The sequence below is a fragment of the Mytilus edulis genome, chromosome 4, assembly GCF_963676685.1.
Source record: "Mytilus edulis chromosome 4, xbMytEdul2.2, whole genome shotgun sequence".
Classification (NCBI taxonomy): Eukaryota; Metazoa; Mollusca; class Bivalvia; order Mytilida; family Mytilidae; genus Mytilus; species Mytilus edulis.
Genome location: NC_092347.1, coordinates 80,869,996 through 81,014,174, shown reverse-complemented (window position 1 = coordinate 81,014,174; position 144,179 = coordinate 80,869,996). Strand labels below are relative to the sequence as shown.

The window sequence follows — 144,179 nt, the reverse complement described above, 5'->3', positions numbered from 1 at the left end:
ACTTGACAATTTTAAATGAACGTTGATGTATACTTTTCACGTTCAATAAATACTTCTTTTGTTTTCAAATATACTTTGTAATTTGTAATTTGATACTGGAAAAAATGTATGAAAAACCACATTGAAAGATACCAGACAGGATTATAAATGTATACGTCAAATGCGTGTTTCGTTAACAAAAGACTCATTAGTGACGCTCGAATAAACAAATAAAAGGCCAAATAAAATGCGACGTTGAACAGCATCGAGGACCCAATGTTCCGGAATGTTTTGCAAACTAAACTACAGCTACCCGGTATGAAAATCCTCGGTATTTCGAACAATTTAGGTATGTAGACAGATAATCTATGATACGACGATACCCATGATAGTTCATCTCAACACTGAAGTGCTTATAATGGAGTTGAAGTGTACCTTTATACAATCTACATGAATCAACAATCTAGTCACACAAAAATTAAAACACAACAAAAATCATGAAATACCATGTCACATATCCAAACAAGTAAGCACAGATTTTAATCAGTACTGCACATTTGAGTTTGCTATGTTACATCAAAATCCAAATCTTGCAATTTTTAGTTGACAGTGTTACATTTAAATGGTCAAAATGTTCATGCACATTGTTGCATTTGAAAAAAACCAAAAACAAATTCCTAATCAACTATAGATTTTCTTTATAAAGTTACTTACAAGCAAAAATATCGCTGGCCATGGAGTCAAATATTTCTTATGTATCATACCCAAGATAGTAGGCATATGTCCCACACGTGCACCAGCGAATATCAGCCTGTAAATAGAGATTTTTATAAGTTTTAGACGTTTGTGATTTATTATGTCTTAATCCTAATTCTAACTTCTTGAGTTTGTGTCACTACTTTGTTTGTTAACATTGTATATATGAATCTTTCTCTTCCTATTGTAGACACATCAGCATGATTTACAGCTGTATAACATAGAAATGAAAACAAACTAGAATGAAATTCAAAACAGTGTAGCTGTGGCCATTGATTGACACATTAAAATCATCCATTGACTGAGACAATTTAGGTGAACGTTTGTATGTAACGATCAATGCTCATTATGTACTTTTTAAAGACACTTAAACTATGGGGTCACCAAAGGTTCTCAACACCTAAATAAAGTAATTCGAAAAATTAATCTGAAATAACACGATATTTTGATTTATATGACCTTATATCAATTATATAAATCAAAACACAAAGGTTATTCCTGATTAATTTTTCGAATTATTTTATAATTAAAGGCGCTAAAAAACCTTTGGTGACCCCACAGTTAAAATGTCTATCGTAGGTACGTCGTGAACAGTGGTCGTTACAGACAAACGTTCACGTAAATTGTCCCAGTCAATGAATGATTTTAATGTGTCAATCAATGGCCACAGCTACACTGTTTTGAATTTCATTCTATAAAAATCTGTTGAATAAGGCAGAACTCATCAGATGGATACACATAGAAACACATCCTATACAAAAACACAGAGTGTACGTGGCTGGGTACTTGTTTATCCCAACAACAAAAGACACTTATTACTGATATGAGAGTACTCGCGGTTACTGACAGTCAATATTCTATTTGGAGAAGCGACTAGTTTTTACTGTTAAGAAAAAAGAAGACATGGTATGATTACCAATGAAACACCGTTCTACTGAAGATCAAATTACGCAGACGAAATCATTTTTACCTCCGTATGGCCTTAAAAATAAATGAGCCAAACCCATAGCATATAGAAACATAGCCATTACATGACAAATGTAAAACATTTCAAACGAAAAAAAAAATAGCGACCTGATAGACGTAAAATTATTAAACGAAGAAAAACAAATATGATATACAGCATCAAACGATAACTGTTGTTTTAGTTCGTTTTTATTTCCACTGAATCAACATTTTTTTTTCTTTAGATTTTGAATTTGCCCTAGTAAATTATTTTAAACATGCCCCTACAAATCGATTTTGTATCTGTCACGCTAGAAAATGGGGATATTATATATTTGCAAATTATAATAAATTCGTTGAAAGCTGTATTTATAACTTTATGTTCCTAAGTATAAACTTCAGATATACCCCAAAAGGCGAAATATGGAGTTTGTGCGAGATGTGGAGCAGTTTGATACAGTGAGTAGACTTATTTGATATCTAATATGAAGATAACTTAAATGATGTAACATTAAAACAAAACAAAATGAATGGTAGATATATGATTTTGTGACACTTAAATTGTGCTACACTCTTTTTGTTTTGAAATAGAAAAAACATCTACTGTAGGGATCAATACGTGTATTGATATTCCAATGAGTGTACTTATATCAAACTTCCTTGTTTTCGTATACATTTTCTAATCCAATGAGATCGATATATACGGGATGGTCAACATTTAGAACATGTCCTTTTTTCTCAGGTAAACTAATTTTAGTGAATAGGTTCTTCCGGGATGTAGTAGAACACATATTTGTACACACCCATATAGCTAACATTAGCATATTTGTAAACTAAACAATTTGCATTTTAACGTATATGGTGTTTTAAAGTTAAAATTGTCGAGTTCATAATTTTTAACCTATAATAGGAGATTCTAGATATCTTAGATTCTTCGGATTGTCAACTTTATCAAAATGCAAAGTTCAATACTTTACTTTAAACTTTTTTTTTAATATTTAGGACATTTAGGAATTACATGCATTTTCATATGCACGTAAAACTTTTTAAATCAATATTTGATTAAAATTTAAAAAATCAGATTTTTCATGATTTCAATTTTGTATAATTTAATACTATCAGAATATTAATTTGGGGAAAATCTAAATTCCTGTTACTGGAGATAATACATAATTACTAAATAGGGAAGTGATTATTGCTGTTGTTTAGTAAAAAGTAAAATCATAAAAATACTGAACTCCGATGAAAATTCTTTTCTTTTTAATTGAAAAAAACAACATTTTTGGGGGGTTAAATTATAACTATAAAAACTTAATTCGAATTGAAAAAAATGAAGGAAAAAAAAGACTTCAATTCAAATTGAAAAAAGAGGAAACTGCTGTTGCTTAGTTAATATTTATCAGATGAATAATGTCGCAGATATCTTATTGATAACCCTAGTCATATTTCGTTTTAAAACAACCAAAAGAGAAAAAAGCAAGAAATATGAGAGTTTTAAAAATAAAACAAGAATGTGTCCATAGTACACGGATGCCCTACTCGGACTATCATTTTCCCTGTTCAGTGGACCGTGAAATTGGGGTCAAAACTTTAATTTGGAATTAAAATTAGAAAGATCATATCATATAGGGAACATGTGTACTAAGTTTCAAGTTGATTGGACTTCAACTTCATCAAAAACTACCTTGACCAAAAACTTTAACCTTAAGCGGGACGAACGGACGGATGGACGGACGAACGAACGAACAGACGGACGGAGGTAGAGACCAGAAAACATAATGCCCCTCTACTATCGTAGGTGGGGCATACAAATCAGACTTGAAGATAAAAACTCTCAAAACGCTTCCGTGTTTACAGGTTATCCAGTGCTTATTGAAGTGTTCTAAGTAAACAACTTACCTTGAGTGCCCCATTATGGAGGCATTGAGTGCACCAATGGATGTTAGAGCTACAAACACGGATATCACGACAGTCAAGGGTCTGTAAAATCGATGGATATACACCTGTAACATTAAATTGTGTGTATTAATGAGAAAAAAGAGACAAACGATACCAAAAAGACATAAAAAAAATCAGTTTAATTATGCATTTTACGATATCAGATAAGTGAATATCTCTTGTCTTGTCATAAATGTAAAACCAATGCATAAACAAGGTTTTCAGGACAAAGCTGACAAAAGAACACAGACATTTTAAATACAAAAGTGCTAAACAGTACTAAAAACTAAAGTAAAAGCAACACCGTGAATGTGAAAAAGAAGATGTGGTATGATTACCAATGAAACAACTCTTCACAAGAAACTAAATGACTAAAAATTAACAACTATTATAATTTATAGATCACCGTAAGGCCTTCAACAATGAACAATGCCCATACCGCATAGTTGGCTATAAAAGACCCCAAAATGTCAAATATAAAACAATTAGCACGAGAAACTTACGGCATAGTTTATGAACTAAAAATGAACGAAAAACGAATATGTAGACCTCGGACAGTGGTGTAGCAGTACAATATAAGGACGAACTATAAAAGTTATTTGAAAAAGGCTTAACTCACCAGATGGATATACATATACATCTAACAAAATCACAGAGTGAACGTGGCCGGGTACTTGTTCATCCCAACAATAAAAAGACACAAAGTCAGATCTCAGAGTACTCGCAGCTACTGACAGTTAGTGCAATGCCAATAAAAACTAATAAAAAACAATTTTAGACATAATATAGGGGTTATACTTTTTTGGTATTCCTCTGGGTTTTCTTTTATGTGGCTAATTCAAAGATATGTAGAAAGTAAAATAGCAAAAATACCGAACTAACATATTGCAAATGAACGACTTACCAATGCAACAGCATTAGATGCGACAACTTCCGAAGGTGACATGAGCGTAAAATAAGCCACATTAGCCAGGATGTATTTCGTTATAACGGCTATCATGGCGATGAAAACTGATCTTGGCAAATCTCTGAAAAATAAAAAAGGGAATAAATGGGGGTTGAGATGAACGTCTTCAATTTTTGCACCAGTATTAAAGGCTATATTATGGAACACAGGATTTCTAATCAGTGACCTTTAAAAGGATTATAAAGATGCTTACTTTTCTGGCTTTTTCACTTCTTCCATTAGACTAGTCATAACCTGCCTGTAGAATATTAAAAAAAAATATGTCGGGATTACATTTGATACATATATTGAGTATGTAGATAAAGTTCATTACACTATTCATTTTATAGACGTTAAACGGTCTTGGTTTTCTAATGATTAAAAGAGCAGGCTAATGCCACTATAAGGCAGCACTCGTACCAGAAAAGTGGACATGGATTAACATAAGTTGCAAAAACTTGTTTCCTAATCCACAATAAATAAATATATTTAAACTAATTATTAATTGATTATTGATAGCTGCTTTACGTCGAGTCGCAAATATTACATGAGCAGAATGACAACATGTAAGTATTATAAATATATATAATGGGAAACATATTTGAACTTAAACCGAGTAGCATTTCTGTTTCCCCAAAAGGTCACGTGTATTGTGTAAAGGCAGCAAATGTTAGTACAAATGCACTACTTAGTATTTATGTGTTTCGGTGATTCGGCTGGGGATCCAACCCAAATGAGATCGCTCCACACTCGAGGCAAGCACGCTACCACATTACTGACAGGGCCGTTGTCGTTTTTAAGATTGAACTCGAATGTGTTTTTATAATAGAATACATTACCATCCGCCGTAAGAGAAGATGGAATAAAATATTGCAAGAGCAAATTCTCCTGGTTCTTTAGTTGTTCCTTCAAAAATATCCTCGAAGTTTTCAGAGTCCCCTAAAATAAAGATATTGTGAAAGTATTCATTCATGCATTTATTTTAAACGATAGAAATATATCATACCACGTTTGCGTTTAGAAGCATTAAAAAAAGACACACTTATAAATACGAAATCTTCTCGTTGAAGTGCAACGTGAATAGGGGGAAATCCGTTACTAAAGATAAAAATTGTTATTTCATCATGACAATTCTTGTCGTCGCGGTTTTTTTTTAATTAAAGAGGCTCTATTTGTCTTATGTTTGCATATATGTATGTTAATTCTTGATCACATTTAACTAAATATATTCTATACATGTAGCTGGTTTTGCAAGACATATATCGCTATTGGCAATTCGAGCTAACGACAAACATAAAAAAAAATACTAATATATTTCATTTGCCGTATCATTATGATACACATACACATCTTATTAGTATTAACCCGTACTTGATAACGGATAGCGTTTGATGTTTTAGCCGGACAATTTTATCAATTCTATATTATTCAATACCTAAGTGCTGGTTCATATTCTGGACGCCAATAATTTTTTGCATTCAGCCGATGTCTGCTCTTTGGTTGGGTTGTTATCTCTTTGACACATTCCCCATTTCCAATCTCAATTCTGAGTTTTAGTGAAAACATACCTTGTGTGAAGTTAACGATCCCTGATGCTATAATTATCAATAGAGCTAAGACTTTTGTACTGGATAGCAGCGTCTGTATTTTGGTGACGTACTTCATGTAAACACAGTTGATGACTACAAATGTTACTATGAAACAAAAAAAACCAATAATTTAGGTTTAAATTTAATTTCAGCTGAGCACAACACATCAGAGCTATGATCACACGTATAATTTATTTACTTACTCGCGTAGATGTTATGAAATATTTTTAGCAATAGTTAGCTGATACCAAAGACTACTGCATTCGACACTAAGGTTATCTTGAATGTGCTTGCTTTTATGTGTAGTGACATAATAAACACAACATTGTAGTCCTTTTAATAACGACAAGATAAAGAATTAAATATACAAGAACAATGAAGATGTTTTTCTTGTAACATAGGGTTATATAGCTGTTTAAATTCTTGTCCTTTGGTCCCTCGTAGACAGTTGTCCTATTCGCAGTCATACCATATCTCTTTCTTTTTTTTTATATTTCCCAGTAATTAGTTATCAAAAGTACCAGGATTATAATTTTATACGCCAGACGCGCGTTTCGTCTACATAAGACTCATCAGTGACGCTCAGATCAAAACAGTTAAAAAGCCAAATAAATACAAAGTTGAAGAGCATTGAGGATCCAAAATTCCAAAAAGTTGTGCCAAATACGGCTAAGGTAATCTACTCCTGGGGTAAGAAAATCCTTAGCATTTCGAAAAATTCAAAGTTTTGTAAACAGAAAATTTATAAAAATGACCATATAAAACCTCCTTTGCAATTCTAGATATGGCGTGTTGATTTTTACCCCTTATTGTCTGTTTTCTATTTCGTTTTTTGAACGTTTTTTGTAATTGATTTATACACAGTCTAGCTAAAGAAATTAAGCGACTTAAACAAAAATATTCTTACTCATTATCCATCCAGCTAAAAGTTTCACTGCATTGTCTGGAGCCTCACAGTCGGGAAAGAATGGTTGGAAAATATACAAAGCTGCGGTGTATGATAAAAATGCCCAAAACGGACCAGATATTAAAACAACGTATCCCCACAAAATTAAGAAGCCTGGTAATGGCCCAAACGTCCTCATAACATAGGCATACGGACCACCAGCTTTTGGTAGCATTGTTCCAAGTTCGGCAAAACACAACGCTAACATCATATTAATAAGTCCACCAACAAGCCACACAATCAACGATGCGCCTATAGACCCTGCAGACTTCAATATTGCGGCAGGAGATATAAAAATTGAGGAATGTCCCGTCACAGCAATCATGATAGCAACGCAGTGAAGAAGATTCAATGATTTTTTCATTTGAAAGTCCGAATGTTTATCTTTTCTCTCAATATCGACGACTGGTGGCTTTCCATCATCTTTCTTAGACTCTTCGATGCTAGAAACCCCACTGCTGTCCGATATATTATCATATGTACTATCATTCAAATATGCCTTATTTTCATGTCCTGATATTGAAACTAAATTCACTGGATTTTCTTTGCTTTCTGGTGTAGCATAAATCTCTATCTTCTTTTTAGATCTTGCCATTTTGGTTATTTTTTGCTTTAAATTTTAGAGTTTCTTTTCCTTTCGATATGATGCGTTTACAGTCTTAAATGTTACTGAAAGATCTTTTCATAAACACACGAAAAGGTAAGAAATATAAATTGAATCCGGTTTATCGTCTATGAATTAATACTGTATAAATAATTATTGACCAATGGGGGAGTCCCATTTAAATCCGGTTATTTTGTCGAATTTAAAGTCCAACCCTTTTTAACTCGATCACGTATCTTTTAGTTTCATAAATAGAAATTTCTCCGCAACAGTATTAGTCGTTTTTCTCAAAACACAAATTGTAATAATTTAATTTATTAAAAAGTCATGTTTATTGAGGATAGTGGATTCATCAACCGAATTTTATGTACATATACAAATTCATGTCTAACTAGTATATTTGTATTTTTGCGATGTTGTATGTCAGTGGCGGTTCCAGGGAGGGGGTAGGTTCCGTGGTTTGGGCCGATCAATGCATTTGAATGGGAGCATACAGTTAGAACCCCCTTTTAAAATGGCTGGATCCGCGCCTGTATGTAATGTGTTATTTTCTTAATTTTCATGTATGTCATCAATCTAATAGGGGTATAACAGTATATTATTTCAATCAACTTATGATTCAATAGTTGTTTTGTGTATATATCCGTACAACATAATATGTCGTTGCATTTATTCAGCTGGAAAACTTCTCGCTTTTTTCGTTATTCGTTAGGTTAGTCCCTGCACTGAACATGAATTAGGCCGTTAGTTTTCTCGTTTGAATTGTTTTACATTGTCATTTCGGGGCCTTTTATAGCTAACTATGTGGAATGGGCGTAGTTCATTGTTGAAGGCCGTACGGTGACCTATAGTTGTGATTTTCTGTGTTATTTTGGTCTCTTGTATATAGTTGTCTCATTGACAATCATACCACATTTTCTTTTTTATACATTTTAGGTACGTTTATCTCAATCTTATATCCAAGTAGTATATCATTGAATATAATGAAGCAAGAGAGTATTTGTCTGTCAAAACTTAATGTCCGTTATCTACAATCTAATTAAAAACCGATCTCTCATCGCTCCTGTTTCTGATATGTCGCGTGGGAGATCTAACGAAACCCGCTTTGAGGTCACATGTGAGTGACCTCGTAGGTGTGTCTTTTTCGACCAATGAAATTGAGTCTTCCACGATCCTGGAAGTTTAACGTAAGGCAAAGGGATGTAACTCATTTTATTTACGACGAAATCGCCAGTCAAAATAATTCATAAACTTTTTTGATTGGCTTATTAATAGGTCGTCAACTCATTTGCATATCTTTATAAATTCATAACTTTTAGTTCACTCACATGTGACCTCAAAGCCGGTTTCGTTAGATCTCCCACGCGACATATCAGAAACAGGAGCGATGAGAGATCGGTTTTTAATTAGATTGCGTTATCTACAGCTAGAATCAATGAGCAAAAAAATGGAGAAGCAGAAGAAGACAATAACACTGTGCATCACCACCGGATAAAGGTAGCCTCGAAGTGGTGGAAAAATCACAGTCAAGTAAGGTTTGATTCTTCTTATTTTCATTATATTCTACGTTTAGTTCACAAGTTGACTTTGTGATTGTGACTCCTTATAAAAGGTAAGTACTATTTAGGGTAGATTATGATCCTTAATTGGCTTTCTCTCCCCTCAAATCGTCAGAATCGGAAATGGGTGGTACATGTTCAAATATGTATGTGACTCTCTTCGATCGCAACCACTCGTTGAGTAGGTGTCCTGTTGTAAAGGCAAACTGTCCAAATCCAATATGACCTCCTATTCCAGTGTTACTCAAATTTTCTACAATCTTTATCCCGGACTTCATACTTCAGAAGAGAAAACGAACACAAAAGTAGTACAAAGGCGTAACACAATGATTGTTTTATTTGTTTATGTTTATGTTTATATTTATAAGTTTTAACCGTTATACATTTTGTTATTGCATGATAAGTTAATTGATCGACTGGTGTTTTCCATCCGTGGCATCATCACAAAGGATATATCGTGGCGAGAGGTTTTCAATCCGTCGCATCATCACACAGGATATGTCGTGGCGAGAGGTTTTCAATCCGTCGCATCATCACACAGGATATGTCGTGGCGAGAGGTTTTCAATCCGTCGCATCATCACAAAGGATATATCGTGGAGAGATATTTATTTTAATATAAAAAGAGACAGAAGACACCAAAGACTCGTTTAATTCGAAAAGTGACCGAAAAAATCATAACAGTAAATTTGTTTGTTTGAAGAAATACTGAGGGGCTGGACAGGGGGGTATGTTTCTCCCTGCTCCCGCCCCTCTTCTCCCTTCTCCCGCCCTCCTTCTCCTTTCTCCCGCCCTCCTTCTCCCGTCTCCCTCTTCTTTCTCTCTCCCTTACCTTTTCCGACATGCATTTCATTAAAATCCATAAAACATTCAGGAAGAGTTTCGCTTTGAAGATTAGTAATGCCATACTATTAAAGTAACGAGTATCTCCCGTTTAACATTTCGAAATTTCTCATTTAAATATAGCTTCTATATCCATCCAGTTTTTCAGGAGTAGATGCACTTAAAAGAGATACATTAATAGACAGATAGGGTGCAATATGCCTGCAACATGATCAGACGCATACAAATTCCCATCTAGGAGGGACATTTCAATGCAACCTCCCATATTTTCAATATTTGACAAATTTTAATCGGAAATAGTCCTGTTAAGGACGGCAGTAAAAATTGTGAATGTGTGCCTCCAGCTTATTTCAGACCTCAAGGTCATAAATCTTTCGAGCATGATTTTTCTACTCAGACTTGTAATCAACCAATCAAATTGTTGGATTTCATGTTTCGAGCATGATTTTTGTGCTCCGAGCACTGAGCAAAGTTTTATGCCTTCAAGGCCTGATACACGCCGTCTCCCGATTACTTTTAAAGTATAAAATTCAGAGGCGTAGCACTCAAATTTATATTGGTACGGCGTGAAATATTATGGGTCGCAAAACAACTCATATCTGCCTCAAGGAGGCAGATATTCGGCAGGGGTTTGGGGGCAGCTAAAGGGCCAGAGAAATTTTGGGATAAATGGTGCAAAATCCTGCATTCTGACACTTAAATTTCGCTTATCATTTTTTCAGTAACAATTTGAGTTATCTCACTTTTTTGAAAATCTAATTCAAAATATAGAAAAAAAGAAAAGAATTTGAAACATGAAATGTGTCAAAAAGTCAACAATCCAAACGGATACAACAAGTGGAATATCTTGGCTTAAATTTATACTTCCAATTTTGTGTCGGATGCCATTCAATGTGTCTAGGCATACAGGTTTCTTTTTATAGTGGTACAGATAATAAATTTATTTGCCGAGCGTAGCGGGGCAGATTTTTTTATGACCTCTTTTTCGCCTCAAAAACATAAAATAAGTGTAAAATGCACTAATTTCATAGTTCTTGACGTGAGGCTTGTATATAAATAAAGAGTAAGGGTTAAACATTTTTGATGCCGTCTTCTACTCCATTAAATTTCTATTATAAATTGATTAGATGGTTCCAACGCTAGAATTTCTTATTGACATTTATTGAGAGGTTTCTAGTGATGACTTCTTTACACATCTTTCGTCAAAAACATATGGTTCAATTGTAGAAGTTTATGTTATATATAAGTTATGGTCCTTATGATGATTTTAATACGGGGACCTCAATATCTCCCTAGAAAAAGAGTATAACTAAAAATCATACAAGACTAACAAAGGCCAGAGGCTCACGACTTGAGACAGGCGCAAAGTTGCGGCTAGTTAAACATGTTTTTGAGATCTAAACCTCCCCCTTATACCTTTAGTCAATGTAGAAAAAACATACACACAACACTACGCACAGTAAAAGTCAGTTGAAGAGAATTCTGAGTCTGATGTCAGAATAGGCCACAAAAGAAACTAAACAAATTGGCAATTATACATAAACTAACACATACTTCTAGCAGTTACATACTGACATGCGAGCTCGAGACTTGAATTAAACTAATATATGATATCGTTTCATCATATGAATATCAAGCACGATCCCTGCCATTAGGGGTTTAGTAGTATACCATCATAAAATATATGAGAAGAAAGAACCCTGTCCAAGTGAATCAATATTAAAGCCAAAATAAGCAATCTTTAGTGAACTGACAACAGTATCGTAACTAACCCTTCTTAAAATAAGTAGCTTTTGAGTTGAATGCCGACAATGTTTGTGACAATGTATAAACAAGGGAAAATAGAACATTTTCAGCCGATTTTGAAAGGGACATCCCAAATTCACCATCATTTCTAAAAAAAAAATGTGATAAGTTTAAAAACAATTCACATAAAGTTCAGCTACACAAAAAAACGTAATTGGTAGGCTAAGGTTGCATCATCTAGACATAAAAAAGTATTTAAAAAAGATTCGATAATTTATTTTTTCATTTCGGTGCCCACTTTTTTATTTAGCTTATTGAATGCAGTACTCAGTTTGACTTTAATTAATTGTTTACTTTTAACACATTATGAAACCTGGATTAAGAGTTCAACTCGTCTCATTAATTGGCTACTAATCTACCACATCCCTTTATTTCTATTGAACCAGTATTAATAAATGTTTATATATATATATATATACCGTTTATATTGCCTATGACTCATAAATGGGATTTTCTGTCTTTGTTTTTTCCTGTAAAAACTTTGTTTTCTTTAATCCCGTGAAAAAACTTTGGTTTTTTTTCAATAAATTATAAAAAAAGGTATGGCATGCCATACCAACGAAAATCATTGGTACGACAGCAGGCTACTACGCCCCTGTAAATCCAAACTTTAAAACGCAGGTTATTTTTAATTTGTGAAAATACGTGGAATTTTTGTGACACTATTTGTGCAATTTTGTAAGAAACCAATTCGTGTTAAATTGGTTGCAAAAAAAAGCTTCTTTTGGAAAATAATACTGAATATGATTTGTTGAAAATACATAGTACAAGCAGTCTTTGGAAATCAGAATTAACAATGAAGAATAATACAATTGTCCTGGAACTTGGTTATTTTGGCACACTTTTCCTATATGTTCCAAGTGTAACCCGTTTTGAAATATAATTTGACTGTACAGATAATATGGTTCCGGAAGCTTTTAAAAAATAGATTGCCGATACTGTAATCTTATAAATACAGTTTACACAGGACAGCAACATGGAAATGATGAAAAGGTTAACAAAGGCCTGTCATGTTGGGATGTCAACACTTAATGCGCATCTGTTTGAACAAAATAAAATGATATCTATTAGACCCCCGGTTACATATTTTTTCTTTCAATTCAGTATTTCAAAAATTATTTCTTGAAATTTACAATCACACAATTCATTAAAATAAAACCCAGTGGCCAACAATAAATGAATAATCGTTTAATTAATTATTTTAATAATTGTCGAAAATAAACCAAGAAAAGCGCTCGGAACGACAAAACAAAATAAAAAAGATGTGTTTGTTTGATATATTTCTTCAAATGCAGAAACAAACTGAAACACGTAAACATTTTAATATCATTTTGGTTCATGTTAATTAACACTTGGTGTACAGGGATGGGTGTGTTTTGTTGTTGAATTGGACATGATTTACAATTGAGATTCCCAACTATATTCCATTATGATCTTTAATATAAATATATATATGAACCAAAAGTGCGCAAATTCAGAGCACAGAGTCTGACTTCTTCTACAGTGTACAATTTCAAGGTGGAACTTTTATAATGCACCAAGTGTTTTACCTATAGACGATGCATGTATGTTCTCAGATTTTTTTTATTATATCATTTTTCACGAAAGACAGAACAATTTCAAAATGTATTGTATGGTCCTGAACATGCCTGAAATATTTTCTACCAGACATTTTGCAACCTCAAATCAATAAATTCAAATTATTCTTGAAAATCACTGTTCACCCAATGAAATTTTGAAAGGTGAATCTCAGACTCCACCCTGTTAGTTGGAAATAAAACTAAATCAGTTAGAATTAATAGGAAATTTATGAAACCAGACAGGGGAAATAAAAAAAAACGTTACTCTATATTAAGTAATCATTATGTCATCCTTTTTTGGCCAAATTCTATGCATATAGGTCAAATTTGAAGCAATTTATCAAAAACAAAAATAAGGATGGTGACATGTATCGCTATACATGCACAGGCTCACAATAAAATCCTGGAAATTGTTTGTTTTTTATTCTTTCTCCATATATAAGAGATTGTAATGAATTAGTGAAAAGGTTTTTCATTACTATGCACAATTTTCTGCGACTGTCATACAAGTGAGAGTTTTGGCTAACCATAAAACCAGGTCCAATCCACAATTTTCAGCATAAGAAAATGCCTAAAGCTGAACCAATTCGGAATATAACAGTTGTTATCCATTTGTTTGATTTTGCAGTTAGATTAAGGACTTTCCTTTTTAAGATTTCGTCGGAGTCGTTTTTGGTTGTTTTTTTGGTCGTTTTACTTTTTAATACCATTTTCTTGAATCTTTTGATCCACTCATTTATTAAATAATTGTTTTCCTGCTAAATTTTAATAATTTTAATACACATTTTTATCTCCTTTATATACCCTTTTCTCCTTTCTCCTGCCCCTTCTCTCCTTCCTCCCGCCCCTTCTCTCCCTTCTCCCGCCCCTGCTCTCCCTTCTCCCTCCCCCTCTCTCCCTTCTCCCGCCCCCTCTCTCCCATGCTCCCAATACCCTGTCCAGCCCCTCAATACTGTATTTCAATCATCACTTGGGATAACAACCGGATATAACAATGAAAGCTCCCAAGCGGGAAGCTTGCAGTGTATTTGATTTTTTTTATCCTGCTCTGTTCACAGTTCAATTGACTGTTTCCCTTTATTTTTTATTCACCTATTATTCAGCTGAAGTTTTGTAGTATTTGTGATTTGGTATCTACTTTTTGTTGTTGTTGTGAACTCGTATAGTGTGTGCATTTATGGACATTACTTACAAAAGAAAGAGTACACTCTATGACAGTACTATTTTAATTTTGTATGAAACTGTTTTTTGTTGTTTTTATTTCTTAATACTGGCTTGTACTCCTCTGGTATAGAGACACTTTTCGATTTGATATTAAAGAACAGATATTGTTCTGTCTATCAGTAGTTTAGGAGGTAATTAATTAAGGCGATACAAGTAGATTACCAAAATTCAAATCTCGAAAATCTAGAAGAGGAAAAGCAAGTAAACAAACAATTTGAAAAGCTTTGGGATTTGCATCAACGGAAATGACATCGTCCATCAAGAAAGACGATTGGTGTTCTGCGTCGAACTCCGAAACAGCGGTTACGTCCTCTTGTACGCTACGTTGACTTTATGACGATGATAGTTTAGCGAAGCAACGTCACCACTGTTTCGGAGTTTGGTTCTGCATATGCGAGACCGGATAGGTGTATTGCGCAGGCATTAAAACGAATAATTATATGTGACTGACAGAAGGCCGTTATCTTTAATGTCCTCGATTGTTAAGGTAATGTACATGGACATCAAATCTCCATAAGGTATTTTGTACAAAAAAAATCAGTCAAATTCTGTATGCAGGTATTTTCTGTGATGTCAACCTTTTAAAGTTCGGCAACAAAAAGAAGAAGATGTTGGTGCTTTCTGTAAGATTCTGTTCTCAAGTCCAATGAAGTTACAGAAACGTCCAAATTCCCAAGATAGTATTAAGACACCAGGAAGTCTATTATTGGGGTGGATGAAGACGAAGCAGTGGCGGATCCAGAAATTTTCATAAGTGGGGCCCGATCTCGTTACGCTTCAGTGATTCCCTATATAAGAAACCAAATTTTGTTCTAAAAAGGGGGGCCCTCCCCCTAAATCCGCCTCTGTGAAGTACTCGGAGAGAACCATCGGGCTCCTCCTCAGTGATAACAGCCACACCGAAGAAATATCTGAAAACTGATCGCCAAGTTAAAGCCGTGGGTCACTTTGACTGAATCTCCCAAAGTACCTATGCTAGTTTAAACTCCGGTATAGGTACCCGAGATGTGTTTGGGAGAGTGCAAATCACTCTATAAAGGTACTTAAATGTCCAGGGCTTGGAGACTTGGGACCTTCATCACTATGGGTATTGGTCTTAACCACAAGGCAGAGACATGTATATATGTCTCTGCACAAGGTCACGAACTCATAGTTTGAGGTTTCTGAGATGAGTTCAAATGAATTACGAATAATATTTTCCTGTGGCTTTCTTTTCTCTCTCTCTACGGAATATTTACAACGACAGATATATGCGTTTCCCTGTTGTATAATATTTCCAATAGAGATTTGGTTAGGGGAACTGATAAGGCTATTAATACTGGTGTGAGGGCTTCACTCTTTTAAAAGAAACGTTTGCCGCTGCTGCTCTAATATGGGGTATTGCTACTGCTCGTGTATGGAGTAACGATGATGCTGCTTCTCGATGGTGTGCTATTGTTACAGTTGACAGGGTATGTTTACTTATTTTGTAAATGGAGAATACATAACGAGGAGTAGTAGTGTTAAGTGAGGAGCAAAAGTGTAAAGTGAGATGCAGTCGGGAATTTATTATAAGGAATTAGATTTGAACATCTGTAAATAAACTCATCATAGATACCATGATTAAACTTTTTATTTACGTCAGACGCGTGTTTCGTTTACTAAATACTCATCAGTGACGCTCGAATCCCGATTGAAAACAAGTTAAATAGGCCAAATAAAGTACGAAGTTGAAGAGCATTGAAGACCAAAATTCCTAAAAGTTTTGCCAAATACAGCTAAGGTAATCTATTCCTGAGGAGAAAAGTCGTAGTATTTCAAAAATTCAAAAGTTTTGTAAACAGTAAATTTAAAAATATGACCATATCAATGATTATTCATGTCGAAGTGCTGACTACTGGGATGGTGATACCCTCGAGGAATTAAAACTACACCAGCAGTGTCATCGACCCAATGGTTGTAAATGAACTCATTATAGATACCAGGATTTAACTTTGTATTTACACCAGACGTGCATCTACAAAACTAATGTTGATGTTAAAAATTCTAAACTAGTGAAATTATCCTTCTTTACAAAGGCTTCGGTAAAAACAGTTGTAACCAGTTGACACTCTTTGATGTCTACCTCCACGACACAGACACTTGTCCCTGGAATCGTTTTACCTATATACTTTAATATAACACAAGGTTCCTAACTTGTATATTTGAACCACTTTACTTTTCAAAACTATTTTTGAAATATCAACTTCAAAATATTTTATAAATGATTTATTTGATAATTATTGTAAAACAAAGAAATAACAACATTTAAAACTATTAACTTTAACAGTAACAGGATAACACATACATAATGTAATGAAACTTAATATAAAAAACATAATAAATGAATCGATCCAAAATAATATGTAATTTTTCTGTTGTTGTTATCTCGTATTTTTTTCCGTTGATACCGTTGATGTCTACTACCATTTTTTAAAGTACAGTAGAGATTTTATGCAATGATATTTACAAAATTCAATACTACTTTGTACTGTTATGCTTACTGTATTTTGTTTGAAACACCGAATGTCAACCATTTGTTTTCGGATACATTATTTACTTGACAAATTGTTTATGAAAATTTCTGCGTTGAATAAGAATATATAACAGCTGCCCTGTGACGGAATAAAAGTTCACTATAGTACCTGTTCTATATAAAGTCATCCAATGCCATAATAAAATTACTTACATATTGATTAAAATATATTATAACAAAAGTTCTCCGCTATACAACTTTGAGAGAAACAATGACATAAGAATATCAAAACATTTTGATTGTAAAATTGCAAATATTTGTATTTGTGACAAAACTTATTACAAAATAACATTCCAAGATTTACATAATATCTATTTATAAAATAAGGGTTAGTATTTATAATATAACATAGTTTCCAGGAATAGTATTAGTATGTAAAAGAATTCGAAGTTATTGAAATAAAAAATAAAGATAATATTCCTGGCCTAATAAAAAAATATAAAACGTCATGTACAGCTGATTACAATGTAGCGTGAAAAATCAGCACACGGCACACGCAGGTGTGCTTCAGCTGGCCCCTAAACGTATACTAGTTCAGTGATAAAGGACGTCATACTAAACTCCGAAATATACATCAGAAACTAAAATTAAAAATAATACAAGACTAACAAAGGCCAGAGTCTCCCGACATGGGAAAGGCGAAAGTGTTCTTGGGTGAAAACAATCGAAGGATAAACATGTATATTCTATTATGACGCATAAAATTTATTACACGTTTTAATTTTTTTTTTATAAATCTGTTAATCATAAAATGTCAGGTTATTCGACATTTTATGGGGCTTTATGAAGAAATATTGTAACATTTCTTTAATTTTAGTTCTCAAGAACTTTGCTATCAACCATTTAATTCCATGACGAACATGTATTATGCAGAATAAATATACAGGCACAACCATTTCCTTGTATAGGGAACAATGTCGAATGGTCTTCAGAAAAAACTGAAAAGGCCGAATAATTTGTATAGTGTAGAATGTAACTTTCATTAACTGATGAATATCCTTGATTTAATATTTCCATAGTTTACCCGCATGTCTGAAAGTTCCCTAATTATAATTGTTTAATTTATTAAAGCTGCTCATCAGATAATCTATATATAATGTTAACTAAGATCCGCGCACTAGTAAATAGTACCATCCACACGAATACAAATAGTAACTTTTGCAGAATACAAAAACAAAAGATATATCATTTAGGAAAGTATGTTGTTTTTTATACATCAAGACAAAATTGAAAACAGTTTTGTTGTAGTTGCATTCAATGCAATATTTGTAAATAAAATGAATAAGAGAATGACATTTTTTAAAAAGAAAATCTACTTCAATGAGTATCACATTCCGTTAAGTCACCAGGTTTAGAAGAAATATAAACAAAACCACTGTCTACAATACAAAACACAACTTAATTCAACAAAGCAGCTAGTTTAGGTAAAGCACAAGCTCCAACAAGGTTCCTTAGCAACGATGGATAAAATTACTGATTTATAATCACAGCATTTTAAACGTTTGCAGATCCTTTTCGCCTGTCTTGAAGGCATCTGTTTCATTCACATATTTATTTTTGTAAATGTTTTTTTTCTCGCATAGGATGAATCACTATCTTACAGCTGCCCATTTAATTCAAAATGAACCATACCGTTACTTCTTGCCTCCTCTTCCGGTACAAAATCAGGAGCATTGTTTGCCCAGAGAGAACCATTACCATTGGACAAAGTAGTCGTTGCTGTTGGGCTAGTCGTCAATGAAGCTTTTGATTGGTTCCTCTTAACATTATATCTCATTCCATCTTGTTGAGGTCGATATTTATACCAGTAGAATTCAAACGCCAGACAAATCAACGAAAGCGCAGTTCCGACAGCAATCACGAGGAAAACGCCGCCAATGTTTTTTATGCTGATACCATCACTTTCATTTTCAATGTCTGGACATGTTTTCTTCTTTTGATTATTCGTCCACCATTTATGTTTCAAAGTTTCCAGCTTCCTTTGATTTAATAATTGTAATATCCTATAAAAATATTAAGTATTAAGCTTAATATAAAAGTTTGGCTCTGCAAAATATATAGATGGTAGAAAAAAAGAAACAAATTCCATGCAGTAATAAATAAACTTTTGTTTCAATATGATAAATAGGCAAATGATATGGAGTATTAGTCCATGACACAAATCAGTTCATGCACAGAAAAATAAACACCCAAACCCACAACAGAAAAATAAACACCCCAAACCCACAACATAAAAATAAACACCCCAAACCCACAACAGAAAAATAAACACCCCAAACCCACAACAGAAAAATAAACACCCCAAACCCACAACAGAAAAATAAACACCACAAACCCACAACATAAAAATAAATGGAACATGGCTTTTATTGCTTTTGTTGCTTATTTCTGTAAATATTGAAATAAAGAATTTTTTTAAGTGTAAATCTCTTGGCTGAGATGCGTTTGAAGAATCTTTCAATTCGGATATTAAACAATTAATATTTATGACTTCACTTTGTTACCACACAATTTTATCACACAGATTTAATTAAAATGGCCCTTTGTTAAAATCGTATTGGCAACTTATTCGTCGTGTAACAGGTTTAATCCCCCATTTTATACTTTAAGAAAATACCTGTACCAAGTCAGGACAATGCTAGTTGTTATCCATTCGTTTGATGTGTTTGAGCTTTTGATTTGCCATTTGATTAGGGACTTTCCATTATAAATTTTCCTCGGAGTTAGGTATTTTTGTTTTTCAACCATTGCAGAATACAAAAACAAAAGATATAAAATTTAGGAAAGTATGTTGTTTTTTTATACATCAAGACAAAATTGAAAACAGTTTTGTTGTGGTTGCATTCAATGCAATATTTGTAAATAAAATCATTTTTTTTCACAATATATGAATAAGAGAATGACATTTTTTGAGAAAATACCTGTACCAAGTCAGGACAATGCTAGTTGTTATCCATTCGTTTGATGTGTTTGAGCTTTTGATTTGCCATTTGATTAGGGACTTTCCATTATAAATTTTCCTCGGAGTTAGGTATTTTTGTTATTCAACCTTCAATAATATAGCCAAAAATATTAAGGATTAGTTCACTTTGACATTGTACAATATCCTTCATTTGTCTGATTGTCAATGACGTCTTAACACTACCGTTGCATAAGTACCGATTGTCATTCTAGTCTTGTAAAACTTGGCTTATTCATAAGTTTCACTTAATTTTCAACTAGATTTCAGTAACAGGAATGCTCTCAAATGTGTACTTCGTGTCTTCTGTAATTTTTTTTGGACATTTTTGTGCTGAGTACTGATGATCTGAAGGGTTAAGCTCTTTTCCAACAAAGTAACATAGTTTGATCTTTGTTTTGATGATATAATATGCACTGTTGCTTGTTAAGCGGAGGGTTGAGCGCCCAAAATTCGTTTAACCTCGCCACATTCTTTATGTATCCGAAGAAGTCATTGATGCTAGCAATATGGTTTCGTCACTCATCAAATATCTGTATGAGATTGTGCTCTCGCAAACTTTCGACAGTTCGTGGGTAAATGATAGATAGAAGGGGGGAATGAAAACAATAAATACATCCGTCTAATTGAAGGTGATATATAACAAGATAGAAGATCTAAACCAGCCATGGGAGAAGTAACTTCGGAAATTCCCGTAACATGTCTGACCGAGAAGACAAAATCCTAAACAAAAAAATCAAAGTATAAAAAAAGACCAACAACTGGTCTTTAAAATAAAAGTGTGGAAATAGCTTGTAAAACTAAAATAAAATGATACGGAGCAGAAATATTGGTCCAATCTGTTCTGAGTCAACGTATAATTTCTGATTACTTACGCATTGGACAGAATATTCCTCAGTGGTGAGCCTTCTTGGACAGCAAAGGCAAATGGTTTACGACTGAACTCTTCTCCAACTTCCCATAAGTCACATTTTGTCAATGTTTGGAATTTATTCTCCGCAGCATCGCCTATTAAGATTGTAAAGATGTGAGTTATGATAAATGGCCTATATTATTATACCTCTGACAGTATGTTTTTTCTATATAAAAAATATTGAAATAGTTGAGCTATTTCATTACACAGACTATCTGCCAGTCAATAGTTTCAAATACCATTACCCCGGTTAATAGTTTCATAATCATCTGTCCCGTACTTTTTCATGCTTATTTTTCATTTGACAATAATGATGTCATTAACTATTTTGCTTGGCAACGTTAAACTCTAATATTGTAAACGGTATAATATGTTTGTGTCGATTGTAATTTCACTCACAAGAAGCAATTATAAAAGAGAGAAAATCGAAGCACGTATTTTTAAAGATCTAAAATATAGTACCTTATTCATAATATGGGTTTCGGTCGTCGCATTTTAAAAGTTAATTTGCGTTTGGTGTACTTTAGCTTTAATTTACCATATGCACGGAAAATTTAACAGAAGTATTTCTAGTCTTGATTGCAATTAATGAAATATTTACAAATACAAGAAGAACTATAAAGAAAAACATATAGTTCATCTTGTGCATGTCAAGTTATGTGTTTTTTTCTTTTCTTTCAGATGATATATATGAACACTTTTAGAAAATAAATTAATTTGGTATATTAAAAAAACTTAATGACTTTGTTGTTCAGTATAATAAAACACCTAATGACTGGTTGTGCGGGTAATATCAAGTTTGTTGTCTAGAGCAATAGTTGGTATCTCAGGGACAACAAACTTGCTATTACCCTCACACCCAGTCAATAGGTGTATGATATTCATGGTATTTCATTAGAAAAAACAATTAAATCTGAGTTAAAATTCGTGGATTTCCGTATTTAAAGTTCTACAGTCTATATAGAGTCTGAGTGTGTAACAAAAAAATCCTAAGATATAGATAAAAAACTGAAAAGTATGAGATTAGAAAAAGAAGAAAATGTAATAGCATGTCTACAACCGTAACTATGCTCATTCTGTGCGATCAATCGACATGCTGATTATTCATATATAATTTGTTCGATTGAATCTACGATTCTGTGTATGCAGACCTTTCTGTGTCCGTATCTTCAAGTTAACATCTAAATCGTAATCCTCAAACAAACTTCAAAACAAACATTGCATGCAAAATGGACAATTGTTTGTTGAACGTACTGTTGTTGAACTATTAATTGTCGCTGCCTTTCAAGTTCATGTTGTTGACTTCCTTTCAAGTCAGTTGTTTTAAACTAATAAGTTGATATAATGTGCATGTCTTCGAATTGCCATTTCTTAGATTTCTTATTGATAAAAAGTATTAAAAAAAACCCCTCTTCTCACCAATATACGCAAAATCTCCGGAAATGACCCTCTTAGTGGCCTCCTCTAGAGTGTCGGGGAATCCTGTGTCTTGCATGGTTTCCCACAACTTTGTGTATTTGTTACTAACTGGATAATCCCACACAGCAAGTTTAGCCCTTTGTACAGCATCCAAGCTGTCATTCAAACTCATCTGCTTCCAAATTCTAAAACGATCATTGTATATGATTGTGCAGACTTCAACAAACCTATTACATTTATTAATTGCTTCTTAACGCAAAGTGGAAAATACAAACATATACACATATTCCGGACAATTTCATCTTAATATTATATTCTTATGAGACTTGCTTTTATTCTCGCCGTTTGTCTTTGATAGATACAAACCATAACAACAAATTAAAAAAAAAACAAAAGAAGTTTTTAACACAATGCAATTTAATAACCATAAATCAACATTTATTTAGAGACAGAACAATTAGGTAAAATCGTAATATATCGTATCAGAATTAATCAAAAAACTTAAGTTTATACAAAATTATTGCCAAGCAGACGAGGTCATAGTTTTAATGTTGAAATGAAAATGATACTTTATAGATTTCAAGATATGAGTATACAATTAGAAAATGTATAATTATATAATCAGTGTTATTGTTGGTTTCATTTTTTCGATAAGGAATAGGAAAGTTTGCTTACGTGTAAAATTTCTGTTCAATTTCAGCCATTCTTTTAAAGTAGACGAGGCCAGTACTTCCATTCATTGGCGCATATTGGATCTTGTACTGAGACGATAGATCATCTAATGATTTGATTGGCTCATCCATTCTTGAAACCGTCAGGAATGCAGCTAGATTTGCTGTATATGTTGCAATAACGATGAACCCAAACAACCACCACGTGGCCGCTATAAGTCTACCTGATAATGCTCTAGGTGCTTCACCACCACCTGAAATAGTAATTGATTGCTTGTTTGTATTTTAAAGTAAGTATTGAAATATCGTAACTGCCCTACACGCCAATGGCGTACAAGGGCAGTAAGGAAGTAAGTAATTGAAAATAATAAAATGACTTTTATTCTGTCTATTAAAATGTAAAATAACAAAAATACCAATCCCCGAGGAAAGTTTTATCTTTTATAAACATAAAGCATTTTTTTTTCTCAACTTATTGGGAAATAAAATTTAAGTTAAGCCATATGAGTTAAAACAAAAATATTACCTTGCGGTGTAAGTGACATCATACAAAACCAAATTCCCTCTTTGAATGAGAAAACCCTAGGCTCTGGTCCTTGTCCATCCCAAAGCGTTTCATCATTCTGGTAACTATATGGGCTAAACTTATCAAAGGCCCACAGAAGTCCACTAAATAAGAAAAACGCAGCAATGATACACAGCCACACATAGTTGTCTAAAACTTCAATAAATTTTGTAATTTTGTAATCAAACTTGGGTTTCTTCATGAGTATGGTCAATCCTACGAGGTCATAATATGGAACAGTAAAGTCAACAACGTTTTCTCTCTCGGCCATCACTGAAATTGGTCCAACTGCAATATCAGCCTTCTGGAAAATAAAAGATCAGAGATGAGGTAGGGAAAATTTTACTCTATTTATTTTTATATTCTTTCCATCTTTCTACAGTTCACAGTGTTAGTATCACAACTATTTGTGTATACTTTGAGGTTCAAATATCGTAATTCGTATTAGACACTATCGGTTCTAAATCTTGCTCAAAATTATGAGTTTTATAGATTTTGGCAGAATCTGAAAATTTGTTAAAATATATTGAATCAAAATTGCACTTAATAGCTATATAATGATTGATTGTTTAGTACTTCGAGCATGTTCAGGTCGACAATAGCGATATACAAGGTTGATGTTTTAATAGCTTTAACTTGCTATACTGGAAAATGTACAACACATTCTGTCTGTATGCCTATACGAATAGTTTTTAATCATTCGCGTTAAAACATAATAATGGTGAGTTTTGTTTTCAAAGATTAAAACAATAATCAAACAATCGATTTTATTAAGCACCAGTTTGGAACCATACAAAAATCCTTTTTGCATTTCTAATGTATTTAGTATTTTTACAAGATTCTGACAACTAAGATGCATAGAATGAAATTCAAACCAGTGTAGCTGTGGCCATTGATTGACACATTAAAATCATCCATTGACTGGGACAATTTACGTGAACGTTTGTCTGTAACGACCACTGTTCACGACGTACCTACGATAGACCATTAAACTGTGGGGTCACCAAAGGTTTCTTAACGCCTTTAATTATAAAATAATTCGAAAAATTATCAGGAATAACCTTTGTGTTTTGATTTATATAATTGATATAAATCAAAATATCGTGTTATTTCTGATTAATTTTTCGAATTACTTTATTTAGGTGTTGAGAACCTTTGGTGACCCCATAGTTTAAGTGTCTTTAAAAAGTACATAGTGAGCATTGGTTGTTACATGGATGATTTTAATGTGTCAATCAATGGCCACAGCTACACTGTTTTGAATTTCATTCTATTGTTCTAGCTGGATGAAGTTACAAATTTGGTGATGCTGGCATGAAAATTAAAAATCAATTTTATTTTCCAGTATTCACAACAACAGCAAATGTTTAACTATACTAAGACAAAACAGTGAATTATAAGTCACATAACAGTTTCCTTTAGTTTTACACGACCGTCCCTCTGGTATCTTTCGTCCCTCTTTTCCAAGATTTGCTTATAACCATTTTCCTTCTCTCTTGGATTTAATCCCGCTAACACTGTTGCTAAAACTCGGAGGTTTGTCTCAATATGTTGTTCTATCTATAATTTTTAAAATGTTGTACTATGTTCAATTTTGTTAAACTTGTCTTAAAATCAATAAAAATAACTACCCTATCCATCAAATGTTTTATAACACCATCCCACGAACCATCATCTGACATAGCACCAACCTACCCTATCCATCAAATGTTTTATAACACCGTCCCACGAACCATCATCTGACATAGCACCAACCTACCCTATCCATCAAATGTTTTATAACACCATCCCACGAACCATCATCTGACATAGCACCAACCTACCCTATCCATCAAATGTTTTATAACACCATCCCACGAACCATCATCTGACATAGCACCAACCTACCCTATCCGTCAAATGTTTTATAACACCATCCCACGAACCATCATCTGACATAGCACCAACCTACCCTATCCATCAAATGTTTTATAACACCATCCCACGAACCATCATCTGACATAGCACCAACCTACCCTATCCATCAAATGTTTTATAACACCATCCCATGAACCATCATCTGACATAGCACCAACCTACCCTATCCATCAAATGTTTTATAACACCATCCCACGAACCATCATCTGACATAGCACCAACCTACCCTATCCATCAAATGTTTTATAACACCATCCCACGAACCATCATCTGACATAGCACCAACCTACCCTATCCATCAAATGTTTTATAACACCATCCCATGAACCATCATCTGACATAGCACCAACCTACCCTATCCATCAAATGTTTTATAACACCATCCCATGAACCATCATCTGACATAGCACCAACCTACCCTATCCATCAAATGTTTTATAACACCATCCCACGAACCATCATCTGACATAGCACCAACCTACCCTATCCATCAAATGTTTTATAACACCATCCCACGAACCATCATCTGACATAGCACCAACCAAACCATCTGGTGACTCTTCAATCTCATATTCAAAATCTGCAGTATCAGCAATAGCGTCTAGTAGATCCAAGCAATACCCATCGTAGTCGGCTCTTGTGACGTTTTTCTTGGAATTATCACTCAACTTTATTACAAAAGGTTCATACTAAAAATTTAAAAGAATATTAATGTATAATCTTCAAAAAATGAGAAACCTTACAATAACACTAAATTTTCAAGTTGCAAAATGTGTCAAAATGACCCCTTTGTCACGCGGAAAACTGATCGTCGCCAAATTAATTGGAGGTGTATTTGGTAAAAAACAGGAATGTGTTCAAGTAATCATAGATACCCCAACCAACATCAATGACTTATCATGACTCGGATTCTTTTTACTTTTATCTGGTGAAATGGATGAGGCCGCAAAATTTGATTTCAGTTAACTTTTGATTTAGACATTGAAAATATAATATAACAAAAAGATTTTAAAACATAAAAACACGAGATTACGTACATTTTTGTAGCATTACTTCATATTAAGTTAATAAAACTATTAGGGCCTTTGTAAAAATTTATTATCAAAATCATTGATTATTACAGACTTTTGGAAATAACGTTCATTCGACTTTAACACTTATGATTATGGCCTTCATTGTAAAGGTTAAGTTATCGTCGAAGAGATCATTACCTAGTTTTTGATGCTTAAAATCATTTGATCTAAGACTAATTTTGTTTCTCTGTTTCTTCTTACTATATAACTCACCTTCGGAACAATGACTACCCTATATTTCTTCTTTCCAACTTCTTTTGTTAGTTTTCCATTGACAGATATATGGTCTTGTTCGTTCCACGTTCCTAACTACAAATAAAAGGAACATAAGGAAACATGGTTGAAAAAAAAGTGATATATAAATTTGAATGCCTATGAACGACACGTAAATAGGTTTATATGGTTTAGATGAAACCTTCTTAAAACGTTTATATTAACGGATACAATTTTTAAAGAAAAAATCGCCGTGTGTCTATCATTTTATGTCAAAGGGTCCATATAAGTTAAAATCAACCCAATTTAGAAGTAAATACTTTAAAAACTTCAAGGTCACAGGTAGAATAACCAAAATCAAATACATCTAAATTTTATACTGTTCATAGACAACCAATTTTCCCTCAGTCCTGAACGATTTTTTTAGAGGAGGAATTTGTTAAGCTCTTTCAGAAAATGATGAGATTATTTAAGTGGTAACTTTAATATCAATACGAAAATAAAAAAATGGATGAATTTGGTAAACCATTTTAATCTTCAACAACTAGACGTATTTCTGAAAGATCAGAGATTCTTATTGATCATATTAACACTACCAGTCCGGAGAATATCACTCCTTGTCATATTCCCTCATAATGGGCAATAGCTACGATAGATATGAAACATTTAGAATATGATTTTATTTTGTTCAATCATTAATGAAAGTGAAATAGTGAAATAATAATTCGCCTTTATTAGTCAGTATAGTTTAATGGTGTATGTCAAAATATGGTAAGAATAATCGATGATGAATTATTCATTTGCAAGTGAATAATTCGACCTCATTGATTCCGTTTTCATATGACCATGAAGTTTATCCCTTAGCTACAGATGGATTACGCATGAATAATGCATGAAGGAAAATAATGTCAACATTGAAAGTGAAACAAAAGTAAATTATTCGATTGATTGATTCGATCCACACAAACTCACTCTTATACAGGTAAAAACGATGACCAACATATATTTTAACCTATAATATGAAATTGAACAGACCAAGAAATATCCAACTGCACGAGTTTGCTATATATTTTATATCTATATTTATGTTTTTATCGTTAATATGACCGTCGGCAGTCTTCGGATGTCAACTCTATAGTTTAAAATAAGATGGCGTCTGGACTCAAATACACACTACACGATGATACATATTATCGATCCCATGCTTTGTAAATTGTATATTTTTGACTTTTATACAGTATTTTGGCATCCAATACCCTTTTGAGTAACTACTTCCCTGTATGCATAAATATAAATATTCATATGAAGAAGGGGAATCCTATCAAAATAAAATACAGGTGTTTCGACCACTTTAATGAATGGAGATCCTTTTTATGTGCAGATTAATTACCAACCAATATATTTGAAATGAAAGGTGATATTGATCTTGCCATCGACAAATGCCATGAACTATTTGAACAGATTATTGACAAACATGCACCAATGAAAATTAAAGAGTAAAATCACTAATGGTTCAATGTAAATATCCATATTACATTCAATACAGAAATATGTATCATTCAAAAAACATACAAGGTGAGCTTTAATAAGTGGCGAAATAAAATAACGTTAATATTTAATGGGGAAAAAAACATTATCAAAACACTATATAGTAAAAAAAACCAAACACTAAAAGTTCAATCCACAAACATTAAATCTAAAATAAAATCTAAAATACGGAGTGCCTCAAGGTTCTGTCATAGGTCCTCTATTATTCTTAATTTAAATCAATGATTAACCACTCCATGTTAAACAATCCAACATGGATTCATATGCTAATGATTCAACATTGCATATTCCTGATATTGAAATTAAAAAAAAAAATAACAGTATATTGCAAAATGATTTGGGGTTAACAATAACAGTGTAAATATCAATGCGTAAAAACAACAGAGTGTATGCAAAAAAGTCCAAAACAAAAACTTACAAAATAATCAGAATTATGTTTTACCACCTGAATTGAGAATGGAAAAAAATTATTATTCGAATATGCAAGAATATCTCCTCAAAATAGAACTTTTGTATTAGCTGACGACATGACGATGACGACGACGATGACGACGACGATGATGAAATGATGATGATGATAAATTCTTTATTTAAAGAGGGTACCTCAATTAGAACTAGTCTTCAAACAAAACACATGCATATAGTTAACATTCATACATTCATACATTAAAATACAATATATATTACAATACAATTACAAGTATATACATAATTCAAACATACAAATGGCAACACATGGCAATATTTGATAAAGTTTCGATTAAATTTTCTTATTCACATCGTATCAGCTGACATATCCACCAAACTGTGGAACTACTCAAGAATGGGAAGTTTACTATATAGGAGAACTGAAATCATCAAGTTTGAAAATATTGTTTTAAATAACAAATGCCAATCTTACCGTATTTTTATTTAAGTTATCAAGTATGATACGGTTGATCGTTAACTGGACATCCTGTCTCAGCATGCCATTCCTGTATGATATATTTCCATAAACACCAGTCCGTTTTGCCTAAAATATTTTTTTTGATATTTTATATAAATATATACTGGGTACCACTAGAGACGCAGAAAACCATATTCTACGCAGAAAACCATATTCTACGCCTCTTTTGGTTCTTTTTAGTTTTAAACCAATACAAACTTTTATTTTCAATTCTTTCCTCTAACAGTGAGCGTCAGTTTACTTCAACAGTTTGTTCTAGCATCGTTATAGAACTAACCAAAAAATATTATTACAAATTGACAATAATTTGTTACATTTTAAGGTACAGAAAAAGGATGAACAAATGTAAATTTTACCGTTTTGAAAGGCTCCACGATTCTTCTTGATTCGTCCACTCGGGATTGGTTCCTTACAAGAGAAACAGTATTGCAATCAGGGATGATGATTGGTGTAGCGTTTATGAAACGAGTTGAAACATCGTCCAGAATCATTCGCAAATCATACATAAAAGCTTCGTCAATCTATAAAAGAATAAATACATGTAAACTATATAGAAATGGTAGATGCTAACAGGATAATCCGTGATTGTTTGATAGCTAAATCGATGAATGTTTGATAGCTTAATCTATGATTGTTTGATAATCCATGATTGTTTGATAGCTTAATCCATGATTGTTTGATAGCTTAATCCATGATTGTTTGATAATCCATGATTGTTTGATAGCTTAATCCATGATTGTTTGATAATCCATGATTGTTTGATAGCTTAATCCATGATTGTTTGATAATCCATGATTGTTTGATAATCCATGATTGTTTGATAATCCATGATTGTTTGATAGCTCTTAATCCATGATTGTTTGATAGCTTAATACATGATTGTTTGATAATCCATGATTGTTTGATAGCTTAATCCATGATTGTTTGATAATCCATGATTGTTTGATAGCTTAATCCATGATTTTTGATAATCCATGATTTTTGATAATCCATGATTGTGTGATAGCTTAATCCATGATTGTTTGATAGCTTAATCATCCATGATTGTTTGATCATTAGTAAGAGCAAAACACAACAACTACCATTTACCATTTTCAAAAATATTTTCATAAAATAGAATTTGCCTCAAAAAGAAATAAGACAGACAAAAAAACTTCTGAAACTTTAATAAAAAGGGAAGATAACGTACACCAATGATATCTAATCATTTTTGGATTAGAGCAATTGAAGGACATGTACGTAATATTCTAAACTTAATTAGTCCCTATGTCCTTCAATTATACAAAAGTAACATTCCGGTAATTATACAGAAGAAACTGATCAGCTTTATTACAAAAGTAACATGCTGGCTACTTACATTGAATCCGTATATGGTGAAAAAGTTTTCTCTGAGTTGTATTTTGACAAAGTCTAAGTAAGCATCCCTCGACGTGTAGTTGTAAGATTCGTTACCGTTGATATGTATAACTGTAGCTGACTTTCCTAGTCTACACTTAGAGCACGTTAATCCATGTCCCTGGTAAACATTAAACATAGAATTTACAAAACATAACATCATTCATTTGCATGATACGAATATTGTGAATGTATTAATATTCGTAGGCTACTCGCTTTTGTTAATTCTGTGGGTATAGTTGAACAACTTTGAATTTCAATCTTCGACAGAAAAACATTTTTGTTATAGATTGGTCTGTAGAATTTGTCATATTCCACGAAGTCAAGTCTCCACTAATAGAGTTTGACCTTAATCGATGAATATTGGTTTCCACGAAAATAAATGAGTCCACGAACGGAATATTATTCATATTTCATACTAAAAACTCTGACTTAATATTTTATACTTATTTTATTGGCACCTCTTTTGAAACCGTCGCCACTCATGGTTTTATAAAATGTCTTATTTTCGTATTGTGAGAATGCAAATTTAAGAACGTTGAAATGGATTTGATACTAACAAAAATGAGCAAGTTACTAATAACCATGGTTAGATGAACTATTGCAATAAATTTGTTTAAAGTTATGATCCTTCTTTGAATATTCTTTTTAACATACATGTATAACGCCAGTAAATTGTTTAACCATTTGTAATATATTACAATAAACGTCATTTTCCAATCCATATCTCAAGAAACAAGGACAAGTAAGGTGTTTGCTCAAATATAGCAGTTATATTTAACATTGAGATTTTATGGATAAATGTAAGATTCTTGTATTTGTTTTTAAAAAGGTAACCCTTATTCTCTTCATTTTTGTTACCTATGAATGAAATTGATACAGAAGAAATTGACCATAGTAATATTTATCATGTTGATTCGTGTTGAAATTTTTTTTATAATAAGTCATATTTACGCATTGTATTGTAGACAAACAAAACATTTTTTATGCATATAGAGTACCATACTCTGCTAAAATCAAGGATGCATAGCACATAAATAGTAACCTAACCTTTCGACATTGGGAAAGCAGAGGTTAACTTATTTTGATCTTCTGATATAGGGGTTGATTTAAATAGCATCATCTGTTTAAATAAAATTACCTTAGTTATGACAAACCAGTTGTAAGCTTCATCCATAAGCTCTTGCTTGCTTGCCTGAAATAAAATATTGAAATTATATAATACTACCTACATTCGTTGTATTAACAAATTGTGAACAAACGAAGCTGCTTAAAAGTATTTTGATTTAATGCAACTATGAAAAACTGTTGCAAAATATTTATAAATTATAATAAAAACTATTTTATAGTGTTTCTTATCCGGTAGGATTGACCACAGTTGAATTTTAAACATGTAAGTTAAACAAATACAGGGCAAATCACTGAGGGTAATCGGCCATACCTCCTATGTGCGTTCGAAGCCATTTTGGATTTACCTTTTGTAGTAATGTACAAATAAAATAAACAAAAACAAAAAAGCTAAGGATATATAAACACTTGGGTTTTCAATAACACGAGCAACACGACAGGTGCCACATGTGGAGCAGGATCTGCTTACCCTTCATTATATGACCCCCAGTTTTGGTGGGGTTCGTGTTGGTTAGTCTTTCGTTTTCTATGTTGTGTCTTATGTAGTATTGTTTGTCTGTTTGTTTTTTTCTTTTATAGCCATTGGGTTGTCAGTTTATTTTCGATCTATGAGTTTGAGTGTCCCTCTGGTCTCTTTCGCCCCTCTTTTTGAATACTATAGGATCTATTATGACCAAATGTGGTATAAAAATAAAAGCCAAATTATTACAGGTCAACTTTTGAAGAGTCTACTGACACCAAAGTTTCTTAATTATTTCTAAATTTATCAGCGGACATTTTTAGGAAAGTAAAGTATGAACTAATGTGTGTAGAAGCACCGACTGGTGAGCTATATTTGTTGGTTTTACTTATTTTCAACACCGGATACTAATTTGTGCCCCCTACAAAACTTTTTTATATTTTGGTGGCCAACTTAAATTTTGTCATGGTGATATGATGAAAAGCTGAAAGAAAATTATACCAAGAATTAAGAACGTTGTGCACAGGTAAGAATAATTTATTAGATGTGTTTACAAAATTTCTTATGGCAGTATGTTTATAGACCATAGATCGATTTCCAATCATATTTGGAATCTGCCAATAATGACCAAAATCTAAAACAAATGACCACATATTGCAGAAAAAATACTTCTCATTGTCTTTGTTATTTTGCCTGCAGGTATATCGTGTATAACATTGGAATCCGATATTAAGCATTGATTTAGTAAAAAGGTTTCGATACAGAGTATGGGCATGAAATTTATACAATACGATTATGTTGGGTCAAGTCAGTCAAAAAGCACGATATATTTACGCTTTAATTTATAACATTCGAAGCTTTTTGAAACAGAAAAGTTAAGAATGTTATAGTCTACAGTTTCCGTAGATTTAAATATTGATATAACAGAACAAAACAGTGACCTACCTCGCCCAAAACACTATCAGCGCTGTTCTCATCACTAACAAGAATGAAAATTTTTGTCCCTATATCTTTCAGCTTTTTCATCTGTTCGGCCAGACCTTCTCCTTGTGCAATTTCCTGGTATAAGTGCTGGGCTGGAACACCAGTTAAAATTCTCTTGGCTATAGTATGGAGATCTGGAAGTCAAATAAAATGAATAAGGCATGTAGTCAGATAATCTATATTTAGTTAAGGCGTTAAGTCAGATAATCTATATTTAGTTGAGGCGTTTAGTCAGATAATCTATATTTAGTTGAGGCGTTTAGTCAGATAATCTATATTTAGTTAAGGCGTTTAATCAGATAATGTATATTTAGTTAAGACGTTTAGTCAGATAATCTATATTTAGTTAAGACGTTTACTCAGATAATCTATATTTAGTTGAGGCGTTTAGTCAGTTAATCTATATTTAGTTGAGGCGTTTAGTCAGTTAATCTATATTTAGTTGAGGCGTTTAGTCAGATAATCTATATTTAGTTGAGGTGTTTAGTCAGATAATCTATATTTAGTTAAGGCGTTTAGTCAGATAATCTATATTTAGTTGAGGCGTTTAGTCAGATAATCTATATTTAGTTAAGGGGTTTAGTCAGATAATCTATATTTAGTTAAGGCGTTTAGTCAGATAATCTATATTTAGAGGTCATTAGTCGGATAATCTATATTTAGAGGTCATTAGTCGGATAATCTATATTTAGAGGTCATTAGTCGGATAATCTATATTTAGAGGTCATTATGCTCATCATATTACATGTATTATTAATTAAGTTGTCATAACTGTTCGTTCAATATATTTTAAACCACTTCATCTTAACACATTTTAGTAACGTGAGAATACTAGAATATAATTAATGACTAATAAATTTTTGTTAATCTTTTCATACTAATGTGTTCTGCCGTTTCGTGTTGATTTATTTGCAGATCTTCCTTAAAATTTTTGCCATTCACAATTGTACGCCAGTGACGCTCGAAGAAAATAAAAATAAAAAGGCAAAATAAAGAACGAATTTGGGCACATTAAAGATTTAAATTCTGAAAGTTTCTGACAAATACAGAAAAGGTAATCTCTACCTGGGGTATAAACTTAGTATTTTGAAAAAGTCAAAGTTTTGTAAGTAGTTAATTCCTCAATGATAGTTAAAATCAATGATAACACATTTAACATAGAAGTGCTGACTAATATCTTTGAATGTAGCTGTTTGTATTAGAATAGTACTTGTCGATTGGTCAGGGATTATAAATGTGTTTGAAAACACGAAGATAACTGGCCCATTATAAGAAAAGTAAATATGCATAGTCCAGTTTACCGAAAAAGCAGTAAATGTAAACGTTAGAACATTGCAAATAGATTAGCCTAAAGCAAACAAAACCAATAATGTTGTGATTGTTTCACTTAAGCTTAACAGTGTTTGTAATGCTTTTAAGGATTATGAAAGTTTAGTAATATTTTTTATAAACATGTAAAGGCTAACGTGACTTTCACGCGTACATTTTACAGTTGTGAAATGATCAATTTTTATAGTATGTATAATCTTACAGGAGTTGTTTGGAAATAAATTTCCACTTCAACAATGTATATATTCTTAATCATGATGGATATGAAATACTGCTTTTGTAAAACTGAATTATTATTATACTAGTCCAGCTCTGGTGTCAGTGGCGTATTTTAATTTTTAGCAAAACTTATCGTTTTATATATGATCAAAAATTGTCTTTGGGTTCGCATGTTTTCCCCTGGAATTTCATGTGCTATTTCCAAGTGAACTCAATAGGAAAAGCAGGATATAGCTAAGATCACCAATATAAGTGCTTCGGAACAGTCAGCCCTTCCTACTCAAGAACATCGTTTTGCTTTAAACAAAAAGTGTTACTAACACAGACTTTTCTTAAGAGACATATCTTTTAGATTAAACTGGTAGTATATAAACAGCAAGCACAGCGCAATAAAGACAAAATATAATTTTATAAGTAAACATAAAATACTTTTCAAATAACTGGTTATAAATGTCATACAAAAATGACTGATCATGATTTTCTTACTAAATGACTGATCATAAATATCTAATCAAATGACTGATCAATAAGTACTTACCAAATGACTGATCATAAATATCTAACCAAATGACTGATCAATAAATACTTACCAAATGACTGATCATAAATATCTAACCAAATGACTGATCATAAATATCTAACCAAATGACTGATCAATAAATACTTACCAAATGACTGATCATAAATATCTAACCAAATGACTGATCAATAAATATTTACCAAATGACTGATCATAAATATCTAACCAAATGACTGATCAATAAATATTTACCAAATGACTGATCATAAATATCTAACCTAATGACTGATCAATAAGTACTTACTAAATGACTTATCATAAATACTTACCAAATGACTGATCATAAAGTATTGCAATCTTGGTGAGACTCCCATGTTTAACAATGTCTGGTATGACTCGAAACATCGTCGACCCGGGTGGCTCCACGCCTATGTGCAGGTCAGGGTCATAGTCTTTTGACTGTAATGTTGAAGGGTCCACCACAGTAATGTATGGCAGACCAACTGTACGTGCAAATGATCGTATCAATAATCCCACATTTGGAGCAGACATGTCGATAAGTGCAGTTGCTCCAGTTTTTAGATGTTCGCAGACTGAAAAAAGTGAACATGCGATTATGTGCTGTGCAGTTAGTTGTTTAACCGGACTTGGCCTTGTTTAAGAAGTTTACATTTAATTCAAAATTTGGTGGCTGTTGGGCACATCTATCCCACCAAACTAGAGATAAAGGATACAACAGATACATGTGATGCCACTGCTGGTTTTAGTAACATACGTCAGATTGTTGTGTCTTTTAAGGCACGTTTGATGCTTTCGCAATAATTGAGATTTATTCCATTTATTAATAGGCATAGATCTATTATCAAAAACAAGTCAACTATACCAATCTTTTGTTGAAAATGTGAAATAATATAAAATCCTTAAAATAAGCACACCTTTAATACATATGTACTAATAACCTGCATAATACTAACCATGCACTCAGTAATTAAGTCTTATATAAGTAAATATGACAAAGTTCAACAACCTGACATTTGTTGAAAATTTAATGAAAATCGAATTCTTATAAAAGTGCACACCTTCAGAAGATCTACTATATCAAAGTCTATCATCCTGCATGATTTGATAGTTCTTACTTGAACTATACTGAACTCGGGGCAGTGGTGTAATATCACAACATATTTAATCTTCAATAATTTCTATAAAACAAAAATCATACCTTCAGCTAGAGTCTGGTTCTGGTCATGTGATTCCACTATTTTGATCTTTCCTCCCCATTCTAAAGTTCTTCCAATTAACTTATTCTGCATAAGTTTGGCGTCTTCCACAACAGCAACTACAAAATTGGAAAAATAATGATAAATTTGATAATAAACAAATAAAGAAATAATTATAGCTATACGATATCGTCATTAATTATAAAGACACTTTATGTGCAATTTTCTAACGAGTATCAACAAATGTTTATGTACGACAGTAGAATTCCGTGCACAAACCATAACCCAATGGCACACGGAGAAGGGCGAAATACGTTTAGTCATATTTCGTCAAGAACATCCCTTTATACCACAGTTACTTGTCTGTGAAAAAATGTATATAAAGGTTCATCAGTTAAAAAACCCAGAGACAAGTGCCTGTGTTTCCAACGATGATGTCACAATTCACCTCGTTTTAGACCTCAGTTCCTGGAGATTCAACATTTTTGTTACCATGGAGATTGTTTGCATTTTAAAGATGATGAAGTACCAATCTTAGATCAAATTTTAAATATGAAAATGTAATTCTTACCAAAAGATTGCGATCTAGTTCCTATTATCAAACACACTAGCAGAAAACCCCGATACAAAATAGCAATCGCCATTTTGTGTGTCAGTCTGGCAATCGATGGCTTACCTTATTGTTAATTGGAAATATCAATTAATTGACAGGTAGACGACCTAAATGAAAAAGTCGATAAATCAATACAGAAAATTAAAATTTGTATTAGTTGTTTTGCTGTTTATTAAATATTCATTATATAGACATGTAGTATACAGATAAAAATCGTTTATCAAATACAAAAGGACGAGAAAATGGGCAACTCTCTATTCTAGTAACAACGCATTTCTTCACCTCCAGTTTCCCAAAAAATCTGGAGCTAGCGTCTTTTATAATGTGAATTGTTAAAGCCTCGGTCACACCTTACCGGATAGCTCGAACGGACGCCTAACGGATAACTTTTTTTCAATCCGTTCATGTCCGTTGGACGTCCGTTCTTATCCGTTAGGCGTCCGTCCATATCCGTTGCATGTCCGTTAAGCGTCCGTTTTATCCGTTGACGTCCGTTCTGTTCGGTGGAAAATTTTGAGCATGTTCAAAACTTTGAACGGACGTCCAACGGATAAAATGTCCGTTGAACGTCCGTTAGGCGTCCATTTTGTACGGTACTCGTCCGTTTTGTATCCGTTACGTGTCCGTTATGCATCCGTTGGAGATCCGGTAGACCAATTCACCAACGGACGTCTACCGGACGCCTAACGGACGCCTAACGGATAAAACGGATGTGAAACGGACATTAATGGAAGGAAAACGGATAAAACGGATGCCTACCGGATGTAAAACGGACAAATGCTGCCCAATTGAAATTTCGCGTTAGAAATGCCAATAATTGGTATGTCAGATTTTCTTGAGTGTCATGATTATTTATTATTCGTGATGGATCTTGGAGTAAGAGCACGTCTTCGCTACCAAACAGCTCTTATTCAGGCCAGACTCAACTTAAATGTAGCAAATATAAACCTTATAGCTGTCGAAAGGAGAAGAAGGAGAAGACAAAGGAGATGGTGGACACGACCATGGCTTAGTCCTGAAAGACGATGCAGTTTTGGTCTATATGACCAACTCATGACCGAACTTAGGCCGGAGGATCGGCAGTCCTTTGTACACTTCCTTCGAATGCCCACAGAGATGTTCGACGAGATATTGCAAGTTGGACCTCGCATAGCCAAGCAGAATACCTTTTACAGAAATCCACTGGAACCAGGACTCAAGTTAGCAATTACACTTAGACACCTTGCTTCTGGAGCAAAATATCGTAGCATGCAGTACGGATGAAGAGTTCCGTATAACACATTATCCGTTTTCATACCAGAGGTACATAATATAAACAAATTCATAAAATCAACTTAAACTCTATAAGACTGAATTACCACACTGCCTCTACCTTGATTTTTTTTAATCAGAGTAGCTCTATATTTGCACACATATCATGCTAAACAAGACGCAATACAAAATAAAATCAACTAAACCTGTTAACTAAAGTGACCCTCGTGTGTAAAAACGTAAAAAAGAATCGGATAAATTGTTCTATTTGTTTGGTACGTGTGACCTTGATACCTGTCCTACTGACCACACTTTCCCAGAAGCAAATATTATAACATATATACATGTACTAGATACAATCATTTTAAGGTCACGTGTATGTGGTTTATTGCCTTTAATTTTCAGATGGTTTATTGCTTATATTTTCAGATGGTTTATTGCCTTAAATTTTTAGATGGTTTATTGCCTTTAATTTTCAGATTATTTTGTTCATCCGTTTTATCCGTTACGCTTCCGTTAGGTGTCCGTTTTATCCGGTACTCGTCCGTTGGATGTACGTTCGACGTCCGTTCTGTCCGGTACGTATCCGTTTCACGTACGTTCAATGTCCGTTGTGTGTCCGTTAGTCATTCGTTACATGTCCGTTAGTAAACCAACGGACTCCCAACGGATAAAAATTTTGTCAACGGATAACTATTTTTTTATCCGTTAGGCGTCCGTTCGAGCTATCCGGTAAGGTGTGACCGAGGCTTTAGAATGGCGTAAGTCGATTTCAAAGTAAAGAGAAAATGAACCGCTCACAGAAAGTGCTGACATACAATACCACCCTCTTCCAGTGTAATAAAATATAATACAAAACACATATTTGGTAAGGACATCAAATGTCTTATGGTGTATTCTACCTTAACCATATATGATGTATATACATTTAAAAAGCTCGGAAGAAGTTTATGGTATACGGAAACATGCCAAGAACAAAACTCACTGAAAAAATCTTTGCCAAAATGATTGAACAATGAAGAAGGCATCGACATTGAATCATAAAGATATCCATAGTAGAAGCGAAAATGATGATTAAAGTAACACGAAGCTGTCTCCAATCTTCAGAAGAAGGCTTCTACGAGCAAATATAAAGGAGACTGGTCATGCTCATTTTTATAGTAAAAATAAGTAATGAATAACGTCGAATCATGTTAAGGTCAATGCACAATAAATGGGCTATATCGCAGATTTTGTTAAAATTTGGCATATATTTTGTACTTATTGAATTATATCTGACAGTCTAAAAATAGATATATCTTTATCTCTTTTATATTCTAAAGTTTTACTGATTGAGTTCTTTCAATATAGGTGAACATTTGTATCGGAAGAACATGAAATCGACTGCGAAAAACGTTCATAAATTTACCTCTTTTAAAAAAATTAAAAAAATTTTAATTTCTACTTCATGTATTTTTAAAAAGCTTTATATTAATGATAGGCCAATTTCGTTTTTAAAGATAAAAAAACACTGATCACATGGTCACCGAACTCGTTTTTATTGTGCTACAAGAAGTCTACTCAAGACTAGGTGATAGAGTGGTCTAGGGTGCTCGACACAGTACAGGCGGTGTTGTCACGATGTCCCAGAAGCAATGGTTCGAATCCCGCTGAGGGAAGACCAATAATTTGCTAACGCAGATTTGCCGATCTAACATTGTTAGGCTAAATTTGAAAAGAATTGTATTGAAAGAATGAGAAAATATGGAATGACTTAAATGAGAACTTTCCATGGAGAACAAACGACAAAAATGTAAACTATTATAGGTTACCTTTAAAAAAACATATAAACGACTTCCATAGTGTAAGCTGTAAAAGGCCCCAAGATAAAATAGCGAACGGGGCACAATTCAATAATAAAAAAATGGCCTGATTTATGTTATGAAAAAGTGTTATGGCAAACGATAACAAATAACAACCCGAGGATTAAAGGGTCCTTCATGTTGGAAAGTAATGAGAATGTGTCAAAGAGACAACAACCCGACGAAAGAGCACACAACACCCCAAGGACACCAATGGGTCTTCAAAACAGCTAGAACTATCCCGCACCTGGAATCGGGCATCAGCTGGACACTTAAACACAAAAGTGTACTAGTTCAGTGGAAATGGACGTCATATTAAACTCCGAAACAATATACTATAAGACATTGGGTACAATTCTGCATGGTGATGCTTTAAAAAAGTTTCCAAATAAAAAAAAAATGTAAATGAATTCTGTAATATCAAAGAACTGGCATCAACAAATTATTACTATGATAATTGCATTATTTACTGCAAAAAGATATGTATACCCAGGTACAATAAAATGTCAATATTGCAAAATTTGTCTTGATCATACCATTTACTGAATGTTGCCAAGTAACGCATTATCTGGTCCGAGAACACAATTAATTCGTAGTGCATTTCTTTTAGAACATAAATGAAAATAAAAAAAATCCCACCTGCGCTTTCTCAAAGAAACTTTTACAGTGTGTTGTACTACTTTTGGGACAAATTATATCAAATTTATAGAAAACTTCATCGCCTCTAACTCAAAATATGGCCAATTTTATGTTTAGGGCGTCTTGAAATCTTTTGACAGCTTCCGAAGTGCTCATTTTCAACCTTTTTCAGCTGGACCAAATCACTACTTTCCTTTAAAATTCTGGACCCAAATTTTTTTACAGTGTAATTTCAACCCCCTTCTTGCAATTTGAGGCAGTGAACATGGAGAAATAAATTTGGAAGGGGTATAAAAATTAATGGCAAGTAACCCACTGTCAACACTAGGGACTATATTTGTGAACAACGAAAATCAAGGGACGACAATGGTGGTCTCGGACCATCTCATAATTTCATCCTGTAAATATTCATGAAATCGATGGGTTTGATGGCGGTGTAGATGTAGCAGAAGTCGATTTCATGCTAGAATTGTTAAATTTGTCTTTTTATTTACATCTGGATATACAGGCTAGTTCAGCCAATCCGAGTTTTGCTGATAAGACAGTGATATTATAACTATTGATACGATTTTGGTGGACGGCTTACCAACTGGTAATTTACTGATAGTTCGACAAGGGAATATTTAAAAAAAAGAGTATTTATTAACATTAAAAAGCCAAATAAAAAGTTCCTGCAATAGGATCTTGTCCTTCGTGCGAACAGGCGGTGCAATTTATGAAATATTTGGTATAGTAGTGCTAAAACAGCAGAAGTTCATCACCAGCGTAGTTAAAAACACAACCGACTTTGTAAAGTGATGTCTAATTAATTAGATATCTCAGGATACATTTTCTCTCATATACAGGGCAAAGGGAAATATATTGCTCCAGTGAATAAGACAGGCACGTTTTTCTAGTATAAATCAAGTCATAAAAATAATACTAAGCTGTAAACTAAGTTTATATTAGTAATTAAGATGATACATTTTATTTAGAGTCGGGCATGATATGTACAAATTAAGACAGTACACGAGCTCTGAAGAGCTCTTAACCTACTTGATATTTAGAAAACAAATAAAAAATTATAAGCACATTTGACAGAATACACATATAAACAAAACACATGCATAATATAATAGGTAAGCAACATGCATAAATCAAAGCAGGCAAGCTAAAATAAACAAGAGGCTCTCAAGAGCCTGAATCGCTCACCTTAATTCTTTTGGTTAAATCTCTCATCAATGATTATTTTGGCTTTTCAATTTATTTAAATGTTTTTTGGATCGTCCTATTTTCTTCAAAAGCCAAAAAAAAATAATCATTTTCTCCTATGTTCTATTTTAGCCATAGGAGCTATGTTTCTTGACATACAAGGAAATAAAATATAAAATTTATACTAGATACTCTGAAACTCATTTAGCCTAAGTTTGGCTGAAATTGATACAGCAGTTTCAAAGGAGAAGATTTTTTAAAGTAAGTCAACATGATGAACAAATTGTGAAAAAAGTCTTTAAAGGGCAATAACTCCTTAAGGGGTCAATTGACAATTTTGGTCAAATTGACTTAATTGAAGATCTTACTTTGCTGAACATTATTGCTGTTTACAGTTTATTTCTATCTATAATTATATTCAAGATAATAAACAAAAACAGCAAAATTGCCTTAAAATTATCAATTCAGGGGCAGCAACCCAACAACAGGTTGTCTGATTCATCTGAAAATTTCAGGGCAGATAGATCTTGACCTGATAAACAATATTACCCACGTCAGATTTGCTCTAAATGCTTTGGTTTTTGAGTTATAAGCCAAAAACTGCATTTGACCCCTATGTTCTATTTTTAGCAATGGCGACCATGTTTGTTGATAGATCATAACTTCGGATACAATTTACAAACTAGATACACTAAGGAACATTCAATTAAAGTTTGGAAGTATTTGGCCCAGTAGTTTCAGAGGAGAAGATTTTTGTAAAAGATTACTAAGATTTACGAAAAATGGTTAAAAATTGACTATAAAGGGCAATAACTCCTAAAGGGGTCAACTGACCATTTCCGTCATGTTGACTTATTTGTAAATCTTACTTTGCTGAACATTATTCCTGTTTACAGTTTATCTCTATCTATAATAATATTCAAGATAATAACCAAAAACAGCAAAATTTCCTTAAAATTACCAATTCAGGGGCAGCAACCCAACAACAGGTTGTCTGATTCATCTGAAAATTTCAGGGCAGATAGATCTTGACCTGATAAACAATATTACCCCTGTCAGATTTGCTCTTAATGCTTTGGTTTTTGAGTTATAAGCCAAAAACTGCATTTGACCCCTATGTTCTATTTTTAGCAATGGCGACTATGTTTGTTGATAGATCATAACTTCGGATACAATTTACAAACTAGATACCCTAAGGAACATTCAATTAAAGTTTGGAAGTATTTGGCCCAGTAGTTTCAGAGGAGAAGATTTTGGTAAAAGATTACTAAGATTTACGAAAAATGGTAAAAAATTGACTATAAAGGGCAATAACTCCTAAAGGGGTCAACTGACCATTTCCGTCATGTTGACTTATTTGTAAATCTTACTTTGCTGAACATTATTCCTGTTTACAGTTTATCTCTATCTATAATAATATTCAAGATAATAACCAAAAACAGCAAAATTTCCTTAAAATTTCCAATTCAGGGGCAGCAACCCAACAACGGGTTGTCTGATTCATCTGAAAATTTCAGGGCAGATAGATCTTGACCTGATAAACAATATTACCCCATGTCAGATTTGCTCTTAATGCTTTGGTTTTTGAATTATAAGCCAAAAACTGCATTTGACCCCTATGTTCTATTTTTAGCAATGGCGACCATGTTTGTTGATAGATCAAAACTTCGGATACAATTTACAAACTAGATACCCTAAGGAACATTCAATTAAAGTTTGGAAGTATTTGGCCCAGTAGTTTCAGAGGAGAAGATTTTGGTAAAAGATTACTAAGATTTACGAAAAATGGTTAAAAATTGACTATAAAGGGCAATAACTCCTAAAGGGGTCAACTGACCATTTCCGTCATGTTGACTTATTTGTAAATCTTACTTTGCTGAACATTATTCCTGTCTACAGTTTATCTCTATCTATAATAATATTCAAGATAATAACCAAAAACAGCAAAATTTCCTTAAAATTTCCAATTCAGGGGCAGCAACCCAACAACGGGTTGTCTGATTCATCTGAAAATTTCAGGGCAGATAGATCTTGATCTGATAAACAATATTACCCCCTGTCAGATTTGCTCTTAATGCTTTGGTTTTTGAATTATAAGCCAAAAACTGCATTTGACCCCTATGTTCTATTTTTAGCAATGGCGACCATGTTTGTTGATAGATGAAAACTTCGGATACAATTTATAAATTAGATACCCTAAGGAACATTCAGTTAAAGTTTGAAAGTATTTGGCCCAGTAGTTTCAGAGGAGAAGATTCTTGAAATAGTTTACGACGACAGACGACGACAGACGACAGACGACGACAGACGACAGACGACGGACGACGACGGACGCCAAGTGATGGCATAAGCTCACTTGTCCCTTCGGGACAGGTGAGCTAAAAAGAAAATAAATTTTGCTTAAACTGGAACAGAAACAAAAGCTTTATCTAATAGTTGAAATAAAAGCAAAAAATAAAGAGAACATTGAATGATAGAAGACTTCAGCTATGGGAGATCAAAGTTATTGTCTATATGAGCTACAGAAGCAATAATATGAAGAACACCATGTTGTAATTTAATGTTTGAACTATTCCAATTCCAAGTAATTCTCTAGTAAATACAGAGACATGTAACATCGGAATGAAGGGCGAGGAAATTTGGTCTCTTGTGTAAGGCTTCTTAAAGTGCAAAGAGACTCTTTTTTTTCACGAAGCCTCATATAGTACGTCCTCATTCTAACCGGACGAGGTTGCGAATTCAAACATCACACACAGCAAAACAGACCCCCATTTTGGCAATGAATATAGTGTATGTCGGAAGGACACAAAGATGATGATCTTATTTAGAATCATATTCAAAACAGTGTAGCTGTGGCCATTGATTGACAACCTTAAAGTATCCCATTGACTGGGGCAGATTAGGTGAACGTGTGTCTGCAACGACAACTGCTCACTACTTACTTATTATAGAATTTAAACTGTGGGGTCACCAAAGGTTCTTAACGCCTTTAATATTAAAATAGTTCGAAAAATTAAAAATTGAAAATGAACAAGAAGAATTAAGTGTAAAATAATATCGTTTACCATAAAATTGAGGTTGGAAATAGGGAATATGTCAAAGAGACAACAACCCGACCAATGACCAGATAACAGCTGAAGGCAACCAATGGGTCTTCAACCTTACGAGAAAATCCCGCAACCGGAGGTTGGTCTCAGCTGCCTCTAAAATAAAAATGTGTACTAGTTTAGTGAAAATGGACGCCATAAAACCATATATTAAATAAACCTCACTAAGAAAAAATACAAGACTGACAAAGAACAGCGGAGACTCCTGACTTGGGACAGGCGCGAAAATGTGGCAGGGTTAAACATGTTTGAATAGAAATACGTGTGTATATATGCCTATCTCTTTATTGTTTCTCTAACTGCCTTGTCCTATTTATTTGGATTTTCGAACATAATTATTTTCTCAAACTTGTTTGTTTATGTTATTCAACCGATTAAAATATTGACTAGTGATTGGTCTGTTAATCGATTATTTTTTCAGCCGGATAGAACACCGATAATTTAGTGTCTACTGAGAGTTTGATTTTGAATGAATATGCAATATTAAGTGTAATTAATCACTGTTTAAACTCCCAGCCATTCTTACACGATTGATGATTTTGTTTGCTTAACGTCCAGTTGAAAATGTAGAGCAAGCTTTCATTGCAAATGCAATCCTTTAATAAATAACTTAATACATTATTTATTAAACAACATATAATCGATAGTATTATTTTACTATCATGCCTTTTTTACTTTCATTTTTTTGGTTTTTGAATTTTCAAATTCAAGTTCAGTTTACTCGAATTTTTTTTCTAAATGGAATCTTTAAAGTTTCGACCGTCTCGGATAGTTTTGACATTTTCCTACTCTTCAAATTTTTTTTACAGTATTTAATCAAAAGGTACCGTAGATATTTCTGTAAAAACTTTAAGATAATAAATACTTTTGGTTGGAAAGTTGTGTTGTAGATTAGACTAATTGTGACTTGGATCGAGAGTTGTCTCATTGGCACTCATACCACATCATCTTTAATCTATTATGGACTTCAATACGCCATAAAACACAGGCTAGTTTTAACATGATAGGTTTTTGCTGATAATAATGAGAGTTTCGCAATAGCAGTTCAATAACTAGTAGGGTTTAATGGAACATTTCATCATTGTAACCATTACTTTACCTTTAATAGGGAGTTGTCATAACACATCTGAAATCAACGTCTTTGAGTCATATTTACAATTATTAGTTGGTGTGTGACTTCGTTAATTTCTAAAAACGGAATTTATCAGAAGGTAAGATTTAAGTATAAATTTATAAAATTGAAAATTTAGGGAAAGAGTAATTACTAAAAAATTACATAAAAAAATACACTTATTTAATCATTTTTGAAAGAAAAAAGTGTTTGGTTTAAGAGTTAACATAAAGTTCCACAGGCGCTTAGAGAACAGACCATTTTTTTCTTTTTTTTTGTATGTATTTTTGTTTGTAAATAGTCTATTATATTATTGCTTATTTTTTTACGTATTTAATGTGTTCTTACTCTTATATCCATTTACTTCTGAATACTTTCATGCGCCGATCAAGACTGTTTTGTACTAAAGAGGTTTTTATAATATATCTGTATTCTGATATGGTTATTTTTTCAAATACAATGGTATACAGACGCTACATGTAAGAAAAAACACAGATATAAATTTAAAGAAAACATGATATGTACACTATTTACGATTAATTCAGTTTCGCCAGTAGAACACAGACATGAATAAATATGCCTTATAAAAGTAAAAAAGTAAAGTACATAGCCTTTTCAAATATGTTTTTTTTTCATATTCATAACTTCCTTAAATTTGATTACATTTGAATACTAAATTTACCTTTTCTTTTTTCTACTTATAATGGTTCTTAGACTTTATATGTCGATCTTTTAAGGTTTAAAAAAGGGGGGGATCCCAGACTGACAGGAGATTGAAACAGCGGTTTTGACCAGACAGTTATATAGATACATATGGTGTATATTCTACCCTTTTTTATATCTTTATCAGATACATATCTTCGTAGGACAGGTCAGGTTACTTTGAACACATTTTCAATTAAAACGCTGTTAAAAGTTAGAAACGTCATATGTACTAGGAGCTCTTCAGTAACTTTAAGAAGTCATATAGACTAGGAGCTTTTCAGCAAATTTAATGACATCCTTTCAAGCTGGGTAAATTCCTGCGGTTTTCGAGTTTAAAAAGGGGTACCTGCTTATTTCTGAAATATAGTTGGTAGTATATGAAGAAGACTCGTCAACGTGTTAAAACTACTACGTGAATATCTGGTGTCGACCATTTATTTACCATTCAAGATTGACATTTTAAAAGCTTTAAACGCAAACAACAATATTTATTTAGTTATAGTTCACTTTAGCAATAATAATGTGAAAACATTATATTAGAGCTTTCTTATAATTTGACCAAAGGTACGTACGCTTGACGAATCATACGTAAGACTCGTTTAAGATCGTTTAAGGGATACTCTATTTTGAAATATTTATGTCTGAATTAATTGAAGCGTCATGGAACTTCGATTGCAATTCACCTTGATGTTTGCCATTTAAGCTGGACAATTCGCCGTTCCAGAATCTAATGCATCCTGGATAATATTTTCAAAAGCGTACACCAAAACTTTGTGATTGGTTTAAAACGTTCTAAACAATGGAAATCCATTCAATGACGTAACGTTATTTTCATTTTGGTGTACGAACAATGAGATTACCCATAGCCCTTTAGATTCTGAAAAGGCGAAATATATATATACGTGTCGTTGCATGACGCTTCAATTTGGAACCGTTGTTTCAGCGCATAATTGTGTCTTCGTCCTGAATTGTAATGACATTTTGTACATTAAAATGTATGTAAATGAACAAAACAATATATATAATTAAAAACCAATTGTTCAAAGAACAAGTGAATGTTTTCTACCCAAAACATTATAGTTGATATGAAAATCTTAAAACCCAGTTTAAAATGTCATTTCTAGTGTCAAATGATAGAATCTTTTATACTGATTCCAAAAATATATGGTTTATATACACAAGGACGTATAAATATACGTCCTTGATATACATTATTATGGTGTAACACCACTAATTCAGGCCCGCCAGAAAGCACATACCAGAAAGTAGTACATATTTAACACAAAATAGTTCCTACGCATGGACATAACTTTCAAAATATTTAGAATATTTTATTAATTTTGGTATCAAATGAAAGCTGCATGACTGGTGATCATTGCAGAATAATTTTTGACTGATAAATTTGAATAATAAAAAAATGGCATGAAATTTAAAAAGGAGGGTACATTTTGCCTTTTTGTCAGATCGGAAGTACCTGTTTTGGTACATCCGAAATTCCGGGAACCAGTTCTTTCTTATATGCAATGTAAGGTATGTTGATTTTTTTCAGTACAGGACACCAGAAGGTGTTGCTTTGACATGCAATGATTGTCACTTTATTTGAACTTAAGATAAAAGAGCTGTGACCACTCGAAACTGAGGAATTTAACATAGAAAGCAATGGGGCCATTAATTAGTGGTGTACTTCCTTATTTGAAATAAGGGAGATAATTAGTTACTTCCGGTGTTAAAAATGTCATTTCCGTATAATTATTTGAAAGTTCACTTGACCCTTATTCCAAAAATATATGGTTCTATTTACTGTTACATAAGATTAGTACAATAAATAGCTACTTCCGGTTTACATAAGGCCACTTCCGGTTGGCTTTTTCAACATCTTATGGCTTGCAGCTGAAAGCAAAATTCCATAGTTTTGTCATGTATATGAAGTAAAAGCAAAGGTCAAAATCAAGAACGTCAACTTTAAATATGACCTTGACCTCAATATCAAGATCATGAACCAAGGACCTAAAATCAAAATACCCTAGGTCTTATTATATATGGTTAATGACCTATATCCTCATACGCGTAATATTAAATATTAAAGGCGGAAAAAAAACATTTAATGTCAATACTACGCAAGAACAAAATAATCGGAACGAAAGCAAATTGGTTTTTCCATTCAAAAGTGGAAAGGCCTAATTACAAATGTAGTGCTTAATGGCGGATTTAGGAGTGGGAGTCCTGGACGTGCCCGACTGCCTCCACTCAGCAGCCACACTGATATAGCTTCCTAGTATAGATCTTCGCCTATGTCTATTATATACTCAACTAAGTCAGAGAAATATACGTTTAATTTTTCAAAGCTCCCAAGTTCCGTTTTTCCTTTGATTGTTACTTGGTTTTTATCGTCTGTTCTACCTATTAATGCTTGTTTTACAGTGTAAACTATAAAACGTTCATATTAAATTTTATTTGTATAGATGTTGATGATCATATGGTTAACATCTGTAAATGCTCAATGCACCACTGATTGGTCCACAATAACACAAATTAACGATGTGTATCAAATATATAGTTTTCAAGTTTAAATCAATACACGTTAGTCAGTGAACCGAATAATATTGGAATGACCAATGACCAATAAGCTGTATTTGCTTACGGAAATAAAGTACTTACAAGGTTAAAATCATTGAACAGAGTTCCAATGTCCCCTGCGTTGCACTTATTCAATATTTCAAAAGGACATATAAACTCATTTAAATAAAGTCGATTGTCCACCATTTTAGAACTTGTCCGAGATATTGCTGATTTTAATGTATAAGTTTTATAAAAATCTAACAAAAATTGTACCCGTGAGAGCTAAAACGAGGCCATTTTCCATAAATTTAATATTACCAAAGGCCATAAATCATTTAAATAAAGTCGATCGTCCACCATTTTAGAACATGCCCGAGATATTGCTGGTATTAACCTATAGTTTATGTTTTATAAAAATCTGGCAGGAATTCTACCCGTGAGAGCGCTAACGAGGCCATTTTCCATAAATTCAATATTTCCAATGGACATAACATAAAAAAAAGTCGATCTTCCACCATTTTAGAACATGTCCGAGATATTGCTTATGTTAACCTATAATATAAGTTGTTTTTAAAAATCTGACAAGAATTAAACCCGTGAAGCGGCGTTTTGCATTTGCGCCGATCTGCATTTCATTTGCGCCGATTTGTTCTTTCATTTGCGCCGATTTTTGTTTTCATTTGCGCCGATTTTTTACAGGTAATTTACAGGTTAATTACATGTGAATAGATATAAGAAGATGTTGTATGAGTGCAAATGAGACAACTCTCCATCCAAGTCATGTTATTTTTCATTTATCATATAGACCTCTTCCGTCATCCAGTTGTACACTATATTCACATACTTTAAAAAGTAAAAACCTTAGATAAAAGCACTCTGGTTTATACTAAAATGACGAATTGAAAACCTATTTACAGCATTTCTTTTTCTTTTCTTTGTCTGGATTACGTACTTATGTGTATGGCCGTCGATGGTTAAAGAATTGACTCCTCGGCTCGTTGCAGTGTGCAATACATGTATGTCCATCAATTTACAGCAAAGTTCAGAACAATATAAATCAAAATTTACTAAAACCTATGTTTATAACCAGATTTTACCTACATGTATATACCTTCACGGTATAGTACATGTACAAGTATTCTCTTACCTGTAAATCCAATTAGGAGCAAAGATAAAATTGGCGCAAATGAAAAAATGAAATCGGCGCAAATGAAAGAATGAAAATTTAAAAAATCGGCGCAAATGTCATACGCCCCCGTGAAGGCGCTAACGATGCCTTTTTTCATCATGAATTTAATATTTCTTAGGGGAATGACTCTTTTTTTCAAGTCGATCGTCCAATATTTTGAAACTTGTTCGAGATATTGCTGTTATGAAGCTAGAGTATAAGTCGTATAAAATCTGGCAAGCATTGTACCCGTGAAAGCTCTAACAAGACAGAACGGACAGAAGGAGGGACAGCCGGATGGATGGACGCCAGGTATTTCCAATTTTGTCCCCGCAAGGCCGCGGTAGGCGGGGGACAACACACGACGTGTAAAATAAAATGATATATTAAAAGCGTGTTTTATTTGTGTATGCTTAATTTTTTAAAGATATACGTCTGATTTCTAAAACAATGCTGATCAATGCTGTTTAACGAGATATAAAACCAGCACTCTATGTGTTATCGTGGAAATATAATACATGCTTCCGTTCCGTTCGTTCGTACCTTTCGTCAAAATGTTAGAAAGCTCTATTAATTGTTTACAGTACCTGAATAGAGCCAATGACATAATCAAACAACGAATCGGATAGGTATTGTCATCACATGTATGTAGTTACATGTATATTGCTGGGTTAAGCTGGGGTCACACATTCACGATTTTGTACTGCCGTCCTTGACAGGACCATTCCCGATTAAAATTTGTCAAAAGTCTGATCAAGATCCTGTGAATCGTGGATGGAAATTCGATTTGTATCTTTCGCAAGGTAAAATTCGACCGAGTCTGTCACGAATGCGTCCCGATTCTACCGAATGTAATCCGACAGAGATCAGATAGTGACAAGACAGTGAACCGACGATGACGGAAGTTATCCGGTCGAAAACTGTCGGCATAATCGGGATGATCAGGTACTGTCGGAACGTAATCCTATCACGGTCCGCTCTATCGCATTGCAAACGGCTTTGTCTGGTCTCAGTCGTATTGTATTCTGTTATTGTCGGGACTTCTCCAGATCATTCCCGTTCCACAGGACACCTTCCCGAATACACATAACATTGTTAGGAATTCGATCCGATACAGCAGAATCTGTCACGACATAGGCACGATTGTAATCCGACTAGACAAAATCGGCTGAGTTTCCCCGAATGTTACGGGACGCACCCAACTGTCGGGGTGCTTTGCCGAACTATTCGGACCCTTCCCGACCAGTAGGAATCTGTTACGAACTAAAACGACTGCGTTCAGACAATAATAGGACATTCCAGATAATTGAGGATACTAATCCGACTTTTTCACTGTTCGTGTCGTATCGCTGTCTGATCTCAAACGGGAGCAATAATCGGCAATGTGTGAACCCCGCATTAGCAATACCATTCAAGTTAAATTTTCACTGACCTATTGATATATTGTTGTAGATTTTGAAAATTGCCGTGTGATTGTTGCAACACATGACAAACATGTCCTGAGCTCGCAATTTTCTATATTATAAAGTTGATAAAATATAAGTACATGCTGTGGGTCTGCTTAATCGATACAAGCACACATTCTGTTGTAAAAATTAAAATTGATACATTTAAACCATGTCCAATATAAATAATTAATAGTTCCTCAGTTGAATCAGAGACATATATTTATATAAAAAGATGTGGTATGATTGCCAATGAGACAACTCTCCACAAGAGACCAAAATGACACAGAAATCAACAACTATTATAGGTCACCGTATACGGCCTTTAACAATCAACAAAGCCGCCCATACCTTATAGCCCCGAAATGACAATGTAAAACAATTCAAACGAGAAAACTAATGGCCTTATTTCTGTACAAAGAATGAACGAAAAAAAAATATGTGACATATAAACAAACGACAACCACTGAATTACAGGCTCCTAACTTGGGACAGGCACATACATACATACATAATGTGGCGGGGTTAAACATGTTAGCGGGATCCCAACCCTCCCCTAACCTGCGACAGTGGTATAACAGTAACCATAAGAACGAACTATTATATATATATATATATAAATCATTTAAAAAAACTCATCAGATGAACAGTATTACAATATATACATATAATATGTCATTGGTTGAATATAATATTTATCTATAAATATATTTATTTCAGGCAAAATGGAATTCTTCCGAAGTTGTGCGAGCTTAGACTTTCGGATAAACTCATCTAACGAAGACTGGATTTACGAAGAAGAGCCACACACTGCTCGCAGGAAAGAGATTTTAAGAAAATACCCAGAAATTAAGAAACTAATGGGATATGATCCATCAATTGCTTATATTGTAACAGCAGAAGTCAGTGCTCAACTGTTAATGTGTTGGTTGTTACAAGAGGCTAATTGGAGTTCAATTTTTATTCTAGCCTACTGCTTTGGCGGAGTTTTGAATCATTCACTCGGTAGTGCAATACACGAAATAGGACATAACTTAGCCTTTGGCCATGCAAGACCCTGGGCTAATAGATTGCTTAGTATTTGGTGTAATATTCCCATAATCGTACCAATGGCTATAAGTTATAAGAAATATCACGCAGATCACCATAGATACCTTGGCGAGGAGAACCAAGATGTTGATATTCCTACGCGCTTAGAAGGATATCTTTTTCGCAATCCCATAACAAAAATGTTATGGCTACTTATTCATCCTGCAATTCACGGAATTCGTCCATTCTATAAAAGTCCAAAACCTTTGACTGTATGGGAAATGATCAATAGCGCAATACAAATTACCTGCAACTTAATAATCTTGAAATTTTTAGGCGTTAAATCAATTGTTTATCTCGTGAGTGGGACCTTTTTTGGACTGGGCCTCCATCCGCTTGCTGGGCATTTTATTTCCGAACACTATCTGTTCAATAAAGGACAAGCAACACATTCATATTATGGGCCTTTGAATTTTATTCTGTTTAATGTTGGATACCATATCGAACACCACGACTTTCCATATATTCCATACCATAAATTACCGGAAGTGAAAAGAATTGCCGCGGAATATTACGACCAACCTTATCATACATCATGGTTAAAAGTCTTGTGGGATTTTATTTTTGACAAGGACATGGGACCTCATTCTCGTGGTGTTGGATATTTGAAAGATGAAAAACACATGCTGTTGTTGAGCAAGAATGGCCACCTTTTTGAGAAGGAATCGTAGAGTTTGAACTTTTTGCACCGATTTTTTACCCGAAATTTTTCAATCAAATAAAGAACGATGAAACTGACACACTTGATGAATATCACCATTAAATTCATATTGTGATTTACATATCTAAGGGAAAAAGAAAACGTAATAAAATATGTATAGATAACTTCGACTGGGAGCACTGTTTAGGAACAACGTTAAATCAATGTATTGAAATAGATATGATAATGATCAATGCCATTCTATACAATCATGTATAATTTGAAAAATTGCAGGTGACTGAATATTTTGTTCATAAAAATAAACCATTATTCCGTGATACTTTTGAAACCAAAACAAAACGACAATACAAACTATTTTTTAAGAGAGATTAAAGTTTAAAATATTTTAAAAGCGTTATATCGCATGTAGCTACGATGGCGTGTACAAAATTGACGGCAACTGTAAAATGCGCTTTTAAAAGATGTTTAAATTTATCATATGCAACCTTGTTTAAAATATCTTTTTTAAACAGGAAGGGTTTTGGAATTGTAAATGATTTCAGTTATTTGAAGATGTTGCGTTTGTGGACTCAGATTTATGCACGCCGTCAATTTATTGTTTGGACATTAACCGAGTTTTTGTTTAAAGGAGCCTAAAATTCTTGTAAAAAGCAGCTATATTTTCACAGATTGTTCTTGTTTATATATACTTTCGAAAATAAGTTTTCTGTCTTGTAAAATCATTGATTAGTGACAAACTTGAGGTATCAATACATTCACTGTTGAAGTGTTTTTTCTTCTATATAACGAAAACAAGCCGTAAAATTGAAAAATAAAAAAAAACCGGCGCTCCCTTATAGTAAATATTTATAACGTTGTTAGATATTTTTATTATGCAGTGGCGGCCCTCTGACTTCCTAAGAGGGACCCGCTCCTGTCATGCTTCAGTGATTCCCTATTTAATCAACCATTTTTCCCAGATAAGGGGGGCCCGGGCCCCCTGAAAAACCCTCTAAATCCGCCTCTGTTATGCACCATTATAACGTTATCACCACACAAAATTTCTTCAACACAATATCAATTATTTGCACGTTATGGTTTAAAATAATTTCATACCATTTCAATATATTTTTTATATAAAATATATCAAGAATGCGAATATGTCCACCCCATTGCCAGCAGCCAACTCAATTGCCTATTCTTTGTCTTCATGGTGTTTTAAAACAATATTTTTGCGAGTACCCTTTTATTTCGTTTAAAATTTAAAATATCAAACTTTCAAAGAGTGAAATAATCAAAATTGTACGTTAGGTTTAGTATTTTAAAAGTTTGATCAAATTGCTAAACTATCAGATCTAAAAACGATATTTAGAATTTTTTTAAAATATTTAAAATATTTGGTTAAGATTTCAAAATTTCAAAACTTTTACACAATTCGGAAATTTGATATTTTAAATCTTTGATCAAAATTTAAAAAATCTAAAATTTGAAAACTTTTTAAAACTTTGAATTGATAAGTGTTACACATTTTCAAGATCATTTTGACAAACAACAACTACTGGAAAATAAAATGTACATACTTTAAATGTAAATATTTATTGCCGTTGGAATTTTGTCTTTAATTTGGTTATTACTAACTTAATCCAAATATTTAAACAAAATTCACGGATCACTTTTGGTTTCATATGTAAACAATATAATCATTGGTATGCTCTTGTATAATTTTGAAAATATTATGAAGAAGAAGAAGATCGTATCTTACTAAATGGTAATTACTATCACGGTGTCTAAATGTACAAATCAGTACAGTTGATCAGGTATTAAGTAAGTTCTAGTAATGATTTTGTAAATATATAAGATCTGAAACAGAGACAATTCCTGTACAGTTGATCTGGTATTTAGTAAGTTTTAGTAATGATTTTGAACATATTTTAGATCTGAAACAGAGACAATTCCTGTACAGTTGATCTGGTATTTAGTAAGTTTTAGTAATGATTTTGTACATATATTAGATCTGAAACAGAGAATATTCACACCAGTACAGTTGATCTGGTATTTAGTAAGTTTTAGTAATGATTTTGTACATATATTAGATCTGGTATTTAGTAATTTTGAGTAATGATTTTGTACATATATTAGATCTGGTATTTAGTAAGTTTTAGTAATGATTTTGTACATATATTAGATCTGGTATTTAGTAAGTTTTAGTAATGATTTTGTACATATATTAGATCTGGTATTTAGTAATTTTGAGTAATGATTTTGAACATATATTAGATCTGGTATTGGTAAGTTTAAGTAATGATTTTGTACATATATTAGATCTGAAACAGAGACAATTCCTGTACAGTTGATCTGGTATTTAGTAAGTTTTAGTAATGATTTTGTACATAAAAATTATATTAGCTCTGAAACCGAGACAATTCACACCAGTACAGTTGATCTGGTATTTAGTAAGTTTTAGTAATGATTTTGTACATATATTAAATCTGAAACAGAGACAATTCACACCAGTACAGTTGATCTGGTATTTAATAAGTTTTAGTAATGATTTTGTACATATATATTACATCTGAAACAGAGACAATTCACACCAGTACAGTTGATCTGGTATTTAGTAAGTTTTAGTAAAGATTTTGTACATATATTAGATCTGAAATAGAGACAATTCACACCAGTACAGTTGATCTGGTATTTAATAAGTTTTAGTAATGATTTTGTACATATATATTACATCTGAAACAGAGACAATTCACACCAGTACAGTTGATCTGGTATTTAGTAAGTTTTAGTAAAGATTTTGTACATATATTAGATCTGAAACAGAGACAATTCCTGTACAGTTGATCTGGTATTTAGTAAGTTTTAGTAATGATTTTGTACATAAAAATTATATTAGCTCTGAAACCGAGACAATTCACACCAGTACAGTTGATCTGGTATTTAGTAAGTTTGAGTAATGATTTTGTACATATATTAGATCTGGTATTTAGTAATTTTGAGTAATGATTTTGAACATATATTAGATCTGGTATTTGGTAAGTTTAAGTAATGATTTTGTACATATATTAGATCTGAAACAGAGACAATTCCTGTACAGTTGATCTGGTATTTAGTAAGTTTTAGTAATGATTTTGTACATAAAAATTATATTAGCTCTGAAACCGAGACAATTCACACCAGTACAGTTGATCTGGTATTTAGTAAGTTTGAGTAATGATTTTGTACATATATTAGATCTGGTATTTAGTAATTTTGAGTAATGATTTTGAACATATATTAGATCTGGTATTTGGTAAGTTTAAGTAATGATTTTGTACATATATTAGATCTGAAACAGAGACAATTCCTGTACAGTTGATCTGGTATTTAGTAAGTTTTAGTAATGTTTTTGTACATAAAAATTATATCAGCTCTGAAACCGAGACAATTCACACCAGTACAGTTGATCTGGTATTTAGTAAGTTTGAGTAATGATTTTGTACATATATTAGATCTGGTATTTAGTAATTTTGAGTAATGATTTTGAACATATATTAGATCTGGTATTTGGTAAGTTTAAGTAATGATTTTGTACATATATTAGATCTGAAACAGAGGCAATTCACACCAGCACAGTTGATCTACGGGGTATATATCTCCCAATTGATACGATATTCCCGTGCTTGCATTTCCTATCATGATTTTCTTGATAGAGGTTTGCTGCTCACAAGGAAGCTATTAAACCAAGAGTTCCAAATGGTGAAGTTGAAATCATCCCTTCGTAAATTTTACGGACGCCATCACGAGTTGGTTGACCGTTATGGAATAACCGTTTCACAAATGATATCGGATATGTTCCTTACGTCGTAACTACAATCCCCTTCCCTTTCATGAATATGACCTACCGAATTAGACTATTTACCGGATTTGTAATCACTTAAGCAACACGACGGGTGCCACATGTGGAGCAGGATCTGCTTACCCTTCCGGAGCACCTGAGATCACCCCTAGTTTTTGGTGGGGTTCGTGTTGTTTATTCTTTAGTTTTCTATGTTGTGTCGTGTGTACTATTGTTTTTCTGTTTGTCTTTTTTATTTTTAGCCATGGCGTTGTCAGTTTGTTTTAGATTTATGAGTTTGACTGTCCCTTTGGTATCTTTCGTCCCTCTTTGATCTAGTATTTAGTAAGTTTTAGTAATGATTTTGTACATATATTAGATCTGAAACAGAGACAAATCCTGCATGTCTGACTTTAAAATACCTGTTCTAAGTAAACTCGTTTGTCCGACCCTCTTAAAATAGGGGTGTTGCTAAACGGCGGAAACGGAAAACGGAACGGAAAGAGAAACGGAAAGGAAAACGGAAAGAAATATTTCTATGGACGGAATATAAGGGGGGAAATGGAAAGAACTACGAAAATCAATAACGACTGGATTAACAAAATCACGCAACAAATATGTTGACATTTCATCTAGGTCTGTGTGCATCTAAACAATGGGAACTCTCCAACATTATAGACTTGAATAAACCATGACAAAAATCACTCTATCTTTACTTTTTAACCCAAAACACAAGAGATGATTAAAAACGTCGACATTTAAGGGCACTCAGTACTTGAAAAAGTCTACTTTACTGTAACAAAACTTTGACTAGTATGTAGATCTTATCTTGTTGATCATTTTTGTTTTGAAAGGTTTTAGCAATCTTTTAAATACGGTTTTCAAGATAATTGGCACAAACACCAGTCATCAACACCGGCGTAATACCCGAGCAGATATTTGTGCATTTGCGCTAATTATCTCAAACATGCATTACCTGAAAGGTGATCATAAAGTAGGATCCAACATAATGCGTAATCAGATAGATTATTATTAATGCTTTTCTTAAATATCCCAGTTGCAATTATGTGGCGTCATTAATGATTGCGCCAAAACATCGATAAGGACACGTTACAGACATATTAATGTTATGTTTTGAAAAAGCCCCATATAAACTGAAATTAAACAGTTACAGGAAACCAGATAAAACTCAATGTTGGGTTTATTCATTCTTATGCTTCCGCAAGCAAAGAGTCGTGGTAAATTGGACAACATCAAACAGGTCCACAGTGGCGTAGCTAGGTCATTTTAACGTGTACGCCCGAACCTAGGCGAGGGGTCTGAGGGCCTTAGCCATAGCACCTGTTGGTAGTTGGCTCAACGGGGCGAAGGCTCAAGTCCCCGTAAGCTAACAGGTTATCAAGAATGAGATACCGTTCCCTTTATTGAAAATTCTCATCAATAGCAACATACTCAAAGAATTTAAATGGTTTATTTTTATTGTTTTTTTTAGTTTATTCATCGTGTTAATTTGGAATCTAATGGTCATTGGATATATAGAAAAGTCTAAACCAGTTTCTTTATAATATGTTTAAAAGGAGCCATGGGATAATTGTCGTTAATGAACATGAAATAATTAATGTTCGGAAGGTTTCTGTTGAATACTGGTTCTCGGCTGGTATTGCTCCCCGCCAAAAATAAATGCATTTAATTATCTATCTTTTACGGGATTTACAAAAAAAAAACTTTTTTTTTTTTTTTTAGATATTTTTACTTTTCTTGGAATATCGACTCCACCCAATTTTAACGAAAATCTATTAAGGTTTATGAATTTATCATGTGAACAAGTTCCAGATTGTTAAATTGCGTAAAGATAAGACCTTTTTAAAACTGAAACAATGGAAGAAGAAAAAAATGCTTTCAAAATTTTGATTCAGACATTATTCAGAAAAAAAGCTTCTTCCATCATAAAATCCAATAAAGGTTTGACAAAATAATTGATATATAACAAACTTTTATCCCAGACTGTATCTTCTTGTGCAACAAAGATTTTTTTATTTATTCTAAATATGGCAAGATTAAACATATAATTTCATCGTTATACTCTAGATACTCTTTTTTGTCATGAATAGTTTCTGTCCAACTTCCATACAAAGGTTTGCTTAAGGTATTGATATTTAAAATAAACAGCTTTCAACAAACACACTTATCCTACTGACACTCCCGACGAAATTTAGAATCATATATGTATTGCTTTTGCGACATATAGAAATATCACAGCCTCGACAAAAGTGCAAACCACATATCGATTCACAGAAGATAATGAATTCATTTAAATAGAAGAAAAGTTAGTAAAATTCTCTGAAGATTCACAACTAGTAGATTCAGACTTTGAAAGACAATAAACAAATCTATAATATATGATACCTTTTGTTTGAAAAGTAAAATTCGTCACTTTTATTCGCATTTGAAAAAGATTTACAGGGCTGATGTACTATTTATAAGTAATTTGTATTTTATTTAGATAAAAATATGATTTTTATCAAAATTCAAGTGTACGCCCGGGCGTTTTGACGTAAACGTAGCTACGCGCCTGAGTTACCTTATTGACCCACCCCATCAAAGATGGGGTTACATTCGCCCATCAGAGATGGTGTTACATTCGAATATAAACATTGACATATTGTTTAACCAAATAAAACATGAATACTCAATACCCATTATTAAACAAAATTAAAATATTTAAATTTAAATTGGTTCAAAAATAATGAAAAATCCGAATTAGCTATCCAGGGAGGGATGGTGGGTATAATTTTTAGTTCCAAAATTTTCCTGCCACTCCTAACTGCAACTGAAGCGCCTTCTGAGATCATAAACATGATCAGGGGAAGGAATAACTTGGTATTTGCGTTTCTCCCGAATAAGGACAAAGAGTTATGCCGCTTTCCATAGTACCGCCTAGTTTGCTAAAAAATCATTTCTAATAAAAAATTAGCATATAAAAAAGACAACATAGGCCTATGTAGATAAAATAACCAAAAAAAATTATGCTAATTCTTTCTTTTTCCGTTTTCCGTTTCCGTTCCGTTTTCCGTTTCCACCGTTTAGCAACACCCCTTAAAATAGAGACTAACTTTCGACCGAGAATCGACTAGAATCTGGTTTTGAACACTACATTAAACTTTGTGCACGTTCACTGATCTGCACCGTCTGCCTCGACCAGATAATGCTTACATTCAACGAACTGACTAATCTACTATGACTTTAATACGCATACGGACAACCTCCTCCGATAATGTTTTGAATTTGGTTCAGCTTTGTTACGTAGGCTTTGAAAGTTCCAATCTCTGTTGGTTCGTTGGGAAAAAAGAATATATACGTAATTAAAAAGCTTCTGTCATTCATGTTTTTGGATTGTCGTTTTGGTGATATCAGACGACATTTCTTTGTTGCGACAATTTTATTGTTTGTAATTTCAAAGTGCAGGGTAGGTCTTGCATCTTCTTCGCCTTTGTTCCAACGATTTCTATTATAAGTAATTGAGCATCTTGCTAATTATAAGTTATACTTGCTTACACTTAATCATAGTGTTTATTTATTCATCACATTCGTTCTGGGCCATCTCTAATAAATGTCTGTTTGTTCCCCTAAATTCATGTTGGTGGTGTTTTCTTCCACAAATTCAATAAATTGTGTTTCGCGTAAACGTTTAGAACGAAAGTCGTCACGGTTGTTATGGGTTGAGAATTTGGTAGCTTTCTGCATGGTTTATGCTGTGGCTTGTAATTATGTGTTTAGAAGTTTGCAGTAGATGCAGGTCAAATATATTGATCGATAGTTCTCCACTCTATACCTCTCTTCTTTCATGAATACGTGATACCGCTCTTCTTACACGAATACTTGACTAATGTTGGCATTGCTACAGTCAGGTCCCCGGTTTCAATCGATATTTAAAAAAAAATGATTGTAATAATTTGAGCTATTTCTATTGATAATTCTTTCTGCAATCATGGTCTGATATTGTCTATTCCAGGTACTTTAAAATGAATTTTGAATTACTATGGACCACTAGTTGAATTGAATGTATGAAAAGCCCAGAAATGAAAAATGTAAAAAAAAAAATCTGAAAATAAGCTTAAATTTGAAAATGTTTTATCTATTTCTATTTTATCTATTACTCATGATGTAAATCAGATCTCAAATTTACTATGTATACATTTCTAACGAATTCTTTTGACTCAATATGTAATGGTTTTTCTCCAACGACAACTCTAAATAAGATTTCCACATTCTACGAGTTTGTGTCAGAACTATACTAGTTAAACATTGGAGGTTAAAAGAAAGTCTACTTTTTTGATAGATCGCGTCATTCGTAATCTACTGGTTTCTTTGACAGCAACAAATTCACATCAACATTGATCATGCATGTTTGTTTTTCATTGAATTGGATTTATACATTTTCCGATCCGAATAGACTGTTTATCGCTCATTCAATTGTCAACACTTTTATATAGTCTATGGATATTTTGACCGTGTTTTTTCAAAAATATCCGAAACAAGTTTTAAGATGCTAATTCACATAAATATCACCTGCATTAGATTTGTACTTTTCATCCAACAGTCCAATATCGCTTTCAGTAATGATAGTTTAGAATAACCTTCAGACAAAGAAAATGATTTCAGGTTTGTAGCAACATTCCAACAGAGCATATGTGTTACCTCTTATTTCACGACAGCGTTTCCTGGTTCGATTTAAGTTTACACAGATTTGCTGCTAATAAAAAAACTATTTAACTATAATTTCCATTTTAACAATAAACAAATATTAACCTTTAGTGGTTCATTCTATACTTAGATATATCTACACTCGGATGTCATAATTGTGATCATTCGTATTTTACACCATTTAAATCTTAAAATAGTTCAGACAGATCAGATTTTATCAGGTTTTTTTTGGTAACTGATATCGAAACAGCTGCCCTTTCGAGCATGACATTTCTTGTTATGCATTGTCATATTAAACTCCCATTCATGTGACTTCCACGAAAACTGTGAAAAAAACCCGAACAGACTTGTTCTGCCATTTTGTTTATAAGAAATAGCTTCTTACACAACAGTTTTTAAAAGCTGAAATTATACTGTGAACTTTGGTAAGTATCGAAATAGAATTATAATGCTCAATTTTATTTTATTTTGATACAATTTTCGATGAAACTATTCATTCACTAGATAACATATACTAGTGAAGGGAACGAACATTTGATATTCGGGGGATGATTGAACAACGCAGCTAGCTTGTGTTTTGTTGTGAAAGCGAATGAAAAGAAATTATCATGAGGTACAGGTTTTACAATACATTATGAATCCGACTCGAGTCCGAATACTTAAAGAGATATGTCTCTTGGAAATCAAATTTTCTAGAAAATAGAACCTGGTTTTATGGCTAGCCAAACCTCCGCGCTAAATGGCAATGTTGAATATACCACTAAAATGACAACACTACATGACGGGAACAAAGTACAAATAAACGAGTAACTAAAATAATTTAGGACAGTACATAAAAACAGCTTATAATAGAATTACGAACTGTGTGTCTGTAACACGAATGGATTAACGCCACAAAAAGTAATGTCACAGGTAAACAAATAAATTTGGATATAAATCAAGATTAGGTTTCTAATTATGTTATTTGATGCATTTTATGATAATAATTACAAGAATATCAATATAGAATAGTATAAGGAATAGTTCAGCTACCTTTATCGGCATTTCTTCAAAATCAAACAGTATAAACCAAATAAATACTGTGCACATAGTTGCTTTAAACTAAAATCATACATCTGGGTGATTAATTATCGTTTTTTTTTACATACGAATAGAAAATATAAGGGAAAACGGTACTATTTATTCTGCCAAAGGCGACAATTCTAACATTTTCTAAATTTACCACTTTTTATAATAATAACCTGGATAAAACAGTTATGTGTGCTGTTTTAAAAATTGAAGCCAAATAGTATCATGACAAACTTCCAACGGAGCTTGTTTATGTTATCCATGCCCACCGTAATTTTACACCAAATTTATTAAAATTTGGAAGTCTTTTCGAATAATTCTCTAGAAAATATTTCAAGAGGTTTCAAAATTTATATTGTAAATAAACAGACCGGTTATTCATGGATAATTTTTTTTTTATTGTACCCTTACAACCAATCACAGCGCCCCTAAAAAAAACTGTCGGCTCTAGGGCTGATATCATGACCTACCTAGGGCTGCTAAGGGGTCTGATATAAAAAAATGTCATGTTAATCTATATATATCATATGTCATGGAGCCTGTTATTTAGTGATGGTCGCTTTATGCTTTATTTAATAAAAACAATGGTTCATAGTTATGTTAATAGATCAGTGTTTCTAGTTTGAAATATTTCACATTCATCACTGTGATAATATATCCCAATCATTGTCACATTTACTTATTGTGTCTTTTTTGTTGCTCACACTTAATTTGTTTGAATTTAACGCAACTGTCATACAAGTTTGAGGTTTAGCTAGCTATGAAACCAGAATTAACCCACCAAGCCATGAATATGACGGTTGTTTTCCAGTCGTTCTGTTAATTTATGTGTTCGAGCATTTGGTTTTGCCAGTTGTTTATGGACTTTCCCCTATTTTTAAATTTTCCCCGGAGTTCGGTATTTATGGTACATGTATCTCCTGTTTTTCTCTATACCTTGTTATGACAGAAACGAGCTTTTGAAGTGCATTGAAGACCGTATGATTACCTATACTAGTTGCTTGTATCGATTAAAAAAAATGGTGTCAATAATACCCGCCATTCTTAAACTTTTGTTGATGAAATTAAAACTTATACCTATATAAAGCACCGCATGAAAATGAACCGTTATTCTTGAAGCAAGCTTTTAATATACTTTTTATTAATCTTAAATTTTGGTAATACTCAAACATTATAGAAATTTTTGAATCTGACCGTTGCTGATGAGAATGAAAATCCCGGAAAGCGCTTAAAGCAATGAAATTTACGTCTTGACCGTAGTGTTTATTATTTCATTTTGCCTTCTATTTCAGATGTAGCCATGTCAAACGACGACTCGAAAGAAATATCAAAACTTGTAAGCAAAGCACTGCGCATTAATGGCATTAATGGCATTAGTGAGAAGTTAACACGCCTTTCGAAGTCGTCAACACAAGTAATTGAATTCATACACAAACACAGGATTGATACTATATATGCTGGCAGTCAGGCAGAAGGCACTGAAACAAAAGAGAGTGACTTTGATCAAATGACGGTAGTACACGATATAACTGTTTGTATGTCGAAAGAAAAAGCAGCACTTGTTCATGGCCATGTTTTCGAGTTGAATGCGAATGTTAGCCAACCTGGATATTGCAGACTTCAAGTTAACCACTTGGGTGATGAAGAATGCGTTTTTTTACAAGCCTGTCAAGGCAGTATTAAAAATTTACTTGAGGAACAAAACGATGGAATATTTCTTTCTAGCGACAAGTTTGTTAATTTTTTTGTAAATTTACCGAAACGTCTTGGTTTTTGTGTGCCGCCGCAGGAACGACATGGTCCATGCGCAATGTCCGAGATAAATTCTTCATTAGGAAGACACATAGGAAAGGTTAAAGGTGAGAAGGACCATGCTTATGGTCTCGAATGTGAAGAGTGGCCTTATGAGGCCAATGAGTGGTTTAGAAGAAAACGTTTGCATGATTGGCCGAAAACCGAAACAATAGATACAATCAAGAAGCAAAGTTGTCACGCGGTTCCTGTGGGAGATAGGATTTCTTCTAATTTTTCACGGGAGTGGCGAATATCTTTTTTACTACAAGAAAGAGAATTGGTGTGGAACTTTAACGACACACAACTCCATTGCTATGTATTAATGAAGAAATTGTTGAAAAAATACGTTGAACCGACTATCTCTGATGAGCTGAGTTCTTATCACTTGAAAACTAACATGTTTTGGTTATCAGAAGAACGAGGCATATCTATGTGGAAACACGATAATCTTTTGCCGTGTATGATCAACTGTTTTGGAAGACTTTTAGTGTGCATAGAAAACGAGGCGTTAGAGCATTATTTCCATAGAAGTAGAAACTTGTTTGCAAATAAACTGAAAAACGAAACATACAAAATATTTGCTCTAACTAAAATAGGAGAAATAATGAACAATATAGAAACCAGTGTGCTTGAATGTTTGAATGATATAAAAGAACTTGCAGACATATGGGAAACTAGTGAAAAAAATAAAACTGTTTTTTTGCAACGCAGTAAACTTCTTCCTCATCTGAATGAATTGTATTCTGCAACCGAAGAGACATATCGAGACATCCATTCGCACGTGTTTGAATTCAAAATATGTTTGAGTAGTTTTAAATACGATGAAAAAGAAATTGCAGGACTGATAGTAAAGGATTTCTTTACATTGGATGACAAACTGTCATTTCAAGGAATTAAATCAGAGGAGAAGATGTTCATATCGGCATGGTATTTTTATAGTATCAGAGTTGGAATGCTTTATTATAGATATGTCAAAAGTCCAATAAATTACGATAGATATCGGGAGTGTATCGATGAAAGTTTTTTCACGGTAGAGGCAGCTATTGATAGTATTGGACGTGGAAGTCCCATTGATCATATGTCCGGAATGCTTTATATTGCCTCGGTTCTCCTAAACGAAGGTCAAGTTGCCATTGCAAACAAAATGGTTCTGGAAATCCTGAAAGTCGACAACGTCTTAGTGTATGCTGGACGTTGTTCTGAGAAAAGATGTATACAGCTGACAATAGAAGGAATTCCAGAACAACAACAAAATATCAGAAACAAGGGAAAAGAGATGCCTCATGCTTTTGATGTTGTATTTTCGCCAAATGATATTCATTGTGTTCCAATACCTGTTGGATACGAATGCTGTGTCACACAATTGAACCAAGAAAACAAATATAATGATTCCATTTTATTTCATCCATGCGTTTACGCACAATTTTTACTTTGTTTTGGATACTTTAAAATTGGAAAGCGAAAGGAATTAGAAAATACATTAGAACAATTACAATCAACTATTGAAAGCATTAAGGGCGGATATCAAAGGTATCGTGCTCTTAATCTTCTTGGGAACTGTTATTATTTGAATGGAAAATATCAACAGGCTTTAAGTTGCTTTCAGGAGTCAATTTCTTTAGCGGACAATAGAGTACAAAATGCAGCAACTTACCACATATGTATAATGCTTATGCATATTCTGGCCGTCTTTGAACAAATTAGTCGTGAGCTTAAAATTTATTGAGATGAATAATGACTCGTCTGGTTTGGGTTGTTATTGATTGAGACTCTGACTTAGAATTAGAAACCTTAGAGTAAAGACGAAATAACGCATATTAAGCTTTTTCTGTTTCATAATGTTTTAATGAGATGACATCTACATACTTATACAAATACAAGTTTGTTCAGTCTTATATTCCCCTAAATAAACACCTTATAATTTGAGAAGTGAAAAAAACTTTTAACAACAATGTAGAACTAGCTCTTACTATTATATTTACACCACAGTCGCGACAGTGCTTTAATTCCCCGGGAATAAAACTTCCAGATAGGAAGTGGCAGCACATTATAACTTAAATTTGCTTACACATATATGAAGCTCAAGGACAAATATAAAATCATTCCTTCGCATAGAAATCATGAAAAAATAGACCAAAAATATTTCCAGTTTATAGAGTGGTTAAATTTCAAATTATTTGCAAACTGAAGTAGCTAAATCACAAAAATTAAAGTTGCATATACGGTACAACTCAAGATACGTAAGCTACAAACTAAATATAAATAATCCATTACAGCAGATTCCAACGAGTATGAAGCTACATGTAGATTCTTTGGTTAGCTTCCTTGCTAGCTCAACCATGAAGTCATTATTAGGTAAGGTACACAAGCCTTTGGGAGGAGTCAATAGTTAAACAGAGAACCAATGTGAACTAGTGACAGAATATAAACATGTAAAACTAGTTTTACAAGTTATTTTAAAAATAAATTTTCAATCTAAATTTAAAATTTATTGATAATTCTAAGCTAATCCACAAGCATGTTGTAGGTGTATTTGATTTGACAATTTTATTTCAATCAATTACTCAGTTCATTTATAAATCCTGTTATGGGTATGTACTTTACAATGGTACAATCACGGCGTAAATATAAGGTTTATGATCCCTTCTGTAGCCTTTGAGTTACGAATTGTTCAAACTGCAATAGTATAAAAAGAGCAAAGATAATGAATAATAGAGATGGGCTATTTTGTACATATACAATGGGGAAACTTCAAGCAAGCATTATTATTTAAAGTTTCATTGCATTTAAAAATTAAACGGGATTTTGTGGCAAATAAACCAAGAGTTTTGTAGACAAACCACAGATATTTTTGTTATAAAATTTTAGACATAGATTACTCACTTGATTTTCTATGATGTTCTAGCGTTTATTGTTTACATAAAGTCCTATACTAAACAACCTTAAAATTTAAAAAAAAGTCACGAAAGTCGAGCGCACCCTAGAAGGTGTACTTGAATTGGTCCATATTCATATTTGTTTTAACCAATATTTAAATTTATAAACTTGTTTTAACGAAATCATTGCTAGCACTGCTTGCAATATCATCCATCTATCAAGCACCAAATTGCCAACTATGAGAGTACAAGGGGAATTTTCTATAAAAGTTCCATTTGTTTAGCATTGAATCAACACATGGTTACATCCTCCTTGAACAAAACATAAACCGTAACTCGATTTCTAATTTTTTGTAAAACAAAGATTATTTTAATTCAATCAGACTATAGGAAATGAAATTTGATTTGCTAATTTGTTTAGGTAAACCTGTTTGTATGAAACATACATATTATAAACAGGCCATTGATATGAGTGTTTTCATTGGATGATGAATTGTTGCTATACTCCTCCCAATTTTAAGTAATAATGATTTCATGGTTGAGCTAGCAAGGAAGCTAACCAAAGAATCTACCTGTAGCTTCATACTCGTTGGAATCTGCTGTAATTATAATAACATGGATTCCCCTGTACCCTTGAAGCTTTCAAGGAGTATTTTAGACTTCTTAAGTATGGTTTACTTGTATCTAATCCATTTTGATTTAATTCAGCAAATAAAATCTGTTTAAACTAAACTCGTTGCTTATAGTTTAAGAAAAACAGACCAAAACTCAACACTGAGCAATGAGAAGTGAAAAGAGGTCAAGGTCAAATAAAACCTGCGAGACTGACATGTACATCATAAAATATTTCCACACACCAAGAATAGTAGACCTAATGCATAAAGTATTAGAAAATCAGACAAACACACAAAAACTTAACTTTTACCACTGAACAATGTCAAAGTCAGATGAAACCTGTCAGTTGGACATGTATGTACACCTTACCGTCATCCCATACACCCAACTATTGTAGACCTATTGCATACAGTATAAAAAAAAAAGAGAGACCAAAACCCAACAAGAGTGCACACGCTGAAATGTCTTGCTATTTTACTATTTTGTTGATAGTCCTAAATATAAAGCGTCTCTATGACCGGAGTGGATCGCATGTCAATAAGTGGGGGAACTAGCTGACATTCTGCGACCCAGTTCTGATCATATTATTTTGTAGGGGAACTAACTCTGAATAATGATGGTAGAGCATAGGTAACGCATTGTCTGGTTTTCTTTGTATAACGCACAAGAAGTCAATAAAACACTAAATTCAATGATGGTATATTAATTATTCTCGAATAGATAAAGCATTCATATTTACAACACAAGTAATACAGGTATACGAATATGCAACTAAGTCACCATGATGTGACAAAGCCTATAATTATCCATTCTTCTAAATTACATCAAATTAATATATCCAAGTCCCTTTCTAAAACGCATCTCCCCTAAATCTCTATAATCATTTAATGTATATCAAAGTTACTTGACCAATCAAAATACATAACTCCTCAAAAAGGGGAGGGTAATTATTTTAAACCTTACTATTTAAGATATGGTCCCTTAGATACCTTTTTATCAATTACAATCTTAGTTAAAGTATAAAATTATGAAACTAAAATATAACACTTCTATTGTATCTTATCTTAAATAGGAAATAGCTAATCACAGTCTTATTGTAATATTTTGAAGGTGCTAATAGCTTTACTTCAAGTTTACCTTAATCCCTAATCCAGAATTAAGAAAGACAGTCTAATTATATTATCTTTAAATTAAGATGTGAAATATTTGCAATAAGCCCTTACTCAGTTTTGACATGTTGATATTCTAACACTTTAATTTAACCTTAAAGTAATAAAGAAAATATAGATTTATTTATATAAAACTATTCAAAATTATTGCCAAGGAAAAATACCTCATTTTTCCTTGGTGATATACTCTTCCTTCTTCCAAAAAAGATTTTTTTTTTAAAGAAGAGAAGTAATAATAAAAAAAAACTTTTCATATATGTACATAATATATAGACTACATGGCAACACACATTATTTAACTTAACATTATATCATTGCATGGCAAAGCAAATTATTCTACAATAGTTGAAATATCATTATTGAAAGTAAACACATCCTGAATTAAGCACATGAATATCATTATTAACGTCATTGTACAAAAAATGTATAGTCATTCGAACACAGTCTTTTGGTTTTGCTTCTATTGATAAGAATCTTTTGGTTGCTTCTATTGATACGAATCCTTTGACATAAAATCTCATTATGACGTAATGAATAGTTATTTTAACACAGTCTTATGATTTGCTTCTTTTGAAATGAATCTTTTGATACGAATCTTTTGATAATTGTCTATTGGTTTGATTTCTTCTGGAACATATATCTATTCTGTTGCGCGAAACACGAAAAATCTTCTGGAAACATAAACAAACCTTCATCTCAGAAGAGAGTGGTACCTGAAGGGTGTTTTATCGGACTAAACCAGTCGCCTGGTTTGAAGTCTCAATCCACATGATACTTCTGAATTTACATATGCTGGATGTAAATTCTGAATCCCATTTCTGCATGGCGATTCATACCCAAATTTTTTTTTCATACTTCCCAGTCGCCTGGTGAAGTTTCAATCCGCATGAAACTTCTGAATTTACATATGCTAGATCTATGTAAATTGTGAATCCCATATATGCATGGCGATTCATAGCTGATAAATGGTTTTCCTGACCTTCGAAGTTTCAATCTGCATGAAACTGAAGAAGTTTACATATGACGGATGTAAACTGTGAATTCCATATCCACATGGAGATTCACCTGATCCACTGATGTTTTACATCAACGAATGCAAATCTTAAAAAAATCCATATCCACATGGAAGTTTCAAAAAAAGACACACAATGAAATGTTACATATTCCGAAATGTAACATGAAACCCATAACCTAATGGATTTTCTTTTTTTATATAATATTTTGACAAGCATGATGAACCGACACTAGAATGAGTTTCAATATAATCTCTTTTTCCCACGAGCAAAGCACAGAAACTTGATTGCTGAACTGCAATTAACTTAGAAAATGTCTTGTATATTCTGGTTCTTTTCTGTACTAGAATCCTCTGAAATAGTCTAAACTGTATTAGTTCACAAATGTTATTGAATCTTCTTCCATACTACTGAGTATTATGAGACACAGCTTACTTAAATCACCTTGTGACAATATATTTTGGCCTTAATACTTGAAATATTAATATCCTAACTGGAATTACTATTTAAATTCTTATCCCTTTTAAAAGCGATGAGCAGAGTCTTCATTAATGGAGTAACGTTTAGTATCTACATGTACATAGCATTAATATTATTCTTGAGTTAAGACTTGAATTAATTGAACACTATAAAGTACAACCCTTAAGGGTAACTAACACCTTACTTAAGTAATAGAGGGTAAAAATAATTTTTTCAACTTTAATAACTGCCTGAGTAGATATCTATAATAATACTCTAAAACCAAAAATAACAATGATGTATCATAATCTTAAAAAAAATCAAATGGAAATGAATTTTCTGAATTTGATATGAATTCAGCATGGAGTCGTCACTTCCATACTGAACTTCCTGTAAAAAGTAAGGTTTGGTTGACGAGACCAACCCTTACTCTACAGTATATAACTGTTCCTAAATATTTGTTATCACTTCTAACAATCATTGTTATTTCTAATTTATCTCTTATTACTTGTATTTTAGTGTTGAATGATATGAACAACAACAACAAAATTGCAATACTATTGAAAAAAAAAATGAATTTCATGGTCTTTGTCTAGGACAAGAGCATGAACAATGCTGAGATAAGTAAATAGATTCTTAAAAACTTATACGAGCATGTCTTTACCAGAACAAAAGCTCGATTAAAGCAGAACCTATAACCTATCCAGTTTTGGTAAGGGACTAGTACAGACTTGGATCATTGCCATTAACCCTTGCATAATGTTCAATTAGTTTTAATCTGAACCTGTTAATGCCATGACAAGATGAATATTGAGTGGGTATTGCTCTTCGTGTTGTAGGTGTAAAGTGATGCAAAAACTTCATTGTTTCAATATCAAACTGGGATACTGGCACAAAATCATTTGGTTGTTCTGGATTTTGAGAATTTGCACACATATTTTCTTCTTGTTTGAGAACTTTTAAGAACTGCCTGAACACATCAGGTCTTAAATCATCACTCATAAATAGAGTACTTCTTGGACCTTGACAGACATTATCATTTGAATACTTTACTAAATATCTGGACTCCTTTTGATCTTTGTCTAATCGAACGCTTACAATTCTTTAATTAGGTACTGGACTGAATTGTTGACAATTTCCCTTGTTTTGAAATGAATTTGGTTTTGTTTTTGGAAATGCCTTATAAGTTTGTATGACTTGAACTGAAGGACTTTTAGTTGACTCAAAAAACTTGTGTTTTCCTGGACGTTTTCGTTTTCGTCCTTTTGCATTGTATTGTCTATGGTAATCTTGTTTTAAATTTTCTGGAATACGTGAACCATCTTGCCAACTAGTTCCTGGCTTACTAGTGAATTTTACTTTGTATATAGGTTTACCCTGATAAAGACTATACTCAACAAGTTTTTCAATATCATTGGACTGAAATGCAATATTTTGAGGGTTCTGTAATCTTGTTTGATTTTGTGATGTCCCTTGGTTTGATTTTTGTGAAATTTTGACCTGTGAATTATGTTTGTCAGGAATACTTGTATCATTTTGAACTGAACTTTGAGTCTGAACTTCATTTTGTGTCTGATTATCGTTTTCATTTTGCATGTTTTGTGAATCAGTAAGGTCATTATTACGCTCAACATGTGTGGCTTCGTCATCATCTTGCTCCTCTGCATCAAGTAAAATGTCTTCATATTCAGGCAGCAAATAATTTGGCCGGTCTAGCGGATTATGATAGTCTTTCAGTCTCTTAGCATGTACTAATGCCTTAACCTCTTTTTGTGTTTCAGTATTTTTAATCTTAAAGGTATTATTTGGCCCTTTGTACAGAATTCGATAAGGACCTGTCCATCGTTGAACTAATTTGTGATTCTTGCCTTTTGGTGTCTGCTACAATATAGCCAAACTTTTGCCCCAGCAACGAAAGTTGGTTGAACTGCTTTTTTGTCGTGTTGAAAGGTATATTTGTCCTGTTTTTCTTTCTGGTTTTTAGCTGCAACTTCACGGTAGAGTTTTAATCTGTTTACCAATTCATTTACATGTTGTTTAGTTTCCCTTGTCATGGTTTGTTTTGGTATTAAAGACACATCAATAGGCAGCCTCATTGGTTGTCCAAACAGTATTTCAAATGGTGAGAATTGAGTTGACTGTGTTGCAGGTGTGGACCTGTAAGCCATCATGATTGGAGGTATAAAATCTGGCCAATCCGTCTGTTCTTTGTTACAATATGAACGAAGGGATTGAATGATATAAGAATTCATTCTTTCACAGGCAGCATTGGTTTGCGGATGGTAACTACTGGTATAATGTCTAGTAACATCACATAGCTCGCAAAGAGCTTGAACAAGCTTGGACATGAAATTGGCACCACGGTCAGATATGATACAACGAGGACTTCCCCAGCGGCATATTATCTCATTGAATAATACTTTAGCAACCACCTTAGCTTCCATTGATTTTAAAGGAAACGCCTCACACCATTTCGAGTAACTGTCAACCACTAGTAGCAAGTATCTGTGTTTGTCAGGTGTAGTTGATAGTTCTAAAAAATCCATATGCATTCTTTCAAACACATTTTCAATTGGCAAAGGAGTAAGGGGTACTGGTCTCTGATGTTTAGAGTTCTTTGATTTCTGGCACTGTTCACATGTTCTTACGTACTTGTCTATGTCGGAATACATATTTGGCCAATAGTACTTTAACCGTAAGGATGCATGGTTTCTTTCAACACCTGGATGAGCTGCCATTTTACTATCATGGTAACATAACATCACATCACGGCGCAGGACAGCTGGAACACAAAGTTGTTTTACGAAATTGTGGCCTGGAGGAAGTTTTCTTGAATTCTCAGAAACCATATGGTACAAAATGCCATCAATAATCTCATAATGATATGCCTTTGCAACAAGAGATCTTGCCTTCTGAACCTCATCCGGAACAAGTCCTTTAAGTTTGTGGTCAAAAATTGGTTTGAAGTCTTGACAGTTTCTTTGCAGCTGGTACAAGGTTTGGCGTGTTGGTAACATCTCATCAGGATCTCTTACTTGGGCCTCATCAATAGCTAGAACTTCAGGAATCCGGATGCTGTTTTCCCAGCCAAATTCAAAGGTGACTGCTATATGGTCCTTTCTTTCAGCATGTAATGAACCAATCTCTGGAAGGTCATCATCAGATTGATATTCCTTGTCTTGGCTATCTACCGGATAATCTCTTCGTGACAATGCATCAGCATTTTGGTTCTGGGTACCTGGTCTATGAACAATGTCAAAAGTGTACTGCTGTAGAAACAATGACCACCTCCCAAGTCGTCCAGTAGCGTCTTTTGAATTATTTAGCCATCGCACGGTTATACTATCAGTGTAAACTGTAAACTGATTGTTTGCTATATACGATTTGAAAGTTTTTATAGCCTCAATCAGAGCTAACCCTTCTTTGTGATTGATATGCCAACGTTTTTCCTGATCCCTTAAACCTCTACCTCCATATGCAATAGTTTTTTCTAGTCCTTCATGATCTTTTTGACCTAATACATAACCAATTGCTGAATCTGACGCATCTATTGACAGGAAAAATTCTTTTTCAAAGTCAGGAAATGCAAGAATTGGTGCAGTTGTCAGTTTTTGTTTTAATGTATTAAATGCATCATCTTGTTTTGTTGTCCAATCAAATTTTACATCTTTCTTTAATAGTGTTGTAAGTGAGGAACAAATTTTACTGTAGTTTTGAATAAATTTTCTGTAATAGTTGCACATACCCAGAAAGCTACGTAATTGTTTGACTGATTTTGGTATGGGATATTCAGAAACTGCAACTGTTTTAGATTTGTCAACCTGTATGCCATGTTCAGAGATAATGTGTCCTAAATATTTTACTTGTTTTGCCGCAAAATGACATTTGGAGGGTTGTAAAGTTAATTTTGCTTGTTTTAATTTTTGAAATACCAGATTTAAATGTTCAAGATGTTCATCAAAGTTTTTGGAAAAAACTAATATGTCATCTATGTATATAAGTGCAACCTTCCAATTTAGTTCTTGTAAGACTTTAGTCATTAACATTTGAAATGTTGCAGGTGCATTTGTTAAACCAAAACACAATCTTTTAAATTGGTATTGACCTTGTGGTGTCATGAATGCTGTTTTGTGTTTTGACTGTTCATCAAGTGGCACCTGATGAAATCCACTAGCAAGATCAAGCGAACTGAAAATTTTAGCTCTTGAATAGCCAACTGTATCAACAACCTCTTCTATTTTAGGAATTGAGAAAGAAACTTTTTTAGTGACCTCATTCAATTTTCGAAAGTCTAAAACGAATCTGTATGTATTGTTTGGTTTTTTCACTAAGATTACACTACTATGGTAAGGAGACATTGATTCTTCTATGATGTCATTTTCTTTGAGATTTTTGATTTGTGTCTCTATAACTTCTTGCATTTTCGGTGAATATTGAAACCGTTTAGACCTTACTGGTGCTTCATTTGTCGTTTCAATATTGTGATAATGCAAGTCTGTTTTGCCTAATTCAGATGCATCTTTTGCGAAAACATTCCTATTTGTTCCTATTAACATCAGAAGTGTTTGGTGTTGTTCTTTTGTAATGTTATCAGAATCAATTGTAACATTAAGATTTAATGCCTCTTTAATGGGGTCTTGAAATTGAACATCAGATTTTGAATTGTTATCTAAGGCACAGATTGGTTTTGTGGGTGATTTCCAAACTTTTGAAATTGGTGAATTTGCCTTTATAACAATGTCTTCGTTTGTTGGATTTAGCACTCTGTAGTAAACTTTTGCATTTTTAACTACACTGAGACAATTTGAACCTAATATTTGTCTGTTTATCAAATTATCGTGTGGCTCTAACAGCACCGTTGTATTTGTTGGGAATTTATTGATAGAAAGTTGTATATCATTCTCTGTATATGCTTTTAAAGTAAGCGTTTTGTTTGTGTTTGCTATGAAATATCTTTCTAAATTCTTTCCAGACTCTAAGGCAGCAATAATAAAATCATTATGAAATGATACACAACCATTTGAAAAATTAATGTTTGCCTTATGAGTAGTCAAAAAATCTTGACCAAGGATTAAGTGAAATCCAACATCTCTTAAAATATAAAAAGAAAAGGGCATAACTAATTCATTGACATCTATGTCCAAATCAATTTTCCCTTGAACATTATGTACAGTATTGCATACTCCACGAATTTCATGTAAATCTGTATTACTTATGACTGGTAATTCTTTCTTATAAAATGCCCTTCTAAGCAGTTGCTCATTAATAACAGAAATTGTAGCACCAGAGTCTACAAGAGCATTAATATAAATATTACCTAACTTAACCCTTATTTTATTACTATTTACAATGGCTGTTTCTACATTAGCCATGAAGTTGTTTTTGAACTCAAAAGACTTTGCCATTTTAATAATATAATATTATATTAGACTTCAGGAGGGATGAGAAATATAAGCCTTATCACTTATTTGACCTAATTATATTTTGAATAAAATAAATAATTATTATATATAAAAGTGTCACAGGTGATTTAAATAGTAAGCTGTACTCACCCTCTGCAGTTACCAAGGAATAAGTAAATAGCTAAATTCCTTTACGGTTTCCTGTCCTGGAGATCTTCTGTATTATGGCACTAGTCCTTAAAGTTCAGAAAACATTTTCTTCACGGTAAACGAAGCCGGGTCCTCGAACCACTCTATGGCCGGAGTGGATCGCATGTCAATAAGTGGGGGAACTAGCTGACATTCTGCGACCCAGTTCTGATCATATTATTTTGTAGGGGAACTAACTCTGAATAATGATGGTAGAGCATAGGTAACGCATTGTCTGGTTTTCTTTGTATAACGCACAAGAAGTCAATAAAACACTAAATTCAATGATGGTATATTAATTATTCTCGAATAGATAAAGCATTCATATTTACAACACAAGTAATACAGGTATACGAATATGCAACTAAGTCACCATGATGTGACAAAGCCTATAATTATCCATTCTTCTAAATTACATCAAATTAATATATCCAAGTCCCTTTCTAAAACGCATCTCCCCTAAATCTCTATAATCATTTAATGTATATCAAAGTTACTTGACCAATCAAAATACATAACTCCTCAAAAAGGGGAGGGTAATTATTTTAAACCTTACTATTTAAGATATGGTCCCTTAGATACCTTTTTATCAATTACAATCTTAGTTAAAGTATAAAATTATGTAACTAAAATATAACACTTCTATTGTATCTTATCTTAAATAGGAAATAGCTAATCACAGTCTTATTGTAATATTTTGAAGGTGCTAATAGCTTTACTTCAAGTTTACCTTAATCCCTAATCCAGAATTAAGAAAGACAGTCTAATTATATTATCTTTAAATTAAGATGTGAAATATTTGCAATAAGCCCTTACTCAGTTTTGACATGTTGATATTCTAACACTTTGATTTAACCTTAAAGTAATAAAAGAAAATATAGATTTATTTATATAAAACTATTCAAAATTATTGCCAAGGAAAAATACCTCATTTTTCCTTGGTGATATTACTACAACTATACATGTTTCAAGAAAATGAGGCCAAGGTCATATAAACCCAAAGAAGAAATACACGTACACCTTACAATCGTTCAATACACTAAATATAGTCGACCTATTGCTTCTAGCTTCTAAGAAACAGACATCACCAAGAATATTGACCAATGAACCATGAAAATAAGATCAAGGTCAGATGAACCATGCCAGGCAGTCATGTAGAGCTTAAAATCCTTCCATACAACACATACACAAACACTTAACACTGGGCTATGAACCGTGAAAATGAGGTAAAGTTCAAACAAAACCTGTGAGACTGACACAAACATATCAAAATATTTCCATACACCAAATATAGAAGACATTTTGCATACAGTATAAGAAAATCAGACCAAAACACACAAAAAATAACCATAACCACTAAACCATGAAAATGAGGTCAAGGTCAGATGACACCTGCCAGTTGGGACATGTACACCTTACAATCCTTCCATACACCAAATATACTAGATTTATTGCTTATAGTATCAGAGATATGGACTTGACCACCAAAACTTAACCTTGTTCACTGATTCATGAAATCAGGTCAAGTGAAAACTGTCTCTGACGGGCATGAGGACCTTGCAAGGTACGAACATTCCAAATATAGTTATCCTATTACTTATAATTTGTCAATTATTAGAGGTTTTAAATATAAACAGGATTACTGTCATTGCCTTATACTCTAGTTATTGTCTGGAAACCAGCAAATCTTTGACTTTTGGCCCCTAATTCCAAAACAGTTAGGACATAACCCTCAAAATCAATCCCAACCTTCCATTTTTGGAATGGAACCTTGCAGTACTAAATGCCAAAGACTTATAAATACTGAAGTAATCATCTGGAAACCAAATGTCTTCGGACAACAAAGATGACATTTAAAGGCCTTAAATTTTGGGGAAAATCACCATAAAGAGCAGTAACTTTGAAGAAGTTGACTACCATAACAATTTTGGTCATAATTACTTATTAATAGATCTAGTCTTGCCAATCATATTTGATTCTAAAGTTCTATTCCTTGTAACAATTTTAAAGATAATAGGCAAAAATGCCCCTAAAATTGTGAAAATTTATCATTAAAAAGCATTTCTTCAATAAGTAGTTGATTAAAGATTTTGTTCATGTTAACACTTACCTACATGGGCCGTATTATTATGTCTGTACCCAAACCACTGTCATTTGGCTCAAATGACTTTCAATACTTTTTGAGATCAACTTTATGACATTTCTTTAGAAGTGTATGCATATAACATCAATCTTACACTAATTTTGTCATGTAATACAGTACAAAAGTAATGCGTCTGACACAGTCAGACTTACACATATAACTATATTAGGTACATGTAAGCTGTACAGTAGAGACAATATGATCCATTATAATATCCTCCAAATATGTGACTGTTGTGTGGGACCATTATCAGAGTTCTTTGAATACATGTAGTTATTTCCATTATTGGAACAAAGTTGTAATTGGTTCCATGCAATAAAATAATCTTATATAAACTTGATGCACCTCATGATGACGTTGGTCGATTTCTAATTCATCCTGCAGTTTAGAATTTCTTATTTAGAAGAAAAGAAGATGTTTGGCATGTGTTATAGAGATAATTTATTCTTATTACCTAAGTTTCTTGTTAAAACAAAATTTTATTTTCATCCATAAATAGTGTAAAGCGAAAATTTAAGATTCAGACTCTGTGACTCACACTGACTAACATGTCCATTGCGGTCTTGGATATAGGCTTTTTGTAATAATTTTGGAATGTCACCAATTTTAAGATACCAAATCATACTTTTTATTTCAAAATTTGGGCAAAATTTCTTATAAAATCCTTCTCCGACAAGGATAACCATAGACATACATTCAGATATAAATTTCAAAATGTAGCTTATTTTAGAGCCTCATTAATACTTGAGCAACAGGCACAGTTGAACTCAATTTGAAATTTCTTGTTCTTATAATCATATTTATAACTTGGACATCTGTTGAAGATCATATCAATATCTCTTAACAATGTTTTTGTGTTGTTATGATGTGTCTCATTGTCATATATTCTACATCTCTTTTTTAATTTATTCATTTAAGCTGTTATTTCAATTTCGAAACTGAAAGAATCGTAGTGAGCATGCTCACATACCCCATGGCCCCACATTGTCACTGGGCAAACAAAAACTCACCAGAATCCAAAATTCAAGGACTCATAACTCCTACAAAAGATGTGTTATAAAAGTTCCTTGTGGTTATGCACCACATATTATGTCCTATTTAACTATAAAGTTTCATGAAATTCTGTTATGTAGTTTCTGATGAGTTGCTATAACTAACTGTTGCAGTAGTATATTTCGACCAAAATTCTAAGTTCAAAGGGGCATAACTATAGAAGAATAAAATTGAATCATAATTTCCTGTCATTAATCGATATACACATCTATTTAGTATGTCCTTATTATCTATAAAGTTTAATTTTGGTATGATTTCAGAGGGGTTGGATGACAAGAACAGGACTGATAAATAGACAGAAAGACACACTTTCAATATTATTATTTTCTTTGCATTTTCGCCTAAACATCAATTGTTTTGTGTCTTTTTTTCCACACAGTGTTGAAAAATGCATGCATTTTGTATTGATAATTAGTAGAAGGCATAATAGTGACAATTAACAGACTGATGAAATATTTATTATCTAAAGCATTTTTGGTGGTTGAATTCTGTATTCTTGTTTTCCCCCAATTCTCTTTCCTCTGAAAGCCTTTATATTAGGCAACAATGCTGGTTCTCTTAAATATAGTCCTTTAGCTCCTGGTGTGTAGGCTCTTAATCTTACATCACTGTTTTCACTTTTAGTAACAGAAACCCAGCCTGTAAATAGAAATAATAAACAAGGTGAAATTTCATGTTATATTTCTAGAGAGTGGTTAAAGGGAGTACTGTAAACAAACTTATTTTCATGGATACTTTATTTTGCGTTTCGGTGTTTCAAGCTCACTTTGGGCGATTAATGTTTTAGCGTTTTTCACATTTTCTTGATGTATGTGAATAAGGCATGATCCCAACTTTTATATATTCAGGACAATTTATGTTCACATTATTTTTCTATGTATGTGCACAGATGAACTTGAGATAAAAAGGCCATTTCATAATGGGAAAATTAAAAAATAGCTTACATGTTGCATTTTTACAAAGAAAAACAATTGTGATGTAACCTTTATTCTATTAGACCTTTGCACAACAGCAAACTTGACTCTAGTGGATAGTTGTCTCATTGGCAATTCTTCCAAACTTCTTATTCTTATATAAAGATATCCTTAGAAATATCACTAGAAATATACTGACATTATAGATATCTAACTTCCAAATAAAAAACCAACAAAAAGGTTTAGTATAGGGTAAAGAATACAGAAAACCATAGGTCAAGTAATTGATGAATAATAAACTGTTATCACAGAGATATGTCTCGCTTTTTTGTAAATTCGATAATGCAAATGTTGAAATAAAAGAGGTCAATGAACCATGACTGAAGGTACATGGCTGAACATTCTCAATGGAAATAAGATGTGCAAATGCTAATACAACTGCATACTAAATACCATTGTATAATATCATAAGTAGTTCCCTTTCAACAAACCTAATCACAAACTAATACATGTAAACTAATCAAAGTTTCAAAGTCAATAGACCATGACAGAGGGGCAGGCCAAATAATCTCCATGAAAAAAATTAGATGTGCCAATGCTTATACAACAGCATACCAAATATCATTGACCTACCAATAGTGGTTCCCCATAAACTGACCTAATCACAAACTAATACATGAAAACTAAGCAAAAATTTCAAAGTCAATAGACCATAACTGAGGGGGCGGGGCCAAATTATCTCCAAGGCAATGATATGTGCCAAAACTAATACAACTGCATACCAAATATCTTTGACCTACCACTAGTGGTTCACCATAAACTAGACCTAATCACAAACTATTACATTGTTGACGCCTTCGTTCCCGCCCCCGCCGCCGGAAACAGCATACCTATGTCTCTCTTTTTGACTCCGTCAAGCAAAACAAAAATTGATGTAGTTTGCATGATAAATTCCTTATTCATTAATATTACAAAGTAACGTTTCTTCAACATTCTCTTATTGGCCAAACGTGTCAAGTACACTAAACAATTTACTTTGTGGTAGTTAGCAGGTGCTTTTTAATAATTGTAATACCCGGTAAAGATTTTACAGATTTCAAATAGAATATCTATTTTTGTAAAATCTGTCCTGTGGCGATTTTCAAAACAAAACACCATGACCAAAAAATTTCTGCCATTAAAATATATCTCTTGAAAAAAAAATCTGAATGGGAGACCCTCCTTTTAAAAGTATGAAAAAATCTTGATATCAACTGAAACAAAATCACATGTGTCTGGTTTCAGTTTTTGAACACAAAATGACAAGAAACTGGTATGAACTAGATTCACCCTAAACACATTTCAAAAATTCATTATTTGCAAGTACAGCAAAAATATAGAAAACCTGTTTGGATCATGTTTAAAGCAGTCAGACTTACTGTGATTGGTTGAAGAAAAAAGACTTACCTAGTGATGAAAGCTGAATGTCTGCAATGGCATGGTCATTAGACACAAAGTTTGTCAAATGGTACTCTCTTCCAACTAATGATGGTATACTGTCAAGTCTTTCTTCATCAATAGGTACCTTAAAAAAATAGCTAAATGGTATATTTAATATAAGTAATAAGTAAAAAAGTATACATTTTTACAGGGAAATTTACATTCAAACTGCTAAATAGGATCAACAATAATGTAGGTCAAAATATGATCAGAATATAGAATATAACTTTTATTTTACTAATTCTAAATGAAAAAGCTGATGTGAAAAAAGGAACTAAAATTCTTACAACAGAAAAATAGGCTATGAATTTTAAAAGCTTTTTGGAGTTACCAGCTTTTATAATCTTCAGGCATGGGATGTTTATTGAAAACAAACACAGCAGAAATCATTTGACACATGTTTTTCTCTGTAAATCTGGTATGAGTCTTTTTGTATTTCATCATCAATATCATTCTAAAGATTCATATTTTTACTGGAAAGGTGACAAATGTACTTGTATTTTATTCCAAATTAAGAAACAATGGTGTATTATTTTATAATGAAACAAATACCTTCAAACATTATATTATACCTGCATGCATGTACAAGAAATCAAAAACATACAAGAATGACAAAAATTAAAGTACCATTCATATGTTTTGCTAAACACCTCTATCCCATGCATGCTGGAGGTTAGGTGTCCACATACATGTTAAGCCCCACCTCCTTCAGGTTTTGTTTGTCCCAAATAAGGAGCCAGTAATTCAGTGGTTGTCATTTATTGCTGTATACTATGTATTATATTTATTTATTGTTTTTTGGATAAAGCAGGCTTTTAGATTCAATGTTTAGTGAATTGTTTTACATTTGTCATGTCAGACCTAAATTCTATAGCTTACTATGCAGTATGGGTTTCGCTCAAAGTTGAAGGCCATCTGGTGACCTTCTGTTGCTTAGAATTCTACATCATTTGGTTTCTGTGGGAACTTGTGAAATCATAAACAGTGATTTTTTTTTATTTTCATGGTATAACAATTTTTGTGGATTTTGTAGGTTTAGGTTTAACTATATATATATATAAGCACATATATAATGTATTCAAATACGTAAATATTATCTGTAGACAATGCAGGTTTGGGCAAATCCAAGATTAAAAATATCCTCAAAATAACAATTTTTTTATTTAATCCACAAACATTAGTATTCACCAAAATAAATGAATCCACAGTATAACTTATTTTCTTATCTTTATATAACAACAGTCCAGGTATTTATATTAAAAAAAACACAACATTTGATCACTTCTTCTTTTACTTTATTTCATACCCATTAAACACAATTACAATCATTATAGACATGATAGACTACAGATCCAAAGTGCACAGATCATAGAGAGCAATAATTTAGAAACCTTTGTTCTTCTGTATTGTCAATGCCAAAGACATCCCACCTACAGTGGTAACAACTAAGCTGTTTTCATAGTAAGGCAACTGGCCTTTACTTAAACTTATTCATTTGCACACACAAGAAAGAATAACACAATGCAGGAACATATAGATATACTGTTTCCAGCACAATGTCACAAACTTTGTTTAAAATATTTTAACCCATCAAATATTTAAGAAATGACCTTTCTTGGTTACAACCTATCTTGTTAATTTCTGGCTATTTATTATAATATAGAACAACTTGTACTTTTACAAAAAAATGGTCAGTCCATTATGTCAGAACAATCTCTGTTAATTTAGATAAAACTTTAAAGAGGATAATTAGAGGACAGGTTTATATTTCTTGATAAAAGTAAAAAAAATAAATAGTTGCAGGGTGAAGTGATGGTCCTTCAGAATTAAAGCAACTCCCAACTTTATTAGAATTCCTTTCATTTGGCAGAAGAGGAAGACAATACACAGACTTAGAACTGTCCCACTGTGAGATATAACTTTCACCTATCAGCACACTGGGGGATCCAGAATTTTTCATCAGTGGGGGCCCACTCTGAACAAGCTTCAGATTCAGATTCCCTATATAATCAAGCAAAATTTTCCCTACAGTGATTTTTTTACAAAAATGTGCATACAAGATATTTTTTACCTGGTCAATTCAAATATGTAATAATAAACAGCTGCACCATGAGCTTGTCACATTTTCAAAGAATAAAGTTCAATTACTTCTCAATGTCACATTTGAAATTTATGAAAATCATAAGGGAGCTTACATCAATAGTTATTACCTCATTGAACATCAAACCAACTGTCCCTCATGTTAGAGGCTCTGTAATGTCAGTACCGGTACTTAAGAATGAACATGTTTTAATAACTGGGTTTGTGATTTTGTGATAAAAACTGTTTATTAAACTATCTTTTCTGTTGATCATTTGTTGTGTTTTTCTTAAAACTAATGTTATGTCTAGGGCATATTTGTATTTTTGTGATTATTTGGTCTGTTATCACTAAAACAATAATCATACATTTGTCATTTAGAAAAACTTTGGGGTGTATAACTTTTTTCTTTGTGCATATATTCATCTGTTGTCTGATCATACATCACTGATAAAAACAGTCATATTCAAGTGATTCAAAGAAATCAATATCAATTACTACTTTAAAGTTTGAAATCTTTTTTGGCAAAATCATAAGTTCAATCAGAAATCTTGAAACCAGAAAACGCATCAAAGTTGCTGTTAGATTCTGAATACACTAGTCCACCAGAAGTTAGCTTGATGTATACTCTGTCTGCCTTCTGAAGCTGTAAGACCATATTCATTGTACCCATTTCAAGGCCACTGTCAGTGGTGGAAGGATATATTGCAACAGTTTTCATCTCATTCTTATAGAGGTGAGCTAGAATGTTGTTACTATTAACCTTAGTAATTGTGTATGCAAACTGGTAAACACCTGGTTCAGGGGCAGTAAAAACACCTGTGTTTGGATCATAACCACTGCCAATATTTATCCATACTTTATCAAATTTCACAATTTCACCTGCTGAGAGTGATTTTGATCTAGTAAGAGAAGCAGAAAAGGCTGGTTTTACTGAAAAAGACAAAATAATAAAAAATAATAAAGGTAATGCACGTTTGACTTGTTCACCAACTAATGCAGCCTAACTGCACATTGTACAATTAACAGGTACACAAATAAATTTTTGCTTTATTTTTTACTTGTACAAATATAGTCACCTGTTACCCCATTTTTTTGTTGGTTAAGTGGTAATGTGGATATTTCTTTTTGGGGTCCTCTTCACGGTCAGCATTTAAATAATGTTGATTTCATTGAAAGAATTAGAGACAATGATTTAGATTTTAGCAACTAAAGTTCATATTTTGCGTGTAAATTGCAGGATAAAAACAATATATGAAGATTGTCTGAAATATAAAATTTGAAATTTTACTTAATCTATTATTGTCCAATACATAGATCCCAAATCTAAATACATAGTTAGATTTAGCATATTCAAAGTACACCATGTTCAACTAGAATTCAATAACTTTAAAAATTAATTGACAATAATAGTTTTATAGGGTTTGTGCTGTAATTGGTAGGACAACTTTTACTACTAATCTAATAATTTTTGGTGTTTCAATATTTCTACAAATGTTGGTACAGATGGATGTGCATGATAGTATTTTTATAGGTTTATTTGTCATCAGGTTATGATTACAGTTTTAAACATATTGTGATTTGGGGTGATGGCAAAGGGGTGGAAATATTTTTTCTTGATGCTGTTCAACTGTTAGCATTTAGAAATTAATATTGATAATTAAGCAATTTTAGGAATGAATGATGAAGTGGAAATAAAATTCAGAAAAAAAAAATCTAAGTAAAAAGGATTATAGAATTTAATTATAATGAACTGAAGTTTTTTTTTAGACTTTTTTTAACAAGAGTGCACACGCTGAAATGTCTCGCCTTCTATACTAATCATTGATATTATGTTGATAGTCCTAAGTAAAAAGCTAAGCTTTATAACAACTGTACCATAAACTTAACATTAACCAAGATAACTAAACAAAGACCAATGAACCTTGAAAATGAGGTCAAGGTCAGATGAACCATGCCAGGCAGACATGTACAGCTAACAATGCTTCTATACAACATATATAGTTGACCTATTACTTATAGTTTAAGAAAAATAGACCAAAACACAAAAACTTAACACTGTGCACTGAACCGTGAAAATGAGGTCAGGGTCAAATAAAACCTGCACGACTGACATAAAGATCATTAAATATTTCCATACACCAAATATAGTTGACCTATGGCATATAGTATTAGATAAAAAGACCAAAACTCAAAAACTTAACTTTGACCACTGAACCATGAAAATGAGGTCAAGGTCACATGACATCTGCCCGCTAGACATGTACACCTTACAATCATTCCATACACCAAATATAGTAGACCTATTGCATATAGTATGAGAACAACAGACCAAAACACAAAAATTTAACTATAACCACTGAACCATGAAAATGAGGTCAAGGTCAGATGACACCTGTCAGTTGGACATGTACACCTTATACTAGCCCTATTGCTTATAGTATCTGAGATATGGACTTGACCACCAAAACTTAACCTTGTTCACTGATCCATGAAATGAGGTTGAGGTCAAGTGAAAACTGTCTGACAGTCATGAGGACCTTGCAAGGTACGCACATATCAAATATAGTTATCCTATTACTTATAATAAGAGAGAATTTAACATTACAAAAAAATCTTAACTTTTTTTTCAAGTAGTCACTGAACCATGAAAATGAGGTCAAGGACATTGGACATGTGACTGACAGAAACTTCATAACATGAGGTATCTATAGACAAAGTATGAAGCATCCAGATCTTCCACCTTCTAAAATATAAAGCTTTTAAGAAGTTAGCTTACACCGCCACTGGATCACTATCCCTATGTTGAGCTTAGTAATTCAGCCTAGCAAAAACCACTGCCATTTAATTTTTGGTAAAACCAAACAGATTCTAGTTTTGGACTCTTTGAACACTGATGTGGGACCCAAAATCAAAATTCTAAATACACCATAAAAAAGTCCATATCAATATCAAATGAAAACAATCTGTAGAGGATTATCCAATTAGAAGTTTAATTTAGACACAGAGCATTTCATCTTGTAGTTTTAGAATAAAAGAATTTTGAAATTGGCCAATACAACCAAATGAATCTTTATTAACTTTAATTACCTTTGTTGATCATAGCATTAATCTTTTGCTGAATGGTTCTGTTCATTGCTGAAATAGCTGCCTCTACTGTGTGCAAATCATTTGTAATGCTTACAGTTTTATTAATTAGTGTTAGAATTTGTCTTTCTTCTTTCTGCACACCATCTTTAATGCTTAAAGTTTCATTATTCAGTGTTCCAATTTGTCCTTGCGAGGTTATTACTTTTTGGAGAAGTGCTAGAAAATCCTGTTTTCTAGCATTATTGTCAGAAATGATTGCTCTCTGCCTATTGTTTGTCTGTACTATTTCCTGAGATAAATCATTGGCCTGTTTTTGCAATTTAACAATCTGCAAGTTGGAGACACTTTTCAGTCGTTTAACTTCCTGTAATTCCCTTTCTAACTGATCCGATTTATTAACAACCAATGAATAATCACTATTCAGTTGCGTTGACTGTACTTTCACTGTTTCTAAATCTTTTTGCAGTGAATTTAACTCTAGATTCTTAAGGTCAAACAGTTCATTTTCCAACTGAATTGACCTGTTTAAAACCGCTGAATGTTTATTCTCAAGTTTCTCAAATTTACTATTAAGTGTGTTCAACTTGGTTTCCAAAGCAGCAGTGTTGTTAACGGGAGATGTAATACTGGTACCGGTACATCCACACAGTTGTAAATGGCTCACATCAGATTGTAACTTGGTAATGTAGGCCTCTAAATTACGACGGGATTGACGTTCCTCTATCAACATGTCCAGCAAAAAATTATAATGTTTATCAGTAATTTGTAAAGCTGGTGTGGATTGCATTAGAAATCCATGACAACTTATCATGAAGAATAGGAAAATTATTCCTCGAACCATTTTGATCTTAATTTGACACAGCTGATGTTAGTTTGTCCTAACTATTTGAAGTTGTTAAATCTATACTTGTGTTTAAAAACACCAAGGTCTTGAAAAAAAGGTTGAACATTACTTGGTTTCTAAACTACTGAAAATATTTATCATAAAGTAAATAAAAATATCAGTATGTTTTGGCTTATTGATTAAATATAAGATAAGAGAGGCTTCTTGTTAGTCATATAAGATATTTTAATAAATTGCTTTGCCGAGCCCAGTTGGATACGATCGCAGAAGTTCAACCCTGAATAGTTGTGGCAAAAAAAGACACAATATTCGTGCTTAATACAGGTCTGAATTTGGATTGTAATTAAATATTTGACACATAATAGGTTTCTGACACAGAATAACTGTAGTAAAAGAACTTAGAATTGGTTATATGATTTGAATTTATATTTATTGTTAGCTTTTGTGCAATACACTATGGTGTTGAGAAGTGCCCCCCTCCCCCCCCCTGTTTTTTAAAATGATTTTTCAATAATGATTTTAGACATTTTCTTTTAAATTTCTGAAATCTTCAGGAGAAAAAATTGTCCCCCACAATTTCTTTTTTACCCCACCCTATTTTCCAAAATAAATAATAATTCTTTCCCTCAAGATATGGTCATAATCTCACTTCAAATTTCCAATGGAGTTTGCAACCATAATTATTACCCACTTAAATACATCATAAAAATATTAAAATAGAAAATGACATATATAATCATGGCTAAATTTAAAATACCTCAATCAGCATTTTTAATAGTAACTTCTTAAAATAAATTGACAGCTAATCACATTAAGACAATACAACATTTCTTTATTCATACATGTCATTTAAAGCAGTGCAAGGGAGGTAATTCAAACATAGCATTGTATAAAGTAATTGTTCATTAACCAGAAAACCCTTGTTTTCCCCCTTTTTGTCCCTAATTCCTAAACAGTTTGTGCCCTAACCCACCAAAGCCAATCCTAACCATTCCTTTGTGGTATGGAAACTTGTGGTATAATTTCAGAGAGATCCATACACCATTCCACAAGTTATTGTCTAGAAACTAGAAAAGTGCTTATTTGGGCTCCTTTTGACCCGTTATTCCTAAACTGATTGGACCATAACCCCCAAAATTCATCCCAACCTTCCTTTTGTGGTTATAAATAAACCTTATGTTTAAATTTTATAGATTATTTTTTTTCTTATACTAAAGTTATTGTCCGGAAACCAAATGTCTTTGGATGATGATGACGCCGACCTCAACACTGAGGTGATACTAATATACTACCACAATTTTTTTGCGGTCGTATAAAAAGGAAAAAACATAAATTTTAGGTTTACTTTATGCTGTAAAATAGGACAAACAAAAATAGAATGAAATTCAAAACAGTGTAGCTGTGGCCATTGATTGACACATTAAAATCATCCATTGACTGGGACAATTTAGGTGAACGTTTGTATGTAACGACCAATGCTCACTATGTACTTTTTAAAGACACTTAAACTATGGGGTCACCAAAGGTTCTCAACACCTAAATAAAGTGATTCGAAAAATTAATCAGAAATAACACGATATTTTGATTTATATCAATTATATAAATCAAAACACAAAGGTTATTCCTGATTAATTTTTCGAATTATTTTATAATTAAAGGCGTTAAGAAACCTTTGGTGACCCCACAGTTTAAATGTCTATCGTAGGTACGTCGTGAACAGTGGTCGTTACAGACAAACGTTCACGTAAATTGTCCCAGTCAATGGATGATTTTAATGTGTCAATCAATGGCCACAGCTACACTGTTTTGAATTTCATTCTATATATCATTTTAAATTAATAGGTACGGATAACAAGCAAATTATTTGCACTTTTTCATTACAAAAGTTAATAATACCCCTGATATCAGTATTCTGTGAAGAGGAAGTTGGTGACTAACAGATATGAAAAAGCATCATACAGTATAGTATGATGTCATGAAACTTGGTATTAAATTTGAAAGAGATCTGATTTGCAGTTCTTGAGAGCAATGGGACAAGAGATTTCATAAATGTCTATTATGTGCAATACTATAAACTATTCAATAAATAGTAAGTTGATGAGCTATGAATGCTCACATAGAGTTGCCAATATTATTCCAGGAAGATCTAATTGTATTTTCTGAGAAAAATGCAGAGAAAATTTTTATACATGGACATTATGCGTCATTTATATCCAGATACAAGTATTGGGTAAACATGAAGTTGAGGCACAATACATGTGAGAAAAATAAAACCACAGCATTACATATATGCATGGTCACATGTATCCTGCTACCAAAATTCAGGACACTCTAGTTTTTTGTTCCTGTGAAAAACAGCAATACAAATTATAATTCGAACTTACCTGTAAAACACTTGTTCCATAAGCTTTGTCATAGAATTCATCAGCCTCTTCTTTATCTTTAATGTGAACCTTTATATTGGAAGTTACATGGACTGTCATGAACACTGGCTTGTTTCCCTATAAAAACAATGACCGTGTACATATAAACAGGATTTAAATATCAAGAAATATGTAATAATTATTACAGGCATTTGAAATTTATATGTCCCTTTACAACAGGTTGTTTGATGTCACTGTTTTACTAAATTTACAAAATGATGAAATGTAAGAGTCACTAAGAGAAGAGAAATATTTTATTTATGTAAGACACAGAATGAAATTTTTAAACAAACATTTTTACCTCAATAAAATCTATTCTCCCCAAGGCTGTAATAAACATAGACTGACCAGGTTTTAACAAATACACCCTAGGTGGCACCACATCAGTTGGCAGCAGTTTTATAAGCTCAGTAGGTGTCAATAAGTTGATTATCTGTAAAACATATAACATTTTTCAAATTCAGAAATGACAACTCTAAGCATGTTAAAAGTGTGCACCTGATATGCTAAGTTTTGGATCTTTACAAAAAAACTTTATCAAACTCAACTGTTAATTTTAATAACAATTACAGTATTCAAGTTTTAAAAGTTTTATGTAACAAAATTCTAATAATACGAAAATAAATGTATTTATTGTCTACAGGCTAAAAATTTCTCTACATTAAAAGCAAAAGGCAAACAAACATCAATCAAAATAAAAAAAATTAAATAATAAGACATTTCAGTACAAATACAGAATGACCACAAATTTAAATGTCAAACAAATACAAATTATCTGTAAGCTTGTACATAGAATTTGCCAAAACCATGAAATCAAGTATATACAAAAATAAAATTGTTTCTTAATCCATGAAAATTGGTACCGATCAAAATAAATGTGGCATTAACAGTAATTAGAATGGTGTCTCAGACTTACCTGCTGTTCACATATAACACCAGGTGAATCTAAAAGCCAACGGTTTTGTTGCTGATATTCAACATCATCAAAGTTTATACTAGTAGGTAGATCTAAGAGATGGTCACGTCCACTCTTAGAAACCAGAGAGTCATGCTTCATTTCAAAAGTAGACATGTCATATCGAGGAGGCTCTTGGTAGTCTTCTCCAAAGTCTGTTACACCTAAATAGCCTTCAATTAAATATAAACAGTGAGGAAATTTAATAATGTATTGTGGAGTTCAATTCATTTTTAAAGATAATAAATCTTTATGAACCAAAACTATTGACTTCTTTGTCATTTTGTTTGTGGTATACATCTACAAAACAAATAAAATATTGTTGATTTACTTTAGATTTAGAAGAAAAAATATCTATGAAGATACATGTATTAATTGCATGCATCAAACAGTTAGAATGAACACTTCAATAATAAATATATATTGATTATGAAATCAAACTATTTATTGATGATAAAAACTCACAATAACATTGAAAATTTTGATAGAATTATTTGCTATACATTTGTATTTGTTTGCAACATTTCCAGAAATCACAATGATAAAAAACTTCTGAATTTACAGTATAACATGGTAATACAAATTTTAAAACACATGAAATTGTGATCTTTTTATCATATTAAATACCTGACAAAGTTTATTACATAACATTTTCGGTAAATACCTGACAAAGTTTATTACATAACATTAAATATCTGACAAAGTTTATTACATAACATTAAATACCTGACAAAGTTGAAGATTTCCATTGATTTCTTAAGTTTTCTTTTTCTTGCACTATAGATTTCTGGAGATTTCTTTCTTCAACTAAAATCTGTTTGTCTTGTTTTAACCTTGCTTCACGCATTTGCATTCTCCAAGTTTTTGGATTCAATATTGGAAATTTCAATGTACTGATTGTTGTTCCTAAATACAATATATATCAAAATTTAAAAAAAAAATCATATTGTTGAATTACTTGTGACACAAATGACATTTAAAATTATTTAAAAGACTTATCAAATTTTTATTGACAGTCATTTAATAATTAAAAAAAATTAAGCAAATAAATGTGTTTATCAATATAATTACATTGTTATTGACCATAGTACAAGTCAATTCAAGCATGATAACATAACATTGCACTACACAAAAAAGTGAATATAATTGTACACACATTAGATATCCTGATGAGAGGGAGAAAAATAAAACTTTAAACTTTAAAAATCTTATAAAATTTTGGCTTAATATCTCCTTTTGCACAAAAAATCATATGCCATAAAGCATTTTTTTAATATGGAAAAAGTCTATATACGTGATACATGTGTGTATATATAATTACTCTATCTACATGATCTAGGGCATATTCTAATTTATTTTTTTACTTTTCTAACCCATATATACATTTTACCATCACAAACTTTAATTTCTATCAATATATAATATATTTAAAGCCTTGAATTTTTGGTGTGTTGTTTAGACATTTAACAGGCATTTTAATATACTCCTTTGAGGACATTTAAATTCTCAAATCCTTATATATGTATCGCTCATTCATGCTACATACATGTATGTACATGTACCAGTAATATCTAAGAAACCTAGGTTAATCATTGTTAATCAACATTGATCAAAGGACGTTATGACATGTATGATAGATAAAATATTTTCAATTTTTTTTTATAGATCATTTTAATTCTGTTTGATATACATGATATATTTGCTTAAAAGCATTGATGGAACCGAATATTACAAACTAAATACTGATTTAAACAGAAATTTTTATAGGTATCAACTTATCACCCCTAACCAGATCAACCATTGCAGCTATTTATTCTTTACCAAAAATGTGTTCTTACCTGGCCATACTGAAACTGTAGCTCTATGGACTATTTCCCTGGCTCTAGATTTACAATAATCTGACTGTAGGAGTGCATTAAACAAGGTAGATTTCCCAGCATTTGTATTTCCAAGTAAATAAACATTCCCTGAAAGAAATAATAATCTTTAAATGAATAAAAAATGCAATATTTTAGTATTTATCGCATCTTAAGACAATTGTAAATGATAGAAGTAAATACATGTATTTGCAAGAGTCTCCTCCATAGGTTAAGATCTAGATTTTTGTACAAATGTATCTCCTTGTATATATCTAATCCTATCATTAATAACATAAATCGATAGTGTCTCATTGGCAATCATGCATGTTCATATTCCTACCACATGTGACATCTCCTTATTATATTATATGAAAAATAGAGCAAATTTCTGAAGTTATTTTTCATTGATTCTTACTTTATTAGTTGTTATAATATTGTTAAAAACAATATTAATTGCAAAATTAAAGTATGTACATGTAAAGAACATTATAAACATGTTAAAGACCATTACCATTGTGTTTCCACTGAACCATTAAGTTTGATATTAGGTCTTCTATTCCATACCCTGTTTTAGCACTTATTAGTCCACAGTACTTTATATTGTTACCATTAGGATTGAGACCAGCCTCTTTACATTCTTGAAATAAATAACTTTTTATTCGTTTCAAATAGCCAGATGCATCCATTGGAATTGGATCAACTTTGTTTCCAATTATAAATATTGGACGACTCTGTTTTTTTAATAGTTTAAATAAGTTTGGCATTAAACTATTTCTGACATCAGTAACATCAACAACTAACACTAAAAGAGCCATCTCTTCATTTATTGTTTCAATAATTTTATGAAATTCTTCCTCAGATGATCTTACATTAAGACATATATTGTGATTATGCATTAGGCTACATTTTTGACACAGACTTCTTCTTAATTGCTGTTTTGTTAAAGACAAAAACCTTTCACTTGGTAAGTATCCTGGAATGGAAGGATCTTTACAATGATAAAAGGCTCCACAGCCTTGACAAGTGATATTGCTCATGGGAACTGCAGGATCTGGCTTTCCCATTTTGATGTCTTCATTACTCTGTGTAAAAGTAATATTTTCAGTTTTATCTACATGTATTTGTTGACTAGCTATGACATCCTCTATATGATCTTCTAATGCTCCTTCAGCATACATCAACGGATTTTGTTCTTCAAGATCATACTCATCTTCTAATCCATCTTCCAGCTCGTAAATTGTAGGATCGTTTTGCTTTGATGAAATAAAAGTTTGCTTTTGTTTCACTTCAAATCCTCTTTCCTTTAACATAAATTCTGTAATTGCAGACAGGTTTCTTGATTTGTTAGTTTCTGTGGAATATGTTCGTGATATTTGTACTAATTTCTTTGTAACACAGTATGATCTGTTTATTTCCTTTAATGTACCCGACAGTTTACAAGGGAGTGAAATGCAATGACTGACATATCTTCCAAACATGTCGAAATCTTCTTTTTCTAGACCAAAACAAATTTTCACGTTTTTCTTTGAAGCGGATCCATTTGGTATTCTCTAGACTTACTAAAAAGTCAAAATAATAAATAAACAACGAAACGTGTCCGGAAAGGAAACGCCCATTTTCTGTTGAATTACAATTACCTAGCTCCAGAAATGAGTGAACATGAATACTATGGAGGAGTTGAAGGGTAAATTAACACATAACACCAATATATCTTTTTGAATAAGACAAATTTTAGTCAAAAATTTCCAAAAAGATATTTATTTTTCTTCAACATATCTTGCAAACAATTTTTGGGTAAGGCCTAAGCCAAGAGCTTAACCTGAGGCTGTCACTCAGTCTTTGGCAAGATTCTCACTTATAAAAGCATTGCATATCCATGTTGCCATCATTATTTTATGACAATGCTTTACCTTTTATTTGTACATGGGTCTTAAACAGTTAAAAAGAGCCATTTTTGATACATTGTCAACTTGAAGAAGTCAATACTTGTAACATTTTATTAAAACAAGGAACTATTTGAAATATTTCAATCTGGAATATTTTTTAACTCTTCATAATTTATAAGTAATGTATGATGAAAACTAATCCAATTATGGACGGTTAACAAGGCGTGAATCTGGGTACGTTCACCCTGATTCAGATTTGCCTACCTGTTGGAGGTCATCAAATAGTTACTATGCCTAATCAAAAACTTCATGATTAGTTCAGTTTAAGGGGAACCACTAATGGAACATCTTATTTTTATGGAGTTTATTCAGCCCCGATATGCATTTAAATTGATACAATATTTTTTTCAGAGGAGCCACAAAGTCTAAGATGGTTTTGATCAGATCTGATGGAAAGATTGTTGCATGGAGTGAAGGACCATGTACTAATCAGTGGGTATGAATAGAATAGAATAGAATAGAATAGAATATTTTTATTTACCAAATTAGGGCCCCAGGAGGGCATATGATACAGACAGTATTATTATAAATAATAACATATGCAATACACACACAGTAAAGATATGTAACAAGTGTTATAAAAATAATAAAATAAAATAATATATACAGAAAATACACTCAACAAAATAGTAGCAATGTATTATTATTCAATGAATCTATGTTGAAAATGAATCAAGTGCACCCGGTAAGTGTATTTTTACTTTGAGAAGACAAACATGAGGCATTAGTAGTTAGTGCGGAGAAATGTTAATATATAAAAAAAAAAAAAAAAAAATACAAAAAAATACAAAAAGAACCCAATAAAAAACAAAGCAATTAAGCACTCCCACATTTGATTATGAGGTATACTGCAAATAACAAAGTTTATTTAATAAAGGATATTTAATATGACTTATTTGCAGAAAGCACCAAGAGTCGGTGCTTAAAGGGGAGTCCCTACTTGTACTTAATGCAGATGAGTTAAGCTTCTTAATTATTGAAAATATATTTTAAAAACATATTTTTAAGATTATAGATAATTTCATGGAATTGTATACCTTATAATTTATAATTATTGCAGGTATGTATATATATTTTATGTATATAAACATGATAAAACTACAGGTTTCATATAAACTAGTGAGAGTTGAATATTGTATATTGCTTGAAATTAATTAAAATCATATAAGTTTGACTTCCATAAATATTTTATAAATATATACAGTATTTGAAAGTTTAAAGGAACAGATTTAAAACTATGAAGATGTGGTATGATTTACCAAATGACCAATGAGTCGACTATCCACTAAAGACCAAAGGATGAGAGTTTCAACAACTTTTGGTCACTGTATGGCCTCCAAGAATAGAGCAACACCCAGAAAATTTATTATTTAAACTAGAAAATGTCAAAACAATTAACAGCCTGATTTAACAACAGTCTCTGAATTACAGGCTTCTGGCTCGAAGACACACAAAAAGCATGTGGTGGGTGGGGTCAAACATGTTTGTGAGCTCTCAATCCTTCCTTTACCTGACTGGAAAAATAAGAAGATGGGGTATGATTTCCAATGAGACAAAAATTAACTCTTCACAAGAGTCCAAATGACACAGAAATTAGTTATTAAAGGCCACCTTGAACATTGAACCAGTGATATTGTTGGCTTTTTTCAAAACTACCTCTACCCTTTTTAATTGGGAAAATATGTGTCATATTAAATCAAATTGGGAAATTTATAATAAACCATGAGTTTGACTGGAACTTTAATTTGCAGACCCCATTTCAAGAGGTAAACCCTCATTTGAAATAAGACCCCTTATTGTCAGTGATGATACAGCCTCTGGCCTTTGTTAGTCTTGTATTATTTTAATTTTAGTTTCTTGTGTTCAATTTGGAAATTAGTATGGCATTCATTATCACTGGACAAGTATATATTTGTTTAGGGGCCAGCTGAAGGACGCCTCCGGGTGCGGGAATTTCTCGCTACATTGAAGACCTGTTGGTGACCCTCTGCTGTTGTTTTTTATTTGGTCGGGTTGTTGTCTCTTTGACACATTCCCCATTTCCATTCTCAATTTTATAGACCCTCAAATCTGCACATATAGTCATTTTAGGCATGAACAATGTTTAAATGAGTGTTTATCAGTTTGAATTCATGCACAATCACTACTGAGACTGCACTGTTTGGGAAAAAAGTGGTCTTTTTGGGAATAATTTTAAGCCATTTATTTCTTCAAATTGGGATTCTTCTCCAGGGGAAAAAGCCTTTATTCTCCAGTTATTTAAGGCAAACAATATCACTGCTGAACATTGAACAATGAGCAAAACCCATACCCAATTTTAAGCTATATAATATGTCCATTCATATTGCTGAATGAAATTTTTTTCTATTTCAACAGTGGACTTAACGAAAGATTTTGGTTGACCACATATGATTTAAAGCATTACACACTATTGTGGCATACTTTTATATTATGTTGATTAGTAAAATATTTTAAGTTTACATCTTTTTACAGCTGATTGGTCAAGAGGAATGTCTGAAGAGAGTCAATGATATGACACAGGAAGCTAAGAAATCTGCTGGTTTAGATTCAGATAAACCAATTAGATCTTTGGTGTGTATAGAAATAAATTTTATTTTTAGCATTTCTCACATATTAGGATGCAGTTCTCTAGCACCAGTGCAATTTTGTTTGCTAGCTGTTGATCCAACTATATCTATGCATTGAAGTACACAATAACTATGATAACTGTTGTGGGGTAAAATTCAACTTATTATTTATTGTACCTATTGCAAAAAAATCAAACAATTACTGTCATAAATTGCCTTACAATCTAACTAAATTCAATGGGCCTGATCAAGGTATACATGTATTTTAGATCATTTGTTAGAAATGTAAAATATGTAAAGGCAAATAATTTGGGTAGACTGCATACAAACAAACTGGCCAAAAGCAAGAAAATGAAAAAAACAAAAATGAAGATTATAAAATAGCCATAACTGTTAAAGAATTATACATTCATCTCAAGCATGGAAAAATTTGTTACTGCTTAATAACAGTAGGAGAGAAAATCTCTTTTAATTAAATGGAAAAGAAGTGATACTGATTAATAGATTTTTAATTTTGCTTAGTTGTTTTATTGAAGGGTTTATGTATGAGTGGAGCTGACCAGAAAGAGGCACAACAACAGTTGATAGATGGAATGAAGTCAAAATATCCCAATGCAAGTCAAGATGTGTCTGTATCTAGTGATACAACAGGTGCCATAGCAACTGCTACTGCATTAGGTTATTATCTTTATTTCATGGTCACTGAGGCTGATTGTTTATATAATACTGAATTCAATAATAGAATGAAATTCAAAACAGTGTGGCTGTGGCCATTGATTGACACATTAAATTCATCCATTGACTGGGACAATTTAGGTGAACGTTTGTATGTAACGACCACTGCTCACTATGTACTTTTTAAAGACACTTAAACTATGGGGTCACCAAAGGTTCTCAACACCTTAATAAAGTAATTCGAAAAATTAATCAGAAATAACACGATGTTTTGATTTATATCAATTATATAAATCAAAACATAAAGGTTATTCCTGATTAATTTTTCGAATTATTTTATAATTAAAGGCGTTAAGAAACCTTTGGTGACCCCACAGTTTAAATGTCTATCGTAGGTACGTCGTGAACAGTGGTAGTTACAGACAAACGTTCACGTTAATTGTCCCAGTCAATGAATGAATTTAATGTGTCAATCAATGGCCACAGCCACACTGTTTTGAATTTCATTCTATATACATTTTGTAGTTTATGTGTATTTTCATTTAAAATAAGCGAGATAATTAGCTATTTCCAGTTTATATAATGTCACTTCTGGAGTCATTTGATCATTTTCTTTATACTGATTCCAAAAATATATACAATCCAGGTATCATCACTTTTGTGTGAACAAATTGTTTAAACATGGTTAGTTTCAAATACGCAATAACTATGCAATATCATATATCAAATATCTTATCGACATGATGCAAAACAAATATGAATTTTTACATATATAAGTAAAAGTGGCAGAAGAAGTAAAAAATATAACAGTAATCAGAACAAAATAAATAGTTCTCTCTTCTTTCTTACAGGGGGCATAGTGCTTATATCAGGGACTGGGTCTAATTGCCAGTTAAACAATGAAGATGGAAGCATGTATAGGTGTGGTGGTTGGGGTCATCTCCTTGGTGATGAAGGGTCAGGTAGGTTGTACAAAATAATTTTACAATTGCATGAGTGTGTACTTGCAACATTTGGTAACATGTTTCTAAATATTCATGGTTTGTCTGTAATAATGATAATGGTTGAATATGTTGGGGCAGAGCAAACTTAAAATTTAGGACACCATTATTGAGGATGAGGTTGGATGCCATAATATAACCAACAAGGGAAATGGATTAACATGTATCTATCAAGCTGTGTTTTGTTGAAATCTCTGATAACATGCAATAGTTTATCACAGCAGGTATAATCCAAGTTTTTTAAATTCATTTATCTCTGATCAATTGAACTTATTTATTTTGATCTGAGTCAGCTTTGATTAATTTTGCAGTCTCCCTTAAGAAAATTTTACTCAAATAATCATAATTTGTTCAAGTTAGAATACAAGAAAATCTTGACAAGAGGCTTGTGTTGTTTATTAATATAACAAAAGTTATTCAACCAAATTATTTTTTTTATTCAGAAATTGATTATTTGATTGTCGTTTATTATGATACATAATACATCAGGACTTTTTATCTTTTTCTTCCATTATTTAGCTTACTGGATTGCACAGAGAGCCATAAAAACCATATTTGACCATGAGGACAATCTTTGTGTTTGTCCATTTGACTGTACATTTGTATGGAATACTATCAAGACATATTTTAAGGTAAAAACTTATTTTAAATTCATATATCTTTTTGTAAACACACGTTTGATTGATTGTTGATGCTAAACACCACTTTCAGCACATATTATAATGTGACGATGGAAGTTTTTAATGACTCTGACTGGCTATACAACCCTTGCACGGTCAGTAAACAAACCAGGTTCTGGCAAGGGACAATTTTGATTGTTTGAGATATATTTAGAGATAACATAGATTTGTACTGAAATATAGACCATGTACATAATAATTTTGTTTTAGGGTACATTATTGTATGCCATTAAATGGTTTAGATTATGTTCTAATTTACATTGGTTCTAATGTGATAATACTTCTAGTTTCTGATTTTGTGATTTTTATGCCCCACCTACGATAGTAGAGGGGCATTATGTTTTCTGGTCTGTCCGTCCGTCCGTCTGTCCCGCTTCAGGTTAAAGTTTTTGGTCAAGGTAGTTTTTGATGAAGTTTAAGTCCAATCTACTTCAAACTTAGTACACATGTCCCCTATGATATGATATTTCTAATTTTAATGCCAAATTAGAGTTTTTACCCCAATTTCACGGTCCACTGAACATGGAAAATGATAGTGCGAGTGGGGCATTCGTGTACTGAGGACACATTCTTGTTTTAAACCTGAAAATGTGTGTTTTTTTGTAAAGCAAATTTCATGGCTTTAGTAAACTTCAGAAAATTGAAATGATGCCCTTCAATGGCTTCTAGTTACCTTGAAAAGTAATGAATTTACATTATTTTGATCTGAGATTTTTTTTTATTTCATTATTATACAGATACAAGACAGGAACCAAATACTTGGAAGTTTCTACACCAATTTTGACAAGTCATTCATCGCAGGGATGTGTAAAGAATTAGCAAGAGGTCAGTGGTATGTATAAAATGGCTAATGAAATACTGGCAATAAAATAAAAAAAGTAGTGTGTGTTGCCTTAATATGTACTTGTTATAAGTTTGAAACAAGGGTCTGGAAATGCTATTTTCTTTTTACCAATCATCAAAGACTTAAAAACAGATGACAGAAATGGAATTTCAAATTTTCTCAAATTGAATTAAAAATTTACCAAAATTTACCAATAGCTTTTTGTCAGAATTTAATTTTTTTTTTCATTTATAAGTTACCAAATTCGGATTGTACATGTAAATCTTTTCTGGTAAGCAAACTGCAACAGGGTATTGTATGATAATCTACCAGGCCATCCAAGTTACTGTGAAAGTATTTTAATTTGTGGGTATCAATTTTCGTGGTTTGAGCAACATTCAAATGTTTGTGGGTTTTTAAATTCATTGATTTTAGTTTTCTAAAAAAAAAAATGAAAGCTATTAGAAACGAAAGTTACAAATTGTCTGGATTGAAGGAAATTGCAAAGTAAACATTGACCCGTGTAAATCGTGTTAATCGTAGTAATCACACTAATCAACCCGAGATAGATTGATCAACAGATTAAAGACCATCAAAGGTGTTAATTAGGCCATAAACATGTCTTCTAAAGAAAACAGTAACTTAAAAAAATGCTATAAATGTAATTTGAATTGCAAATTAATTCTTATCAAAAGCAACCCCAGCATAACATTATTATTACCCATACGTTTGAGAACTATGGGATATGAAATGAACACTTTATCATAGCATATCAATACCGGAAAACTGACTTTCATCGATCACAAACAGTTTTTCTGAGAATTAAAAGATCAAAAGTTGTACAGTTTAGGATATTTAAGATTAAATGGGTATAATCCTGTCTACAGTTGTAGTTCATAGTGCGTGTGCCCTGTCACTACTAGAATAGTACTCTCAGATTTGGCGATATTCAATATATTCTCTAGATCATTTCAGTAGTCAAACCTACATGGGGATCTTTCCATGCCTTGATTTGGACAATGGTTGTTTTATTTCGTTGGACACTTAAATTCAAGGATAAATTCATCCACGAAATCCACGAAAACCATGAAAATTGGTTCCCCATGAATAAAAGTACTTTCACAGTACTACCATTTGATAGTCAGAAGAAACTATGTATTGTAATTGTGAATTCCTCAATAATTTGTCATCATCTTGAAGCACCTCATTTATAGAAATCAAGAATATTAAATTGTTACATGTTTCTTATTATTGATGGACAAAATACATTTGTTTTTCATTACAAGGGATCAAAAACCAGCCTAATCATACCTTCTCCTTTGTCAATTACACTAAGGCTGAGTTAGCACAAAAAAACTAAAAAACACAGAGCAAAAATGATTAAATTTGGAGAAAAAAGTGGCATACATGTATATGATAAATGTATAAATTTTTGTGAAGAGAAGTGAACTTTTATAGTTTTATTAACTGTCAACAGATATGTAGGCATTTAAGTAAAAAGCAGAGAAGACATAATATTGTGTGTCTATTAAATAAATGTCATTACAGGTTCGTTCTAAACCTTCAGTAATTTTTCAGGTGCTTCAGAAGAGAAGGATAAATTATGTTTACAGTTATTCTGTGATGCAGGAGATATTCTTGCCAGACATATTGTTGGCTTGGAACCAAAGATAGACCAGGTTAGATTTTATTTTTCACCTTTTCAGGCATCATACCACCATTAGAATTTATCCTGAAACTTAAAAGCTACAAAAGTAATATAAGGCAGCAACCATTTGATTTTCTGGGGGGGCTATGGTTTTTTTTTCTGGACAAATTATTTTTTTCGCCTGCGGCGAAAAACAATCTATTTTTTTCGCGACAAGTCGAAAACAATTTTTTTCTTTCAATTTTAGCATTACATATAGTGGCAGTTGAGGGTGAAACAAACAATTTTTTTTTCTCAGAATCAAAAACAAATTATTTTTTTCTCCAAAAACTGGAAACAAACTTTTTTTTCCAAAAAAAACCATAGCCCCCCCCAGAAAATCAAATGGTTGCTGCCTAAGACAAGATCTATGAATAAGTCAAACATTAGCAAAATAGTGGGTCGACTTTTTGTTTAAATTATTTAGCTCAATAGATGGTTTTATCCCCTATTTTTTTTTATTTTTGGCAAAATAAATAACACAGAAAAACTGAATAGAGAAAAATTATCAAGAGAGTTATGTCATGAATAATATTCTAGTCTTAATTTTGGAGAGTGGTCATTGTTGAAAGGCACATAGATCAAGTTGAGCAACAAAGGCTTATAGTGCATCTATATTACCAATTAACTTTCAGCTCAAAACAAAAAATAAATATATGTATTTGTAATGTTAAATAGTATATGTCTGCCTGTGTGTAGTGATGTTAAATAGTATATATTTTTGTTGAAGCATTATAAATGATGATTTCCTTAACTATTTTTGTTATTTCTTTTTGATGATCAGTCTCTGCTGGATGGAGAAAATGGTCTGAATATTGTGTGTGTTGGTTCTGTATGGAAGAGTTGGGATCTACTACAACAAGGTAAATATAATCATTGAAAGTCTAATCATTTGGTCCACACAGAATTTATTCTCCAATGACATTTTGATGCTACTGATATCATTTCAAAGGTTCTGTTGTTAACTTATCATTTTCCATAATTCGGAGAGGGTTGTTAAGTGTTATTTTTATGCCCCACCTACAATAGTAGAGGGGCATTATGTTTTCTGGTCTGTGCCTCCGTCTGTTCGTTCGTTCGTCCGACTTCAGGTTAAAGTTTTTGGTCAAGGTAGTTTTTGATGAAGTTGAAGTCCAATCCACTTGAAACTTAGTACACATGTTCCCCATGATATGATCTTTCTAATTTTAATGCCAAATTATAGTTTTGACCCCAATTTCATGGTCAACTGAACATAGAAAATGAAAGTGCAAAGTTCAGGTTAAAGTTTTTGGTCAAGGTAGTTTTTGATGAAGTTAAAGTCACAACTACTTGAAACTTAGTACACATGTTCCCTATGATATGATCTTTCTAATTTTAATTCCAAATTAAAGTTTTGACCCCAATTTCACGGTCCACTGAACATGGAAAATTATAGTGCGAGTGGGGTCTGTGTACTATGGACACATTCTTGTTTTGTTATATATTCATTCATTTTGAAATAGCCATTGCATTTCCTATTCTTTAATGCACATACCCCTCTTTTATGGCTCTATAAAAAGAAGTTGTGTTATTTAATAGAAAATATTTGATTGCTTGTTTGGATTTTATTCACAACTTTTATAAACATATGTCTATTGTTGAATACTGTCTATTACCTAAGGAATGTCTTTTGTTTATGTGTGTAATAGTGTTGGTGTCTGTTATTGGCATGTACTGGTGCATCACCTTTTATTCATAGGCAGAAAAGAGTACATAGAGTATAAATATGTGCACAAAGGGAAGTACCTTCCAAAAAAATATTGCTTAAAAGAGGGACGAAAGATACCAAAGGGACAGTCAAACTCATAAATCTAAAACAAACTGACAACGCCATGGCTAAAAATGAAAAATACAAACAAACAACAGCACACATGACACAACATAGAAAACTAAATAGAATATTAAATTGTAATGTTAATGTTTAATACCAAGTTCACAATACAAGTTAAGAACAATGGTTACCCACTTAGTGCTTTCAAGCATTTTAATTTATGTTTTTCTACTTGTAGGATTTACAAATGTTTTAAAGACAAATTGTGACAGAATACAAAAATTTTGTCTCCTTGATCTGACCCAATCAGCGGCTTTAGGAGCAGCCTGTCTCGGTGCCAAAGACGTTCAGTTTACACTTCCCATGGACTATAGTGCTAATGCCACAATCTTACATAAAGCGGTATTATGATAGATGATGTGGAACAATCTGGGGAATAAACTGTTTTCTGACCAATTTATGTTACCAATGGACAAATAGTTTAAATGCTAGTATTCGATGCGTCAGGGACATATTTCGTACCATGCTAAATGATTTACTTTGAATGTCACAGATGTTTATGAAATTTCTTTAGTAATGAACACGATAAAAGATTTATAAGGAACCTGAAAATCTATGTAAATTTGATATATCAAACTTTAAAAAAAATGAATTATATAAGACAAATTTTTGCTTATAATGCTGTCTTGTCATACTAACTATGTGCTCCTAACTGAATGTGTTTATGTACTAACCAAATTTGGACAATTTTTTAATCCTTTTTAAAAGATTTTAGAAATATTGGAAATATTATCTAACTAAATTGTTTTTGTGATAAATCTATCGTACCATTATACAGTAATTTTGGTCATGAAATTAAATTCATAAGAGTTCTCTAAAAAGACATGTTGCATATAAATTGTAAAAGGATGTTTTCATGATCATTAAAACCATACAATATTTGGAGACAAACTTCTAGGAATATGAAATTCCTGAATTAGATGTGTTTAATTTAACAAGTAGGACACTATACATTTTGTAAATGCTTTAATTTATGTTTTTTACTTGAACGATTTACAACAATTTAATGACAAATTGCAATAGAATTTAAAATATTTGTCTCCTTGACCTATATCATTTGGTCTCAGTGAAGAGATGTCTCATTGACAATCATACCACCTCTTCTTATTGTTATAGTAATGGATAAAAAATAGGCTTCTTTGATCTTTAAAGCCAACAAAAGGCTGTTCTTGGACATAGTCCTTGGTGCTATTGTTTTTATTTTATTTACACTTCGCTAAAGATTTTATACAGTTAAATGCATACCAGGTAATGCATTATTTATTGATTTCCAATTATAGTTCAATGAGCCAAGGTTGTATGCAAAATTTTACCATAATCTGTGACATAGTCCATTTACTGTATCGTGTCCTTTAAAGAACTATACAAGCAAGAAATTAAAAAGTTTCAGCAGTTATTTATGTAACATGATTATGTGTGATTGACAATATCCATTACTAGTATTATATCATGTATAGTAACTTATAGCTTTCTGTCTCTCACTTAAGTAGCTTTTGCTTAAAATTGCCAATTGTATTTTTAATGTATAGTTTTTTTTATTCTGTAAGTTTTTTATGCAATTTTATGAACATCATGAAATGTTTTGGGTAATTTTTTATATATATTTATAAGCCACACAAATCTATAAGATTAAAATATTCAGCTCTTAATCATATTGAGAAATCCTAATTCAGTCATCTCTTACATTTGATTTTAAAAGCAGGATGTTGATATTATGTTTTGTTTTCATTGTGATGACTTTATACATAGCAGGGGAAGGTGCAATGCAATTTCTGTGAAACATAACAGAGTTTAAATCAGTTCTTAAAATGCCAATAACAAAAATGTTAAAAAGTTCTAAGTGTGAAGAAAAGCTTTACTAAAAAATGCCGTTCTAGGTACTGCCATATAGCATTACTGTAAAATCAGATTTTATTGCATGCATTTATTATTGTGATTTTGTCATTTAATACCAAAATGCAAGTTCAATTTATTGCGATTATAAACCTGTCACAATTTTCGCAATAATAAAAACCTCACAATAATTAATTAATTTACAGTAGTTACTTTCTGGGATATTGACCTTTTTGTTTCTGTATATGATAATAATATAATAGCTAGTAAAGGTTATGGTACATTATTCAAGGAAATGTAGAGGCTAGAGATGAGGAAAGAATAATCAATCTATTGTCACATTCGTTATTGATATTACTTACCGGTAGTAATGAATTTACAACTTTACATATAATTTGTTAATGACACTTTGTTAGACTTGTAGTAAAGCAATTTAAATATTTACAGACTTGTGTTAGTTTTTTCTTGTTGAAAAATAGCAGGAGATTTATTTGAGGCAGTGTTAAATAATTATCATATGTTTGTTTGACTTGAACACCACCTGGCATCAAGTTTAAATTGCTGAGGAAGCTGAAGTATGCAGTGAGAACCATCTACTTCAGCAGGAAAAGTGGCAGTCCTGGTCAATAAGATTAGAGGACATACCTAGCATAGAGAGGGGCTCAATATAAACAGAAGATGTGGTATGATTGCCAATGAGACAACTCTCCACAAGAGATCAAATGACACAGAAATTAACAGCTATATGTACTGTACGACCTTCAATGAGCAAAGCCCATACTGCAAAGTCAGCTTGAAAAGGCTCAAAGTGACATAATGATACAATTCAAATGAAAAAACTAGCATCCTAATTATTGTACAAAATAATGAACAAAAAACAAACATGTTACAGAGCAACAACAACCACAGAATAACAGGCTACCAACTTAGGAAAAGTACATACAGAATGTGGCAGGGTAAAGTTCACTTGAACTCTGAGGCCCCATCATACCATTATCACTTATAATATCCTACCATAAGTTGAATCAGACTTTGTATGAATATTTTCATGCTGTGTAGCTGTCAACAAGTCATGACATATTTGGTTTTATTTTTATGTTATAATGATCAGGATTTTGACGCAGTTTGTTGCTCAGAAAATTATTTAGGCAAAGGGGAAGTGGAAGTTAATTTTCAAACTCTTTGTAACTATCAAAGAGACCACAACATGTTAGAGATGATTTATGATTCATGTATAAATATGCAAGACTTAAACCAAAAGGCGTTAATATAAGAAAGAAGATGTGGTATGATTGCCAATGAGACAACTCTTCACAGGAGACCAAATGACACAGAAATTAACAACTTCTTTAAGTATAGTTCAAACATTGAGTCAATGGAATGACCAAATTATTTCTATTAAAATCTAAATTTTTTCCTTAATCAAAATTACTCATTTAAGACAAATACTTTCAGTTTAGAACATGACAGGAAAATATATCTTTTTCTGGACCCTTGCAACTTCAAAGTGACTTTTCATGTTTTTGTTATGGGATTGAGATTTGGCCATACTCACAAAACTTGACTTACATAGCCAGATGTTTTTTAGCCTGACCCAAAACAGAATATAAATTCTAATGGACTATATTTTATTAAACAAGTATTGTGTGCGAGATTTTGTGTCACAAGTTGACAAACCATTTCTTTTCATTTTCATAAAGGACTTTTAAAGGTAAGGCAACAAATTATGTACATGTATATGATTACATCCAAAGTTCGATCTAGGGGATTTAAATCCATCTGCAGCCATGAAGTGCATGGTACCACAGAACAAAGGCATTCAATATGGTTTTACAATATAGCTAGTCAGAACAATTAAGGGCACATGTCAGTCCATCATTTCATACCATGTTGACCTTCAGATGTCCAGTTTGTAGGATTAGGCTGCCGTCTCATTGGAGTTTATTCACTCTCTTTGTTCCTGCTTATATGTAAACCATTTTGCACTCTCACTTTAAAACAATCATCTTTTAGTGATATCTTGTAAAAAGCAGAGAGTGACCATGTACTAAATACATTAGAGATGTAATATTATATTTTTTCTAGGAAAAACAATACTGTGTATTCATTATTGGATACCAATTTTCATGGATTTCGTGGGTACAGGTGAACAACCAAATTGAATGTTCAATGACATTTTTTTTTTCAAAAGGCTAGTAAGCAGACATCTTCAAAACCATGCAATTAAATATCTATGAACATTTAAGTTTTCCTTAATCCACAAAAAGTTGATACCCACGAAAATAAATCCACATGTCAGATTATGTAAACCATACTGTTAATCAGTGAAAAAGCAAGTCAAATATAATTTTGTAAGTGTTTATTATAGAATGATTTACCATCAAATAAAATTTATAACAAATTGTACACATTATGATGATTTGGCACCAGTAGAATTGTAACAAAATAACTTCAAAACTTTCACTCAAATATTTATGAAAATATTTATGGATTGCCATTCAAATCAATTAATCATTCCAAAACCTGTAATTAGATATTAAACTTCAGTATAAAATTTCCCTTTTGCCCTTTCATATCCTTTAAAAAATGTCCATAACCTGAACAAAATAGACCAAATTCCATAAATACTAGTTCTGTTTATTCATTGGACTTGATTTATAGAACTATGACAATGATAACCAAGTTTAGCAGTAATTTTTCAATTTTTAAAGGGGCATAACTCTAGAATGGTAAAAGTGATGCCACTAAACTTCAAACTTAATCTGTGTTTTGTGCATAAGTTTCATAACAATATTTTTGGTTGAGAGACAAAATAAAGTAAGAAAATGGAAACCAATTTGGGACCTACGAACTGATGGACAAGGGTAAATTTAATGCCCTCTCTGATATGAGGTGGCATCAAAGGTGCATAAATTTAAGATCTTTTGGACCATTCAATGGTTTTTTTTACTGAATTAACTATCAAATTTTCATTTATTTTAATTTAAATTGAAATTTCTAAAAAATGTAATCCTACATCTTTTCTGTCTTATTTCTTAGGGCTAAACATTTCTGTTTTATCAATACAAAATTATGGATTTCATAAACTGTGTCCTTTTAGAGGCAAATTTGAACTCAAGATATCTAAGCTTTTATAACTGATTAAAATACAAAAAACTATTGTATCATTATGTTTATTTTACATACTCTCATTAACCAAAATGTTCTTTTTAATTTTTTTGTACATGAATGGAAATTGGTCTATAGATATTGAAAAAAAAAACTGTTCACCCAAAAGCATTCCCTCAACAACAGTAGTTGTTGTATCTCTATACTACAAAATATTTAAAATAACTAAAAACAAACATTATAAACAGTGTATTGTGCATACTATAACACTAACTATGCAAAATGAGTATCCTTCAAACAATGACTAGATATTCACAGCAGTCTAAAATGGATTTCTATTATAACATAATACTGATAAAAAATAATCTTCAGAGTCGTGTGTTCTACATAACTATTCATTGCATATGGTCAATTCTAACAAGTTTTTAAAATGTAATAAATATACATGATCACAGTAAATACTGTGTTGCCTTGCTTATAATAAGATCGACACATTGTTGACTTTTCTTTATAAAAAATGACCTTTTTTCTTCCCAAGTAAGCAGAGAGTAAATTGATATGAAAATAGATCTCTCTTTAATAAATGTCACCCTTCAACTTTAAAGAGCAAAAGAAGCCAACAACTATTCTCTCACAATGGTGACAAGATTTTTCATCCGTTATTAAAATTCTTGAAAATCTAAACCATAAGCCAATTTAAATTAGTTAAAGTGCCCATTCCTCCAAAGTTAAATAGTATGAAATTCAAAACAGTGTAGCTGTGGCCATTGATTGACACATTAAAATCATCCATTGACTGGGACAATTTACGTGAACGTTTGTCTGTAACGACCACTGTTCACGACGTACCTACGAAAGACATTTAAACTGTGGGGTCTCCAAAGGTTTCTTAACACCTTTAATTATAAAATAATTCAAAAAATTAATCAGGAATAACCTTTGTGTTTTGATTTATATAATTTATATAAATCAAAATATCGTGTTATTTCTGATTAATTTTTCGAATTACTTTATTTAGGTGTTGAGAACCTTTGGTGACCCCATAGTTTAAGTATCTTTAAAAAGTACATAGTGAGCATTGGTCGTTACATACAAACGTTCACCTAAATTGTCCCAGTCAATGGATGATTTTAATGTGTCAATCAATGGCCACAGCTACACTGTTTTGAATTTCATACTATAGATTTCTTGAATATTGAAAGATATTTAATAAATTTTGTATGCTGCTGATTTCATACTGTTGAAATCAACAGCATATAGAATGTCAATATCAAAGAAATAAATGTATACTAATATATATTTTAACTTTGTTATATGAATCGATTTCTTTTTTATACAATATAATATGAAGAAATTTGCAAGCAACAAAAAAATCCCAAATCAACAGTAGAGGATATATATTGAAGATATACTCACTTTAGACTCATACAAATTCGTGAATAAATTTGTGACCAATCGTGTAAATAAAACATGCGTATGTGCTAATTATCAAACTATAAGAACTAACAGAATATATAGGTAAGGCTTTAATACCATTAAATATGTTTAAGAAAAGATTTTAAAAAGGAAACAATTTCCACTCTGGTTCAAAAAATGTTTTTTTTAACTGATGTGTTAATAGGGAAATGTCCTTCTAATACTCTATGATTAATCCATTGTTGACGAACTTTGCCAATGTCTTGAATATTTCAGCATCGCCAGGTAATATATCAACATTATGTAGTAAATTCAATCTTAAATTGAAGAAATGTAGACAATAATTCAATGACTTGAATTACAGCATAGACTGTTATATAAAATAGAAATTTAACAGATAGCAATTATCATAAGTCTTAATTGATCTTAAATCAAAGTGCTCTGTTCAAAAACAAAAGTGTTGATTACACAAAATTTAAATAGTGCAAAATTTATGGTTACAGGTAACACCTTCTGTGATCACTTTCACAATATAAGAAAAAAATAAAAAATAAAAATAGCAAATTAAAAACAATATTAAACAAAACTAAGATATCTAAAAGCACCATTTGATAAAGAAATATTGCACATAATAACAGTATCATTCATGCCAGAAGAAAAGTAAAACATTCCACAAATTTTAAACTAAAACTATAGAAAGTAAAACACAACAATTTTTTTTATGCAATAAGATATGAAAACTCAGATCAACTACTGTACCCCATGTTTTAATAAAACGAAGAAATCATTCACTTTCAAATCAAAAATGCCTGCCTTTTATGATCATGCCTTTTAATTAAGGGCATGTTATTGTTTACAATGCCCTGTACAAAATTATACTCCATATTTGACTTGGTGTATGTTGTATCAAAAGCATTTTAATTTTGTAGACTATTTGGGTGAGTATATCAATCTAAGAAAGATGAAAACAGAAAACTCCACCATAACATTTTGCAACTTGAATATCATGTTATCATTTATTGTATGCTTTTTAAGTGAAATCCAATTCATTAGATGTTTTCAACACATATCCATTTATTAGTGAATAACTCTCATGTTTGTGACATTTTATATTCAAGGAATCGCTTTCAAATATATAATTAACATGATAAAAATTAATTTCAGCATTCACGAAACATTCTATAATTGGCAGATATATTCTAAAAATTGAGACAAAACACAATGTTATAACATAGACAAGTAAAATTATTAAGTGCAATCTCAAAACAAATATTCAATATGTAAAATAAAAAGCTTCAACAATCCTAGAACTTTTTCTAAAGCAATATGAAAGAAAAACTAAAATACATCACAGTTCAGTAAACATGGTAAAGGATACACAAAAAAAGGACAATTAATTTACAATGTGATTTTAGATGAAATCATAAAAAAACAAGATATGTTGGGACGACTCAAATGCCTCTGTCTAAGAAATGACAGAAAGACTATGAAATTTTAGAAAAGTAGGTTGTTTAGAACAAGGCATATACTACTCTATCTTGAACTCATTTTTTTTTCGGTTATTAACTACAAAAGAGGCTCAATATCTTACAGGTATAACTATAAAAGTCATTATAACTGTTTCGTTATTAAAGGACAGAAGTTTGAAAATGGGTAACAGTACATGCCCTAGCTACTGAGCGAGTGGACATACAAATTTTTGAGTTTCTCCTTAACTCTTCATACATAATAACAGATAAAAATCAACAATTCACTGGTTTTCTGCATGATTTATAACAAACAATGTTTAACAACTTCCAGCATTGAAATTTAAAAATAAAATGATAGTTTTATGAGAATATTAAGTCTGTTGTGCTCAAGATCTGGACATGACAGCATGATGTTGTACAAATACAATGGCAGCCATTTCTTTACAGAATTCTTCAAATACAATAATAGCCTCTAATCTGCTCTGACCTTCAAGCCTACAAAATGTAAAATATATATGTTTAAAATTTAACATTGTAAAAATTGAATAAATATTTGTAAATATTTCAAATGCCCATACTGATATATTTAAAAAAATAAAATTGAATGGAAAATAATGCACAAAAGCTGAAATATTTTTTATTAATGCTGCAGGTTTATATCACATTTATCTCTATCTTAACGTTTCTGATATTTTGTATATTTTTTGTAAAAGTTTGCTGATATATATATAAGCATCTTCTGTTACCTCCACTAGATATATATATTGCATTTTCTGAGATTGTCTAGTTATTTTGTAAACCATGTCCAGTGCAAAGGTTAAATTAGGGAAGCAAGCATGAAAACGGATTTTGCTCACATTAAAATTGATTATTATTCAGTTTAAATATTCACTATATAATACAAAAGAGTTTAAAATAATTTGTAACATAATTTTTTTAAATGAATCAACATGCATTGACAGAAATATTACCGAAACCAAGCACTTACAGTAGCATGCAATAATACTTGTGCACAGCTCCATCCTGTATAGCAGAACATATTACCATTCACTTACCCAGAGAATCATAAAAAAAATAAACAGAAGATTTTGTGAAAAAAAATACACAATTGTCATATTTTTAAGACATTCTGATGAATGTAAATAAATTCTATTTTGTATTTTAATGAAAAAATGGATCAATAGTCTCAAATGGTTGGGTTGAGCAGAATATTTCTTAAACAATTGAGAATGGTCTATAATGAATATTAAAATATGTAAAAAATGGATGAAACAATTTTGTTAAATAAAACTATTATGGGTGTTGCACAACATCAGAAGGTGCAAACATTTCTGTGAAGTTTCAAGGATCTAAGTTGAATACTACAGATGGAGTTGATTTTATAGCTATAAATACGTTACCATCATAAATTCTGAGTGTAACCCCAATTGCGTCATAGGTCAGATGGAAAATCCCAACTAAAAATAAACGTACTCTCACTGGTCCGGACATATACCCCTGTTTGCCCATATTCTTCCATTCAATTTCCATCTGCGACATCGGTCACACGTGCACATCAAGTTTTACAGATTCAACAGAGAAGTGTTTAGTTTTTTGAATAGCTTAATTGCTTTTCATATATATTGTGTATTTTATTGGAAATATATTCCCTTGTTTTGTTTAAATTTCTAAACAAATTATTTGTGTTTTTGACTAAAGTAAAATTTATTATGGACTTTAATTTGAATAGTCCGTATGTAAGTATTCCTGGTTCGGACTATCTCTTAGATGGGTCACTACCTTTAAGTCCCCCCCAAACTACCAGTACATTGACCGGAGTTTCGACAACGGTGTCTGGTAATGCTACCTATCCGACCCTTTCACAAGGTTCGGCCATGCATTTTGGGGGGGTACCTACGTCAACTTCGGTGACTCATACTTTATCTAGGTCTGTTAATTCAGCGGGTACTATTAGTTCTGTCCCAGGTACAGCTATGGGCTTGAACTTGCCAGGTTCTAGACCCCCATTATCCTATTGTGGGTATATGCTTCCCAACACGGGCACACAACCTTTACCCTCATGGTCTCAGCCACCTTGGCCACAGTCTTACCCTTATGGTGGGTTTATGCCAAACCAACCTGGTTTTTGGCCTTATAGGGACAATTTCTATGGTCCCCCTTCTGGGGTAGCTACTGCACCACCTTTAGCTCCTGCTCTACCCGTAGCAGTATCTTTGACTTCTGCAGTAGCTCCTTCTACCACCGTACCTGACTCTCAAGCTTCTAGTTCTTCTCATGGTACTCAGGTTTCTGATCATGCATCACCTTTGGATGGTTTACAGAAGTTACTTTTAGACTTTGGGGAGTCTTTCAAGGCTGAATTTAGTACTCTATCCAGTCGTATGACTCTACTGGAAAATAGAGTTTCTTCTCATCAACCTTCTCCAGCTAAGTCTGTAGAATGTGATGAGAGGGAGGATGACGAGCTTTCTGTTTCCCCTGGGAGTCATGAAAGGGCTTTCCTCACTGATGAGGATGTTGAAAGTTCTTCTTCTCCCAAGGTATCGAAGACGGCCCCTGAGCCTTCTTCTAAGTCAGCTCAACAACCTCCCACCAAGGAGACTGAGGATCCTCCTTCCTTGAAGGATCTAAGGGATAAGGTGTATACCTTGATGAGGGATGAAGCACATATCCCTTTTCTCTCTCCTTCCAAGCCGAAGAAACCTTCTTCAACTTTTGAAGCTTCCTGTGGTATTTCTCAGGATACTGTGACTTCTCACAATTCTTTTCCTGAATCTGGCCATATGACTTTTGCTTTACAATTTATTAATGAAGGTATCGCTAATTCTGCTAGTGAAAAGGTTGCTAATAACAATATCTCAGGATTTGGAATGTCATCCTTTTCTGATCAGGTTAAGTACAAGGATTTTGATATCTTTGATTCTTCACTGGGTAGACTTGTTCCCAGTTGTGACAAATCTATGTCATCTTTATTGGGAAAAAAGCCAGTAGATGGTCTTCGTCTCACTCAACCTGTTTGGTCAAAGACTGAGAATCTCCTTCGTAGTGCTTCTCAAGTTCTTGGCACAGCCGAACATTTTCTAGCTGCAACCGGACATTTGCTTAACAGCGAAGATTCGGTTGTTCCAACAGAAGTACGATCCTTCTTACTTCAACTGGATAAAGCTTTAGGTTCATCTCAGTTGCTTTTAATGGGTTCTATTGCTAATTGCACCCTATCTAAAAGAGCAGAGTTTCTTGAAAACATTTCTATCGCTGAGCCTTTGAAAGATTCTTTACTGAAATCTCCACTCTCTGACAAGATGTTTGGTTTACCCTTACAGCGGGTTCAAGAGGAACTCAGCAAAAACCCTCCTCCAGTCAAAGTTAGTGTACAAGTTACTAATGGCAAGAGGTCGGTTAATGCTACATCTAGTTCTAATAGTACTTCTGCTTCAGGTGGTCCTCCTTCTTCTGCTAAGAAAAGGAAGAATAACTACGGCAAACCGCAGAACAAACCCAATAACTCAGGAAAAAGCTCAGGTAAGCCTTCTGGTGGTTTTAAGGGTTCCAAGAAACCTGGGTCTAGTACCTAGGTTCTTGCCCCCTCGTACGTTATTGACAGCTTCCCCAGGGGAAAATTTACAACAAGTTCCTCAAAAATCAATACCAGTAGGGGGGAGGTTAAGTTTTTTCCTAAATCAGTGGAAGAAAATTACCTCAGACTGTTATGTGCTGTCAATAATTCGAGGGGGATTAACACTTCAGTTCAAGAACCCACCTCCTCTATCTGCAGTTCCAATAAGTTTGTCTCATACACAAGACCCAGCAGCCTTTATTTCCACACCTTCAATGGTGGTTAGTACGGGAAAATGTAATGAGGGGCCTATGTCTGTCCCCTCAAGTTCCCAGTCTAACATTATTCACAGATGCCTCCACCCTCGGTTGGGGAGCATATCTGGAGGGGCTTACAATCTCGGGAGTCTGGAGTCCAGATCTTTTGGAAGAGCATATCAATGTATTGGAAATGAAAGCAGTTCTGTTTGCACTGAATCATTTCCAAATGTCTCTAAAGAATCAGTCTGTCATTCTGGCCACGGACAACACAACAGTTGTAGCTTATCTCAAGAATCAGGGAGGAACTCATTCACCTTCTCTTTATCAGATAGCCAGAGACATTCTCCTTCTGTGTTTTCAACTCCAGGTTCATCTAGTGGTGAGACATATTGCGGGGCACCTCAATATTCTAGCCGACACTCTATCCAGATCCCTTGCTCCAGTAAACACGGAGTGGGAACTACTTCAAGTAGTTTTCAAAGCTGTGACTCTTCATTGGGGGTCACCTCAGATAGATCTGTTTGCGACCAGTCTCAATCACAAACTTCTAACATTTGTGTCTCCGGTTCCAGATCCAAAATCTTTTGCAGTAGACGCAATGAGCCTATCTTGGAAAGGAATGTTCGGGTACGCCTTCCCTCCTTTCAGGTTTCTCTCCCCAGTACTTCAGAAAATAGCAGGGGAAAATTGCAAGATCATAGTTATTGCTCCAGCATGGCCAAAACAGTCTTGGTTTCCAGACCTTCTGCGCCTATCATGTGCTTGTCCTCTAGTTCTACCTCTGAGACCAGACCTTCTGTCTCAAATCAAGGGCAAGGTTCTTTATCAAAATCCAGAAAAACTTCATCTACACGCCTGGCTTCTCTCAGGGTTAGCCTCAGAAAGAGAGGTTTTTCTGAAGGAGCAACCAAGCATCTCACAAAGTCTGTCAGAGACTCCACTAGCATTGTCTATGATGCAAAATGGTCAATCTTCTCAGATTGGTGTAGTGAGCGGGAAATTGATCCTTTCCAAGTCACTGTACAACAATTAGCAGACTTTCTAGTTTTTCTTTTTGAATCCAAAGGATTATGTCCCTCTACTATTAAGGGTTATAGATCAGCTATCTCAAGAACTATTCATATTTCTGGTGGCCCAGATTTTGGAATCAATGAGCATATTTCTCTTTTGGTTCGTAGTTTTAGTCTTGAAAGACCAAGACAAAAAACTTTAGTTCCTAAGTGGGACCTTGGACTAGTTTTATCCTTTTTAAAACTTCCTCCTTTTGAACCAGCAGAAACAATAGATTTAAGGTTTCTTTCCTATAAATGCTGTTTTCTTTTAGCTTTGGCTTCTGGACGGAGAAGGAGTGAAATCCATGCCTTCTCTATTTCTGATGCTTGCCTTCGATTTAACAGGGATAAATCTTCTGTTACTCTTTTAACGGATCCTGTTTTTTTGGCAAAGAATCAGATTCCAGATAAGGGTGCAGAACCAGTTGTGATTCCTGCACTCCCTAGCGATTCTATTTCTGTACTTTTATGTCCAGTAAGAATCCTATCTATTTATCTGGAAAGAACGTGTAGTTTACGTTCTGTTTCTAACTCAAGACTCTTTATTCCTATTAAAAAAGGAATCTCAGATCTTTCTGTTAAAACTATTTCTACTTGGATATGCAAATGCATATCTTTAGCTTATGGTTCTTCTAAGGCAGAACTTTTAAATAGTTTTAATGTTAAAGCTCATGATGTTAGGGGTATCTCTACATCCTGGGCTCTGTTTAACAGTGCATCTTTAGAAGAGGTACTGTCTGCAGGTTTCTGGAGAAATGAGAACTCTTTTATATCTCACTACCTCCAATCTATGGCTACTTTTGCCGAAAGTTTATACTCTCTTGGACCTATAGTTTCAGCACAAAGATTGAACTTTCCTCCTGTTTCTTCTGTTACAGGGGATTCAGCTTTACGTTAGATTCTGTTACTCAGAATTTATGATGGTAACGTATTTATAGCTATAAAATATTCAAATTTTAAAGTAAATTTGGATTTTATTAGATAAATACTTACCATCATAAATTATAGGTCCCACCCACCTCCCCTTCATCCCCTTTCCTTATGTTTCTGTCTTGAGGAAATTGAATGGAAGAATATGGGCAAACAGGGGTATATGTCCGGACCAGTGAGAGTACGTTTATTTTTAGTTGGGATTTTCCATCTGACCTATGACGCAATTGGGGTTACACTCAGAATTTATGATGGTAAGTATTTATCTAATAAAATCCAAATTTACTTTAAAATTTGAATATTTCGTTAAATTGGTACTTGGAAAATTTTTGATGGAAAAGAAACTCCACTGTCTGGCAAAATCAGAAAAAAATCCTCAACCAATTCTGAAAAGCACAACATCAAAATGATGGCCTCAATGCATAACACAAATGTTCTAGCTCCAATCATGCAAGTATCCTATAAGGTTATAGTGCAGAAGGGAGACAACTTTACTGTTTATGCAGTAGCTAAACAGAGACTAGAGGCTCTAAAGAGCCTGTGTCGCTCACCTTGGTCTATGTGAATATTAAACAAAGGAAGCAGATGGATTCATGACAAAATTGTGTTTTGGTGATGGTGATGTGTTTGTACATCTTACTTTACTAAACAGTCTTGCTGCTTACAATTATCTCTATCTATAATGAACTTGGCCCAGTAGTTTCAGGGGAAAATGTTAATAAAAATTTACAAATTTTATGAAAATTGTTAATAATTGACTAGAAAAGGACAATAACTCCTTAGGGGGTCAATTGACCATTTCGGTCATGGTGACTTATTTGTAAATCTTACTTTTGCTGAACATTATTGCTGTTTATAGTTTATCTCTATCTATAATAATATTCAAGATAATAACCAAAAACAGCAAAATTTCCTTAAAATACCTATTCAGGGGCAGCAACCCAACAACGGGTTGTCTGATTCATCTGAAAATTTCAGGGCAGATAGATCTTGACCTGATAAACAATTTTATCCCATTCAGATTTGCTCTAAATGCTTTGGTTTTTGAGTTATAAGCCAAAAACTGCATTTTACCCCTATGTTCTATTTTTAGCTGTGGCGGCCATCTTGATTTGATGGCCGGGTCACCGGACACATTTTTTAAATTATATACCCCAAAGATGATTGTGGCCAAGTTTGGATTAATTTGGCCCAGTAGTTTCAGAGGAGAAGATTTCTGTCAAAGATAACTAAGATTTACGAAAAATGGTTAAAAATTGACTATAAAGGGCAATAACTCCTAAAGGGGTCAACTGTCCATTTCGGTCAAGTTGACTTATTTATAAATCTTACTTTGCTGAACATTATTGCTGTTTACAGTTTATCTATATCTATAATAATATTCAAGATAATAACCAAAAACAGCAAAATTTCCTTAAAATTACTGATTCAGGGGCAGTAACCCAATAACGGGTTGTGTGATTCATCTGAAAATTTCAGGGCAGATAGATCCTGACCTGATAAACAATTTTACCCAATGTCAGATTTGCTCTAAATGCTTTGGTTTTTGAGTTATAAGCCAAAAACTGCATTTTACCCCAATGTTCTATTTTTAGCCATGGCGGCCATCTTGATTTGATGGCCGTGTCACAGGACACATTTTTTAAATTAGATACCCCCAACATGATTGTGGCCAAGTTTGGATTAATTTGTCCCAGTAGTTTCAGAGGAGAAAATTTTTGTAAAAGATAACTAAGATTTACGAAAAATGGTTAAAAATGGACTAAAAAGGGCAATAACTCCTAAAGGGGTCAACTGACCATTTTGGTCATGATAGATCCTGATAAACATTTTGGTCATGTTGACTTATTTGTAAATCTTACTTTGCTGAACATTATTGTTGTTTACAGTTTATCTCTATCTATAATAATATTCAAGATAATAACCAAAAACAGCAAAATTTCCTTAAAATTATCAATTCAGGGGCAGCAACCCAACAACGGGTTGTTCGATTCATCTGAAAATTTCAGGGCAGATGGATCTTGACCTGATAAACAATTTTATCTCTGTCAGATTTGCTCTAAATGCTTTGGTTTTTGTGTTATAAGCCAAAAACCCCATTTTACCCCTATGTTCTATTTTTAGCCATGGCGGCCATCTTGGTTGGTTGGCTGGGTCACGCCACACATTTTTTAAACTAGATACCCCAATGATGATTGTGGCCAAGTTTGGATTAATTTGTCCCAGTAGTTTCAGAGGAGAAGATTTTTGTAAAAGTTAACGACGCCGGATGACGCCGGACGCCGGACGCAAAGTGATGGGAAAAGCTCACTTGGCCCTTCGGGCCAGGTGAGCTAATAATAAGCCAGGCATCTGATTTATTTAACCCATGCAAGTATACTTTAAGGCATAGTGAAGAAGGGAGGCAACTGTACTATTAAGTCTGGCATCTTTGATATTTTTTTTCCTGAAGCAAGATTACCATATGACATAGTGCAGAAGGGAGACAACTGTACTGTTTGTGCAGTAGCTAAAGGGAGATAATAAGCCTGGTACATGATTTTTGTTTACCCATGCAAGTATCCCATAATGCATAGTGAAGAAGGGAGACAACTGTATGTGAAGGAGATATCACTTACCTGTTTTCATGCACATTCTGTCTCAAACTGTTATACATAAATGCAGTATAGTACAATATTACAACTTATTCTCTAATTTTCATGCTTTATTCACAATCTTGTCAAAATGCAATTAACTCTGACATGCATAATTTTACATATCAATGAAAGATAAAGAACATGCCTAAATCTGTTGGTTATCATGCAATAATTCAACTGAACAAATTATAATAGGATTATCAATGACATCAACACTATCTAAATTTACAAATTAAATAAAATAATCAAATTTTAATGTTTGTTATAAATGTTTTAAGGAGGAGGTGCACTAAGGGTCATTATTGGTCTTTACAATTTAAAGTATTACAAAACTTATGAAGCTTTTGCACTAAATGATTCATATGTATGTGCAAATATTAAACAGTAAGTGCTTTCAACTATAATGAAAAATCATCCAAATTTGTCAGATGATAGTTTACAATCAATTTTTTTTCTCTCACAAAGAGACAATGCCTATTTTTTTTTTTACACATATTCGATGGTTAAAAAATATTTAGCTCATGCCAAAGCCAAATGAATATTCACATGTAATGGGTTGGTCCATATTTTTCAGTCCAAATTTTTTTCAAAATTAATCTACCATATATGTATATTTTGTCATTTAGACCTATTTTTTTTCTATCAAACTTTTAATTTCAATAGTTTCATAACTGCAATTGATTGCAACTTTTGTTTTTAGTTTCGTATTGTATATTTCAATAAACATATAAATGTAAATATTACTCTTCAAATATAAAAAAAAAAATAATGCCATTATTGCACCATATTCTTTACTTATATATTATTGTTTCAAATACAGTTAATAAAGAACCCCTTTGTGTAATTCTGTACCTGGTTATTGTTGGCATTACCCCCAACAAACTCTTTCTGGCTATCACCAGTTTCTTGCCTAATTCTGGATCACTGCCTAGCTGGGTTTTTATTTCATTAGCAACCTGTTAAAATATAATTCAACATGGACAATGCAATAAAGATCTGAGCTTAACATGTTTTATCTAGATGTAAAAAAGGTTGACACATTTGTCTATTAGTATTACTTACTGTGATTCATTTATTTTTCCTGGATACTCATTTTCTTAAATTTCAGATTCTAGAACAAATTGTATTTTCGTGGTTTAAATGATTTCTGCAAAACAATACTTTATAAGATTTTCATTTTGTTGGACACTTGAATTCATGGTGATTTCCATAAAAAATTTCAAAAGTATTCAAATAACGAATCTACAGTACAAGTTAAACTATGTAGCTGTATATAGACAAAGGGTTGGAGGCTTTATATTCTCTATGGAAATGAGATGTGCTGATGCTTATACGAATGCATACAAAATATCATTGACCTAACACAAGTGGTTCACCATAAACAAGACCTATTCCCAAACTACCGTAATTGTTGTTGACGCCAATGCTGAGACAAAAATTGATACAAAATAATTGGTTTAATACTAGAAATATCTCATCTAAAAAACTTATCTTATTTATTTCTATTGAACTTTTAATTTGGTTCATAATGTCTGTTCCATAAAAATAAACATAAAACCCCATGAAGTCAATTTAAATCTCAATTATGGGTCAAACACAGTAAAATTTACCTCTATAGATGGTTATCCCATTTAAAAGTACACTGTATGGTTTAATTGCACATCCCTTACCTTTTGTAGTACATTAAATAGAGATTTAGCATTGTCTTTAAGACAAAGGTATGGATCCATAAAGAACTCCTGTAGGTTTGGATGTGGTATTGAGGCTAGTTTGGCTATCACTGATGTCAGCTGTAGATTTATAGTGTAACTCTGAAAATAATAAATGTAAAGAAAATAAAAAAGACTATCAAAAATGTGAAGAAAAAAATATTTATCTTTGGAATGTGTTAAATTTACACTGAATTTTATTAGTGGCTTAAGTTTTGCACAGAATATTGTAAGAAGATTTAATACTGTGGATTCATTATTATTTGTTGGATACCAATTTTTGTGGATTTCGTGGGTACAGGTCAACTACGAAATTAATTGTTTAACAAATGACAAATTTCCTAAGGGCTTGTGTAAAGACTTCCGCAAAACCACAATAATAAATGTCCACAACTTGCAAGTTTTGTGTCATCCAGGAAAATTGATGCCCACTAAAATAAATTATACCACAGTACTTGACATACCTTTGGTGCGAAAAGGTGTCATGAACAGTTTAAATGTATTTTGGTTTGCAGTTGCTATGATTATAAAGTTCTTTGTATAGAAATAATTGATAAAATATTAACAGACAAAGGCTCACTCTGGAATAGGTTTCCATACTTATTTTAATATTAACAGGCAAAGGCTCACTCTGGAATAGGTTTCCATACTTATTTTAATATTAACAGGCAAAGGCTCACTCTGGAATAGGTTTCCATACTTATTTTAATATTAACAGGCAAAGGCTTACTCTGGAGTAGGTTTCCATACTTATTTTAATATTAACAGGCAAAGGCTCACTTTGGAATAGGTTTTCATACTTATTTTCACAATTTTGTTTCATGTGTTGAAGGGAATTCCAATTTTTTCTATGTCAAATATAAAGATTTACATTGGCATGATTTTCTAATCAAGAAAGTCATCTAAATAAATCTCTGCAAAATATAATTTGGTTCATACATTTAGTACAAAATCAGAACTGCATGTATAATCAGTGTAAAGCTATAAATCCCACTGACCTGGTCTAACAGTCTGGACAGTTTGTCTAATATCATTCTAAGGAATGATCCCTCATAGAATGTGGTCATGTGATAAACCTCTGATGTAACTGGTTCTTTAGGCCATGACCAGGGATGGCACATCTCACACATATCACTGTACTGTAAAACAGAATAGCAATTATTACATCTTGTACATAAGAAAAGAACAATTAAGGTCAATTTTAGGTTAATGGTTTTAGGTTTTTTTTACATGATATTGAATGATTTTTTTTCAATTTTTTTCTCCTCCTTAAATTGAAAAGAAAAGGTGCTAAAGAATTGATTTTCTGAATAGAGCCTATTTGCCATTTCAGCATATAATGCGTGCTAGGTTATTATTTCAACAGGGTACATCAAAATGTTATGATTGGATAACAATGTAAAAGCAATCATTAACAAAATGTTCCTTTCATTTTAAAGTACAAACAATGATATTACCTATAGTCCTATCGATTCCAAAAAGCAAATCTTGGCAGTTTTGAAAATCTCTTCAAGACAGTTGTAAATTTGTTTTTGTTTTCAATATATTAACACAATCTTTGTACAAAATTTTGACATTTTAATCACATTTAATGATATTCATAAGACTAACACAAAATATTTTGATTGTGCTAAAAATTAAAAAAAAAAATCATTTAAATGAGCACCTGTTTGTGGGCATCCTTGAGGTACATGTCATACCCACTTTCAGCTGTTTGGTAACAAGATTTCAGATCTTCTGGTAGTAATGAAAAATAACTGAAATTAAAGGATTATCTTCTATTATTCTGGTCAGTCATCTTTTTTCAGCGATATATACAAACTGAACACAATCTATTATATCAAAGTCCTCATGACAAGTTATATCATTTATTTGAATACTACAAAGTAACAACTGGTCAAAGTACTGAATGCCATCCAATATTTCAATGAAAGTAACATATATTCCTTTTCTTTTCCTAAAATTTAACTGTAGCAATAGGCATGTAATTTCACTATACTTATAGCTGGTTATTCATTAAGAAGAAACTAGCTACTTTTAATCTGTTAGCAAATAACACAGGAACCACTCCCTCATTTTACAACTAAACCCGACAATATGCACAATAGAATTCTGTAGAAAATCATTGCATTGTTTAATCTAGTTCCTTTACCCAAATAATCCATTCTTTCCAACCATACTTGAATGATTTTGTTAAATTTTTTTTTTAGTACAAAACATACCTATTCACGATTTTATGCACCTCTATCCTGTTCCTACTAGTTGAGGGTACAGGACTGGAAGATGTTGATGAGAGAGGTGAGGACTTTTCAGATGTTGAATCTAAAATTATTAAAGGTTAATCATAGCATAAAAGAAACTTTAAAGACAAAAACTAATATCTAACTATAAGGAATATAGCATTTTTTGTTTATGTTTATTGCAACGGTTCACTTGTAAGTAATAATTAGCACTTACTGTCTTTTATCAAAATTAGAAAAAAGCTTCTTCTGACAGTAAATTCAGAAATTAAAAGTGTTTAACTGATGCAATGAGATAGGGTGAGAATTGCCATAATAAGAACACCCATTACGATACCTGAAACCTATCTCAATTTGCAGCTACCAATTAGAATAGGTATGTAAACTGCCATCAATAGTTATCTCCCTTTACATAACATACCTAAAAATTGAGATTCTGATTCTGCTTTGGTTCTGGAATCATCAACCTTGACCATGACAGTATCTTCTGTGTAATAATCTCGACCAATCAGATTCCTCAGCACCAGGTTATAAATGATAAATTCATTGTCTTTTTGTAACAGCATATCAAATAGCTTCAGACTGGCTAAACTTAACTGAAATATACAATAAATGATAAAATTGATTATTTGACAAATCTTAAATTGACATTAATAAAAATAGCACTGGTATGTGAACTGAGTTAATTTAAAAATATATTTTATCATGAAATGCTTTTACTTCTTGAAGAAACAAGTGATTTGATAATTTTATTTATTTACTGCACTTGCAGTCATATAAAAGCATTTAAACTAAATTTAGGTTTAATGACTTGCTTTTAAAACAGAATATGCATAAGACATTTAAAAGCTTTTTTTCATGAACAAAAAGACACTGCTTAAAAGCTAACCTCTTCTGAAAGATGATCACATCTGTCTATTAAACGCCTTCTCACTCTCCATTTATCTGTTCCTTCTACTTCTGGAAGCATGTCATCTCCCAAAATAAATTTACAAAACTCTACAAGTAAAATAAGTTATCAGTACTTACAAATCATAAACTAAATACTTGACACCACACAGGTGCTTTAACATTTTAGAGTGAAAAACCAATTTTTGTTTATTAATTAAATTTTCATGGGGTTTTCTTATTGAATGATAAATTAGATAGATTATAAATGATAAAAACTTATTTTTTAAGAAAAAGACATGATTTAAATTCTTTTAAACTTTTCACAACAAACTTATAACATTTATATCTATAATTTTTTTTTAAAATTATATAGGGCATAGTAGTTGAACAAATCCTCTAAAGATTTGTATGCAGAATTCAATAGAACCACACATTAGAAAGCATAATGAAAATTAACTTTTTCATAGATCCACAAAAAACAGTACCCATAAAAACAAATATAGTGCAGGGCTTCCAAAAAATATTCAATATACACTATGGTGATATATCTAAAGACACTTAAAAAGCAATCTGTTCTACAACATTCACCCCAATAATAATATGCGAACTACAAGAAGTCACATTTGTATTCAGTGGATGTCGTTTGTTGATGTGGTTCATAAGTGTTTCTCCTTTGTTATATAGATAAGCCCTTTGGTTTTTGCCATTTGAAAGGTTTTTCACTAGTCATTTTTGGGGCCCTTTAAAGCTTTCTGTTCGGTATGATCCAAGGCTCCGTGTTGAGGATCGTACTGTGACCTATGATTTACTTTTACAAATTGTGACTTGGATGGAGAGTTGTCTCATTGGCACTCATACCACATCTTCTTATATCAATTTTTGTACATACCTGCCAATAAGGGATGTGAACATACTGTCCTGAGACATCTTGTAAGGTAGGCAGTTGCTAGAACAGCTCCAGTTTCTGAGGTCTGTAGCAATGATGGTTCCATAATTACATCTAGGAATGTCTCTCGTATTGATTTTGACAAAGACTTTGCTACATAAGGATTAGCTACACCAATCAGTTGATCACAATAATCAAGCCATGAAAGGAAGGAAATCAGATGGCGTTTTCCTAAAAATGATTGTTGGTCTTCACTTTCTGTAATTACATCTAACCTGTAATACAAACATTTTTATCAAATTTGGAATGAATTAATTAGTTGATTTAATTTAAATTGAAACAAGAATATGTGAGCCATGAAATCAGGGTCAAATCGTTAAATGTATTGAATTTTAATAATTAAAACAAAAATGAATATGGGTATTAAGTTTTAAGTTAATTTTACCAAAACTTAGTGGTTATCTTCCTTTACTCAAAACTTAAACCTGTTAGAAGATGCACTAATGGACACAAATATGAACAGACCAGAAAACTGTATACCCCTCGACTATTCGAAACTGGACATAACAAGTTTATTTTATGGTTCATTTCAACCAATTGGTTTCTTGGAATCATGCAATTGACAAACAAACAATAAAAATCCTTGATTTACTATCCATATTGGCCTTTATCAGAATTAAGTGCCAGCATAGTAAAAGTGAGATACATGAATTGTGTACCTGTATTTTTTTATTTACATAAGTGCATATACAAATACTTACCCCCATTTTGCTTCCACCATGTCTAATTCACTTGGATGGACATTTGACGGAAGTTTGAGGTAAGATTCTATCAAACGTTGACTAACTTGTGTACAAAATTCTGTGTCATTTACCATGCTTACAGCAGCATTTTGTTCTGGAAGACTGGCACATAACATCAAACCTTCACACGATTTAACAGCTACTCGACTGTCCTATAATTAAATAGCAAGCATTCTAAAATCATCTTATTTCTGTATTTTCAGAGGCAAACTTTATATTTCTAATAATTTAATTTACATATTGTTGCTGTTCAACCACTGTTTATCTTATTTTCTGAATGTTTTATGATGCCTCTGAATATCTGATAATTTTAACCTGATTGATCAAGCTGAGAATTGCATTTGATGAATACATTTTACCCAAGAAAAATACAGTGATAATTTTAACCTGATTGATCAAGCTGAGAATTGCATTTGATGAATACATTTTACCCAAGAAAAATACTGTTTAAGAGAACTAATTAAAGACCATTTATCAATTTAAAGTTTAGTAAATGAAAGTAATAAAAAGTAAAAACTGAATTGAAATCTTTTTAGGATCTAAGGACAAAATTATCATCTGCGACAATGTGTTTCCAGAAGTATAAAATAGACAGAATCAAATATTAAAAACGTTTTGAACATTTAACAGTAACTCAAGATGTCTGATGACGGGAATCTTGGATAAGTTGAACACAAATGTTTGGTCTCTTCTAATTATTCAGGTTTGCCTGTACCATCTAATAATATTTTTTACAACTTACAGCACTGTTAGATAAGGCAAGTAATGATTGAACTAAACTAAAATCACTTTTTGGCACTGGATTAGTAGAATCCGGACTTGGTTTTTCTTTTGGCACCTAAAAAACAATCACAATAAATTATTCAAAGAAACTATAGATTAATACATTGTTTTCATTGAATTACTGTGATTTTTCTGTGAAATAAAAATCCTCTAACATCATACAACAATAGTTGTTGTTAAGACATTGTCGATGGCATTACTAAAAATTGAGTCAGAAATTTTGCTCAAAAACATATTAGACCATAATCATTCTAATCTATATAGGTTGTGGGATAAAATATAAAAATATACAACAATAAAAAACATGCAAAACATTCATTTATAGATAAATTATCAGTGATATATCCAAATGTAGGCTGCCTAAAAATATTCGTAATTCATGAGGGATTTTGTAAGAATTATGGGAATGAATTGCAGTAATACTGCATCTATGACAATCACACAGACATCTTCCAATATTTACCTCAATAAAAAAATTGACTAGATATGGGTCTGTTTTAACAATTGCACACACAGTACATAAAAACTGGATTTCTTCAGTCTCTGATGGACCAGCTTTTACCTCACCACAGGACTTTATCAATCTCTGGAAAAAAATATCACAATTAAATCAGAATAAACAATATTGTGACTGGAAAAACTGCATTGCGAATAAATCTGGTTATAAAAGGAATAATTGTATGCATATTCTCATTGTTAATTTAGGGGGCCTTAGTGGGCGAGTGGTCTAATGAGTTACTACTGTAATCAACAGTCAAGACTGAAATTGTGAGTTTGAACCCCACTCGTAAAGGTGCACTAGACTCCACTCTTAATTGATTAGGATTGTCAGTTTTCCTTTCAAAGGTCGGTAGTTTTCTTCAGGTACTCTTGTTTCCTCTAAATAGCCCAAAAGGGGTGCTCAAAATTGATGATAAAACACAGAAACTCAATCAAATCATTGTTAATTTGAAATGAATAAATGTATACTATTGTTGTTGTATTGGGGTACCTGCAGACAAGGCCGAAACAATATCATTCATCATCTGTACATGCTGTTATGTCTTTGGACTTCAGCTTTTGTCCTTTTTTTTGTTCACTTTGTTGTTTTGTCTCTTTTTATTGCTGAATATTTACTATTCCATCCTATGGTTTGCTGTTTTTCTTATTATAATCATTATAACTTACATGAACAGCTCTGTGTACACTAATGTTTGGTAACAATGGTTGCTTCAATCTAGATAATAATTTAGTGAAGAAAGACAGTACAAGCTGTTTCATTCCTGGAGGATGCTACAAAAAATACAAACTGTATATTTATATCAACTATTCAAGGTTTAATCATTTTAATATGCAACACTCAAACAAGAGTGGTTTTAAATAAAACCCAACCCAAAGTAATTTTTTAATTTAAAGTCTAAATTCACACTGGCATAGATGTCTTTCTGTACAAGTTATAAACAACAGCTATATGTTAAATGGTCTGAAATCCAAGGTGCCGTAGCCCAGGTAGCAGGTAGAGGGACACAGCTCTCATCTGCCCTATGCATAATTTTTTAGAAGGGAAAATGAAATACAATTAATGAAAAATAATCTATTAAACATTTTAAACTTCTATGGTCTTAGTGTGAGACAGGATTGGCCGTCTTTTTGCAATGTGTGCGGCGGAATTGGCTGTCTTCTTAAAGCATGACATGTGAAAGTCAGTTTGTTATGTGTTAAATGGGAATAGAAATCCGGTGGGACACGTGAAATAACAATTGTTATTATAACAATGATAATTGGTGTAAGGGAATCTAACAAACAATAAGAGGAATCAGGAATCAGAACCCCCAATGAGACCCCCTTAAAATGTTATCCCTGATAAAAGAAATAAGAATACACTACAGATACATGTATATATTGCATGCAGCTTCTTAAGATGAGATAATTATTCAAGAATTGTTCAAAACCATAACTTACATCAGTTCTTCCAAGAGAATATAATGTTTCTAACAACTTATGCTGTAAAAGGTACTCCATACAAGGTCCTGTTCCCCCTCTTTCTATACTAGACTCTTCCTCTTGTAATAATACAATCATCTGGTCCAAGTGAGAAGATAGACTAGTCTGTTCTACATTTATTCTGTCACCTATGAGATAAATAGTTAAAATTGAGTGGTAAATATTTTCTGAAAATAACAAACAAAAGAAAAAAGACAGTTTAAAAACATATATGGCTAATTAATCATATGAACACAATATTTCATGTTCATCAACAAACATTTATGTTTATTGTTTAACATGTTTAAGGGAAAGAAAACGGATTATATTCATGGGATACAAATGTATGTAAATAAATAAAACTTTAACATGTTTAAAGTTAAAATCTTTGAAAATTGAAAATATAACATTGATGTATGCTGTGCAAAGTATTAGACTGCAAAACCAACAGGCACACAATAAAATAAAAGTTTTTTGTTAATTGATTACAACTTAAGCAATGCTGTAAGTCTACATACATGTACATGTATATTCTTTTATCAGTTAAATACGGATAAATAAAGATAAAAGTCTTTTCAATATACATAGATATAGGAAGATGTGGTGTGAGTGCCAATGAGACAACTCTCCATCCAAATAACAATTTATAAAAGTAAACCATTATAGGTCAATGTAGGGCCTTCAACACGGAGCCTTGGCTCACACCAAACAAAAAGCTATAAAGGGCCTCAAAATTACTAGTGTAAAACCATTCAAACGGGAAAACCATTGGTCTAATCTTTATTAAAAACGAGAAACGAGAAACATGTACAAATTACATAAACAATTACATTTTTGTTTGAAAAGAAACTTTTGTAAAAATTTCATAAATTCTATAAAAATTCGACGAAACTTAATGTCTATTTATAAAAACTATTTGAACAGATGTCTGAACCTAAATTCTGAGGCCACCGACATCAACGCCTGTTAGAATGTAGGATTGCTATGTCTCCATTCCATAAATAAATGGTACAGGCTTGATAAAAATGAAGCAAGATGGCACCAACAGATTCTAGGGAACCACTGCGTCATTCTTTCTATTGAGTATTTCCTTTAATAACAATCAGTCTAAGATACATATGTAGGCAAAGAAAAACATGTACAAATGTAAAACTGGTTACAAATTAAACCACCTCATATTCATGATATTGCTTGTACAAAGTCACCTTTTTTTAACAATTTTTAAAAAGTTGGTTTGTCATTTATAAATGAATATTTCCAGGATCTGGATTTGTTTGTTGGTGTTGTCTGGTATACTTTTGTTTGTTGGTGTTGTCTGGTATACTTTTCAATACGTTGGTGATTTCTTGTTTCCTTGCACATTAATTACAAATAGAACCCTATGGCACATTTACTTTTTTTTTTTTATAAAATTACCTTTGCTATCCATAAAGAATTCTGTTACAGATTTCCAATGATACATAAATTCTTCCTGCAAAGTCAGTTGAGGTGTTAACTGAAATATATAATATTTAGATTACAAGTACACAACTGGACAAAGACACTAAATAGAAGTATTATACACTAGCACAACAAACATCAAGGAGGCTTTCTAGGAGGTGACTGGTCACCTAAAGGATTTCAATAATCATGATGATTGAACAATCCCTAATAGAACAATTTTAAAACAGAACTAATTATATAAGTCTGTACTTGATTTCAATTCCAAATCTTCTTTAATAGCACTAGTTTTCCAAAAAATATAGCACCAAGGCCCCTATACCACGTATACATTCTATAATCAAATCATCTAAAATAGCACCATGGTACTATGGTGCTATTACATGTAGGCCCTGGGGAGAACACTGACACATATACTTTTATTTGGCGAAATTTTTTCAGCGAGAGGTCCTATTGGATATCATGGATATAGACATAGAGGAACCAAGAAATTCGCTACACTCGGCAAATATATTTTGCCTACTTTATCATGTTAATAAAGAGACTAGTTACGGCCCTGGACTGGAGCAATTTTCTGAATAGACTACTTGGAAAATTACCAAGTATTAACCTATTCAGAAAATTGCTCCTGATACAGAATCACAAAAATAATAAGCATACATACATGTCATTATGCATATGGTGAGATGGGATATTATTTTGGTTTTAATTCAAAATTTCAGGATTGCTACCAAAAACACCTTATTGCTATTCCCGGCTGACCAGAGAATCGGTCCAGCTTGAACTTTTGACATCATACAACAATCACTTTTCCATTGTGACGTATTACAGACTAGGGGAATAGCTCTGGTAGCATGGATGGAGGCGATTACATAGGGACACATAAAAACACATCAGCTTCCATTTCTACATTTTAATCCGACAAAGATGACGTCACAAGCAAAAATACAAATAACTGACAAAAAGGGAACAACTCTCTCTTACACACAGAAACATACTCCAACCATACATACATGTACTGATATATAACATCCCACCCCTAAAACAAAAATTCACTAAGTTTTTACAATGGTCAATATGTTTATGTGTTTAAAAAATAGAATTTATAATCATTTCCAAAATTGAAAGTTCACATGAATAAAGTTAATCTCTCTACACTCTAGTAACCATTTTAAAACACATGTATCAACGCTGCAAAGCCGAAAGTCTGTCATCTCGGACTCCTCCCTCAGATGACCTTATGCACGCATTACTTTCACACAAACACTTACAGTGATACACACATATTAATGGCATTTCCTACTAGACAAACTAATATCATTATAAATAGCTGAATACAAATTTGATAATATCATCAGAGCCTTATAAATGTATAAACTCTTAAATTAAAGGTTTTATTTATGATAAATATCACACCGCTAAATGATAAACACATTCACATCAGTTTTAATTCAAAGTAAACAAATAGCTTATATATATATCAAAATTAACATGAAATTTATATGGATTAATAAAATCAACAAAATTATTTAATGAATGGCTATTATCTATTTTGAATTTATTGAACCATAAAACTAATTTTTGACTCTTCACATTGAATAATCCGTGAAGTGGATTATGTAAAATGTGAAGAGTCAAAAATTAGCTTTATGGTTCAATAAAATCAAAATAAATTATTGCCATTCATTATAAATAAATTTGTATCAAAAATAAGGCTTAAAGAACTATTTATATTATTTATATTAACAATAACAAGGTACACACATGTTGGCGTATGAATACACAACGTCAGAGTGGGCGTGTCGCCATCAAAATTGACAACATTGAAAATAAAACTAATAATTTTAACCAATCAGAAAACAGTAAATACACCAAATTTATTTATAAATAAAATGTTCTCAGCGTACAGAACTTTTCTTTAAAATAGGTCTTCTTGGAAATCTTCACAATCATGACGATATTCTTGGATGTCATAATTCAAATACGTTTTTAAGAGTCAATATATGTTACGGCGGAATGAAAAACAACAGCAATACAGTCTACATTACGCAATACACATCACACGAGTAGTTCAACGGATAAATCTTGGTCAAAGATTGTTATGTAAAATGGCTCTTCTGATGAAATCGGAACACGAGTATGCATGGCGATACAGTTATCACTGATACAAATTAAATTTTAAAATAGCACATATATACATGTATTAACAGGTTCCAAATGTTACGAAAATCAAATAATGTATGATGCAATGAGATAAATCTCACCTGCTTTCTGGTTGAAAACAGGATACATGTAGACATTCACTAATAAATCACAGACAGTACAGGAGACGAGACATGGTCTGTTCTTCAGTTCAAAAATCCATTTAAATTTTGGTATTATAATAAAAGTTTATGTATAAATTTTTAAAAATAATGAAAAGTGTTCAGCATCATGGCGGCATATATCAGGATCCATCAGGAACGGTCGGTCAACTTTAGAGGTAAAAATGTCCAAAATCCATGAAAAATTAAACTCCAAAAAATGTATACTTCTTTAACCACCGATCGGTTAGGGTCTCCACATATTACAGACTAGGGGGAATACCTCTGGTAGCATTGATGGAGGCTATTACATGTACATACGGACACATACAAACACATCAGCTTCCATTTCTACATTTAAATCAGACAAAGATGACGTCACAAGCAAAAATACAAATTACTGACAAAAGGGGAACAACTCTCTCTTACACACAGAAACATACTCCGACCATACATACTGATATATAACAGACGTCAGATGTTTTGTATTATTATGATTATGATGTTGTTGAGAATATAATGCAAATGTTAACGTTATGGTTCCTGTATTTTACCTCTTATGTTTATGATGTTACTTTGTACCTTTGTATGGGCGCCTTCGATATAGATTATGAACATAAAAGTAACACAAAGCAAAGTATCAAGTTTTATTCATTTATTACAATATAGATGTCAACATTTTATGGGAACCTGTGTGATGTCCAGTAATGGCGGACAAATAGCGATAAGGTGTATAAACTTTGCCTGATTTTGCTATACATAAATGTACAAACATTTATCTGTCCACATTAAAAATTATGTACATTATGTGGTTGTTTTCATAGATTTAAAATGTAAAGACAACATTAGAAAACCAGCTCTTATTCAAAACCCTAAATAAATCTTTGGGGTGTCAATGCTGAAACTCAATAATTGTTCTTCATCTAAAATAATCGTCGCCCATCAGCATATTTGTTTTTTTTCAGTCAACGTAACCTGATCAGCTGATATAATCATTTTACTCTAGTAGCCTAACAGCCTAAACTTCAAAGTAGGGTAATATGTTCAATGTTTACATCGACTCATTAAACTTACAGCCTCAACTGCTTGATGCAGGTAATTGGAAAACTTGCTAAACATCCTTTTTTTCATTTGTGATTCATAGAAGAGTTCATAATTGTCTAGACATCAAGAAGAAGTGTATCAAAAATATCAACATTATGCGTAGAGAAAACAGGAAGTGAAATGAAAACCGGAAACGCCGGATCAAAAGCGGGCCTCTCATGAATTTATTTGCGGAAATAAGATTTTTATTTCATGTACAAAAAATGTTGCCTGATTTCCGCATAGCAGACCATTTAACAATATTGGCATTATGTAATAACTACCTCATTGAGACCATGAGGCAACTGTCTCACTTAACGATTAAAGTACCAACTTAACTTGTCGAGAAAGATTTAGATGGTGTTTTTTTTAATTCAGGCCAGATCACTGTGTCGGTTAGATTTTTACATTTTTTAAATCTGCAACATAAAACTTGTGTAACTTTGTTTATTTTTTGATAAATTCTTATTCTGTTTTTGTTGTCGTTGTTGTTCATAATAGCATGAGCTAGTTTATAAAATTATAACATGTGATATCAGGTGGCATACATACATAACTTTTTCCTGGAGTCTCTACCATAATCATGACTAAAATTCCACATAGAAATAGTTATGTTATAACTATTCATATAAAACAATTTCATTTTCACATCGCATAAAAAATACGAAGTATTGACCTAATAACGGTATGCATTATTTCACGGAGTTGTAACATCAATTTTGCACACGGGCATACAGTTTTTCAAGTTAATTTAGCATATCTCTCAGGCAAGATCCAGAAAGCTTTTGTGTGTAAAGGTATTCAACATGAATGATTGGCAACTCTTGTTTACAGGACAATTTGGATCCTATAGGTTGCGTCCAAGAGTTTCGTCAAGCTTTTATGTACTGACGAAAAGCCATGACTAACGCACAAAATCATCGGATTTTGAAAACATATAAAATGTGCTGAGTTTTAAGCCAAAACTGTACACTTATGAAGAGATTTCTTATAGGCTAAAAAAGAAGCAAATCTTTTGAAATAAATTTACTCTAAAAGATCCAAATTATTGCCATTCTGAAATTTTATGATGAAGTTGAAATTCAAGGCCATATTTGGCCCAAAGTGAGCCTTGTCATTTGACCACGAAGAACAATAATAGAGAAAGATACATAAATTAAGACTCTTGTTTCTATAAAGTTTTCAATTCAGTAGCAAAAATGTCTGGATTTCTACCTTTTTGTCTATAATCCATTTTTTTCCTTGAAACTGTATAAATCTAGAGTTCTAGGATCTTCCATATCGTTTGAGAACACAATTGTCTAGAAATTCCAGTTGTCTGGAAATTCCAGTATTCCGGCGTCAAAGCATACAATAAAATAGATTTTCAAGACGTCATATATATTTGGACCGGAGGATAGAGGGTAACAAACAATATCTAGACAAATAGCCCTTTGAATGATTGGTTGATTATTGTGTGCCTTACGCAGCATCAACACAAAACGTCTTTATCGCAATGAGAGGTAATGGGCATGTAGATCATCAAGGTTATATTATATAGTCGAACTTCCCATTGATAGAAACAAGTGGATTGAATATACAACGTATATTGAAAAATAGAGAGAACCCATTGCAATTCTATACAATTTACACATTTTATTCATAACTAAAGAAGAAAATAAAAGATTGAGTAAAAGAAAAGCCTGGTGAACAAGTTTTAGTGAATGAGCCGTTGATGGAAAGGTTAAAGTACATGCATTTTTATACGACATTCCCATGAGAGCTTGTATAAATTTCCTATCATGATTTACTTGATAGTGGGTTGCTACTAACAAAGAAGGAATTCAACCAAGATTTCCAACGTACTTGGTTTAGTTGAAATCATGCATTGGAAAATTTAACGAACAGATGACGATGGATATATAGTATTTTGTCGTAACCATAATCCCGTCCTCTTTGCCGTTGAATGTGACCAACCGAATTAGACACATCACCGGGTTTAAAGGTAATTGCACGAGCAACACGGCAGCTGCCACGTGTGGAACAGGATATGCTTATCTTTCCGGAGCATCTGAAATCACAACCGGCATAAGTCTTTAGTTTTCTCATTTCTATTTTTGTGGGTTTTTTTTGCATAGCCATACGGTTTGTCTTTTGATCGTTTTTCATTTTTGCCAAGGCATTGTCAGTTTGATTTTGATTCACGAGTTTGACTTTGATATTTCTGGTCTTTTTCGCCACTCTTTGATAACCGATATCACGGACACACAGGGCCGTAACCAGGGGTTGAATTCAGGGGAGGCAGGGGTTTGGTGTCGTCGATTGAGGCCCCTTAGTTGGGGGGCACAACCCCCTCAGATTTTTTTCCACAGTAAAATGGCTAAACATTACCTGTTTTCCTCAAGACTCATCAGTATTTCTTGAACCTGGAAGCAATTTTTATGCAAAAATAAACGGAGATTGCTGTTAGGGGTGAGCCAAGGCTGTGTCTTGAAAGTACTTTGAACTATAATTATTAACATTAAATATATTGTGACCGCAGATTTTTACTCTCTCAATAAAATGGCTTAAAATTACCCGTTTTCCTTCGATTTCCTTACGTTAAGACTCATCAGGAAGACTTGAACATGGAAGCAATTTGTTTTGCAATTGATTATTATCTGTTTTTAAAGATATATTTGTTAAAAATCAAACTGGTAAGTTAAAAAAAATATGTAGGCCTAAAGCAAGATAATAGAACGCAAGATATTTTTTTTTATCGAGGACCTTGAATTTCAATATTGTAGAAAGCTGAACAGACATATATAGAACTACAACGAATGTCACGGAGTGTTTTACTACTAAGGCATTTACCATAATGTTCTCGCATGATCGGGAGACGTACTGTCTGACTAGACACGTTAAAAAAATATCCAACAGCTGATTCAGCCGGTAACGAATTTCAGTCCGATATCATAAAAGATTCACAATACAAAGGGAACTTCCTCTGCTTAATTGAGCCCCTAAATAAATGTGAATTGTTTTATTTAAAATTGTGGAAAGCCAAGTTGCTTATGCGTTCTCGTACAACATAGGAAATACTGAATAACAGATGGAAGGCCACTTAAAACAAAATACAAAAACAAATACTGAAATGGTTCACCGTTTCGATAAAAAATCCGGAAAATGACAGATACATCACAAATCATGATATCACTGTTAAAACTGTAAACATGTGTATTCAAGTTCTTCGTGTAGTACTACATATTGTTAATATTTCATTTAATAAATTTTTTGGTGTAGAAAATTCAGGGGAGACCTCCCCTGCCTCATAGGTAGTTACGGCCATGACACAACAGTTAAGTATAAACATTATTATAAATAAAACCCACATAATTTCGTTTAAATGCCACAGTTTAAGGTAACTAATCGTTTTTAAAAGTAAAGTACAACGGATGATTTTTTTTTCATATAGGTACACTTCGATCGAATTATCATTGTCACGGTAGGCACTGGACCCACCACCCTTATGATGCCAAGACACAGTATATAAATATCAATAGTAAAACTCAAATAATTGAATTGTTAATTTATATTTTTTATATGACTGATTTAAAAACGTAATCTATCTAGAGTTATAATGCATTGCCAATATTTCTTTTCCAATCCAACATATGCAATTCTAGTTTTCCCCTCAAAGGCATTATCTATCTAGGTGATAGATATACTAACATACCGGATATATTCATGATTAATATACCCTGCATGTTAACTGGGATATATATATAAACAGACTGCATTGTACTAGTATATATAATCATTTATTGTGTCAAATTTCAGTTATTGCCCTTTGAATTGGTAGTTTCCGTTGAAAAAAAACTAATATACCGAAAAATATAAAGAATGAACAAGTTTAGCAAGTTCTTATGTAGTTTTGTTGGATACGACAAAATTGGCGTTCCTTCTTTTGAGACTTTAATGAAATAAGTTTCCTCTATTTAGCCAAGATTTGGTTCATGTTTTTTCCCGTATTATACTGTAAGATTTTATGTTTTAGTGTGTTTGCTGTTTGCGTGTACATATATGCTGATCATCGATCGGGTTTATGAAGTCGACTGTAAGGCTTCTTTAGACCACAAGATACTTTTTTTGATATGCATATATGCCTACTTCAAATAATATTCACAGTGGCTCTCCATGCTAATATACACTCTACCAAAACAAGTTGACGAATATAAATTTCTTCAACAACAAAATTAAAAACTGAAACATATCTTTTGTCTTGTAAAGAAATATATGTTGTATTTTTTAATCTAATTTAAAATAGAAATGTGCGCAAAAGTGCAACGAATGAAATGCAAGTAATGGTAAACACCAGTACCTGTCGATAAGATTGTAAGTTCCTTCCTTCTTAATATAAATCATGAAATAAGGGCAGTCGTGAAAGAAAAGGAAGGTTTCCAAAAAAGAGTAAACTCCTCGGATCAAACGGAAAGTCCTTAATCAAATGACAAAATTCAAAGCTCAAACACACCAAATGAATGGATAACAACTGTCACATACCTGACTTGGTATATGCATTTTCTTATGTAGAAAATGTTTGATTAAACCTGGTTTTAAAGTAACTAAACCTCTCGCTTGTATGACAGTCGCATCAAATTCCATTTTATTACAAATAAAAGACTGCATAACAGTCACAGCCTCCTGTGCGATGTACGACGTTGTTAGTTTAACAAAAGGTATTATTTATTTTGAATAAGTATTAACAATTCTATGGAACTTCAAAGTAAATTAAAAAGGGGACATTTTAATTCGACTATATTGGTAAAATCGTTAAAAACAATCTTTTCTAGGGGCATGGTGCTTAGAAAATGGAATATAATCCTGTGACAGACAGTTGTAGAGTTTGCATTTAATTCTGTAAAATGTATTGAAAGTACACAGTAAATATTCTATACTTAAATAATATTAAGTATATTCTGACAAGACATAGTTTTGGAATGTTCAGTTCTCAGGTTGTTTCTACATATGGTTTTAAAGTGTATTTAGGGATAGCCTTGTAGACACATTAGTGCCCTGCATACTATTTTATTGTAATATCTTGTATTATACTTACAACGTCTTTTTATTATGAATTTCTATTTATGACAATATATAATATAAATACATATAAATGTGTTTACAAACTCTGACAATTTTGCATGATGTTGTATTCCGATACATCCCAGTGCCGTTGACAACTACATCAACATATTATACCCTCGCTCTAAAAGTGGGAGCGAATCCTATATTGCATCAATCTTATCCAGTCGTCCATTTCATCACAATTTTAGCAGATGATACTGTCAGAATAGAATGACTTTATCTAGTTTGCAGCATTGACAGTTTTTAAAAGAGTTGTAACGTTTTAATAAGCACTTTTCGGACCTTTCGGACACTAACTCCTGTTTACCGATACTTTAAATACATTATATTAAATCAACGTGAAACATTTTCATTACATATTGTTAAGGTACTATACTGAATAGAATAATTTTGAATACGACCAGAAGCATATACAATATGACTACGCACAACGTATGTGCGCCTTTGGGATATGTTGATATTATTTACTTTCTATATTACTTTGCATTATGAGTGTGAGAATGCAAGACAACACGTAGTACTGTCATACGTAAGAATTGAATTTTAAAATGATAGCAAAAATAGAATCAAGAACACACTGGTAGCAATTATCGTCAATTATTTATGTATTAACCATTGACTTTAAAACCTTAAGTCAAAGATAAATCGAAAATTTAACACAAAACCTTCACAACAGACAACGGGCGTGTGGAAATTCGTTTTCAATATTTGTTTAGATCGAATCCTATTCCAATCGTTATAAATAAAGGCAAATTACATTATAAATGTACTTAACATATATAAAAGTATGTAGTTATTGTAGGTTTTCACATTTAAGAACAAGTCCGTTTGTACAGGTCAGCAAAAAATGTAAAAGAGTCAACAACACGTGTCTGACAAAGAGGAGTTTAAAGCATTTTTTTTTTATGGAAAACCAATTTTCTGTAAGCCAAACATGTTTGCGTGACTGACAATAACGGAGATACCATGGACAAAGATGAATGCCTTTCTTCAGTACTTCAAAAACATTAAACCTTTGATATATATACCTCAGCAAATTTCAATAATATGCGGCCAATAAATAACGGTTATTAGTACCTGCAGAAAAGAATTTATTGTCTTGATTTATATATACTAAATAACACAAGTGTTAATTGCTCGGTGTCTCTTTTAATTATAAGGTAATGTTGCGCTTAATTGTATAATAAAATGTCGGTTTAGTCACATCAAACACCTCATAGTTAGTAACGTGCCAATAGTTGCTCCGATTCTACTTACATCTGCAGAAAGCTACGTCTTCGAGACTAAGATATAATTCAATTCAGCTAGTAGTTGCTCTTATGATATAAAAGGTTGGGGAAGGAGGGGGTAACATTTGCTCTTATGAACTATGAGCTTATCGAAAATTAATTCAAGAAATCATAGTAGTAGTTTTTATTTATTTGCATTTCTTCACCATACAGGTGGTTACTAAGTAAGTAATAAAAACATTCACATTTTGAAACGAATTCGCGAAGATTTATCTTTGGTATATTAAATAGGTGTTAATGGAATGCATGGGTTTGAATCTGTCGTAAAAAAGTTTAAATTAACTACGTCTCACGAAAAGCGCTGAAAGGAATTATTTCATTGAAATTGAATCATCTAAATTGCAGAATTTGACTGCCATTCATATTAACACGATATCTTGTAGTCCTTATTTGTACAAATGTATAGTAAATGCATTCAATCTTTATCTACGGTTATTATTGCATATTTTCCATATTTGATGGATGTTTGAACCGTATATAAACGACTGCTGAATGAAAGATAAGAGACATTTATCAAAAGTACCAGGATTTATAAAAAGACCATATAATTGATATTCATGTCAACACAGAAGTGCTGACTACTGGTCTGGTAATACCCTCGGGGACGAAACCTCCACCAACAAGTGGCATCGACCCAGTGGTGTAAACAGTTATCAAAGGTACCAGGATTATAATTTAATACGCCAAACGCGCGTTTCGTCTACATAAGACTCACCAATGACGCTCATATCAAAATAGTTATAAAGCCAAACAGGTACAAGTTGAAGAGCATTGAGGATCCAAAATTCCAAAAAGTTGTGCCAAATATGGCTATGGTTATCTATCCATGGGATAAGAAAATCCTTAGTTTTTTCGAAAAATTAAAAATTTTGTAATAGTAAATTTATAAAAAAAACCTTATAATTAAGAATTATAAATAGATAATCAGATATTAAAATAATTTGTCAAGTTGTTTTTTTCACTTAGTTTGAATGTCCCTCTGATATGTGCAACTAACATATATACCGGTATGGAATCACGAAAACAAATTGGTTTCACATACGCTTAGATTTCATAGAGTATCAAAAAATTCGAACAACCATATGTCAAATGAGCCAAAAACATAATATACAAGCTCTAACATGACACTCTTTTACTCGATTTACACACTCGTGTTCACCGTCAAACACATTTATTAGTCCAACAGGCAATATTTTCTAGTACCTTTGTGTGTGTATGCATATAAAAATAAGGAAACGAGGTATGATTGTCACTCGATTACCATGTCATATTTGGTCCTGGCTGTACACGCCGCTCTACATTTGTAATGAACGTTATCAACCATTTTGACAATTTATGAATTTGGAAATTATGTTATCCCCTTAAATATCCCCTGACGTTTCTATTTCAAAATTCAATTAATGTTGCTTTACAAAAAATAATTTTAATTAAAATATATAAATCATATATAAACGGATACACATATTGAAAGTAGACGTAGAGTATTACTTAAAAACTACAGGACTTTTTTAATACTTTGCCCATAAAGTATATAGTTTATATCATGTTATTCTAAAAAAATGAATAAAAATGGATCACGGATCTTTCTGTAAGGTACAGATTGTGAAAAAGTTGTCAGATTTTGTAATGCCCGTGTCACACTGTCCCGATTTTTATATACGATGGACACCCGAATGCGAAAATTGCAAGTTCGTACGAAGTTGGTCCCGATCTCGTTAAAATATCAAAAAGTGACCGAAGTAAGTACGATGAATAACGAAGTCTATACGATGGTGCCGAAATTATATACGATAGCAAAAGATGGACATACGAAGGTTAATCGAAGACGGGTATTTAAGCTTCATATCTCAGCCGAAGCCTACACGATGGATCACGAAGGCTACACGATGGATTACGAAGGCTGCACGATGGATTACGATGATGGCGCGATGGCCATACGATGTCTAAAAGATACGAGCAGAATTTCGACAACATATCGTTTCTGTACAAGTCTGCCATGCATGGCGGGAAATCGATCTTTTTGTCTAATTCTTATAAAACTAGAACCAAAATGCTCAAAACTTGGTATGGTGTTACTCTATAACCATTTTGTTTTCTATATGTCATATTTTGCCGCATTTGTTG

General features: G+C 32.5%; 8 protein-coding genes across 12 annotated transcripts in view; 3 read left to right on the top strand and 5 right to left on the bottom strand.

The window, feature by feature from the left end:
* Positions 1-7,923, bottom strand: part of LOC139520686 (Y+L amino acid transporter 2-like) — a 10,835-nt gene extending 2,912 nt beyond the window's left edge. Inside the window, exons 1-7 of one of the 2 annotated variants that reach the window (XM_071313555.1) lie at positions 7,061-7,923; positions 6,133-6,258; positions 5,404-5,503; positions 4,779-4,823; positions 4,523-4,646; positions 3,580-3,683; positions 694-790 (exon numbers count right to left, since the gene is read on the bottom strand). In XM_071313555.1, the coding sequence (XP_071169656.1) occupies positions 694-790; positions 3,580-3,683; positions 4,523-4,646; positions 4,779-4,823; positions 5,404-5,503; positions 6,133-6,258; positions 7,061-7,694 (1,230 nt within the window). In that variant the 5' untranslated portion in view covers positions 7,695-7,923. The remainder of the gene's footprint in view (positions 1-693; positions 791-3,579; positions 3,684-4,522; positions 4,647-4,778; positions 4,824-5,403; positions 5,504-6,132; positions 6,259-7,060) is intronic. The other variant, XM_071313556.1, reaches the window with a different exon arrangement.
* Positions 7,924-16,946: 9,023 nt separating this feature from the next.
* On the bottom strand, positions 16,947-37,420 carry LOC139520736 (ionotropic receptor 25a-like). Of its 2 annotated transcripts, XM_071313656.1 has the most exons (15): positions 37,316-37,420; positions 36,747-36,863; positions 35,857-36,120; positions 33,421-33,593; positions 32,029-32,082; positions 30,850-31,008; positions 29,849-30,013; positions 29,448-29,558; positions 26,999-27,094; positions 26,195-26,401; positions 23,757-24,099; positions 23,235-23,484; positions 22,560-22,744; positions 21,103-21,235; positions 16,947-19,271 (listed from the first exon to the last, which is right to left on the bottom strand). In XM_071313656.1, the coding sequence occupies exons 1-15, from the start codon at positions 37,386-37,388 to the stop codon at positions 18,866-18,868; spliced, it is 2,736 nt and encodes a 911-aa protein (XP_071169757.1). In that variant the 5' UTR covers positions 37,389-37,420; the 3' UTR covers positions 16,947-18,865. The 2 variants fall into 2 exon arrangements, with proteins under 2 accessions (XP_071169757.1, XP_071169758.1); XM_071313657.1 differs by lacking the exons at positions 35,857-36,120; positions 36,747-36,863; positions 37,316-37,420 and adding an exon at positions 35,546-35,557.
* A 9,065-nt stretch (positions 37,421-46,485) lies between these two features.
* Positions 46,486-54,201, top strand: LOC139520735 (sphingolipid delta(4)-desaturase DES1-like). Its single transcript, XM_071313655.1, has 2 exons — positions 46,486-46,597; positions 53,095-54,201. The coding sequence occupies exon 2, from the start codon at positions 53,100-53,102 to the stop codon at positions 54,132-54,134; it is 1,035 nt and encodes a 344-aa protein (XP_071169756.1). The 5' UTR covers positions 46,486-46,597; positions 53,095-53,099; the 3' UTR covers positions 54,135-54,201.
* An 8,715-nt stretch (positions 54,202-62,916) lies between these two features.
* Positions 62,917-67,588, top strand: LOC139520685 (uncharacterized). Its single transcript, XM_071313554.1, has 2 exons — positions 62,917-63,052; positions 64,988-67,588. The coding sequence occupies exon 2, from the start codon at positions 64,996-64,998 to the stop codon at positions 67,213-67,215; it is 2,220 nt and encodes a 739-aa protein (XP_071169655.1). The 5' UTR covers positions 62,917-63,052; positions 64,988-64,995; the 3' UTR covers positions 67,216-67,588.
* Positions 67,589-80,850: 13,262 nt separating this feature from the next.
* LOC139520683 (nitric oxide-associated protein 1-like) lies at positions 80,851-95,620 on the bottom strand. 2 transcript variants are annotated; one of them, XM_071313552.1, is made up of 8 exons: positions 94,563-95,620; positions 94,031-94,159; positions 92,919-93,098; positions 92,154-92,365; positions 91,539-91,670; positions 91,199-91,315; positions 82,769-82,886; positions 80,851-81,047 (listed from the first exon to the last, which is right to left on the bottom strand). In XM_071313552.1, the coding sequence occupies exons 1-8, from the start codon at positions 95,527-95,529 to the stop codon at positions 80,872-80,874; spliced, it is 2,031 nt and encodes a 676-aa protein (XP_071169653.1). In that variant the 5' UTR covers positions 95,530-95,620; the 3' UTR covers positions 80,851-80,871. The 2 variants fall into 2 exon arrangements, 1 of the variants encoding a protein (XP_071169653.1); XR_011663939.1 differs by lacking the exons at positions 80,851-81,047; positions 82,769-82,886 and adding an exon at positions 90,012-90,322 and having other exon boundaries at positions 90,549-91,315; positions 94,563-95,611.
* On the bottom strand, positions 85,419-88,864 carry LOC139518613 (uncharacterized). The gene is made up of 2 exons (XM_071310086.1): positions 87,971-88,864; positions 85,419-85,813 (listed from the first exon to the last, which is right to left on the bottom strand). Exons 1-2 carry the CDS (start codon positions 88,809-88,811, stop codon positions 85,419-85,421), a joined length of 1,236 nt encoding a protein of 411 aa, XP_071166187.1. The 5' UTR covers positions 88,812-88,864.
* Positions 95,614-107,578, top strand: LOC139520684 (N-acetyl-D-glucosamine kinase-like). Its single transcript, XM_071313553.1, has 10 exons — positions 95,614-95,735; positions 96,349-96,433; positions 98,491-98,589; positions 99,122-99,263; positions 100,112-100,222; positions 100,781-100,893; positions 101,679-101,766; positions 103,343-103,443; positions 104,236-104,314; positions 105,482-107,578. The coding sequence occupies exons 1-10, from the start codon at positions 95,701-95,703 to the stop codon at positions 105,652-105,654; spliced, it is 1,026 nt and encodes a 341-aa protein (XP_071169654.1). The 5' UTR covers positions 95,614-95,700; the 3' UTR covers positions 105,655-107,578.
* A 1,902-nt stretch (positions 107,579-109,480) lies between these two features.
* On the bottom strand, positions 109,481-135,808 carry LOC139520682 (FHF complex subunit HOOK interacting protein 2A-like). Of its 2 annotated transcripts, XM_071313549.1 has the most exons (17): positions 135,655-135,808; positions 132,254-132,332; positions 130,817-130,986; positions 130,043-130,147; positions 129,339-129,461; positions 128,835-128,930; positions 128,051-128,244; positions 127,293-127,564; positions 126,402-126,511; positions 125,934-126,108; positions 125,495-125,594; positions 124,939-125,029; positions 124,271-124,411; positions 123,234-123,374; positions 122,416-122,519; positions 121,546-121,572; positions 113,382-113,624 (listed from the first exon to the last, which is right to left on the bottom strand). In XM_071313549.1, exons 1-17 carry the CDS (start codon positions 135,709-135,711, stop codon positions 113,516-113,518), a joined length of 2,094 nt encoding a protein of 697 aa, XP_071169650.1. In that variant the 5' UTR covers positions 135,712-135,808; the 3' UTR covers positions 113,382-113,515. The 2 variants fall into 2 exon arrangements, with proteins under 2 accessions (XP_071169652.1, XP_071169650.1); XM_071313551.1 differs by lacking the exon at positions 121,546-121,572 and having other exon boundaries at positions 109,481-113,624.
* Positions 135,809-144,179: the final 8,371 nt, after the last annotated feature.

Excerpts from the sequence above, each read along its gene's own strand:
- LOC139520736 (XM_071313656.1), bottom strand. The coding sequence starts at position 37,388 with ATGGCGATTGCTATTTTGTATCGGGGTTTTCTGCTAGTGTGTTTGATA. Across the intron at positions 36,864-37,315 it reads AACTAGATCGCAATCTTTTG|TTGCTGTTGTGGAAGACGCC; the intron begins GTAAGAATTACA and ends CCAATTTTGTAG. Across the intron at positions 36,121-36,746 it reads GAACCAGACTCTAGCTGAAG|TCTGCGAACATCTAAAAACT; the intron begins GTATGATTTTTG and ends CACTTTTTTCAG.
- LOC139520735 (XM_071313655.1), top strand. The coding sequence starts at position 53,100 with ATGGAATTCTTCCGAAGTTGTGCGAGCTTAGACTTTCGGATAAACTCA.
- LOC139520685 (XM_071313554.1), top strand. The coding sequence starts at position 64,996 with ATGTCAAACGACGACTCGAAAGAAATATCAAAACTTGTAAGCAAAGCA.
- LOC139518613 (XM_071310086.1), bottom strand. The coding sequence starts at position 88,811 with ATGGTTCGAGGAATAATTTTCCTATTCTTCATGATAAGTTGTCATGGA. Across the intron at positions 85,814-87,970 it reads TAATGCTATGATCAACAAAG|TAAAACCAGCCTTTTCTGCT; the intron begins GTAATTAAAGTT and ends TGTCTTTTTCAG.
- LOC139520683 (XM_071313552.1), bottom strand. The coding sequence starts at position 95,529 with ATGTTTGGAAGATATGTCAGTCATTGCATTTCACTCCCTTGTAAACTG. Across the intron at positions 94,160-94,562 it reads GGTTCAGTGGAAACACAATG|GGAATGTTTATTTACTTGGA; the intron begins GTAATGGTCTTT and ends TATTTCTTTCAG. Across the intron at positions 92,366-92,918 it reads GAAATCTTCAACTTTGTCAG|GCTATTTAGGTGTAACAGAC; the intron begins GTATTTAATGTT and ends ATTTAATTGAAG.
- LOC139520684 (XM_071313553.1), top strand. The coding sequence starts at position 95,701 with ATGAGTGAACATGAATACTATGGAGGAGTTGAAGG. Across the intron at positions 99,264-100,111 it reads AGCAACTGCTACTGCATTAG|GGGGCATAGTGCTTATATCA; the intron begins GTTATTATCTTT and ends TCTTTCTTACAG. Across the intron at positions 100,223-100,780 it reads CCTTGGTGATGAAGGGTCAG|CTTACTGGATTGCACAGAGA; the intron begins GTAGGTTGTACA and ends TCCATTATTTAG.
- LOC139520682 (XM_071313549.1), bottom strand. The coding sequence starts at position 135,711 with ATGAAAAAAAGGATGTTTAGCAAGTTTTCCAATTACCTGCATCAAGCA. Across the intron at positions 126,512-127,292 it reads TTCACATCCCTTATTGGCAG|AGTTTTGTAAATTTATTTTG; the intron begins GTATGTACAAAA and ends TTTTACTTGTAG. Across the intron at positions 122,520-123,233 it reads TATTTAATGTACTACAAAAG|GTTGCTAATGAAATAAAAAC; the intron begins GTAAGGGATGTG and ends ATATTTTAACAG.